The 144,179-nt window shown below is 40.4% G+C and overlaps 5 protein-coding genes across 11 annotated transcripts in view; 3 read left to right on the plus strand and 2 right to left on the minus strand.

Annotated features, from left to right (window-relative positions):
* The window catches only part of HECTD2 (HECT domain E3 ubiquitin protein ligase 2), a 55,494-nt gene extending 51,058 nt beyond the window's left edge, over nt 1-4,436 (plus strand). For 2 of the 3 annotated variants that reach the window (XR_005953481.1, XR_005953482.1), the window contains exons 25-26: nt 1,876-2,184; nt 3,136-4,436. The gene's annotated coding sequence lies outside the window, so the exon portion shown is untranslated. The remainder of the gene's footprint in view (nt 1-1,875; nt 2,185-3,135) is intronic. The other variant, XR_005953483.1, reaches the window with a different exon arrangement.
* A 13,970-nt stretch (nt 4,437-18,406) lies between these two features.
* On the minus strand, nt 18,407-22,454 carry PPP1R3C (protein phosphatase 1 regulatory subunit 3C). Of its 3 annotated transcripts, none has more exons than XM_041415948.1 (3): nt 22,427-22,448; nt 22,009-22,016; nt 18,407-20,928 (listed from the first exon to the last, which is right to left on the minus strand). In XM_041415948.1, exon 3 carries the CDS (start codon nt 20,922-20,924, stop codon nt 19,980-19,982), a length of 945 nt encoding a protein of 314 aa, XP_041271882.1. In that variant the 5' UTR covers nt 20,925-20,928; nt 22,009-22,016; nt 22,427-22,448; the 3' UTR covers nt 18,407-19,979. The 3 variants fall into 3 exon arrangements, with proteins under 3 accessions (XP_041271882.1, XP_041271883.1, XP_041271881.1); XM_041415949.1 differs by lacking the exon at nt 22,427-22,448 and adding an exon at nt 21,439-21,443; XM_041415947.1 differs by lacking the exon at nt 22,009-22,016 and having other exon boundaries at nt 18,407-20,925; nt 22,426-22,454.
* Nucleotides 22,264-77,057, plus strand: TNKS2 (tankyrase 2). The gene is made up of 29 exons (XM_041415496.1): nt 22,264-22,659; nt 23,859-23,928; nt 43,866-44,120; nt 48,398-48,622; nt 49,560-49,655; nt 50,310-50,346; nt 50,655-50,730; nt 51,869-51,963; nt 52,495-52,561; nt 54,249-54,435; nt 55,354-55,475; nt 55,983-56,074; nt 56,161-56,239; nt 57,185-57,356; nt 57,993-58,072; nt 59,047-59,192; nt 59,677-59,842; nt 60,130-60,349; nt 60,740-60,849; nt 61,537-61,725; nt 62,488-62,740; nt 63,348-63,430; nt 63,885-64,005; nt 65,931-66,028; nt 66,666-66,740; nt 67,731-67,836; nt 68,461-68,647; nt 70,015-70,171; nt 70,495-77,057. The coding sequence occupies exons 1-29, from the start codon at nt 22,264-22,266 to the stop codon at nt 70,555-70,557; spliced, it is 4,023 nt and encodes a 1,340-aa protein (XP_041271430.1). The 3' UTR covers nt 70,558-77,057.
* A 22,291-nt stretch (nt 77,058-99,348) lies between these two features.
* LOC121341859 (D(1)-like dopamine receptor) lies at nt 99,349-100,656 on the minus strand. The gene has a single exon (XM_041415752.1). It carries the CDS (start codon nt 100,654-100,656, stop codon nt 99,349-99,351), a length of 1,308 nt encoding a protein of 435 aa, XP_041271686.1.
* A 9,593-nt stretch (nt 100,657-110,249) lies between these two features.
* The window catches only part of TBC1D12 (TBC1 domain family member 12), a 40,863-nt gene continuing 6,933 nt past the window's right edge, over nt 110,250-144,179 (plus strand). For 2 of the 3 annotated variants that reach the window (XM_041415699.1, XM_041415701.1), the window contains exons 1-8: nt 110,250-111,102; nt 127,400-127,523; nt 133,498-133,554; nt 138,366-138,481; nt 140,185-140,267; nt 141,855-141,972; nt 142,301-142,407; nt 142,971-143,051. In XM_041415699.1, coding sequence (XP_041271633.1) covers nt 110,297-111,102; nt 127,400-127,523; nt 133,498-133,554; nt 138,366-138,481; nt 140,185-140,267; nt 141,855-141,972; nt 142,301-142,407; nt 142,971-143,051 — 1,492 coding nt within the window. In that variant the 5' untranslated portion in view covers nt 110,250-110,296. The remainder of the gene's footprint in view (nt 111,103-127,399; nt 127,524-133,497; nt 133,555-138,365; nt 138,482-140,184; nt 140,268-141,854; nt 141,973-142,300; nt 142,408-142,970; nt 143,052-144,179) is intronic. The other variant, XM_041415700.1, reaches the window with a different exon arrangement.

Consider the following 144,179-nt stretch of genomic DNA (forward strand, 5'->3'; position numbering starts at 1 on the left):
AATTGTAACTGTGAGAAACGTTCTTCATATTTCTCTTTGTGTGGCCCTGACGTCTTTGTTTGGTTTTCTGTTAAACAATGTTGAGTTGAAGGGTAGGGGGGAAGGCTGGTGAGATGCTTTGGGCATTTCTGAGCCCTGGTTATTGCAGATTCAGAGGTTTGTTCCAGAGTGCTCCAAGGCACTGGCAATGCACAGCTTTGCTTTCTGTGGGGATGTGGATCTGCCATGCAGTCCTATCTCATGGGCAGGTCTCTTGATTAGGGTGAAAGGCTGGAATCACACAGACTACAAATGGCATCTTCCCCATATCTAGAAAGGAGTAACATACCAGAGGGAGCAAGATCTTTTTGTATGACAGAGGCCTCAGCTCAACTCTAAGATTTTGCTTATAGGAAAGAAAGGTCAAACAATACTGGGTGGTTTTAGCCAACATACTTTTACTACTTTTCATTTTGAAAAGATTTAGCACATATTTAATATGGCTCTGTAAAGCTGAGAATCCTCTTTCCCTGATATTTGCAATCTTCCTTCCTGAGCATCAATTTTCTGAAACACATCACTTTGTCTAGCTTGTCACTGTCTGAACATTAGTTATTCTAAAAATGCCCTCTTTGTGTCGGAAGGGATTTGGTCTGGCTGCCTGACAGCAGGCTGTGAAAAACAGCCCCCAGCTCTTTCTTGGTCTGTGTCAGGCCAGTGTGGAGCCCAGGCTGTCACTACCCAGCCATCCCACAGAAGATGCTGACAAGATGCACCACCTTCACTTCTGAAAATTGCCACAGTCAAAGGGAAGGATAGGAAGGATTTTCTGCTTTTCACAGAAGCTGGGCATGCAGTAAAATGGGTGCTGTAACCTGAATGTTTGCAGCACACTATAGCTGGACAAAGAGGCTGCACTGACCCAATCAGGGAGCTATCTACAAGATAAATGTTTGAACTGAGGCAGGCTCTTCAGGCACTCTGATCATGTGCCACACACTGCATACACTGGCAGCTGTCCCAGTGACACAGTGAGCTAGAAATTGTGCTGCTCAGGTGCACGTGCTCCCATGTTCTGAGCTGGTTTGGAATACAAAAGATCTTTGTGAGCTCCAGTTCTGTGCTCATCATCCTGACCATCCTCTGTAGGCAGACGGAAGTAGGCGCATCTTCCACAAATTTACAAGTATTACCAAAGCTGTCCATCATGGTTACATCTGTACTTTGGGAGATTTTTTTCTTAAAAACTTTTTAAAATCTCAGCCTAAGAGGTACACCAATATTTTCTTCCTGCAGAGACCAACCCTGCAGGGCAACTCAGGGAGAAATATTTCTTACATAGGGCTTTCTTTTGTTATATTTTCTTTTTCAAAAATATTTTTATTTCTTTAAATATATATTTATGGTGTTCAAAAAGCATATCCACTGGTCTTCTCACTGGAGGTTTTTTTCTACATGGTGACAATGCTATACAAAAGAATATATTCTTCATTTTTTTTCCATTTTCTCAGGCCAAAAGAATGTAATGAAAATCATGACCTGAAAGATGCACCAAGATACTTAAATTCCCTGGAACATAGGTCCCATTCAGGAATGTGTTTTATGAAGTATAAGAATATGCTTCATATAGAATAAACCATTAACTAAAAGACCCTCTTCCTGTTTAAAGCCATTCCCCCTTGTCCCATCACTATATTTAGAATAAAATCTAATTTTGTTTTAAAGTTGGCATTGTTGGAATGTCCACAATAGTCCTTAGTGAATTGCTCCAGCAAGTGAAATGGTCAAAACTTCACAATTAACTTCAAGCATTTATTATCAGATGCTATTTCTTGAATCTTGTCCCATGGATAAGTTTCTGGTCTTTCTATTCTCATATTTCTGATCTCTCTGTAGGTACTGAAGAATCACAAGAGGTGGATGTTGGCAGGGAACTCTGGAAGCTGTCAAGTCAGTCCTCTGCTCAGAGCAGCTGCAGCCAGGGCTAGTGTCCAGGGCTCTGCCTGGTCCAGCTTTGAATATCCTCAAGGGTGAATACTCCAGAATCTCTCTGGGCAACCTGTTTCAGTGTTTCACTACAGCCCAGTGAAAAAGTGCTCTCTTTTGTTTAAGGGGGATTTTCTAGGTTTCAGGTTTTGCCTCTAGTCCTGTCACTGCAGAGAAGAGTCTGACTCATTCTTCTTTCCTTTTCACCACAACTATCAGGTATTTATCAACAATAATACAATGTTCAGCTGATTATCCCCTCAGACCTCAAATTCTTTTTAGAACCCATTTCTTTCCCTTTCAATGAATACTGCCTGACTTCTCAGAGTTTGGACAAATTCATTCCCAATTGTAAAAGTACATTCATCATTCATCTTGTCAGCTTTTGCAGATTGAATTATAGCATTGGATTGTCCTCTTTACAGTTTGCCAGTTTTCCATCTTCCTGGTAAATTGTCATAAATTATTTCAAATTTTTTCTGTGTTTGAGACTTGCTGAAGTGGTTCAAGTGGAGGACCATAGCAAATGTGCTTAACTCTTGTTCTGACATCCATGTTCCTAGCTGTGTAACAAGGGAGAATAGTGAGAATGGAAAGAGGCAGAGGAAGAAGGGACACTGTTTGGATGACTGAATTTAGTGAGGGGCTTAGAAGTTCATAATAATTTTCAGTCATTTATTATTCTTATTTGTGATTCTATACTAAGAGCAGAATTTATTTGCAAGATCTGGCAATGATATAGTTACAACTTTTTAATACAGCTTTGTTATTCAAAAGAGAGATTAAGATAGAAGTGAATTGACAGTCTACCCACAGTTGCACTTTACAATTCATAATGCAGTACATGAGCAGGAACAGTCTATTCTATAAGCTTGCTCAGGTTCCACAGATCTATAGATCTGTAATACACAGGCCAGTGACTCAGGGAAATCCTTCAAAAAGATGCTGTAGTCACGGCTCACAAAAGCCCACTGAAGTCACGACCAATGAGTATGAGTCACGTCACTGTGAGCACCACGGCCGTCATCATGCACCAGGCTTTTATCTGGTTTCTTTCCTCTTAGTGGGAACTTGAAAAATGCCTCACCTCCTAGGAAGATTGGTAACTGCTAATATGCAACCTTAGATTGTTGAACTCAGCCTGAACCCAGTTTATTTTTATTTCTGCAGAGAGGACATGAATTATCATTCTGACACCAGATCTGAGTAAGCAGATGCACTCCGTGTGATCACACGTGTTCTGTTGCAGGAGGCAGCAGCTCCAGCACTTCCTCCCAGCCCTCTGTTCCTATATATATATTCCTGCGTGGCATGGGTAGGTTTGCATGGCACGTGGGAAAAGGATTGCGTGCCCTGGGGAAAAATGTGTAGGAGGGAATTCTTCTCAGACAGCAGAGAGTCTGCAGTTCACAGCTGAGAAGGACCCTCCACTGATTAGCCACCTTTGTAGGAGCATTTTCAGTGGGTTTCTCTGTTGCCTCTGTTTCTCTCATAAAAAACCAAAACTGCATATTTACCAGAGAGACTTTCAGGAGCTGTATTAAACAAAAGCACACTTTAGAAAAATCACTACTTTTAGAATGATCATAAATATTTATACCAGACAGACCATAAACAGCACCTTAGAGACCATACTCTGTTTATATAAATCCCTCCTAATTTAGAAAATGTTGAATTAATAGACTGAGACAGCCATAGCCAACAAATGCGTATTTTAGAAAAGTGCTCTACAGTCTCCTGTGACCAAAATTTCCTCATTCGTACAGTATTCAGTTTTTGTTTCTGGTTAAACCTACTTATATGAGTTGCATGCCATATTTTTTTATAATGCCCTATTCTTTGTGAGTTTTCATGTTAGAAAGTTTGCTCAGAGATGATAGCTGGCAGCAAACAGGCAGGTCCTCCAGCCCTGCTCCCAGTCGTGCAGAGGGTTTCTGCCCAAGGCTGGGAGTTCCTTGGTGGGTACAGGGCTCCAGGCTGCAAGCTCTGGGCTCTAGGGTCCACAGAAGGCTGGGGTGAGCACACTGCAGCTCCCACCCTCCTGAGCTGCTGCTGCTGCAGCACAAGCCTGGTTATTCATTTACAGCATTCAAAGAACTGCTGGGATTGTACATGGCTCAAAAGCACTGCTGTAACCAAAACTGTTGGTCTGCTGAATGCAGCTGAGAAAGAGCCTGGTTTGCAGCTGTGTTTCACAGTGTCCTGCTCCTGTCACTGTCTGATTCCACAGGTCCAGCAGAAGGCAGGAAACATAAAGGCAGTGGAGGATGGCAGGGCAAATGCACCTTACATCTGGATTGATTTAGAGTTGTTGAGAAATCATCATGCTAGAAATTATTTCTCTAAGTGTTTCTAAACTTCTGTCTTGTTCTCAGGCCATTAAAGTCTCATTATCTGCCCAGAACAGATGATTATCTCTGGAAATATGTTCTGCCATCCACAGGTTATAATTGCAGTTGGAAGCTACTTTCAGATCTTTTTAGCATAAAAAGATATAATTAAATGTTAGTTCTGTAGAGAAGCTGTGTGTACAAGAAAACTATGGTCCTCATAATCGTTCAATTTCATTTTCAGATTGCAATGGATTGTGCAGCAGGGCTATCCACTTAAAAATCATCTTTTATTATCACAGAGTCAACCCTGTGACTGTCATTTTCTAATCAAAAGGAGAGGTTACCCATCTGTGAGCAGGTTCAAAGCTCTTGGATACGGGAAATAAGGGAGTTGCTGAGTTTCAGAATCTTCTCCCAAGCTGGTACTGGCAATGGCACTGGATTCCCCAGTGATAATGAAGCCACACTCCCCATTACAAAAGTATTATTAAACTAATAATTCCTATCCTAGTGCAGGAAACAGGAACTTAGTTGACCCAAAACCTTGTTAATGAGAATTTATTTGCCAAATTTACCTGTCCCATTAAGATGGTTCAGTATTTTATACACTTGCATTATTGTACATTTTTCCCTGAGTTTGAGCCTAGTTTCCTGAAATAAAAGCAATTTCATACAAAATGGGAAGGATTGATGTGGGGAGCAGTAGCTGAGGGCTTTGTGTACACAAATACCACTGCTGCATCTAGTTTTAGTAGCATGGATTGTGGGAAAGGGCAGCTCTTCTAGAAGGATTTATAAGTTTATGTGATGGGGGCAAAGTGCAACTGAGCTACAATATGTTCTGCCTTTTCTCTCTGATATCCTCATCCTCTCATATCCAGATTACGTTCCACTGTCCTTGGCCATGCTCTGTAGTGTAGCGATAGTGTAACAACATTCTAAGCAGATTTACTTAGTTAACCCAAATAAAGCCAAACTCCCAAGAATCTGCTGGGTTTGGTGGTTTGCTGAATCTGCATTTTTAATAGAACAGTTATTTTTGTGTTTTGCCCATCTGCTAGACCTCTCTTATTGCTTTTTAACTTTGTTACTCATTGTTGCTGCTATGCACATAAATCAGTGATGGCATCATATGGTTTTGACTGCAACTTTTCCAAATATAACTGCTTTATATGGAATAAATTGAAGTCACTGGGTGGAATAATGAATTCTTCAGAGAACTACCCAGAAAGATGTTTCTCAGGAAGCAGTGAGGCTAGCACAGGGTTGTAAAAAAGCACTTCTTGAATGCTACTTTCTCAATGGTTCTTTCTTCATTTTCTGTGGAGAGAATGAGTGTTTCTTACAGCATATCATATTGCCTTCACATGAACTCTCTCCCTTATTAAAAGAAACACTGTTTTTGGAATTCTTTGTTTGTTTGTTTGTTTTCTAGCATCCAAAGGAGAGGAGGAAGAGTTTGGACTTGTGTGCACTGAGCTGAGGTATATGCAGGGGAATTTTTAGAAGTGATGGGGAGCATAAGGAGCAATCAGGACTCACTGTCTACAATGGATTTCAGGAGTAATCATAGAATCATTTAGGTTGGAAATGACCATTAAGGTCATTGAGTCCAACCATAACCATGACACTGTCTAGTCCTCCACTAAACAGTGTCCCTTTAAACATGTCTACGCATCTCTTTAATACCTCTGGGGACAGTGACAACCACCCCCTGGGTGGAACCTGATCAATTGTTTCAACACTCTCATCATAAAATTTTCTTCCTTATATTTAGTCTAAATCTACCCTGTTTTAGTTTAAAACTGTCTGTGGTTTGCACGTTGAGGTCAAGTTGTGTTGAGCATAAGAGTACCTTCTGACAGTGGGAATGTAAGCTTGGGGCCAAGCTCTGGCATGAGCATGTGGAATACTTCTCAAAGAAATCAGATCCAGGACAAAGTGTTTTTAATGCAGCTCCTGCAAGGAAAACCTCCCACTGAGCATGGCTGGTGGGCTGGGGGTAGGAAAGGATGCCTACCACTGACACTTCTGGAATTTCTCCTCACCTCTTTCCTCTTGTATTTTTTTCAAGTTCTCAAATTGCTCTTGTATTTTTTAAGGTTCATTTAGTTCCAGGTTATGAGAGATATTATATGACTGCTAGATCCCTAAAGCACACAGAGTCCAGAGGACAGACAAAGAGGCCTCATACCCTTCATTTTTCAGAGATTTAAGCTTATAAATATATCTGTCTTCTGACTCTGCAGTAAGTTAAAATTGTGGGTCCTTCTCATACTCTTCATATCTATGCTTTTAAACCCACAACCTGACCCTGCATATTTTGGGGATTTAATAGTCTTTGTGCAATAAAGTGGCCTGGCAGAAGATACACACCCCGTTTTCCTCCTCTGTTTGTGAAGACTGATGTGGCTGTGGTGCCCAAGAGCCTGCTGTCTGCATTGCCCCTGTAGTCCCACATGTAAGTCCCTGAGTCAGACTGACCTCAGGAAAGGTCTGGAGGACAAGCTGGAGAGTCAGGAATGTAATCAGGCCAAAGTGCTCTGTGGACCAACAGCTTGTAACTTAGGGCATTCCATCCTGCTGCTCACCCTCGAGCCACGATGAACGAGAGCAGCTCCTCGCTGAGCTGAGCTCTTCCTACCCTGTGGCCAGAACCAGAAAGTGCAAACCTGACTTAGTGCACTTTTAGCTCCCTGCAGCCTCCCTGGAGATCCCTGGGAAACTACTGGGGGTACAGACTCTTCCTGAGATATTTCTTCTTCATTATCCAATTCTGCTGTATACTCACTGCTCAATTATTCAGAAAACGGGTGAGGAGGAATAACCTAGATAAAGAATCATGATATAAAAAATGTGTAAATGAGGCTATAAGAACATACTGAGTGTGCTCACCTTTGCCGTCAGCTCTCTAAAAAGAAGAGCTTTAACCAAAAGTAGGCAAAGCTGTTTTTGAGGTGAGCAAAAAAACATTTTCTGTTATGAGCTCCATAATAGAGGCATCAGCTAGAGACAGGGCCTCGTTAAACCACACTTGAGTAAGGGTATGTGAATTTCAGATCATGTCTCATTTTTAAATTAAAAAGAAAATCCTGTTCATTGAAAATGAAGCTGAAACATTGTTTAAATGTGCTCTGTTGTGGGATCTCCTTGGAAATGTCCTTATGGCATTCTCTCATAAAGTGAATTGATGAATGCATGTTTTGCTACATCAGCATCACTGAAATTAGAACAGATGATTATGTTTTATTTCCTGTTAGAAAAAATATTTTGCGGCATCTCAACTACATTTAAACAAGGTATTTATCAAGAGCTCAGATGCATCCTTCAGTGTTGACTGTTCCTAGCCATTGTTAAATGCTCAATTAATCTATACATACTTGGAAAAAATTAACTTTTCACAGCTAAGAACTGTATAGGGACTCTGCAAAACCATATAAAGAAATTTGATCTGGTTTTTTTCTGGAAAAGGCAAATACTGTATGCATTTGAGAGAGGGATTCTGCCATTTTTCTCCTGTTGTGGATGAGTGGAGAAATACATTTCCGCTGGACAGCTTCAGGAATTGCTTGTGCATTTTATCCAATGGCAATTTAAAAATATTTGAGTGTTCATAGGGCAGGGCAAGCCAGGCAAATACTTTAAACAGTGAACTAAGATAAGTTAGTTAAGATATATTCATTTTTTTATTGCATGCAAGGAACTTTTTTACCATAACACATAGTGCAATACTCTGAAAATGCTATTTCCAAGCACTTTCACTTAGATCCAAAGGGAACATTAGCTTGTGAGCAGGAGATGCTTCTAGAAAATACTTATTAGTTTCCTCAGATTTGAAATGGAATCAAACTGGATGTCCTGTACTGGTGTTGAGGTAGCTAATCTAAAAAGGAGGGTGTTAGACACCAGTGGCTGCAGGAGCTCCCTGAGCCTGTGCCCCACGAGGCAGGTTTGCCATCTGAATTATTATTGCCATCTGAATTCCCTGTGGTCTCAGTGAAGGGCCAGCACTGAGCTGGTGATGAGGGCATGGACTGGCTCTGTGCCTGTGGATGCTCCTTACAGCACTGGGTGCCTGCAGTGCTGTCAGAGTCCTGCAGGAAGGGAAAGTGCTGAGCAGAAGCTCAGTAGCCCTGTGCTTGCAGAAGGACTTGTTTGTGCTCCAGTGCCTGTAAAGAGGGAGGAAATGATGGAGCTATCAGAGCCAAGCTGCCAAAATCCCATTTCCATCTAATCTTAGTCTCTCTCTGCTGTCTTTATATCCCTCTTTCTGTTTCTTTTATTTGACAGCAATGGGAATCTTGAAAGGAGATGGGTAGGTTTTAATTCAGGCTTTTAGGAAAAAGAGGGAAAACCAAAAGCATCAAAGCATTTGACAGCAGTGAATTAAGAGAAAATTTTGAAGTACAATTTAGTAAAATGTGAAGTAAGTTATTGAGAGGAGCAAGACTTGCAATACGCTTTCATATTGGCTAACTTCAATGGTTTCCATAACCTTGTAGCTTTTACAGAATTATTCCTGAAATGCCTTTATTCCTCTTAGGAAGAGAAGTCTCAGTTCTGAATTTAAGGAAAACTTGTTGCACGTTTAAGATCCAGTAATAGGCTTAGCAGCTTTCACATCTGCTCTTGAATGTGACCCTCCCCCCCCGCATGGCCACAGCGCTCTCATTCCACTCACATCTTTCCCTACTTGGCCTTCACACAGTCTCTTCTGTTAAACACCCAGTACTTCAGTTCTGACATGTGTTCAATATACTGTCAGTCTTAAGGAGAATATTTGGAGAGTATGCTAAATAAACAAATAATGAAACGTGGTTTTGTAAAATTAGAACATCCATAAAATGCAGTCTTTATTAGTGTCTGCAAATGCTGTTCAGGGTATTACATATATTTAGGAGATAAGGAAAGATAATCTTGCCTTGGCCTTATAAAGCACTGCAAGGACAGCTTGTCATTGCTGTAAAACACTTACAGGAAAAATAAGCCAAGCACTGCATTTCTTAAGCCACAAACTAGGAGTTTCTTGTTCTTGTGTTGACCCTTTATTGATTTGTCTTGTACAAATTATTATGTAATTCCTAGGCTCTGGTTGGGAGACCAGAAAGGAAGACACCACACCCAGTTTTAGAGTGCTGGCAGGGCTGGAGAGGAGCATGCAGACTCACACATCCCACAGAGCAGCCTGCTCTGTGCAGCCCAGTCCAGTGAGGGTTCACCTCAGCCTCATAAAGAGCTATTCCCAGCCATACAGTGTTAAAAAGAAATCAGAAATAGTTACATTTTGGAAGAAATTACTTTGACTTCGGTTTACACAGCTAATTACTGTAATTTATAACAAAAATTAACTAAGTCACACAATTAACTGCTGGTTCCTTTTATGATATTGGTATGCAGTGCTGTTTTGCTCTTGTTTTAATGAATGTGGCGACATAATCCCATGGTGGATTCATTATATAAATCCAATCATTTTTGATCAGATAGCAGATTTTAACTCTGCAGTTAGACTGACATCAGTATGGCACATCTCTGTGATACCTGATCAGCTGTCTGCCTCCATCTCCTCAAAGCAACCAATAAGCCAGAAACACATGAGAGCTGGCAGTGATTAAAAGGGCAGAGCAACTGGAGAATAAGTTTTAATTGCTAGTGCCTCCGTTGTGCCAGAATAATGCTGTGTGCTCTGACTCATCAGACTCAAATGACTTCCAGCTCCAGGGCTGTGTTTTGTGAGAATTGAGAGAACATTTGACATGGAGAACAAATGGGAAATTGCTCACAGCACTTAGGCACTATCCCTGCCCTGCCACGGTGCTTCGATTGGCAGTCTAAGTATAACGGGATAGCAAATTCCAGACTGCTGCAGAAAGCCTTTAGGATGGCTGTCTATTACACAATGATCTATGACTGTGAAGCCCTCAACCTGAGGACTCAGGTGTGCTGATTTCCAGAGTGATATTGCCAATAAAGTGGTCTGCTGAATCACCTCCAACTCCTTCTCCACTGTCTTTCCTACAGATGAAGTGTAATTACTGCTGACTCACACTAGCACATACAGCCTGTGAATTTCAGGCAGGGCAGGAGGTGAGAATAGATCCATAGCAAGTTTGGGAATTCAGGGTGTATGACAGGAAAAACTGCAGGAAGCCCAAGAACAGGGGCAAGCACAATAGCAGAATGATTGTGTCACCTGACCTACAGAACTGAGAGCTATCCAAGAAAAATCTTAACTGTTTATTGCATGTCCAGAATAGAGTTGGAAATTCAACTGGATATTGAAAAATAGCTCCTTCTACTTCAGAAGGAGTCTTTGCACCAAGAATATATATTTTAGTTGTGTTTGAAATATTCAGGCCTGCAGAAACATGAAAACAGGTGAAATGGTTTAGATCGGCCACACCTCCATTTTCTACTCCACTCCTTGCTAAACAAAATCCAAGTTTGATTTGTAGCTCTGGCCTTGCTGAATGAAGGAGTAGAAGGCCTGTGAAAAAAGTGAGAGATAAAAATACATGTATTTCTCAGTTTTGTTTCCAAATCAGTGAAATTAGCAGGAGGCTCTTAGTACTCATCTCCCCTTCACTGGTCCATCTGTCAAATGTAGGAGTAAAATAGGTGTCTAAGAGGAAGCAGATGCTTGCAGTACAACTATTTCAGCATCTCCTTAGAGCAGAGGAATATTTCCTCTAGAAGCACTGAGCTGCAAGCCAGCCCTCAGCTGCTGAGCCTTCCCCTTCCCCCTGTGTCTGGAGCTGACTGGGCTCTGCTTGGCAGCCGGCGTGGGAAGTGAGGAGCCACAGCCGGATGGTGGAAAATATCCAAGGACTTCAGTCCACGAGCTGTCCTTTTTCACTTTTGTGCTTCTTGCCAGTTTGAGAGGCAGTCACACATATCCCAATTTTACTGAAGGCCAGAGGCACTTAATTTGCACCATTATGTGAAGGAAAATCCAAACTGTCCAAGAAATCATGTGGGTTCATGGTGTTGAAAAGGAATGCCCTTTGGAGAACAAAAGATGCTTGAACATAAGGAGCCAAAGTCACTTCCAGCAGGACTGGCATAAGTTTCAGAGGAACTGCCCTACTGACACTTCTCCCTCACCAGGGTAGTCACAAACCCAGCAAATTCATAGTAACATGAAAGGTTATTTGTGGGGGACCAGAACTTCAGCTGAGAAAGAATACATCCCAAAGCACTGTGCAGATTTGTCTCTAGAAAAGCACACAAATAAACCCTTATGTAAATTTACTTCAGGAGCTGCTTTCTGTTCTCACAAACTTGTGACTCAGACCAGGAAAGACAGAAAACTGCTCTGACAAAAACTGAAACCATAGATGAAAAAAACCCACCACTGTCCCCAGATTATTTTAAACCTGTGGCAAATAAGCCTCTGGCACCTAAGTCTCAGGTTATGTAGCTGTGAATGACACTGCTCTATTTACCAGAAGAACAGTATGAAAATAGAGTTCAAATACTAGGAATTTATTCTAGTTTCTAGTCATGCAAGGAGTTTGTGGTAACCCTGTTTTCTGAGAAACTCCTTCAAAAATGTCATGAGAAACTTTTTTGTAAGTACTTCTTTAATAGTTATGCCTTCAGGGTTTAAAAAATATCCCGTAAACAAGACAAATTGGAAAATAGGTAGAATGGTGTCTGGAAACTATCTGTAGGCCACTTCAAAAAGCAAACACTAGAGCTGTTAATAATGTTCCACTGAAAGTGGGAAAACCACTCTTCTTATTCTCTTTATTGTTTTAATTAAAGATTTTTAGTATTGTACATCCAGTGAAAGTCATGGGGTTTTACTCCTTCCTCAAACCACTTGATCACTAACTGCAGATATCAGTAAAGCTGTGACACAATCCTTTCCCTGGCCTGCAGACAAAACCACTCTTCTCTTTTCTCCTGAAATAACGCTTCAACAGATCTCCATGCCAGCAATGAACATTTGATAGGGCTTTTCTCCACAGCTTCCCTCTCCTCCAGTTACTCCTTTAGCTCCAGAGGGACTTCTGCCCCCACCCCTCTGGGCTTTCTTCTCCCCACTCTGCTCACACTGCAGCTGTGTCCCGTGGGCCCTTCTGCTTTATGTGCAGGTCAAGGACCATTTTCTCTATTGCTAATCTAAAAACAGAAGGTAGCAAATATGGTTCACATTTCTCATTCTGCACGTCAGCAATGCCAGGCATTAAATCTCAGAGCTGAGAAGTCTTTGAAAAGGCTCCCAAGAGGCATAAGCAAACACCAGAGGGGCTAATATGATCCACATGGAAAGGAAGGGGGGGCATTTATTTTGTATTTGGAATTCACTCTGCTCTTGCTGCCCTAACAAGATAATTAACTATAAATATATGTCTCTGCCTAATTATTCCTTGTAAAGGCATTGCAATATGTTCACCAGTGGCTGAAGAAGGCATTAGTACACACCTCTGAACCATAGGTCCTAAGGGGTAACATTTTCCTTCCCTAAGGAGCTTTTAGTCCAGGAAAGGTGACTGATTCTATAAAATGACTACACAGGCTTCTCTTTTTGATTCTGTGACAGAATTACCTCTCTTTGATTCTGTGATTCTTCATCACTGCCATGCTGACAGAAAGTAACTCTTTCCCACACTACCACAAGAGAGAAGAAAGACTACAGGATGAATGACTTCACAGCCACCATGACCCTGCCCTGGGCATTCTCCTCGAGCTGGTAGGAGTAAAGATGGGAGTTCTAATAAACAGCTAGCAGGATGTGATCTCAAAAGCATTTTTCATCCCTCTTTTTTTTACCCCCCTTCTGAATAATGACTGAAGCGTGATGGGAGAAACCCAGCATACCCTTCTCTGTCAGTCAGCTGCTTGAGGCTGCAGCATTTGCTTTTCCTGGGTCAAAACATAATAAATAGTACATAGTACAATGCATGAGTAGCTACATGACACCTTAACTTGCACATGCCCAGGATGTACACCTGTAGCATTTGTATGACTTTTTATGTTTGAGGTAGCATATTTTTCACTGTATAGAATAAAATGCAATGCTATTTATGTAACTGGTCTTGAGAATAATAATACAATAATTGGCATTTTCAGTTCACCAAAATAAGAATTTTTTTTTTCTAATTACTAGCTAAAATGAATATCAGAGTTGAGTTCTTCAGTATTCAACTGCTCATGGATTTTGCCACATAGAGGAGCAGACTCATGATGTAACGTAGTGCCTGATTGCTCTCTTCCAGCTGAGTGGAGATGCTCTGTAGACCAGCTGTTACTCCAGCAGGCTCTGCACTGTATTCAGCACAGCCCCAGCTGCTTCTTTGTTGGTGACTTGACTTCACACTTTCACCATGATTCAATGCACAAACGGGCAACTGATCCCAGTACATCTAGGATGCAGAGACAGGGGCCTGTGAAACACCCCCTTTGTTTTTCTTCAGCATGATAAAGGTTTGATTTGGAGGAGGAGGAATGTAATTCTGCTATTTAGCAAATAACCACCATGTGTGCCATACAAGCAGTGCCTGTTATGCCCATTTTCCCAGGTGCTGCCAATGTAGCACTCACCCACCACCCCCAGGATGACATCAAGCTTGCAGGAAATTTACTTCAGCAATAGCAGCTATCCCTAAAACATCATTTCCATCTCCTGCCACTGGAAGTGGCTCTTAGTTCCTGTCCTTTGGATTCTAACTCAACCTATCTCAGTTTCTGGGGTCACCTTTGCACCAGCAGATAGTTCCTTTGCACTGGGATTATATCCTGACAGGTGTCCTTCCTGAACGAAGATGGTGACAGACCTCTGAAAGTGATATTTTCCAGAAATTCAGACAACCCATGGTCTTTCAGAAGATTACAGCAATAAGAAAAGGAGTATTTTACAACCTGATAAAAAGGTAAAGAAACTCTAAGGCTGGGGAGTGTGGTTTGGAAGTTAACTTTTCCTGACTTCCCAATGCAGAGCAGAGGGAAATGCTTTTGGTGGTGCAGCTGCTGAGGTGATAGTTACAGACACGGAGAAGAGACCACAGGCTGGGCTATGGAAGAATGTGACTGTTCCAAGAAAACAAAAAAGTGGAGCAGAAAATATTAGGAGGTCTTCCATTACTTGCCTTTGCTAGATGGAGAGTTTGAAGGGTATCAATATTTGACATATGACTGTGTCACCTGAACACAAAAATCATCTTTAACCCTCCCCATCCAACCCTGCAGGCCCGGTGGGTTTCTGTGCTGTATCAGTGTGTGAGCTGAGTTTCTGATGGGTAGAAGAGGGGTGGCTGCTAATGGTTGTGGCTGAGCTCTGAGTTTACGGACAGATCTATTTTCCTGAGGTCAGTAGATTTGCTGTGGTGCTCCAAGCCAAGTCAATGATGTCTGTGCTGTACCATGACATTCTTGGTGCCTCACCTGATAGACCTGTAGTGTGTAATTAGCTTTAAACTGAGATCAAGAACTGGGGGTTTGGTTCTTTGCTTTGTCGGTATGGGTTTGTCTTTGAGGGTTGGTATGTCTCTGTAAATTCTGTTGTATATCTCTATAAATTCCATTCACTTTTGGGCCAAAGTAAGGCTGGACGCTTTGAGAATTTACGTGTCTCCTGGTTCAATATTGATTTAGCTACAGGCAAGGAAAAGTGGAGGGGAATTGTGAGTGGGAAGGCAGGAGAAAAAGGCGAAGCTCTGTGAAGAAAAGCGCTTAAAAAAACAACAAACAAACAAAACCAAAAGAACACACACAAAAAAAAATCTAACCCTGACCTTCTGCTGATTTCAGTTAATGATGCTTGCTGCATACTCTGAATGCATCTCTTAAAATGCTGTTTTCTCAAAGGGGTACCAGTAAGGAACATTTTTTGAAAAAAAAATTATCAAGATAGTTTATTTTGGTATAACAATTTCACAGATTTGACTTCATGGTTAACTACTGTTGTGTGTGTGATTCAGGGATGAGAGGACTATTTAGGGCAGGAGTTTTGCTGTGTGAAGGTTTTTGTTTTGTTTTCCCATTTTTGCAAGCGAGTGGAATTGCCCTTACACTCTAATCGCCAGCAAGTCTGTAGCCACGACCAGTTTCATGTAGTTCCTGAAAGTAAGGATTGAAGCATATGAAATATTACAATGACCTGAAATATTAAGGGATAGATGTTTTTCCCCAATAACACCTTTGAGGCATATAATTTTGTTTAATTTTTCCCCATTTATTTCTTTTTACAATATAGTAAATTTCTTTGTCTGGCACCCTTGCAATATGGGGAGGAGGAACAGGAAAAAGACTGATGGTTTTAATGGAGGAAATGCCATCGTTAGGATGAATGGTCAGTGAAGTGCATCAGTGATTCAATCTGCCCAGCTGTCATGATCTTCACAGACAGCTCTCGGGCACTGAAATGAGCTGTACATTCCCCAGGCTTTCTGAATGAGATAGATGAAACCAGTTGAGCAATGAAAAATGGCTACTGAGCTGTGCCAAGTTTTCACTGCTAAAGTTGAGGACCACACCATGAGGCTTTTGCCAGACTAGTCAAAGAGTGATATTTCTGCTTTAAGGAAAATTCAAAGCCGTAACAGGCTCTTCCCAAACAAGGATAGAAAATCAAAATGTTGATTTTAATGAAATGAAGTTTTACATAGCTTAGAGAAGGGATGTGGTGAGAGGGGAGAGAGCTGTTCATTGCTCTCAAGCCATTACAGGCTACTGAAAAAAGAAATAAATAGGTGTTTCTTCTTGCATAGGCAGAACAAAACAAGAAGCTAAGAGCTTAGTTTTAATCAGGCTAGAACCTGAGGAGACTCTTAAAATGAGGAAATAATTGGAAGCCACCATCACTGGAAGGCTGTAAGAATAGGTGAAGGGAATGTCAGCCAGGACAGGCTGAAGTACAGGTGGTTCTTGAAATAGGAGCAGAGACCTCTCAAGAGGATTTAGCACATTCTTACTTTCCTTTATTTTAGCCTCACAGAAATATTTTATTCTTGATTACATTTCATTTTAAATCTCAGAAGTGTCTGAGAGAGATGAGAGTTGTTGCTTTATGCATATTTAACACTGTAAAATCTACCAAATTACCATTAATGTACCAGGTTTACCATATAAATTGTGGTGATTTGCTTAGCTATATTTAACTACAGAAGAAGACATTCACTAATTGCCCATGAAAATTCTAATTATGTTCTCAGGAAATGTTCAGACACTGATCTTCCAGGATGATAGATCTTTGTTAATATAAAACACCAGCAAATTTTAATTTAATTTTGCATGGCAAAATTGCATCTAGCATCTCAAAAGTGAGCACAGCTATTAGGAACCCAACTTGAAACACTCTTGTTTGAAGAATAAAGTCTGTAAGCACTGTGCCACCCATAGGCTATAACTGAAAGTCAGACACTGCAAAGGTATAGGAGTGAATCCAGTTACTCACTGCTGTCACATTAGTGGTGGAAATACAGACCCACAGTGCAGCTGAAAAAGTGACTTACTTAGAGAATGAGATGATGCCACAGGTTACAAGCTTTTTTCTTTTCAAGGACCTGATCTGCTTTATACCTTCAAGTTTTGGAACTGAAAAGTTTCCAATTTTCCAATGGTAATGTTTTTCTGAGCGTTTGATAAAAAGATTTGTAAGACTAGCATTTTTCTCAGTTAATATACCTGAGTGTTGCTAATACTTTTCTCCAGGAGCCTGTTACCTTTTGATGGATGTGAGCTTTAGTGTTAAACATGAGCTGTTTTAAAAGAGAGAGTGAAACTGTGTTGCTTTGATAGGGAGTGGAGAAAGGAGAAATCCTTTGCCCTTTCAGCTGAGGGAGGGCTTTGAAGCTGCTGAGCAACACTGCAGCACCACATCGACTCTCTGCTGGGCAAGTAGGACCTTGCAAGGCATCTTTGCAAAGCAGCTGGCTTAAAGCCAAGGCTTGGTCAAAGGAATCTGTCTTCTGGTATTTTTAAGTGATTTATGTCTCAGTCAGGAGCAGGGCAGTTGAGCTGGCTGGTCTCAAAGCCTGGCTGGAGGATAAGAAATGCTGCTTTTCCTCAAGCTAGATGGCTTCTGCTTTACCCAGCCTTTCATCTGGTTTGTTGAAGGCAAATTTCACATAGAGGCAGAGCAGCCTTCAAGCCATTTAGTTCTTTAACTTTTTTTTTTCCTAGAGCAGGGACCTTCTAGTCCAGTATGTAAGAGGTCCTGCCCACTAAGACCCAGTGTACTTAGTTTGAGATTGGTAGGTGGGCTCTGTGTCCAGCCATGTGGAAGCACTAAATTAATTCCTCAGGTCAGCAACTTCCTGTTATCTTCATGTCTTCTGCCTTTTGGGAATTGCTTTTTCACAATTAAAGCTAGATTCCTTGCTGGAAACCCTTGACTTTGTGTGCAGCAGACAGAACTAAACTGCATCCTATCAGTCAGCTGATGTACTAAGAAACCCTCTGTTCAGCTGTCCATGGCCACGGAGGAGAAGAAGGGGTGTCCACAGCAAGATCCTTGACAAAATCTGCCCACACCCCTGGGATGAGGGCCCTTGGAAACCACCCCCAGCTTCTCTCCATTCTCAGTGCCCGTGAGGCCACGCTGCAGCCTCAGCAGTCGTGGCTGGCTCACAGCAGACGCTTCATTTCACAGGGAGCCCCTTGGGACTGATGGCAGCTCCGTGGATTCCTGGGTATAACCTCCCTCTGCCCTAGACAGCAGCATAGCTGCAGGAGGCAGCACAACCAGCCAAGTTCAGGTGAAACCAAGCCAGAAAACATTAAGCGCTGCTGTGCAGAGTCACCCATCACATATGCTCTAGCTCAGCAGGTAAGTCTGGCCCTCAGATTAAGACGTGCTCCTGCCAGACTTGCCCAAAGCACAGCAAGATCCTTGACAAAATCTGTCCAACCAAAATATTCCAGGTAAATTTAGTGAGATACAGTGTTTTTTAAAATGATACAACTTGCAAGGTGAATACTTTCAAGGATCTCTCATTTAGTGAAGAGGTTGGATTTCATTTTCAGGGTAGTGCCAGCTTCTGATCTGAGATGCCTTACCACAGCCAGCTTTAGCAGATCCCATGGCACAGAACAAACTGGTTGTACCTTGTTTCACAGCTAAGTTTGTTTTACAGAAAGTGAGAAAATAGATTGAGAACCAGATGTATCAAAATAAAATTTATTCTTACAATGGCTAGTTTACACATAACAGCAAAGGTTACATAAGGAAAAGTGCAATTAGTGGAGGAGGCTTATTTCACCTTAGTATTTAACATCTCGCTGCACTGCAAGTAGCTTCACACTCAGGCTATTATACTTCTTAGCTGTGAACAAAAATGTGATTTATTTTTTGATGTTAACACCATTTCTGTATAGCTAATAGGTGTGCCAGCATTCACACCTGCTGAGCATGTACTGGACAATTTCTCACACAAGTCTTGCATGAAACCCATATAACATTTAAAGTCTGACAGCTCAGAAAGCTAAATTATAAGCATACAGATACAAAATATATATTAGTTTACTAAAGTCTAAAAACAAATAAACTTATAAAAATGAGGTAAACCAGAACAGTTTTCTATGTGCAAGCCTACATTCAGTCTAGAAAAGCCTAGTAACAACCCTGCTCTTTTAAAGAAATTAGCTCTCACAAAGTGCAGCTAATTCACTGTCTTCAATATGAAGGACCTTGCCTATGTTACTTGTGAAAAGTCACGGCTAACGTTGCAATCAGGAGCGAGATACTCAAGCATCAGATGCTGTAAGACTAGATCAGGTGATGAGTGGAATCACCTAATGATACTACAGAGGAGGAAATTCACAAATCACTTTGTTTTGTTGCCTAACCCTATTTTTGTCATGTTAGGGTGGCTTTAAAATTTTTTCAAAGGCACATTTTTCTTTTAACATTGAAAGGCAACTGTCTGCCTGGTAAATAAGTAGGATGGTGAAGTCAAGGTTACATTCGTTATCAAATGCAAGGCTTCACAAAGTAAGGACAGAGGTGACTTCTTAAAGCAGTTGTCACTTCTACTATTCACTTTGCATCATTTTCTTTAGTCTTCTTTTTATGCCATAGATCTTTCTCTGAGAATTAGAAAAACAGCTTTGGAAAGAAGTAATCAGAACATTGCACATCTCCAAGTTATGTAGCACATTCTACCTCTTCCCCTTTTCCCACTTGTCCATTATCCTCTCCAAGTTTCTTAACAGGTATTGAAGCCACAAATCTTTGCCATGCACCCCTACCTGCCTTTGCCACAAGCAGATAGAGGGCCACAGCAAGCCTCCTGACAGCATCTACTGCACTCCTGATAGTGCAAAATGAGTTGTGACATTCTGTTTCCACCCCGGTGCACACACACATACTCGCACACAGTTACCACAGCTTGCTGAGACACCATTGTCTTCCATACTACTTTGCAAGTCTCTCTCCTAGTGACCCGGGAGAGCTGACAGCAGGAAGAAAGCAGCATATACTTGAGATACAGGCAAGCTACTCCTACAGTATGTAGCACACACATGACTCGCACCTTGGTTTTCTTTCCTTCCAAGGAGAAAGTTTGGCTAAGAACTTCAGGAGCATAATATGGTTTAACAAGTCCCACAGTCTAATGAACTTGGATTTTTTCAGACAGCAAACAAAACCTGTCAGGCGGTTTCACCATGCAGTAAGTGAACCAGAAGTCTAGCACTGCTCTGTTGCCAAAGGGAAGGATTCTTCCCCAGCAGTCTGGATCACCAATATGGTAATGAACGTTCAATCTGACCCAAGCTCTGCCAATGGGGAAACAGGCCACCGGACAACCTTGGACTGCCCAGCTGATCAGGTTCTCTCTCTTGTCCTCTCCTTGAAGTCTGAAGATCTACATAGCCTTCCTTGGCAGATGATATCTGAACACCATTAGGCTTCCACTCTGCGTGTACAATTTTGTAATTCTGACCCTCATTATTGTCCCAGAAGGTATGTTCTCCACTTTGGTAAGAAATGCAAAACTCTATCTTCTCTTCAGAGGAAATGGCAGGAGGAAAATCAATGGCAAATGAGAAGGTATCATTTTCAAAATCACTGTAAACATTGTTCATGTACACACACTCAACATCTTTGTAGGTCTTCCACGTATCGAAAGTAATACGAACCTGAACCTTTTTTTCAAAGCTGACATTTTTTACTTTCACAGTGCCTGAGAGGACCTTCTCTTGCAGGGTGCAGGTCTCCAGGCAGACCAGGTTCCTCTGCAGACGGTTCCTGAAGTCCAGGTAGTCAGCTGAGGGCTGAGGGAAACCCAGAATCAAGTTTTTCTCCTCATGGAGTTTTAAGTCAGATGTTATGTCCTCAATGCCTAAGAGGTCAAACTGCAGATCCCACACAGGGGGCTCCTGGAACTCGGAGAAGGTGTGGATCACTGTCAGGGACAGCCCCTTGGAGTCTGCAAACACAACGCGCTTCTTGGCTCGGGCTGGCGAGTGGTTCCAGTCGCTCTTCTGATCTTCAGAGTCACATTTCACATGAAGGCAGGGCCTGAGAGGTTTGAGTCTGTTCACAAAGCTGTTTCTTTGGCAGTCCTCGAGGGGGTTGAGAAAGCTCTTCAGTGGTGGAGAATGGGCTATGCAAATTCGCATGGCCATATCCACGGGCATGCTGGAGCTGGGCAAGGGTCTGGGGTCCAAGATCTGGATCATTCTGAACGGAGAAGAAACACAGGATGTCATCATTTATTACATCAGATAAGAAGCTTCTCAAGAATGTGTCTTTACCATTCTCTTAATTATTCACGGCCTCATCTCTGCACAGTTTTAAACAATGCAGCCTAAATCAAAATTGACAGTTCTACCGAAGGAACCAGGGTGAAACTAGTCGGTCATTTCTTGCCAATCCTAAACTTCTTCAATTCAAATCTACTCTCCTTTCTTTAGCCAAGTCTCTGACAAACAGATTTTAGTGAAAGCGAATGGAACACATTTTCTTGAAAATAAGAAAAGAACATTCTTGTAACGAGTAAAACAGATCCAGTTAAAGTAGAAGTGCTCATCCATTTGAACTTCCCTCTTAGAGGACCTGAGTGAGGTCTTAAAATTCCAACAAGCTGGATCAGCTGCTTAATCTTTGAGCAGAGACAGCACTATATTAAGCAAGTTGCCTATCCCATCAGAGCATCAGATGGGATTCTATATATCTTTATGTAGAACCATCATTCTGTGGCTCTGAACAACTGTCAGTTGATCTTTTTAGGAACTTGTTTCGTTGAATACAAATACTAAAGCACCTTCAGAAATATTTTTATAAGCTGTGAACCCAGGTCTAAGTAATAGGGCTCTTTGCACTGTTAATGTCAACTGCTGACTGAAGCAGGGGGAAAAAGTGGGAGAAGGACATACTATTTTTTCACCTCATTAGGCTTCAAGAATTGACTTTAAAACAACTCTTGATAATCCCTAAAGACTATGCTGAAAGTCTACTGCAAGGATTCAATAAGAATGCTACAGGTTTTTCTGTAGGGAGTTACTCATAACCCTGCCTCTCAGATGACGGATATCAAAATTACTGTGCAAGACCACGGCCCATGCAATGCCAGATAGCTTGAATATTTCTAAAAAGGGGCTTCAATCGTAGCATATCCCTGCTGAGATGGATGCAGTCCTTGCAGGAAATTCATAGTTTTGTTGAGTCACGGAAAGGCATTTACTTTGTCACTTAAATAAATGGCTTTCTGCTTCCCAGAGTTCTCACTGGTATTCCAGAGCTCTGCCAAAACTAAAGCAGAAGCTGTGCTGGCCTCTTCTTGCTTTTTTTATTGTGGAGTATTTACCATAATAAGCAGTAAGAGGATAGTACCCGAATCAAATTAATCAACTTTTGCTTTGCTTTATTAGGAATAGAACTAAAGCGTCAGAAATATTCTCTCTGCAACTTTGGTGACCCGAGCTTTTGCAGTGTCAGGTTAAAAAAAAAAAAAAAAAAAAAAAAAAAAAAAAAAAAAAAAAGCCCACGCAACACCGAAATAGCAAACAAGCGCCAAGCATGCAAACCCCACGGCAGCACCGGAGCAGCCGCGGGCTGCCGGAGGGGCGGCGGGCGCTCGGGCAGCAGCGGGGGCAGCGCCCGGCGGGACCCGCGGAGCGCAGCGAGCCCCGGGCGCCGCTGGCACAGCCGGGCGGGCAGCGGGGCCCGGCCGGCGCTTACCTGCTGTGCTGCGCTGCGGTGCGGTGCGGCCGCCGCTGCCGGCCGGGGCCGCCGCGTGCCCGGGGACTGCCGGCCGCGCACACCCCCGGTGCCCCTGCCCTGTCCGTGCCCGGAGCTGCCCCTGCTCCCTCGTGCTCCGGGAAGGGCGGCAGCAGCTGCGGGCGCGCCGGGCCCGGGGGGGCTCGCTGTAGCACGCGGCTGTGCCGGCAGCCGGGGGCCGGACGGGGATTCTCGGTACAGGACACGCGTGCCCAGCTGGGGCTGCTTCGGGGCGCTGCTAAAGGACCTTGCCCAGTGGAACCAAAGTTAAATTATAGACTTCTCTGCTTCGTTGGAAAGGAGATGGAACACTAAGTTGTAAGGTGATGTTCCCAGGGCCAGAAATCCATCATCCTGGAATATAGCTGCCTTTGTCCTCAGTGAAAAAGTACTTTCGAACTTTTAACGTGAGTGGTGCCGATAGCTTTTCACCTCGCACACCTGGTGATCTGTGCACTGTCTGAGGATGACAGGCCCTGCTATAGGTCCCACACTTTATCTATTGCCTTTTTCCAGAGAAAGGGACAAAAACTGGTGGCAGGCATGCACACCTGGTGATCTGTGTACTGAGGATGACAGGCCCTGCTATAGGTCCCACACTTTATCTATTGCCTTTTTCCAGAGAAAGGGACAAAAACTGGTGGCAGGCAGCCCCCGCAGCACTAGCCACAGCAATCCTGTGGCACTGCTGGTGTCCTGCCTCCCAGAGGCCCCGTGCCAGACAAGCCCTTGCAGAGGCTGTGGACAGCCGACAAGCAGCACGCTGTGTTCTGCAGGATGAGTAATGCTACTGGAGAAGGTTCATCTCTTCAGAGATGAAGTTCTGCTCTTCAGAGACCATGTCCTGGTTGCTAACTTTCTCCCTGGGTCTTCTGTGGATCCACTGCCACCTTCTTGCTGCCCAGCTGCTCTTCCCCAAGGGTGGTAGATGACTTGCAGTCAACCTACAAGATGTGATAGGGAGTCTGTGAACTGTGACCTTCTGAGTTCACAGCTTTTACCAGTAGATGAGACCACACACAGATGAACAGCAATGAGTCCTATGTTCTACATGAAGCAAAGGGGTTTACAGTGATGAACAAACAGTAAAGGATTTTTCTGTTCTTGATTTGTGAGCAAAAGAAATCAAAAGCTCTACTGCTTATGTGTGAGAATTTATTAGAAGATAGGGTGTGAGCATACCAGATGATGACAAGAACACTTCCACCTTGGATGCAAGATACATATAAGCAGAGGGAGCGAACAGGAAAGGCGAGAGGCTTCTGCTGACAGATGCATGGCACATGGATCACTATCTGCCTCTGTAATAAATAATGAGAGTATTCATAAGACAGTAACACTTCAGTTTCTTAGTTCTGACCGTTGGTGACTGAAGTTCCTGCCTTTCGTGACAGTTTATGACGTTAAGTGTCACCCAGATGAAGCCTGAAGCAGTAACTGACAATGCAGACAAGGCTTTGGAAGGTCCTGCTCTGTTCCCTGGAGCCAGTTACTCAGGACAACCTTCCCTGGTCCTCCATTTCTCAAGTTGCATCCCTGCCGCTCACATTGCTCATCTTCTCCTTTCCCTTCTTTTATTTTTTAGTGACTGCTGGCTCCCTATCAAAGGCAGATGATATTTTCTCATTGTTTGTCTACAGAAAGTGATAGAAAACAGCATCTGTGTGTTGGAAGCTTTGCTAGTAGCCTTGCTGGTCACAAGTTTATTTTTCTTTTGGAAGAGCTACAAAGACTTTCAGCCCCAGCCCCCCACCTGCAGTAAGCCAGGCCAAATATACCCATGGCTATAAGGGAGGACTGGACACATGGCTGGCACTTACCAAATCTCTTCTACTTACCCATTATAAAAAATTAGTCAATAACTCTGGAGTTTGTTTGCCTGTGCTACTTGAATCTGTGTCCATGGATCTTCCCCCACACACGGCTTAGCTGGGCTGCTGTGTTATCAGGGATCACGTGCAGCAGCTGGGGCTGCTCTATCACGCTATCTGCAGACACTAAATAAGAGCTGCTGGAATCCTGTAAAAAAGGAGTTGCCTCAAGGCTTTCCTACACATATTTCTGTTGCTATGTAGTAGCTCATTGCACTGTTGGTGCAATAAAATATTTTGCTCTTACTGTGTAAAATATCTGTTTTGCCCAACTTGGAAAACATCTTGAAAGATTGTTTAAAGTGATATGTTTAGCAAAAAGCCAGTAGTGAGATCCAGAGCCTTTCACAGGCAGATCATTGCCCAAGTCAGTAAATACAGACTGGATACAGTAACTTTGTGCCTAATTGGTAATCTGGAGCACATTCATGGCCATGGACTGGTGTCCCAGTTCCTGGTTGCCAATACAAGCAGAGAGCATTGTGCAGAGCCAGGGTAACTCTTTCCTCACCCAGGGAGGCATCCCTGCATTGAGGCAAACTGATAGGGCTATCTGAGTTAGCACTCCAGTTTGTCCTGTCAGTGATGGTTCCCTAGCTGTGCTTTTTATAGAGGACTCAGGTTTCCAGATACTTTGGTTTGGCATCTTAAAATGTAGATCTGTCTGTCTTTCAAATAGTGCTGCTAAAATGGGAACACCAGAGGAAAAAAAAACTACTGTCTTACTGTGCATTTGACAGCACTTTGTGGCATATCAGATTTTCTGACATTTGTAGGAGCACAAGGGCAGAAATATGTAACTGGAAAAAGCACAGCTGATTATAAAATCAAGCCCCATCATAGGGGATTGTACTTCCAACCACTTTTGTAAGAAGGAAACCCAAATTGATCACCCAGACTAGTTCTTGGTCTTTTCCTGAAAAAGTGGTACGTTACATCTAATATGTTAAACACGTTAGCTATAGAAAACACAGTTTTATTATAGCTACCATAGCTTCACTAAACCTTAAATGTACGTTTTTAAAACAGTTTGCAGCCTAGATGGTCCAGATGCAATGGAAGGCACAGGTTTGCTTTCAAGGAGTTCATTGAGATTGCTCAGTGACAAACTGGCAATTGGGTTTGTGCTGTTCTGTTCAAAGACAAATATATGGTATCAGCTCCACAGTGAATGCTTTTATATGCAGATGGTCCTCCGGGTCTTGCCATTCTTCACCTCACCTGAACTACCCACAACCTTTCAATCAGCAGTTCTGGGAACAGATAATGAGTGATTGTGCCTTCTGTCAGCTATTACACCGCAATGGGCTGCTCTGGTCACCTCTTTGCTGGCTCTTGTCGTTTTATAAGAATGAAAGAATTGCTTTTTTTCAGCCTCTGTTCTGAGACTGAGTAATCAAGCAAGGATTTTGTGTTTACTCTGACTTTATTACTTTCAGGTTGCTCTGCTTCTTTGCTATCCTCCCCCACAACTTCAGGAGGGAAGAAAGGAAATACATGGCAGTGGAGGATATAGAAAGAGTAGAGGAGTTATTAGCATTTAATTAAAGCCTTTTGAAGCAAAGATAGGCAAATATTTCCTCAGAGCAAAGTCATGACCACATTTATAGGTAAAAAAGTCCAGAGAGAAAAATATATGTCTATTTCACTTGCATAGTAACGCATCTCTTGAGAAATCCTTGCTGTTTGCAAGGGAGAGCAATGCTAGCTTAATGCAGTTACAGTATGCAACTGAGCAGAGAAGCTTTTGATTTGGTTTAGGGCTTGAAACTAAAACCAATTGCTAGGCCAGTGGCACTATACTGGTGTTATTAGAAAACAGAGTATGTCCACCTTATTTTGGCTGGCACGTTCCTGCAGCATCACACAACACCTGTGAAAGAGACAGAGCTTTAATGACTTTAAAGAACACCTGTGGTAAGAGCCAGGGACAATTCTGTCATACAAGGTTGACAGCAGCCTTTTTTTTCCTTGTCTTGAGCTTTTCTGTTCAATATTTGTTCTCTGCTGCTAAGGCTAATCTTTGTAAATGTGTATTATCTATGAAGTTGGGTTGCAGTTTTCTATGACTGTGATGCAAATAGTGATTTTTCAGATACATAGAAAGTCAGTTGAGCCTGTAAGCATTTGAAAATTTAAAATTACTTTTAATGGTTTATCTGATGAAATACAGTAAGCAGAAGTTTTATTAAGTCTTAATAGAAGGCTATATTCTTTACTTGCTTCTCAGAACCCTTTGGTGAACTTTGAAAATTACTAATGGTTGCAAATATATACCAAAGAAACTAGTCCTGGGAAACTGTTATTGTTTTAGGAATTTCTTCAGCACTTGTATAGTCCATACAAGGAAGAAATAAATTTTTTATATTTTTAGAATTTTTATTAGCCCATTTCTCATGGTTGGTGGAGGGGGTGGTTTCAACCAGATCCAACATACTACAGCTGTTGGGAAGGCCTCACTGAAATACCTGTAAATTGTAATCACTTGCTAATAGGCTAATCAGAGAAAGTCTGGGGAAAAATATTGCACTGCCCTCACTGCAATAGTGCCACAACCATCCCCTATGGAGGAGGGCAAGCAACAGGCAGCCAAATGCACATGCAAAGATGGATGGGGTTTATGTTTTCTTACAGTAACAGGACATGGGTCTAATTATTTGGGAATTCATAGAGGTTCTAGGTCTCATTCTGTTTCAGTCAATAGTGACTTCTTGCCACTCTTGGAACTTTCTAAAGTTAAATTCAAAGACATTTAAATTCCTTGAAAGTGAAAGCTTTGGACTGAATTAGAAGCTAGAAATTGATTTAAAATGTCTAATCTTGTTGAAGCTGATTAATGATAAATTAGTCAGTTGTAGATGAGGTATTACTTTGAAAATGTATAGTGGCAGAGAAGTGTGTTGCTTTCTGAAAAAAGTGACATAGAAAAAGCAAGAAAACATATCTCAGGCTGCTCAAATGTTTAATGTCATGTGATTATATTAAATTCAGGATATTTTGAGCAAAATTCCTTAAACTTTTAGAAGTTTGAGGTAAGATGAAATAAAGACAATGCCACATTATTTATAGATTGCTACAATGTAGAGTGAAAAAGGAAAGAAAACTGAAAGGAGGAAGAGCATAAATGTACGTATTCATTCTTGGAATAACCTGAACTTTCCATGAGGTGTTTTACAAGAGTGCAGAAAACAAAATACATACAAACATTTTATACATGAGTATAAATCTGACTTACAAACACAGATCAGAATCCAAAGGCTCTCCTAGATGTCTGAAATAAATGCAATATTTCAATATTACAACATTCTTTTTACCCAGTTTTTGTGGTTTTTATTTTTAACCACACACCTGAGATGGTTGAACCTTGATAATCTGTGGCCGAATATTTTATAAATCATGTTGCTGTGTATGGATAATCAGTGTTTATTCTCTTTTTTTTTTTTTTTTCCCTAGGCCCAGGTGAAGGAATTACCTCTGCTGATGAATAGTCTTTTCCAAAGAAAACAGTAAGTGAAATGCTGCTTTGTGCAATTTGGTTTATGCTTAATGTTGTGTGAAGAAGCAAATGTTGGTTCAGCAGACACTTCCATCAGCTATGTGGGCAGTATTCTTCTTCTTTGCAATCTCTCAAGGAAAAAAGTGATTTTTTTTTTAATGCACATATGCACAATTCCCTACAGACTTGCAGGAGCCACGTGATTATTCAATATGATTACCATTCCCATAAAATTTATGTTGAATAAAACCTTCATCCTGAATAAGCATTGCTATATATGACATTGCCCAACTAAGAGCTGCAAGATGTTCACAGAGTGTTTAGAAGCCCTTGAAGGGTCTGAATAACACTCCTTCTCTTGTTCTGCCACCCAAGAGACATGATCCATTTCTCTATTTTAGGTTCTCTTACAAGGTCCTTTTTGTCTTGTATCACAAGGGAAGAATGGGGCTTGGAAATCAGTACAGCAAAATTCTGTGCCAAGTTTTTCTTGGATTTTCTGTATGGAGAAAAAACTCCCCTATGGCATACTAAGAGATGAATGAATGAATCTTTTCTCTTCCAAATTTAATTTAATTTCTAACCACTTCAGACAAAAATTTTGAGTTTCCCTGGATCTGACCTAGTTATGCCTCTTTGGGTGCAGCATACATATGTATATGAATGTATATTTCCCCAGTTTCATGGGGGTCAAATTTCATGCAGACATTCATTTCATTTTTAGATTTGCTGGAAAGAATGAAGCTCTTCAATCCAAGTGCTGTAATATCATCAGCTCTCTTTCATCCTGCAGTGGAAGGGGAACTAGTTATGGTTCTGACTGTAGAAAGATTGTGGCCTAAATAATATATTTGCAATAAATTGGTTTCTTTGGGTTATTCTTAGATGCTGCTTCGCAGAACACAGATGGTTTACTGTCAAAATGTGCTGCTTCATGTATGCAATAATGCTTACAGTAAGTTTTGCAAAACTTAAAATGGTTTTAACCAGTGAGGATGATCTTGCATGCTTCTCTAGAGAAGTGCAGTCACAGAATAGTGGAGGTTGCAAGAGGCCTTTTCAGGTCACATAATCCAGTCTCCTCCTCCAAGCAGGAATAGCTTCAAAGTTAGATCTGGCTGCTCAGGTTGCTCATCCAGCTGAGCTTTTGACAGCTTCAAGGACGCAGCCTCTCTAGACAACCTGTGCCAATGCTAAACACTCTATTAGTTTTTTCTGTTTATCTGTCTGGAATTCCTTTTCTGCAACATGTGACTGCTCCCTCTTTTCCTTTTGCTGTGGTTCTTAAGGCTGGCTCCATCTTCTCTTGATTTCCTCTTGGTACTGGGAGGCTGCAGTCTGACTCACTCTAACTTAGCTTTTCTTTTGCAAGTTAAGCAAAGTCAGCCCCCTCAGTCTCACCTTCTGCAGCACATTCAGGCCACTAACCATGCTGGTGACCTTCCACTGTTCTTAATGCAAACCTCACCCCTCCACATCCTTCCTGGCTAGCTCTTTTTATCCACTTTGGCACCGGGATGGACTTAGTTCATTAAGCAAAACACAGCTCATGCCCTAACTTCATTTACCCCTCACTCTGCTGCAAAGGCATGGATCTCCCCTTGGTGACACTGACATGCATTTCCTAGTCATAATGTACACTTTAAGGGGATGGGGATTGAGGGCTTTCATCTGAAAAGAAATCACTGAGTGTGTTAGGTGGGAAAAGGAATTCTGTTTTTATTCCCAGACTAGGTGAAAAAGCTTCTCTTAATCCAGAGGTAGTTAGAAATTTTTCTTTTTAACAAAGTTATGATGTTTAAAGGAATAAATATCCAACAGAGTGCTTCTTGGAAACATAACATGTAAAAAACAAAACTCAACAAAGCCAACCTTTCTCTTTGCCTTCAGCAAAGATTTCTATCAAGGATCCCTTCGCGGAGAATGAGATGGGACACAAAATAACACATGACAGTGGTGGCAGGGCCTCATGTCCTTCTCCTAGGTTAGGGAAAACCCATCCTGAAGTACTTGATCCTTTTTTATACACCCATATATTTCTCTGCAGTATATTTATGCATGGAAAGATGCATTGGTCTAACAGGAGAGGCTCAGAGGGATGGAGTCCAGCCAAAGCTGTTTTCAGCCTATTCATAGGACAGGAGCTGGCTGTCACCAAGCCAGGGCCTGGCCATATCAACTGGCTGTTATGGGAGAGGAAGTTGTGGTTCTGTCCTTTGGGAGCAAGTGGGGGAATGGAGGGAAGTATAATATTTACACAATAAATCTTTTTCCATCCCATTTAAATTACTAACTTTTTTAATTTCTCTGTACCCCAAGAGAAAGAGAAGTTGCTCCCTTGGTAGCTTTTTTCCTTAGGGCAGTAATAAAGACAGTGAGCATGAAAGAAAATAAACTCTAGCTCTATATAAAACAGGTAGCACAGAAATTATGCATTGATTTTATTACTGCCATCATATAATATACATTTGGCTTCTCAAGATAATAGCATATTCATACAGTCTGTGTTTGAATATCCCACAAAGAAGGTATTTAAGGAGAAACTTCTCTGCTAGTCATAGCACAACAATGTTGAAAGCAGGATGGGGTGTTGGTCAATGGAATGTCTTGGTTTTAGAAATTGCACCCTTTTATCAGGGCTGCTAGTTTCAAAATCAGGTTATGCATGCCCTGCAGGTATAATACCAGAAAATAAAATAGTATACCTGGCCCTTTTATGTAACACAATGTAAGTACAGATAGAGGAAGAGAAGTGATGATTCATTATCTGTTCATCCAAAAACCAAGAATGCTGATTCACATACTACATCCTAAAGCTTCACAAGTCTAAACACATTCTTGACTATTGTCAAATCATCTTTCTGGATGCTGTCCAAAGGAGATGGGCTATGCTTTCCCTCACTGATCTTGTTCTAAATCCAAAGGTCTAGATCAGCCTTAGAGTCAGTAGCATTCAGTGTCTCTTCTAGTATATCCCACTTCTACCATCCCTTGTTATAAGTTTTGCAAGTGATATAGTACTTGTTTTGTCCTCTATGTTTTCAAACAGCATATGGAACTTTAAAAATACATAATATAGTTGATAGCACAGTATGGCTTTTTATTCCAGACTCATGCTTGTGCCCTGTTTTTATGATAGCCATATACAAAAATAAAGGTAAATTAATCCTTCTTGCAGGAAAAAGTCATTCTGTCCAAGACAGGGGGCTTCCTGGACTCTGAAATTTATGGGTTTTACTTTTATATCACTTTGCTGAAGCTAGCAAAATCTTCTTTCTACCATTTTTATCAAGACATTCATCTCAATTTCGTTTAAACAGTATAAACTATTAGAGTTGGATGCAAAGTTGATAAAAAACAGCTGTTCCTAATGAAACTGCATGAGACCTACTCCAGTGTAAGCACATCAGACTGGTGTGAAGTATGAATAACATCTGCCATGTAAGTATAAAAAGTCCCTGCCCTGATTCTCTGGCTGACATTTCTAATGACACCTTCTCAGCTAAGTCAACAGAGATACAGTCTCTTGCTTTCAGGGGTCTTTGAGGTCCCCTGTTCTCAGAATCGTTTCCTTTCTTTATCCATATGAATTTGAAAGAGTAATTATACTCCTGAAGATCTTTCCCTGAGCAATGTTACCACACACAGTGTGCAACCCTTACAATGCAACTAATAACAAGGGTGGGAACCCCCACTTGAAACTCCTGCCAGGCTTTTCTTCATGGGGCAAGATGATGCTTAGAAACGCATTCAGTGGGGTGTGTTCCGAGTTTAGGGACAATTACACTTTCACTGTGCATCATTCCCACAGCCACAGTAGTTTGCAGAAATTTAACAGAGCATGGGGTTCCTTTGAATGTGTGGATTCTGTACTTCAGTACCAGTACACTATAAACAGATCTAATGGCAAAAAACAATTCAAATCTGTTGTAATGCTGAAAAGAAATGCTATAAAAAACATACAGTTTCATGAAATGTTGCCTAACATTTATGTCATCTGTCTATATTGTCTGTTTATGGAAGGAGGAGTGGTTCAGCAGACCAGCTGAGCAAACCTTCTTTCCCTGCAGATTCATATTGGTGTAAGTTTAACAGTGGAATGACGTTTCCATGCCTTATCAAAAGAGTTAGATAGTCAAAGATCTGAATTACAGCAAGACTTTATAGCAGGAAGGAAACATGACTTACAAATAAACCAGACACTCCAACAACCTGCAGCCGAAGTACCATAGAACTCTTTGAGGTGCTATGTCACACAGTATTTTAACTACTACCAAAATGTATTGTGACTCCATTGTTGATATACAGTATCAAATCCAAATCCAGTGTTCTTCCTTTCTACGTCTTTTGAGTAGATGAGTTCAATTACCCACTGAGATTTCACCCCTGCAGATAATTGTCTACTCAACCACCTTAAATTTGCCTTTGGTAGCCAGGCTCAGAGAGCTGATGGTAGGATGGCTCATGCAAAAACTGTATGCATGGATTTAGAGTGGGTGAGAGAGATAAAAGCATACATCCTGAGAAAATACTTAGTTTGCTTGCTCTTTTTTAATCTGAAAAACAGGGCACTGATTTCCTGCCAGGGGACACTTTTGAATAGGAATATCTGGAATTGCCTACTAATTTGGTTTAACTTGGAGTAGGCAGCAGAGAGCAGGAGGAAATCATGACAGAAAAAATGGATGTCAGCCTAGGAAAAAATTGGGCTAGAGGCCCTGTATCTAGAGGCTTTCTTCTGTCTCTGGGCAGATGCTATGACAGAGGTCTTTTTTATGGGGTCATGAATTTTCTTCAAAGAGGACCCAGAAGGGAGCACTGCCAGTTCATGTCAGTCATTTTCTTCCATCACAAATGTCATAATTTAAATTTAACATGTGCCAAGAAAGACTCAAGCAAAAGTAATTTATATACATTGTCTAAATATGAAGGGAAATTTTAAGCCTTCATAAATTCTGTATTTACACTGCAGGTAAGGGTTTTGTAGGCACATTTGAGTTTATCTGAACATCATTATTCTGACAGAAATTCAGTCTTGGATGTTACTTAAAAAAAAAAAAAAAAAAAAAAAAAAAAAAAAAAAAAAAAAACAAGCCAAAATCTTTTAGTGTCTTTGAGCAGTTAAGCACAAGGTCTCTAATTCAGAGGAGATTCTGGCCACTGCCTTCCCTTTGCTCTGTTTCCTTCACCTGGTGCCTCAAGTGATGCAGCACAAAATTCAGGAAAAGGTGACAGCTAAAATGACACGTGACATTTTAAAAAGCACGTTTTCCTGACATCCCATTTCTCCTCCTACCTTTTTTTTTTTTTTTTTTTCCCTGCAGTTAGAGGAGCTGTGCTAGTCACAAGTGTCTAACAGCTCTGTGTGCCAGTCTTGAGGCTGGGCTCACATATCTGCACAACAAATTCTCCACAGTGGAAAACTCATCCCTGGACTGGGGCAAAGCAGGTTACTGGAGGGAATAGAACAGGGACTCCATGTGTCATTCTTGCCAAGAGGACACAAGGGGAAGGGATCAGATCCATCCTTGCCTCCTCCCACTTGTAGCCCACAGAAAACAGTCAAGAATTGATCCAGTGAGTCTTTATAAGGAATTTAAGGTCATGTCAGGTGTTTGCTGAAGACAGAGCAGGACTTGAGATGAACTCCTTTGTTCTGAAAAATGACGAAGAGCAGTCTTGTTCTCAGTCGCAGCTGAGGCATCTTCCAAGGTGCACAGGCTGTGAGCTCCAAAGTGGTACCTCACAGAATCAGTGAATTAATCTCACCATATGCTAACACACCAGGTGCAAAAACAAGGTTAGCGTGTCAGTGGGTCTGCTGCAAACACGTGCCAATTTGGTAGCACAAATGCACAACTATTCACATATATTTTAAAGGAAAGGCTCAACACCATATTCAGAAGCAATTTAAAAATAGGAGAGTGTTAGTTTCACATAGATAAACTTGGAGGACTGACATAAGATAATAAAAGGTACACAGCAAAGGAAAAGAACATTCAAATAAATCCCTGCAGGTCACTGGGCCCTGCTTTGAATTCCTTCCAAATTTAGCCTGGAGTGTCCATGCCCATGTGAAGTTGTTTCTGTACACAGCACAACAGAACTGGTCCAAGCTAATCTTCAAACAGAAAAACAAATTCCACTATCTCTTTCATATTTTTCCTTCTTAATCACTTGATAACTCAAAACCTTCCAGTAGCTGACAGAAAATTTGCTAGTTAAGAAGTTGTTTAGAGATCCCTGAATTGAAAGACAGAATGTGAAGAGAACACCAGTCAAGGTACCAAGGAACTATGGAAGATCTAAGATCTTCTCTGGGACTAGTCCCTGGAAAGGTTGTTTCTGTTTGGGGCTTTTTTTCTAAACATACTTTTTCCTACAAGTGAAGGACTATAATTTTTCCTATTAAGTAGTCACAAAGAGCAGATAATTGTCAGTGACTGGTGAAAATATTTCCCCCTTACCTCCCAAAATTCAAAAAATTCTTAAAACTTTTTTTATGTGGAGTTTTTTTATTGTTTGGGATTCTTGATTAACATTTATGTAAATAATTCCATTTAGTAATTTTAAATGCTGTGGTGTTTTGCAAAAGAATGGGGTGCAAAAATATCCTGTGTGCAGAATTACAATTTAATTTGTTAGCCATATTTCTGATTCAGTTTTTAGCATAACAAAAGTACCATTTTGGCCTAAAAATCAAGGTATTTTACTGATTTTAAATTTCTGGTTTGAAACTTTTTGACACATAATTCACATTATGTTTATGGTGGTTTCTCTTCATTCCACTCGTTTTTCCCTAAACAATGGACAGAAGGCAGAATTTTCAAATGGCACCATGTTCTAAGATTTGTCAGGGTGCTTGGCATCAGAATTAAAAAGACCATCAGACTTTGTCATTACTCACAGTAACCACATACCCAGCTGCTTTGCACAATTCCTCCCGATATAGACACAGAGGGGCTATATTGAGCCTTGTCACAATTTGAATTTGGAACCCCTGTCCAAAGAGTGTAATGTCACCTAAGCTTTCACATTTGTGCTGGGAACAGCTAGAGCAGAAGCAGGGTTTAAACTAGGACACTGGCAGTTTGCCTGAAAAAAAACAAACTGCCAATAAATCTTCTGTCTAAAGTATTTGGACAAAGTGTAGCTTAGAAATTAAAAGGAATCAGTAACCAGGCAATTTCAAAATACAAACACACAATCTTGGATTCCTTGTTTCTTCGTCAAGAAAAAGTATATTTCCAAAGTCAGTAACTAAAGGTTAAATCTGATTCCTTAGGCTGCTTTCCTAAAGGAGGAGCTTCAGTGCTGTGCCAAGCTGACTTCTGTCCATACATACAGATCTCAGTCTTGAGTAACTCTGAGAGCTTGGCCTGTGTGGGAGCATAGCTTGAATTTCATCCTTTCTGATCAGACTAATAATAATAGCAAGGCTATGACTACTCCATTCTGCCAACAGAACTATTTAGGTGGTTTTAATATCACTTTGCAGAACATCTGCTTTTACTTCACTCCTTTTTCATTCTTGAATTAATTCTTAGTGCACCTAGAGCGAACTCTTGTACCATCTCAACTGGGTGGTTACCTCAATAAAAAAGACAGGATAGCTGTACAAATGCTGCTTTGCAAGTACAAAGTGGTGCACACTTCACACAGCAGCACTGCACTCCCTGTCCATCCTCCATCCATCCTGCTGCCTCATGAGTTCCTTGCAGCCTGCAGTCTTAGTGGCCCTGTGCCATGTAAGGCACCAGCTCACACCATGTCTTAACCCGAGCTTCCAAGTCAGCATCTGCTGCACAAGGATTTTGCTTTAGAGAGTGGTCTCAGGGCAGCCATTAATGCATAATTTAGATTTAACCACTATGGTTTCCCATAGCATTTTTGAACAATGTAAGTAGCATGAATACTTGTTTCATTTCTTGTTATACTGAAGCATAATGTTCCGATTTCTGGTTCTTCTCTTCAGGGATTTATTAAATATTCCTTTTAAGAATGTTATGAGCTCAGCATCAAAGTACATTATAAATCTGTCCAGAAATAAATAACACAGTGCTGAGGAATGTTAGCTAAGGGAATCTGTGGTAGATTTATTTCTTTCTCTCCCACTCTTCTGCCAGTGCAGAGGCAAAGCCTTCAGATTCTTCTCCTATCCTAAAGGGACTGGCAGTTGACCAGCTTAATTATCAAAGCTCTCTATGTAAGTTAACATGACTACTCCAAATATTCCAATATTTTGCTAGACAGAACTAGGCCATATGGGGAAAAAAATAAAACTAATTCAGCTCTTAGCCAAGGTGGGCTATACCTACAGGACTCTGTGAGATCTCTGCTAAAAGCAGACCAGTTCTCCCCCAGAAGATGGTGTTACTGTGCTGTTAGATGCAAAAGGCAGTTTCTACTTCACACTCTCTATGAGATAAATCCAACTTCCCAGAACTTCCCTCTCTGTGTTACCTGAGTAGGTGCCAAGTGATAATTGCTTGGAAAAAGTACAATTTTATTTTATTTTATTCCAAGTTTGTTTTGCTAAAAGCTATTTTGGCTAAATTGGAGGATTCCCAATACATCCCGATGTTCCTTACTGTGATTTCTCTGTCTGGGATAATGAACACAGGCATGTATCAGTCATTGTGGTAAATCTGCACTGTGGCTTCTCAGACCTTTGCTACAGCATAGACTGCTTTTGAATCTCTCAATGTAGCTATAAAAAGGGGAACTGATATTCCTAATAGCATTATCAACTACTGTTACGGTGTAAAGTGTCTGAGTGGAGAAGAAAACCCCTGAGCCATTTGTGCATGTGCTCTTATCAGTTCTACAGTTCTCTGCACCCTTCTGAATGCACAGCTGACTTTGCTGGTTGTGTCAAACTGACTCAAATGATAATTTGTTTGCCTACCATTTAAGACCCCTAGTAACTAGCAAGCATTCCGTCTATTTTTTTTCCAGGAATACCATTTATCTTGGATCAAATACAAATTAGGCCAACTTGTATCCAGTGTTTATCTGTTGTAGAGGACTTCTGTTTACAAGCTAAGAGGGTCACAAGAACATCTGGGTCCTGTCATCTAGATTGCAAGGGCTATTCTGGTCCACACTGAATAGTTTCCATGCAAGGACAGTATTGAGGAAGACAGCAGTAGCTCTGCTCCATGAGCTGTCCAGACAGCAGAAAAAGGATCATCAGAAAATTATTTCTGAAGAAAACCAATTGGTAACCTAACATGAAAAATGCTATTTCACTGATGCCTATGGGACCTTGATTTGTGCGCACACATATTGTGTGCAGAGATAATATTTCAAATGTCTTAAAGGTTTTAAGGTCTCCATCATGCCCACTTCTCCACACCAGTCTAACCTTCCATTCTGTTCTGTTTCCAATCTTGAAGTTGTTCACGTCATGAGGCAGATCTGGAAGTAAAATAGGCTCCCACTGGTCATTTTCTGGGGAAGTGAGGTAGGAGACTCAGTTCAGTATTTCTCTTCTTGAAGACCAAAGAGCCTGGCCAACTGAGGCAAAGAATTGAAAAGAAAGAGAGAAGGATGACCATTCATGCTCCTGGAACCATTCCAGAGAGTTAGAACCTAAGATATATTTAGTAACCTGGCTGTTGAAATGAAATCTTGTGTAACTTCACCTTAGCTGCAATAGTTAGCATTTATGTGATCATGTAAAGTAAAAATGACCTACTTTTTAGTTATAAAGAAATGTATTCAGTAACCTCTAAAATATAAAAAGGAAAACTTTAAAATATATTTCCCAGATAGCTAAAATCTTCATTACACAACATTACCCTATATACTAAAAACCATTGCCATTTAAAGAGGAATTTATCAGGTATTAGGCACTGGCTGTACTGGCCAAGTACACAGTGCCTTGCTAAATAATCACATTCCCTGGTGAAATTTAGCACCATTTACTAATTTTAGGCAGTCAGATTACATCACTATGTACCTATGATCTTAAGAGTCACCATAGGGCAACATTTCAACAATCAAGGCATGTTTGATAAAAGAAGAAAATCAGTAATTTTTTAGACTTAATGGAAAATTATCTTTCATGGATAAATAAAGACATAAATTACTGCTACAAAGCGTCATACAGACTATATAGAAGAAACCACTGTTGCTTATAATAATTAGAGAATTAAAAAAGTAGACCACAGAAATAATCCTAGAATAAACTGCTTAAAATTTTTTCTCTTGATAAAAAAAAATCCAGAGAAAGGCTGTGTATACACATCAATGAATGCTATGTTGCCATGCATTTATGTCCCTGAACTGTGATAACAATGGTTAATTTGCTAATATTTTCCCATCCTTTAAATGTATAATATTGATAATAAACAAAGCTAACAAATTTACTATTCTACCTAAAAATCACTTTACTCATGGGTTTTGTGTGTGTTTTTGAGAGAGAGAGAATGATGCCAAAGACATTTTACTTTTAAAATGTTTTCATAAACTCCAGTGTAAAATTCAGTCAGCCTTTTGTAAAGTATCAGTGAAACCAGGGCAAGATTCTTTTTCTTGCACATATTTAATCAGGTAATATATACAAAAATAAAGACCTGTGTAATAGAGTTTTAACATGTTGCCAGATTAAGGGCTTTTAACTTATTTTTGCAATTTCATTTGCTTTCAACAATGTTGAAGTGTACAGTTATTTTAGAACTTTCTGACTACTCAATATTTTCTAACTTTTGTTAGACTCAAGCCCTCAATAAGTTTAAGGTGTAACCAGCAGTTCTGTTGCTTCTTTTTGATCTCAGAGGTGTGATAAAGGGATTCTGTCTTCAATTGACTCATAGAACAAATAAATGAAATAGATATCCCTTAAGTGAGGATTAGCCACTTATTTGCAGAGTGGCTGTCTACTCTGCATTCAGGTAGGAAAGCAAATATCATTATCTGGTAAATGAGATTTTTCTTAAAGCCATAAATATCTTTGGATTAAGATTTTAAACCTTTCTTGCAGGAACATAAGAATTGTCTTAATGGAGCACTTTTTTCCTCAAAGAATATCTCTCACAAAATGTACTCTACCCTTTTTGAGACATTACTGGTTATGACTGGTTTTAAGGTGTGGGAACAATCCTCCCAAAGGAAAAGTTTCTAGTTGTAATGTTGGTTTAACTCCATGATAACTTATGCTTAGAAGGACATATACACAATTGTGTTCACTTATCATAATCCTCCTTTTAAAAATAAAAAAGTATTGATTTTTATAGGCTTTTACTGAAGATTTCTAACCATTAGAGTGTGACACCAACAACCATTTGAACATGTTTCCTACTTTCTGTGACTGAGTTAAAGTCTGTATAAATATATTCTTCACAGTAGGTCTTAGGATTTTAATGGTTTAATGTCTGATTTCAATATCACTGTAATGACATTCCTTCTTCTCATCACAATTCCTCTTCTGAATCACTGCCATGCACTTTCAGCAGGAGCCTTCCACTAGAAATACTGAAATTCACTGGATTTGACAATTATTACTTCATGGTGAAACTGTAAAAACTTCTTGAACTAAGTAACTTTTTCTTAGGCTGAAATCAAGAATAGCCTGTTCATTTTCCTATTTTTTTTCCCCTGGACTGTGGAACTAGCTGTTCCAAGAAGCCATCATTTGAATTGTTGAGAAATTGCCTCTCAAAGATCTGGCCTAAAATAACAACTTGACTATCTACGTGCAAGTATTTGGAGTGGTACACTACTGTTTCCTTAAAAAAAACATTACATTTAGTTTCTTCTTTGCTTTCCTTCACACTGCCTGCTCTGGATGGTATTTACATTCTATAGGCAACCAATTTAGGTATCCAAATTAAAACTATAGGCTTTTTATGCCATCAGTGGAAAGAGGAACAGTACTTCAGAGGGCAATTAAAAGTAAAACACTGAGAAACCTGCCTGCTTTGTCAATTTCTTGGAGGACCAGGACACTTCTGTTAAAGGCCCAGGGCAGATTCTGCAGATGTCTGAACCTCCATAGAGCCTTTTTTTTTTTTTATTTTCCTTTTAATTGGGACAGAAAACAAATACCGAAATTTGTTAATAAAATGTCACTTGAATTGCCATTTAAATGCCTGGAGAGTCTCTCACTGCTTGTTGGTTGCTCCTTTATATTCTCCCTTAAGATGATTTTTCAAGAGAATTGCTCTTTCCCTATTACTATCTCAGTCAGTTCTACACAGACTTTAACCTAATTAACCACTTTTTTTTTTTTTTTCTTTTGAATGGCTTCAGAAAAAATGAATTTCATGACTGGTCAGATATTCTGATTTGCCTTTAATTGCTTTTAGCATTTTCATATTATGAGGTATAGATGTACATTGATGTACAGAGGAATCTGTTTTGCTGGCATCCCCAGTCAAAGCTGATCTTTGGCCCTACTGCTCCTCTGCTGCTTGTGGTTTCTTCCCAATAAAAAGTAACAACTTCCCAGGCCTCTGCCATGTTCTCATGCTGGCACCCTGTGTAATTGTAATTCTGCTTTGCATGCAAGGAGCCTACGCGTTTAAAAAGGCTCTCTGTCATCCCAGAATGTTCCAGGCACTACAGAAAAACAAACAAGAGCTCCTTCTAAGCCCTCTAGACATGTTTCTGTCTAGAAGTTTTTGACAGAAAATCACAAATCACAGGCATCCTGGACCAAAGGCTTTTTTTTCTGTGTAATCTAGTTTCCATGAACTCTTATACACTTATCTGTGTGGCTGGTAGCTGGATCACAAGTTTCTCCCTAGCACTAAAAAGGATCTTCTCTAACTGCTGTCCTCACAGCTGGTCATGAAACTGCTGAACAATTATCTTGGTTGCTGCATACACAGATACAGTATTTTGATAAATAAATGGCCTACCATTACAGCTTGTTAACAACTGACAGTGTGTCCCCATCTCCTGGAGGGACCACTTGGCTTTGTGCTTGCTGCTCTCTGAAAAGCTGTCTCTCAACATTTCACCATCTCCATGTCTCCTTTTTTTTAAAATCCCTTTGTTATTCCAGAACAACATTTTATAATCATTATACTTTACCCCCAGCTGCTGGTAAAATGAAGGTGTTGCATATAAAACACCACCAACTACACATGGGAAACTGCAGGGAAAAAGAATCAGTTCCTGCTTGTCTAAGAGACATAGCCAAAGTACTTGATGGGTGAAATAGGAAGGGGAAGGGAGAAAGTTTCTTTAAAGATCCAGTATCACACATAGTCACTGATGTACAGCCTGTACTGCTTTGATTTTGCAATGAGCCTGTATTTCTTAAATTGATCTTTTTGTTTAGAAAAAGAAGCTTGCTTTGAGAAAGTTCCTATTTATAGTTATAAAAATATAGTAATAAACAACAGATCACTTCTGTTTCTCTCCAAAATAAAGCCTTTTCTTTATAGGAATGTTTTATTCTTTCCTGATGTACACATTAATTATCCCTGGTTTGGGCTTTTTTTCCAAGTCTCATCTGGAAATACTTCAAATTGAATGAATTTTAAATCATTCTCCTTTTGGAATAAGCTAAATTTCTGAACTCATGAAATGTTCTATTTATTGCAGCATTTTACTTTGCTTCCAAGAGGAAGGCAAAGAACTGCAGGGACCAATTAGAAAGAACTGGAAAATCCTCATAACATGAAGGGCTGACAGCCGAAAATCCTAAATCTGATGGACTGCCTTGTAGACTGGCATGTACAATGTCTCTCCCCCTAAGAAAACCTTAATCTCCTAAGCAGAAAGGAAAAGCATTTATTTTTAAGGCTGCTTTAGTCTTTCCATGCCCAACAGTCCCTCTTTTTCTTTGTTCTTCTATATCTTCCTCTATTTATTTTTATTTTGCTTTTTTCCCCCGTCATTTTTTTCCTTTTTTTCTTTCCTTTTTATCTCCTTTCCTTTCCTGCCCTCTAGTGACCAACCAAACATGTTTCTAAACAAACTGAGCACACTTCCAAAATACTTCATGTTTCTGTTTTATGAGGTTATGCCACCAGAATAAATGCACTTCAAAGGTAGAGGCCATTGTTATATCACAAATTACACTAAAAGGAATAACAGTGAAATGTTTCTGAGCTGTTCACGACTGAGCCTCTCAGGTTGGGTTAGTAACAGGTGGGTTACAAACCCCTTGCTGCCTCTGGAAAAGTCCCTACCACCTGTATTGGGTGGGATTTGGCATGTATTTCAGCTATGGTTTTCTAACCATGCTATTGTACAGAAGAAGGATGAAAAATATTGAATTTTACAGATTATTTTCTCATAAAATAAATAAACATATAAATAACATATAGAAGGGGGGGTATATATGGTGAATCTCAAAAGTCACTGTGAGGGCTATTAACACACCAGTCCTCAATTATGCTGAGAGTCTTTGCCTCCTAGAATTCAAGGCTAATTGAATCCTGCTCTTACAGTGTAATATTTTGAAATTGTTTCCATCCATAAAGATCTGCTGTAGTTTCACAGTCAAGCTATCACGAAGACATGGCTGGAAAAGGAAATCAGGCTGCAGACAATTTAGGATAATAGTACCTTCTGGGTATAGTGATGTGGAGAGAATGTAGAGTTGATTTCAGGCCACGCTGTTTATAATCGTGCTCCAGAGGAACAGTAAAATATTGTTCTGGATTTAAAATTACTTAGAAGACTGAGGAGGCAGGATGTGTTTGTGTTTACACAGGTATTTGCACTTCCACAGATTTCTAGATTCAAAGTCCTTTCTTTAATTTTGCAATGAAAGCAGTCAAGTTAGTGCATTTGCTGCTTCTGCTGCAGGCCCAGGGAAGGGTTTATGAACTCAGAAGCTTGTATAGTTTTCCAAGCTATGCTAATGGTGATAATAAAAGATACAAATGGCAGCATTGCAGGTCTTGTTTTCAGTCTGTGGTGCCTGCAGGCAGGAAGGGAAGCTCTCATCATGCACATTTTGGAGGAGCTGGGAAGGTCTGAGAGGGCCTATGAGCCACAGTTGATGACAGTTTCTTTGGGAGCATGATGGCCCCATGCAAAGCAGTGGATGAATTATGTATGTGTGGGACTCTGGCTATTCCCTGCCTGCTGAGCACAGCTTGAAATTTCAATGGAGGCACAGAAGAAAGCCAGTGGGATTACAGAAAACACACATGACCGAGGCATCGTGCTTGTCAAGCATGTGGTTTCTGCCCTGTGCTGGCTGCATTCTTCTGTCACACTGCTGCTGTGGCTGTGTGTAAATTACCAAACTGAACACACATGGACACAAGCATCAGACCCTGATCTGTCACTAGCATGGGACAGCCTGGTACAGCTTGTAGTCTCCCCCAAAAAACCTCCAGGGTGCAGTTTAGCCATTAACATGGACCAGGGAGAGATATTTTGGATGTAATTGCCTTGTTTCAGGGACAGGGATGTTTGACAGAATGGAAGTGACTAGACTGTACAAATGTGCTAGATCTGTTTCCTTGTACTTAAGTCATTTAATTTCCTAATGTGACAGAAGTCTGCAAGGTGAATTGACTTTGGAGGTACTCATCTGTGCATTTGCAACAGGAAGGTACTGACTCTATTCAATTACTTTTTCCAAAGTAAGTGTTTTAATATGGTGTGAGTGAAAAAAACACATTTCAGACTTATCAACTGTCTCTTCCAGTTACTGCAGGGGCCGGGAGGGACTGGACACTTTCCGTTCTCTTCCAAAACCTTGAACTGGCAAGTCAACTAACAGGTTTTTTAATATCTGTTTTTCGAAATTAATAAAGAGAACCATGCCATTTATGTTGTATAATTTCCATTTCATAGTTACTATGCAAGCTCTGAACTTCCTCGGAGTCACAGTATTTTCCTATATAAGCAACTGTGCAGGGAGCACGGAGCCATTGGCACCAAAACGCAGTCTTACACGCTTCGCAGAGGGAAAAAAATCCCTGAACAGAAAAATCCCTACATTAATTACTGAAAGCACCAAAGGCACATTTGTTCTTCTGGGAGGGGTCGCCGGTGCTGTATTTTTTCTCCGCTCCTCACCATCCCTTCCGAGGGAGCGGTGTCCCGCTGCGGCTGAGGCGCCGCTCGGGGCCGGGCCCGCTGCCGGGCTGGGCCGCAGCACCGCGGCCTGGCGCTGGGAGGCTCCCGCCGCGCGCGCCTGCGCACGGCCGAGGCGCCGGGCTGCGGCGCGGCGGCGGCCGAGCCGGCCCGGGAGCTGTTCGAGGCCTGCAGGAACGGGGACGTGGAGCGGGTCAAGCGGCTGGTGCGGCCCGAGAACGTGAACAGCCGGGACACGGCGGGCAGGAAGTCCAGCCCGCTGCACTTCGCCGCAGGTACCGGGGCAGGGGGAGCCGGGCGGCAGCGCCGCCTCCCCGGGGCACCGCGCCGGGCCGCGGGGCAGCGCCGGGCCGCTCGGGCCTCGCCGCTCGGGCCGGGCGCAGCGCCGGGGTCCGAGCGCTCCGCCGGCCCCTGAGCATCGCCCCCGGCCCCGAGCCGGGGGCACCCACACGGAGGGGTCACCGAGCGCCACAGCTGCGTCTGCTCGCTTATTTCCTTTTTCCTTTTTTTTTTTTCCCTTAAAAAAAAAAAAAAAACCAAAAAACCGCATCTGGCTTTGAGGACACACCTGGAGTGGGGTTCGTGCTGTTCGTGTTGTGACACGTGAGCTCTGACAGGGACACGTCCCACGTTCATGGATTTCAGCGGGCCTGTGCATTTTTAGAATCGAACGCGTGAAGGTGTTTGTGAGATAACACCGTTTCTGAGCTTTTTGAGGTCTTATCTTTGACAAATGGACTTTGTTATGGCAGGACGTAAGTAAGCAAAACTGACGTCACAGTACAACTGCTTTCACTGGTAACTGGCCAGAAGATTGTATCCCACCTTTTCAGACAAAGACCTGACTGTGACTGTTGTTTTCATGTTGGTTGTTTTTGTTTAATTACAGCCTTAGATGTAGGACTCCAAGGCTGACAGACTGCAGAAAACAGCAGCTTCTTTTCAGCTAATCAATATGGATAGTAACAAAGATGCTTATTTCTTTATTAGATTGTCTTGGTAAAGGTTTCTGCTTCAGGTGTCCTTTCCTCCTGTTAAGAGAGCTTGACTCAGACTTAGGTCTAAGTTCTTGAAAGCCTGCTCAGGACAGCAGTATTTAATAAATTCAAGAAGCTTAATCGGCAAGAGAACTCAGGAGACAACTTAAAATATCCTGTCAGAGGAAAACAATTTTTGTAGCTATTTTTTTATATGCAGCAATCCTGCCTGTCCACTTATAAACTCTGAACTTCTAAACAGCTGTGTGTGTTTTAGAGCATTTTGGAGAAGTGAGGGGTAGTTTTTATTTATTTATTTGCTTTCGGTTATTTTAGGGCTTTTTTTTTGCCTAAGATGTTTCTCATTCACTATAATGATCTGGTTTATCTCTCTCAACAGGAGTGATCTGTCTTGACTTGAAATAACTCCTGATCTCTCGAAAGATTTTTCTTTAAAAAATGCATAGCCATAAGTTCACGTAGTTGTTGGATTTCTAAGGTTAAACAGGTTGGTGTGTAAATGGGAGACACTTTTGTCATCCCGAGTCTTCTTCCCACTTGGCACAGAGAAATGACTTGCTCCTCTCAGTGGCCCGTAGGAGATGCTGAGAGTTTCTGGGTAACAAGGGACAGAAAACGCCTGTGTGATTTCTCCAGGGAACTCTCTTTGCTCCCTCAGGTCGAACTCTGCTGTTGTCAGCCCACCTGCAATAGGCTCTGTGTGAAAGGTGGACAAAAGTAGCTCTTGGATTTGGGCCTGACTGGTTTTGTTTGGTTTTGCCTTTCCCCTATTATTCACAGTTGGAATAATACTCTCTTCTTTTGTCTCTGCCTCTGAAGGAGTCACATTCCAGGAAGTAAAAGCAAAAATCTGTATTCCGGCTTTGTTTATGGGTGTTCTTAGAAAATACATTACAAAACTTCTCTGACTAGTTTCATTCAGTTTCAAGACTTCTTTTATGGAGGAGTTGGAGCTGAAATACACCACGTCACCATGTTTTGTATTGCCCTTTTTTCCTTTTTTAGTGGCATTCTGGGTCTGAACTTGGGTTCTATTTTTTAAGTCTTTTCCCAGATCTTACTTAACAATTTTTTTAAGAATAAACCCTATTCCTCTTTTTTCGTGTGTCAGTTTGTAAAGGTGGATTTTGAAGTAAAAGATGTAAAAAAAAAAGCTTTAAGCTCTCCCTAGAAATGTCATTATACATATATATTATACATATACATAGAAATGTCCATATACATATTGGAGTTTTGCTGGAGGTTGCTCTTTGGATTTTGTAGTGCACAACTGTGTGTGTGATAGTTGAGTTATCCTGAAGGTTTAGTCAAGAACTCATCATCCTTCACCATAAAAGAGGCTCCATCCTCTCCCATCATAAACTGCATATACTTCCTCAAGTCAGTCTTTTTCATCACAGTATATGTCAAAGTTCAAAGTATCCCAAGGTTATAAGGACTTGGAAGGTACCAAAATGCCCTTCCTGCAATCTCAATTTCATTAAAAATATGAACACCCAGGGTAGGGGAGAAGAATTTGAGTTCTTTTTGTTAGCTTTTTATCCCATCAGAAGTAGGTGAATGTCAATTATGACCCACAGTGATTGTAAATAAATATGTTTTCTGGATTATACACAGTTGTACATTTCTGCTATGATTAATAATTGCGAATTGTCAGCTAAAAATTTGTAACTTTCCAGGAAACAAGTGCAGTGAGCTGCTCAGCTGTCACGGGTGGTAGAAGAGTGTCGAGGTTCTGAGTAGCCAGCCTTTCTTGTTGGCAATAAAAAACAGAGTTCATGATGATAAGACCATTACCTTGCACATTTGAAAGGTGTGATCCCATTTAGGTGGTCTTTTGATAAAAGCCCAAGAGCTAAAGAAAACACCTTAAAAACATCTTAAAAATTACAATGTTGGGGTTTTTTAAAGTGTTGAAATAGTTTTTACTGGAGCCAACTAATGGTAAAGAGGAACTGTTAGAGTAGGCAGTGACTGCCTTCCCATGATAGCAAAGGCTGCCCCTGCTTTCCACTGTCAGGAAAAACAGCAGAGGCCATTGTGCAGTTTGGCCACTTCCTCTGTACTCATGCATCCTTCAGAAAGTAATGGGAAAATAATTCCCCTTCCATATATGGTGCCCTGTTGTACAGATGCTTCCCCAAGGAAGTAAGGAATCCCTGCTGTGCACTCAGTGCTGGAGAGAAGTTACAAAACTTGGTGTGATACAAAAGAGTTCATTTCATCCACACTAAGTTAGCTATAGGGGTGTTGCTGTACTGAAGATACTGTACAGATGAAGGCTTTGCTGAGAGAGAAGCTGTGGATTGCTCAGGAATTGTATCTGATTGAGCCTCTATATTAAATAGAGGGATCCAAGGGAATTCTCTGTGCCTGTAATAAGGTTTACTACAGCTGATTTGCAATTATGATGTTGATTCCTGATGAGGAATTTTACCTGTAAAAAAGTGGCTTTACATCAATACTTTGAGGGGTAGGAATGCGTTCTGTACAGGAATGAGTGGTTTAGCTACCAGTTATATAACAAAGAATTTGATCAGAGTCTTTTGTAACATAATTGCAGCAGTCCTGGAGAACATTTTTTGGTACTCAGAAGAAAATACCAAGCAGTCTGTCATCAAATAACAGTTTTGATTATGTGTTTGTGGGACTCCAGCACATGTGAATGTCTCTTTTGGGTAGTTTCTCAAAATAATTTAGTATGTTTTGAGTATGTATTCAAACTATGAACAGAATTTTTGAAAGCTTGAAGAAACTATAAAAACACATTTAAGAAAAATAACAGTATTTATAAAACTTAGAATAGCTGAACATATTTAGGAATGAGAAGCATTATGCATATAATGTAAAATAGACAATAAGGCTGCATGGGGGTACCTATTAATATTTTTTTTTGGCAGCAGAAATACGCTTGCATGTGCAGTGAATATGACTTACTGTGCCTGTGCAGATAAATTGGTTTTGCATGGACCATGTGTCTGATGCAGTTCTTATCCAAAGTATCCTGAGCTTCTGTTCTCTGTTAGGAGAGGTCAGGTGGGTAAGTGGCATGGTGAGACTCAAAAGTGAATTTGCTGTAGGGTCTGTGGTTCTATTGTAGGCAAGGTGCTAGTAAGCCAACATTTGTATCATTGGTGTTTCATGGAACCTTTAAGGTGGCCTTTGGAACATAACCAGCTGGGTATAATGGCTACAAGCAGAAATCCTGAAGCATTCTGGCCTCATGGAGATAGTAAAGCAAATTTAGATAAAGTTTGATGTCCTAATTCATTTGCCATTATATAAGTATGAAAGATACAGCTGAAATTTGAGGAAACCCTATCAAGGTATTGGTTCTGTAATCTTTAATATTACTTTTCTACTGAATTCAATCTAATTTTTAAGAGTTTCAGAAACATCCTTGGTTTGTAAATACTTCTTTAGTAAACCATGCCACTTGTAATTGTCCTTAGGAGTGGGTACTGTCGTTGAAGTTTGTTGGTTTAATCTGCACGTCTGGGGCAGGAATTGCTCTTCCCCCAGCCTGAAGCCTTTTCTCCCCTTTCCTCTTGCAGGTTTTGGTCGGAAGGATGTAGTTGAATATTTACTTCAGAGTGGTGCCAATGTCCACGCACGAGATGATGGAGGCCTTATTCCCCTTCACAACGCCTGCTCTTTTGGCCATGCTGAAGTTGTCAATCTGCTCTTGCGGCACGGTGCGGATCCTAATGCTCGAGATAATTGGAATTACACTCCCCTTCATGAAGCTGCCATTAAGGGGAAGACAGATGTCTGCATTGGTAATTTTCTCCCACTCTTCCTGTGACTGACTCACTTGTTTTCACTGTGAAAAATCAAGAACCCTTTTAAGACCATTTTCACTCTGTGGAGCTATGGCTGATACAAGGGTTAAAAGTAAACATCTTTCATAAACTTCAATTCATATATCACTTTTACAAGATACAGGTTTTTGGATCTTTTTTTATAATTGTCTACCTATAAAGGTTCAACATGGGGAAAGTGCTTTAAAGTGACATGATGGAGCTAAATTCTCTTCTAGTTCAGCCTAGACTCTTATGCTGCCTTCTGCTTCTGATCGCAGTGCAGTGGGAAGACCAAAAGTAATCTTAATAATGGATTCAATCTATCTTATGTGTAGCAGCTGTGTTAAATTAGTTAAGAATGGGAAAACTTCAATTATATTGACTATTAGTTTTAACTACACAGTTCTTAAGAGGAGCTCTTTAAGGAAGAGGTAGAAAGTTAGACATGTAGTCAGGAAACATTTCTTGATTGTGTGGTTTGTTGCCATTTACTTTAAGAGAGCTGTAAAGCTCTAGAGAGCCGTACAGATAAGATTGCCTGTTTGGCTGGGTGCAGCATGCACAGCCTGCCACTGCTGTCTGCAGGTTAGGAGAGCACGGGATTTGGGGCAGCATGCTCTGGAGCTGGCTGCTGAGTTTTTGTGGTGGGTCAGTCATAAGCTTTCAGCTGAGATTGGCTCTTGTCAGTCTGTGGTTGTTCTCTTTCTGGTCTGCTTTTTTCTCTTAAAATGTGTCTAGACATGTTTCATCAGATACACTGGTCACAGATGACATTGCAGAATGCTGACATTAAAAATTTGGAAAAGGAAGTCAGAATGTTTCTTTTTTTGTTTGGAGATTACAGTAATGATATGTCTCATAAACCTTGTCCTGTAGAATTGTTTTCTCATGGAAAACTTTGGCATTTTTGTAGTACTGTTGCAGCACGGTGCTGAACCAACCATTCGGAACACAGATGGAAGAACAGCTTTGGATTTAGCAGACCCGTCTGCAAAAGCAGTGCTGACTGGTAAGTGATAATCTTTAGATTTCTTTAGGACTAGTAACAGTTGAGCTGATGTAACACAGTAGTTTGGAGCTTGTGTTTTTGATACTACTTTAACTTGTGTCTGGTTTATAATTCTAAATAGAATTCCCATATGGCTTTCATCATCTCAGTCATGGCATGTGTTCTGGAGAGTTTATCATACTAATTCAGTAGTGAACTGTCAAATTTTTAGAGCCATAGAATGGCTTAGGTTGGAAGGGACCCTAAAGACCACATCATTCCAACCCCCTGTCATGGGCAGGAACATTGACTAGACCAGGTTGCCCAGACCCCATCCAACATGGCCTTAAACACAACCAGGGGCAGGGAATCCACAACTTCTCTGGGCAGCCTGTTCCAGTGCCTCACTGCCCTCTGAGTAAAGAATTTCCTCCTAACATTTAATCTAAGTCTCTCCGCTTCTAGGTTGAGCACATTTCCCTTTGTCCTCTCAATACTTGCTGTGTAAAAACTCACCCTTCTTCTTTTTTAAAATCTTCCTTTAATAACTGAAAAGAGTATTTGTAAGTACTTCTAGCACTTAGGTTCTCCAAAATTTTAGAAGAGGAGGGTAAGTTGTGAACTTCACATACAGATATTTATTTGACAGCTAAAGAAAGCCCTTTTGTCTTCTAGGTGAATACAAGAAAGATGAACTCTTAGAAAGTGCCAGGTATGTATGTTTGGAAAATAACTGGAATTAGTTATATTTGCAGAATTTAGTGTAATTAATATACAGATATGTAGTCTGTGGAATTTGCATTCCATCTAGATGCTAAGCTTTGCCTGTTTTCTGTGAATGAAGCTACAAAAGTAGTTGCATAAATGCATTTTTGCTTTTTCTTTAATGCTGACAATACAGAGGAAGACATGTTGCTTCAGATCTGTTGAACATTATCACAGTGAAAAATACAAAACCAGAATAAGCTACTAAAAGTTGTGATAAGAATATTTCTGCTCATTTCACATCTTGTTTTTCAGGAGTGGAAATGAGGAAAAGATGATGTCTCTTCTTACACCATTAAATGTTAACTGTCATGCAAGTGATGGCAGAAAGGTATTTTTTTTGAATTTGATTTAAAAGTAGTTATCTCTTACATGATCCAGTTATTGTTTGACCAGATTTTAAAAATGTTAAACATAAAATCTGTTTTCTTCCCTGTATATGGGAAAATAAGATTCCACTTCTCTAGCAGCCAGCTGAGCTTTTTTTGTTTGTTTTTTAATCTTAAAAGGACTATGCAAGTAATTCTATATAGGAGCAATAAACAAACACCTTCTCAATTGAAGGTTCTGCTTGACCTTCATATCTGCAGTGATAAAGAAGCAAGGCCTTTTCACAGATTTTTGTCCCTATCAGGGAGAAACACACAGGCACTTTATTTGACATGCACCCTTAGGCAAGTTACTGCTCCTGATTCAGGAGCAAGCTGCTCACTGCTGTAAGTAATGGTAAAAAAATACATTAAAATGTTCAGAATCTCCATTCTGAAAAATCCCGAGTCTTCTGGGTTCAGCCCCAAGCCACAGAGGTTCAGGTTATTGAGTATCACTTTTTGGCATCATTATTCTCATGAAGTATTTGTACTCATTCACCCAAGTTTTGATTTAGTTTGCTTCCCCTTTGTGGGGCTTTGTGGTAAGATACTGGGATCTCCAGACCACTGATGCATCTCTGTTTTCTCATCTGGTTATGAGGCTCATCCTCTAAGAACTGTAAAAATCTGGTTCAGTGGATGGGTTTGTAATTGCAGAGGATAAGAGTCCTCCTCACTGATTTGTAGCTCTGCCTTTAGTGCTGCTGATCCTAATTTTTAAACTTACACTGATTGGCAGAAAGACTTCTTCATATTTTAACTGTCATTGTTGCTAATGGTCTTCCTACTTCCCCATTCACAAGGATATAGTTTGTGCTGGCAGAGTGTTTATAGCTATGGTAGGCTAAAAAACCAAAAATGGCCTTTGTATTAGTGATGGAGTAAATTTGGGATTTGTGTTTATGTGGACTTGAAGAGTAGTTAGTGAACGGTGAACACAGTTATCAAATGTCTGATTCAAGCACTTTGGGATTTTTTTTAAGCTTGTAAGTCTTGAAGGACTTCAGCATTTAGTACAGATAACAAGTTGTGGAAAAAGAAATAGCAGCTCAACCTTGATTTTGTGTTACTGATTTATTCTCCATTCTCTTGTTTCAGTCTACTCCATTACATTTAGCAGCTGGGTATAACCGTGTAAAAATAGTCCAGCTCTTGCTGCAGCATGGAGCTGATGTACACGCTAAGGATAAAGGGTAGGTTCCTTTTTCCTTTGTTCAGAACAAACAGAATCCATTAAAAATTGAGGTGAAGTAAAGAGCAGTAATACTGTTTTAACCACAAAGAATTTCCACCTTTAGACTGTTCTGTCACCTTTAACCTTTCCGTTAGGACAAAAATGCGATTTGATTAGTTTTCACAGGAGATCTTACAGCACTGTTTTTGTCAAAAGGATATAATTAGGGTCACTCCTGAACGTCCCCTGCAGATAGTTCTTCCTGCTTAGGGTTCCAAGTCTGAGTGGAACCACTTCATCTGCAGTGAGACAATGCAATTCACTTCTCATCTTCTGATTATTGTAGGTGTTTACTGTTCTGATAAATCCTGATGGGATTTTCTGGCTTCTTCAGCTTCGTATTTCCCCGTAGTTTCGTTTGAACATTTGTTATATTATTTTTGTAAAATATTCAACATGAAGCATAGTACCAGTTGCAATGTGTTACATGCATTTGAAATTAATATATGTGTACGAAAATAATCATCCTACTCCTTTTTCTTCTATGTAGAGATCTGGTGCCACTTCACAATGCCTGTTCCTATGGTCATTATGAAGTAACAGAGCTTCTAGTAAAGGTCAGTCTTTGAAGAGATCAGATTGCATATTATTAAAAAAGAACAGTTTATAATAGACTAAGACAAGTTGCATATTTTTTTATGTAAATTTACAAAACTTAATGATAAATTGCTTTTGCTCTACGTGTTAGTGATTATTAAGCTGGAGCCACAGAATCTTCTGTTTGCGAGGAAGCTTTTTCTTTATAAATGTGCTTTCTGTTTTTAATTCTCTCTGCTCCAAAGTTGATTGTTTTCATACCACCAAGTAAGTACTGCTTATCTCAATCTTTCTACACTCACAACAAAACAAAACAAAAAAAAACAACCCAAGAAGCACCGAAAAACCCCTTACAAGCTGAGTGATGTTTTGAGTTTGACAGCAGAAGAGCAGAAGAATATTTTAGACGACACATCAATAAGAGGTATTTAAAAAGAATACTGGTAAAGATAGTAAATGTTTTAAAATTAAAGAGAAGTTAGTCTTTTGAGGAAATTAACTTTACAGTATCAGTTCTGGCCCTGAATTGTAGGCTTTATCCCAAAGAAAGAGAAACCTGTCAGTCTTCCTAACAGAAGGGAACTCTTGGAACTGAAGCAGTGTGTCTGGATTATGTTAGTCTTGAAGATAAGTATACACATTAAACTAGTGGCTTGAAGATGTGGGCTGCAGCATAATATGTGTACTCCACCAAAGGAGTTTTGAGCTGTGCCTATTCTCAGCTGCCACAGCAAATCAAGATTGTTATAACAACTGAGAGTGTTCTGTTATCTAACTCCAGACATTTGGCTGCTCAGAGAATAGCTCTTGTTCTGCTATGTGTGTTTCAGCCCCCCACTAATTCCATGTATCTTTCTACTTGTTTAGCAAAAAATGTTGTAAAAACTTAACGAAATAAGCTTACATTGCAGTAAATATAAATAGCCATGATTTTTTTTTTTACATCAGGGGCCAGTTGTAAAGTGAATTTTTACAATGGTGGTACTAGACACAACCCCACAAATGAGCTTTTGCCTATACACTACTGTGTGTCTTAATTATTTAGCTAGAGTTGTATTCTGCATTGGATTTGTGCTCTAGAGAATTCTGAATTACTTTTTGCAAAGCTATACAGCTTTAAGAGAAGCAATGGGAAAGAGCATATACTTGCTTACAGACTGAACTTGAAGTACAATCAAAATGTTACTGGAGAAGAATTACACATACATTACTCATCCAGGAGTGTTACTTGTAGGGTCTTGTACTTCAATGTTTTGAATTGAAACTGAGTGCCCATCTCAGCTGAGATACTGTGGCACTCATATCTTGGGGGTTATTCACAGAACATACATTTATCTTAGTGCAGCTGGTCACTCCAGGCATTTTCTAGGGCTGAAAAGAACCAGAACTTGTTCACAGGTGATTTGGAGAATGTGAATATTTCTCTTTCTCTGATTTGATGTGTAGCAGAGCTCCTTTCCTTTCTGAAAAAGCCTGAAAAGGCTAGCTAGCCTTTGGCTTCTTTGAATATACCTGTGGGACACCAGGTGATTAAAAACCACAATGTGCTGAAATGTTGTGTTAGATTGAAAATGAGTGTCTTGGTAACAGTTTGCATATAAGCATTGATTTTTATTTTAACAGTCTACTGTATTAAAACTAATAACATAAACTTTTTCTGACATCCTGGTTTTGATTGCATCTTTTTTTACCCCTTTCCATTTCAAGCATGGAGCATGTGTGAATGCAATGGATCTGTGGCAATTCACCCCTCTGCATGAAGCAGCTTCTAAGAACAGGGTGGAAGTATGTTCTCTTTTGTTAAGTTATGGTGCTGACCCAACACTGTTGAACTGTCACAACAAAAGCACCATTGATTTGGCTCCAACACCCCAATTAAAAGAACGATTAGCATGTGAGTATCAAGTGGGATCAGTTCTGCAGTTACAGCTTGCAATGTGTAATTAGATTCCCTAGACAGTGACCTGCCAAAAACCAGATTTGGAAAATGCTTACACTTTAACAGTAATTGTGCAGTGTTAACAGTATATTTCACTGTTTATAATTTGAAACTGCTATATTTTCTGAATGAAGGCATTTAAAATAATTTTACTGTCAGTTTTATAGTCAAGTGGTTGTGATGGATTTTGTAGATTTTCCGCCATTAAATGCTTTCCCTCATGACCTTGCCAATACACTTTCATATCCCGTACTTTAGTTCCTGTCGTTGCATCAAGATTGTTGAAATATTAATTTTAATTCTACAGTTTTTTCTTTGAAGAAAGATGTTAATTGTTTAGAATGCTGAATACATTTGAGTGTGCCACAGTCACTGAAAGTTCAAAAAAACTGATGAAGGACATTGATTTTTGTCCAGCAAATTTAAAGAGTGACCTCACGTTCTGTCCTTGAGTGGGGAAACAATAACTTTCTGGGATATTTGCAAAAATTGTCAGTAAATACTACACTAGGCTTCATGAAAGCATCTAGAGATGGTTTTCCAAAAATAGGTCAGAAGTAGAGATTTTTATATGCCTGAGTTAGTACCTATGTACAGTAGAACCTACAGACTGGTGAGTGAAATAGATCTTGTGCAGCCAGTTTGGATGTGTCTGGCTTTGGTTTAGAAACAAAGCAAAATTTGTGTAGTGTTTTGACTTAACTAACAAGTTCTGTCAATTGATGTAATAGCTTGAGTCAGACTTGGAAATGTGTGCTCCATGGTCTGCTGAATACAATGAATTTCTTTTTTTTAACTGAAAGAAGCAATTCTCTTGATCCTTCTTGAGCCAAGGAGTGTAACCCTCTGCTATATATTTCTTTGTTTTTTAAGATGAATTCAAAGGTCACTCACTGCTGCAGGCTGCAAGAGAATCGGATGTAGCTCGTATAAAGAAACATCTTTCTTTGGAAACAGTGAACTTCAAGCATCCTCAGACACATGAGACAGCATTGGTAATATCTCAGGATTTATTAATGGTTTGGTATATGTTTTAGCTAACCTAAGCAGACTAGGTAATAGTTTAGCAACAAATATTGCAGTGTCAAGTGCTGTAATTCAGACCAACCTGGAATACCCAGTGTCTAGCTAAGCAAATAACACTGATTGATATTTTGTTATTAAAGTTAATGTTAAGACTAAGATAAATTATTTAGGCTGTTTAGATTGTCTAAATGACTGGGTTTTGTAGAATAGTCTCATTTTAAGCAACAGCAAGCTATGTATGTTAGTTTTGTTTCGGTGGTTTCCAGCAGTTATTAGAAAGGGGAGTTGTTGAAAATACCGGAGTCAATCCAAAAGCCCATGTGGAATCTTCCAAACTAATAAGCGTCTAAGCGTTTGGGGGTTTTTTTCCTGTTGTCTTTGTATGCCACCAGCTCTTAACTGCCAGTTGATCAGCAGGTAGTAAAACCTGGATATTGCTAGCTGGTTGTTAATTATAAACTTTTTAATGTTTACAGCACTGTGCTGCTGCATCTCCGTATCCTAAGAGGAAACAAGTATGTGAATTGCTGCTGAGGAAAGGAGCCAATATCAATGAAAAAACAAAAGAGTGAGTGGTTACAAATGAATGTTCTTATGTTTGTTTAGAGGGTTTTGCAAAATACATTTTGAATTATTCTTTTTTTTTTTTTTAAGCTTCTTGACTCCTCTGCATGTGGCATCAGAAAAAGCTCATAATGATGTTGTTGAAGTAGTTGTGAAACATGAAGCTAAGGTATGAGTATCATACTTCTGTTGGCATTCACGTACTGTACAGATTTTCACACTGCGAGAGTGGAAGTTTTTGTAAAATAATTCATTTTGGGAGGTTTCTAGATTTGTAGACTTCAGCTACAGGCCATCAATCCATCAGTACAGCCCTATACATTACAGAATCATTGTTGGTTTGGTCCTATTTTTAAGAAGTGCAGACATGGTTCTCTCTGGGAATGGAAAACGTTCAAAGTGTCTTACTCAGTGCTTTGTTGTCCAGCAGGAATAATGGAATACATAAGGAAAAAAAGTGGGGAGTGTATATGAACAGCAAGAAGCTAAACTGAACTGTGTGACACATAGACTTTACATGATGTTGTATGCAGTAAAAAGTAAAATTAAAGCAAAATGTTAATTCATGTCACAATGTTTAGTTCAAACTTGCACAAAAAGAAAATGTGGAAAGGAGAGACCCTATAGTGCTTGAACCCTCCAAGACTGACAGTTGAATCTCTCTCATAGAAATTTGATTGTAGCCTAACTGCTATGAAGTTTGAAAAACCAGAGGAAGAGTAGGGAATGAAAGTAAGGTTTGGGTGCAAAGTTTTAAATTGTTGAATATACTTTGGCTGAGCCAACAGATAGGAAGTCCTCAGTCTAAGAAAGCACAATAAGCTAATGCAAGGTAGAAGCTGTTCTACATGTTAGCACTGAACATCTGTACTGTGAGGAGCAAAATAGTGAATTACTCCTGTTTGTGGTAAAAATGCACTGGATTATTCTGATGCCTCTAGAAGGGGTCTACTTTATGAGCTGTTTTTGTTTGAAATGTCATCACCTTTGGAAATATATTTAATATGTTCTTTTTATTAGAGTAAGGATACTACTTGTGAAATGTTCCCAGTCAGCAATGAAAACATCTTAATACTAACTTGATGGTGGTATTTCTTGTCTATGTTATTTTTAGGTTAATGCATTAGATAATCTTGGCCAGACCTCTCTTCATAGAGCAGCACATTGTGGTCATCTTCAGACATGCAGGTTGCTGCTGAGTTCTGGATGTGATCCTTCCATCGTGTCTCTGCAGGGCTTTACAGCCTTACAGATGGGGACTGAAAGTGTGCAACAGCTTCTACAAGGTATGCTGAGTTATTCAACATGCACTGTGTTGCTTCTTTTTACTTGCTGTTCCAAGTGCTGCCAAATAACAGTGGAGACTAGTCAACAAAAAAAAAAAAATGTGTGAAAGAAAGTACTAGATGATGTTTTACTCTATACTTAACAATATCATTTACTGTCTGGATAATCAGATATGAAGATTTTGGAGTATAGTCACCTGGAAGAATTTTATGAAAATCCTGACAGTAGGATGGGGGGAATCTTGAAAGTAGAAAATGAGTTTCTAAAACAAAAAATGCTTGATTTGCATTTGTGAGTGGAGGCAACAGTGTAGGTGGATTTTTCAAGAGTAAGGTTTGGGCATTATAATACATACATAAACTTGATCTGGTCTAATTCTGAAACTGAAATAAGAATGCTGTGTTGGTTCCACAATATTCCAAAACATACAGGAAGCACGTTGCTGAAGTCAACTTCCCAAATACCATTAGCTCTAGCAGCTATAGTTGTAGATAGTAAACAGAGACAAAACTTGTTGGTAATTGGTTAACTTTTTCAATTATTTCGCTTTAAAAAAACTCTAGTTATTTCCTGTTTTAACAAATTTCTTCCACTGCCTACACTTACCTTGTCATGCAATTTCAATTATTTTGCAGAAGGTATCCCATTAGGTAATTCTGATGCAGATCGACAGTTACTGGAGGCTGCCAAGGCTGGAGATGTGGATACTGTAAAAGTAAGCTTAAACCTCTACTTAAAAATAAGAGGGAATTTGTCATGGTTTATCCTGAGCCAGCAACCAAGCCCCACACAGATGCTTGCTCAATTTCCTCCCAGCAGGATCAGGAGAGAATCATAAGGGTAAAAGCTGGAAAACTCATGGGCTGAGATTAAGGCAGTTTAATAGAGAAAGCAAAAGCCACACACACAAGCAAAGTAGAACAAGGAGTTATTTCACTACTTCCATGGGCAGGCAGGTGTCCAGCCACCCCCAGGAGAGCAGGGCCCCATCTTGGATAACAGTGACTTGGGAAGACAAACTCCATCACTACAAGTGTTCCCCCCTTCCTCCTTGTTCCCCCACTTTATGTACTGAGCACGATGCCATCTGGTCTGGAACAGCCCTTTGGTCAGTTGGGGTCACCTGTCCTGGCTGTGTCTCCCCCCAGCCTCCTCGCCAGCGTGGCAGCACAAAAAGGCCTTGGCTGTGTGAGCCCTGCTCAGCAGTGACAGCAACATGTCTGTATTATCAGCCCTGTGTGCAGCACAAATCCAAAACACAGCCCCATACCAGCCACTGTGAAGAAAAGTAACTCCACGCCAGCCAAAGTAGCACAGAATTATATGTCAGTGTATAATTTCTCAAAGCAAACAATCAAACAATTCTTCACTGCCTGCTTTAGAATTATGATTGGTCCTAAAACCTTTGTATTGCACAATTATTACAGATTGCAGAGTACAGTTTTCCAAACCAAACCTCCAGATTGTTTGCCTTATGTAAAAAGCATTAACTAAAGTCAGAGGTGTGGATTTGGGAGCAGGTGGATTTTTTCTTCAGGACAAAATCCGTAAAAAGTAAAGACTGTAAAAATAATGGCTTTTTATTGAAAACAGTTATGCAAAATTAGATGTGTATAACACTATTCTATGACTGAATTAGAGGTGTCAGCACTATATTTAGTGATGTGTTTTGTTTGGGGAAATTCACAGAAGCTGTGTACAGTCCAGAGTGTGAACTGCAGAGATATTGAAGGACGTCAGTCTACACCACTTCATTTTGCAGCTGGATACAACAGAGTATCTGTTGTGGAGTATCTTCTTCAGCATGGAGCTGATGTACATGCAAAAGATAAGGGGTAAATGCTTGAATATATATTTTCTTGGCAATTGAAATTGATCATATCTATCAGTTTTTGAATATTGCCAGCTGATAAGCATCCTATTTTTCTTAAGACATTTTTTTATTTTCATGGAAGCTTCTGTTAGAATGAAGATGCTAAGAATATTCAAAAGCATTTTGCAGTACTTAAGATTAGAGCCTCAAGAGTTTCTCTGGCCCTGTGCTTTTACTTCTCTTTAGTGCCCCGCTGGTTAAGTTTTTACTGCAATAGGTACTTTCATATGAAAGTCTCCTTCTCCTGCAAACCAGCCTTCGAGTGATTTTGTGTCATTTCTGGCTCAATGGTGACACTCCTGCTATATTAGACTGTTGGGGGAGTAGAGAAATATTTTGTCATGGTTTGATATGGTCAAAGATGCATTGTGTTTTAGGCTTATATTGTTGTTGAAAAAATACCCTGTTTTTAAAGAGAGTTTTTGTCTTCTTTTAATTGTTTCCAGAGGACTTGTCCCTTTGCATAACGCCTGCTCATACGGTCACTATGAAGTTGCAGAGCTGTTGGTTAAACATGGTGCCGTTGTCAACGTGGCTGACTTGTGGAAATTCACTCCCTTGCATGAAGCTGCAGCAAAAGGAAAATACGAGATTTGCAAACTCCTGTTACAGGTATTGCATATGCTGGAGGGATGTAAATTTCTTTTCTTTCTTAATAACTTACAAAGTCCGTTTATGTTTTAAACATTGATTTGTGGTTTCTAAATTATTGTAGTTAAATGTTTGCAGTAAAAGGGATACAGTTAGTACCTGTGTTGTCCTTTTTCACACAGTAAATGGAAGGCTCTCTGCAGGATTCCAATATGTGTCAGAATATTTGCTCCCTAAGGCATTCGATGCCTAAGATGCAGCATGTTTATTCTGCTGACATACTTACCACCTGTTTTTGATGTGCACAGCATGGAGCTGACCCTACAAAGAAAAACAGGGATGGAAATACTCCTCTAGACCTTGTTAAAGATGGTGATACTGATATTCAAGACCTGCTTAGAGGAGATGCAGCTCTCCTAGATGCTGCAAAGAAAGGTTGTTTGGCCCGAGTGAAAAAGCTCTGTTCACCTGACAATGTCAACTGTCGGGACACGCAAGGACGGCATTCAACACCACTACATTTAGCAGGTCAGTGTTCTAATTAACTAGTTTGATCAGTTACTAATTACTGTGCTGAACTTTCTATTTCTACACAAGTTTATAGTGTAGCCTCAAGCTGGAGGATTCAGTACCTTTTCTTTAAAAAAAATTAGGTTCTTACGCATACTAATTTTAGATTGATTTTCAAACTGTTTAATTATTTTCCTCTTCTGTCTAGCCAGAGAGGATCTTGTGTTGTTTATTGACACATTTTAAAACTAAATACTCTTAAGGTAATCATGTCTTTCGTAATAGGTATTGCACTGTCATCAGTGGGACTGACAATTTTCTTTTCTTTCAAGTAATTTAAGTTAATAATTAATTTCTCCACAGCCTGTAGGGGGTGGTGTTTTAATTCTGTTCATTCTGCAATTCCAGCTGGTTACAATAATTTAGAGGTTGCAGAATACCTTTTGCAGCATGGAGCAGATGTGAATGCACAGGATAAAGGAGGCTTGATTCCTCTGCATAATGCAGCATCTTATGGGGTAAATAGCTCACACGTTCTTAGACTTTATTTTTTTTTTCTTTAATTGTACATTTCATTGACAGCATTTTGAGCCTCTGTGGAATGCTTTTGCTATTGAGTTATAGTGTAATCTTATTTGTAAGATACAGAATGAATAATTAGATCACAGGTTATGTTGTAGGTAAAGACTCTTACGAATTTGTAAAGTCACGAATGGAGTTTTCTGGCCATGAATGCCTAAAAAGCCAGCAGGCTGAAAGGTGTTATATAAAATGCCTTTCCTTACCTGTGCCAGTCAGATTGTATCAGGAAGATCTCATGTATATGAATGCTGTTGAGACAGCAATTGTTTTTGTGAACTTCCTGAATCTTTGTCCTTGAATCAAGTCTTTAACCAAAACAGTTGGAGAACTTTCCAAACTGGAAGTTCAGAATCAGGCTTTCTTCCTTCAGATTCCTCTGGATTTGGAATTTTGTTTTACTCTATCCTTCTTTCACAAGAGAAGAAATCTTACTTAACTTTTTGCTGATATGTCACAGGTGAGGAAGAAAACACCTTGCTTTAATACTTTCTAAAATCGTAATTAAATGCATTCCAAGAAAAGTCAGAATTAATCTGATTACAGAGAAATAGCAGTAATAGTTCTGAAATATTTTAGTACACTGTGGTACCTTGGAATTTAACAGGTGTTTTTTACTTTTCCAGCATGTTGATGTAGCAGCTTTACTTATAAAATATAATGCATGTGTGAATGCTACAGACAAATGGGCTTTCACACCACTTCATGAAGCAGCCCAGAAAGGAAGGACTCAGCTTTGTGCCTTGTTACTGGCACATGGGGCTGATCCTACTCTGAAAAACCAAGAAGGACAAACACCATTGGACCTGGTCACTGTAAGTGATGAGGCTCGTCTTAGGAAATCTGTACTTATCTGCATGTGACACCTCATTTAAAACTATTGTTCACAAAACAGTAATACAACCACTTCTGCAAAATTAAAAATGCTGTGGTGTCTGTGGGGTTTGTATGTGCCTGGCAAGGGAAGTCAGTAGAGCTTTATAAACTGTCTTTAAATAATTTCTTGCTTTAGGCAATCTTATTTCAGTAGGGACAGTGGGTGAAAAAACCTCAAAATGCTAACAAAATGAATTAATAGTTGCAATTTGTTGCTTTTAATTCAGGGCTTATAGTTTGACTAATACAAAAATTGTGACAATAAAATATAAGCAAACCTTTGGCAGCATAAATGTAAGAAACCATCTGGCTGTTAAATTCTTAGGGGTGTTCTTTCTAAGTATTATAATGTAATCCAAAACAACTCTCAAAGTAACTGTTTTGTTTCATAAATTCTGGTTGCCAGTAGAAGCTTCTGTTCATTTTTTATAGCAAATTAATTAACTGCCCTTACATTTTTTTAGAAATACTGAAGTCTTTGCTTTTTACGTTTTTACCGCTTTTATGTACAGACATTTTACAGTTTCATGTATGCTCTTGGCAAAAAAGGCCATTTGTAAGCTGCACTGTGTAAAATGCATGTTTTTCCTATATTTTTTTGCAGTGTACTTAAGAAATCTGATAGAATGACAGTGCATTCTAGGAAAAAACATTGTGCAGAAGTGTTCCTCTGTTCTAATGAGTTGTTTTCTGCTCTTCAGGCAGACGATGTCAGTGCGTTACTGACTGCAGCAATGCCTCCATCTGCCTTACCGACTTGCTACAAACCTCAGGTTATAAGTGTGTCTCAGACTACAGGTTCTGCAGCTGATTCCCTCTCTTCTGTTCCATCCAGTCCGTCCAGTCTGTCTGCTGCAAGTAGTCTTGACAACTTGTCTGGTAGTTTTTCTGAACTTCCCTCTGTTGTTGGTACAAACTGTGCAGAGGGAGCTACTGTTCTGGAGAAAAAAGAAGGTGAGGCTTTCTCGGGAGTGAATGACATCTCTTAACAAATGGTGAAAAGAGCACAAAGGTGTGAAGTTTCCCATACATTCATAGAGGTATTATAGCATATGCAGTATTTAGATTGCTTATGATGTTATTAATGAGGAACAGAAGTCTGAAAGTCTTGCATTATAAGATTTTACTGTTTTACCATTTACAGAGCCTTTAAAATTTTTGGTTTTGCTGGACAGAACCAATATGGTGAATTATGTTTTAAGGGACAAGTCAAGTGACATTTAGCTGCATACCAAGCAGTATTTTACTACAAACTTTATCTAGTTTTTAAGAGGCTGTTCTTAGATCAGGTATCTTAAAAAGTTTATTTCTATGACATTTTACTTGTAAATATATTTTCTCTAGTAACTTGCATTTCTGGTAGCTGGTTGCCTTGTTTTCTGGCAAAGACTGTTCTTAAGGAAGTAGAATAGCAGATTAGTTGCTACTGGTTAGTGATATTTAATCTACATCTGCAAAAGACCAGGAATTTCTGCCTCTCTCATTGTTGCCACAGACAGATGTGTATGCCTTATTTTAAAGTACAGGTATGAGTGTACATTGTGTTTTTCTTCTTACCCAGTTTCAGGTGTAGATTTTAGCATTAATCAGTTTGTGCGGAACCTTGGCCTTGAACATCTAATTGACATATTTGAGAGAGAACAGGTAAGTGGTTATATTTATTTCCAGATAGTCTGGGCTAGAAAGCAATGGAATAAATAGTGACTGGTTAGTATAATGTAATAAGACAGATTTTCAATGAGTGACAGTCAAAATGAGTTGGATGAAGGAAAGTACTGTAACTGGATTTTTAATTTATATATTACAAAATATATCTTAAAATATATGCATATATATTAACGTATACATAATGATACACATGCAAGTTACATACATAATGCATACACAATGCAAGTTACAATTTGTAGTTTGTAGCATGTTTACTGAACACAAAAAGTTAGAAGAAAGCAGTTGAGTAAAATATGAAAATAATACACTGAAGCCTCTAATGTTCCTGTTCTTTTCACACTTGTTTTTTCTCACAGCTGTTGTGAGGTGTGTTTCCACTGTCATTGGCATTTGTTCTAGTACAAAAAACATGCTCTTGCTTTCATTGTAGATAACATTGGACGTATTGGTTGAAATGGGACACAAAGAATTGAAGGAAATTGGCATTAATGCTTATGGCCATAGGCATAAAATCATCAAAGGAGTTGAAAGACTTATTTCTGGACAACAAGGTATATGCTTATTTTAAATTATCACATAATACTGCCTTTACATAATCAATTTTTATGAATTACTTATGTTATTCCAAATTATATCTCATTAAAAAGAATTGGTAATAAATGGTAAGAATGTCTTCTGACGTGAAACTTGGGTACTTTTATTTATGCTGTGAATTACTGTGAATCTTGCCTTTCAGTTCTCTGATTTATATTTTTTCTCTGTGCTCACTCTTTTTTGTTTACTTAGGTAAAGTGTTGATTTAATGCAAAATGCTCATACGCTCCTTGAGATAGGGAGCATTTTATCTTCATCAGGGCACTCTGAAGAGCAGAGCACATTCTGTTGACGAGTTCAGGCCTGTTATGTCCTGTTTGTTGGGTCCTGCCACAGAATGCTGTCTGCTCACTCAGAAAGCCAGCTGAAATTCTTACACTTCTCTTTAAAAGTAGAGTTGATGTGCTTTCAGTGAACTAAAGTTAACCTAATTGCTTTGTTCAACAGCTTTAGCTTACACTGAAATTACTGCTGAAGCCTCTTTAGCTGTGCAGGACTGTTGATACCAGCACAGTCCTAGCAGTTGTGAATTCGTCATCATTCAGTGTGCTTCATTTACCTATGGCTGCAGAGAAGGCAAATAAAACCCTCCAAATCTTTTCTTTTTCTTCTTTGACTAATTGAAATACCACTTACTGCTGTTTTGCTGTGTTTCATAGAAATGAAATAAATTAGAATTGGTAGGATTTTCTCCCTTCCTGATTCACCATTTGTGAAATCTCACTCTAAAATGTTCACTCCATAGTAATGAGTCACTATTCCAAGGTCTAAATTACTTTTTGCTCCTTAAAACAGTAAGAACCAACCTGAAGATAATTCTTTTCCTGATAATGAAGTATTTAAGTGAATCTGCGTAATTTTCTCATTATTGTCAGGTCTTTCTGGACAGACTTATTGAGTAATTTGGATGAAAGTTAGTTTTAAGGTGTGATCTCGGCCTTGTGTCTTGTTTGAGTTTGAAATTTACATAGCCACTAACTGTATACTTTGCCTTTTAAGTAGGTCTGATGTATTTTTGAATATATGTGTATTTGTACATATGGCATCTCTTCCTGAAGTATAATCATTGTTTTGAGGTTAGTAGTGGATGAGCTTTATTTTGGTTCTTGCCACTTTGTTTCTCCTGAGCACTGTTCCAGTTGCACACTGCTAACATGAGGCTCCAGACTGTGCATGAATCTGTAATTTCCACTTTCCCCAAGTTATTCCTTTGAAAGAGCTCATGGCAGACCCAGTGTCTAATTCTGGTCACCCCTTAGTTTTCTGGAAAGGCCATGGCCAGAAAAGACACTTGATACAAACTGTCTTCATATTCTTATATCCAGTAATTATACTCCCATTACTTGCCATTTGTGATTGCAGTCTGTCCAATGCAAACTGACACTGGATTCTGTGTAAAATTCCTTTTTTTTTTTTTTCATATTTGGAAAGATAGAGAAGTTTCCTTTAAACATTCAATATATTTTAAGCTTTCCAATACCAGGCTCAAGCATTTTGGATTGACAGACTTAGTTCTTTGTCAGTTCTTTCTGCATGACCATGGGAAAAATACTCGTAATAATTAGTGCTTCAAGTTGCTCTTCCCATTCATGATGCCTTTGCCACCAGTAGTTGTAGACTCTGTACAGGGACTGGTTGCTCGCTGTGTCACAGCCTAGAGTTGAAATGAACTCTGAAGTAAGCAAAGCGTTTGCAAGTATTTCCTGTGTTGTGTGTGCTAGTATAGTGAGCTAAGCATGAATAAATGGGTTAGTGTGTCTGAAATGATGATTCTTGCTGAGAAGGATCAATCAGTGTCCACAGATCAGAGAAAGCAATTGTGGTTTCTGAGACTGTTTTATTACATTCACATACATTTTGCTGTGTTTTATTGCATTCACAGGACTTAACCCATACCTGACTCTGAATACTTCTGCTAGCGGAACTATTCTCATAGACCTTTCCACCGAAGACAAGGAATTTCAGTCTGTAGAAGAAGAGGTAAATACCATTCTTTGTAGTCTCTCAGTATTTTTGCTATTGCTGCTAAAGAACCAGATAAGGAAGTATTGCTAGACAGTTTAACAGTGCAGTAAACATCACTAAGTTTAAGTAAAACTTGCATAAGGATACTTCAGACTACCAGCTTTGACTGCACCACTTACAATCTGTGGTCATGATGTCTGTAACTTTCTTCTTTCTTACATTATTATTGCTTGTATTTTTAAAACCTCTGCTATATATGAAATCTCTTCAATATAACATAAATTCTATGCTGCCAATTGATTGCTTGCTTGTCATAGACAGTTTTACATCACTTCCTTTCAAAGTGCTGTAATCACACAGGGCAAAATTCTGAACAAAGACAATTTTAAAGAGATTAGTGGCAATCTTCTCCAGTTTGAAAACTAGACCATGGAGTCAAAATACATTGGTTTTTTTTTAAATCATTAAACCTATTCCTGTGCATTCACAAAATCTGACATTACTTAATAACCAGTCACCTAAACATTTGTCTTTTGATTTTTAATTATGTTAATACGTAATGAATTCTTTCTGTTATTTGACTTGTGTAAAGGAAACATGTGTTGAGTATCTTCTGAAAGAATGTCATCCTCTTTAAATTCTCTATTTTCAGATGCAGAGTACTGTCCGAGAGCACAGAGATGGAGGACATGCTGGTGGAGTCTTCAATAGATACAACATCTTAAAGGTGCCTGGTTTTTTTTTATGGCCAGTGGTTTTCCACGTTTGGAGTTTTGTCTAAAAGTAATATATCTGTAAAATGTTCTACACTTGTTGAGAGTTCCATAAGGTGACAAGATGTGCCATTCTGAGACATGCACAGAATAAAGATCACTTTCCAGGGAAATTCAAAGACTTGATTTATACTGAAAAGCTATTTATGGGTTAATAATCAGGAAGAAATTGACATAGCAGGATGTCACTGAAAACTGGAGAATATTTGAAGAAAATGGCAGGAGGTTTTATATGAAGCAGAAGAGGGTGTCTTTTGAGGGAGAATGGCAGAAAAGAAACAGAAGAAGGAAAATCAAAACTTTTGAACTCTTTTATTTTGGCTTGATTTCACATCAAACAAGTGTAAAGAAACAGGCAGTAGATGAGTTTAAATAATCTAATGGAAATTTGGTTTGTATTTATGTGGTTTTCCCTCTAAAGTAATGGTAATTTTCATTAATATCATAAATATTTTGATTTACAAGTAAATACTACTAAATTCTATTCTGAACTGAAGTTACAGTGGAATTGCTATTGTATATCTACATGCACAAGACTTTGCAATGCCCAGCATACCTCTGCAGGGAGTATGTAATTTACTTTCTTTTAGAAGTGCTTCACAAATCTTCATGGAAGGCATTTCTTAATTTATTGATTGATCTTTTTACTAGTGATTTGGCGTCAAGAAAAATTGTGACTGAGCCTGCTAAATTTAAATTAGAGCATATTTAATTTAAGGATTATTAACAAGGAGCTCTGTAAAATTAATTTATTCATAAGTATATACTTATGACTTACTTGTCATAGAACAACAATCAGGGTAAGTCAATTTGTGTTTCATTGAGTCCCAAGGAAAGTGTTATCATCCCAGTGGCAGTGGAACTGAACTGTAGTACAGTGGCTATGGGTTATACATCTGTCCAGTAAAGCGAACTGAGTTTTTTGGTAATTTTGACTGTTTCAGATTCAGAAAGTGTGCAACAAAAAACTATGGGAAAGATACACGCACAGAAGGAAAGAGGTCTCTGAAGAGAATCATAACCATGCCAATGAAAGGATGCTGTTTCATGGTGAGAATTCGAAATGCACTTTATGATCTTATCAGCAGCACTCTTTATTGGAGGGTTTCTGCTTACTCAAAGTAAATTTCCTCAGTGGAAGTAGGTTTCAGGTTTTACATGAGATTTTTATGAGCTAGTGTTTGTATATTTCACAAGGGATGATACAATGTACTGTATTATTCTTCAGAAATTTGCATCTGCTTGTCTCTCCCCGAAGGAGACGCCAAAGATGTAAGTGAAAACATTTCAAGCAGTTATGAATGAAGATTAAGTAGTGTGCCTCCTCGAGTCTGTTTTATCAGCTATATGACCAAAATGATTAAAGGTCAAACTTTATTCTGTTAAGGATTGTTTTGGGGTGGGATTTTTTTTTTGTTTGTTTTCTTGGTTTTATAAGTTGATAAGTTAGTTTTATTAAGCATTCCAGGAAAGATAGCTTATCATTAGCAAGGTAAAGCCAGTTGAAATCTTTCCTGTACACAAATACAGTTTGTCCTGGTGAGCAGAGTTCACAGTGCATGTTCCTAAGGAAGGCTTATATAGTTCCCAGCACAATGGGAACGAGTGATTGAATTGTGACGCATACAAAAATCTGGGTACTGTATTTTCAATATTTTACTTCCTTTCTCTTAGGCTCCCCATTTGTGAATGCAATCATTCACAAAGGCTTTGATGAGAGGCATGCCTATATAGGTGGCATGTTTGGAGCTGGGATTTATTTTGCTGAAAATTCTTCCAAAAGCAATCAGTATGTGTATGGAATTGGAGGTGGCACTGGATGTCCAATTCACAAAGATAGATCTTGCTATGTTTGCCACAGGTAAGTCCCTTGAAAGAATCTGATTTGCTTTTGTATATTGTGTCCTAGACTGTCAATGCAGCAGTCTCTCTTTGAAGAAAGATTTGCTTGCCAACCAGACCTTCTCAGTACTCTCTGTGTGCTGGGCCTAATAAAAACTTTCAGAAGACTTTGACATTTCAAAGTCCTAAAGAACCTTCAGCCATCTTAAGTGCATTTAAACCACATCTTTGCCCTTAACTTAGTATAAAAATCAGACTTAGGAAACCAGAGAATGAAGAGGATCTGCTAGATGCTTATGTGGAAGATGCAATATGAGAGTTTAGTTCATTGTCTGTTACAGGGAAAGAAGAAATGCAGAGATATTCAGATGCAGTATTTCTTTGAGGAGGATGTACTTTGCAACAGTCAGCCCTCACATCGCTGCTTTTTCACACACTGAAATAGAGATGTGGGTTTGTGGATTCTGCCACTAACTCAGTTCTTGAATCCACTTTTGAACAGGAACACCTGTTACCAGCACCATCAGTTCAGAATAAACTCTTAGGTCATGGAGTCAGCTTTGGTGGTGACAGTCATTTGAACCAGAGGAATATTTAGTGTTTGTGCATCCTGTTGTACATTGTACAAGGATAAAGTCATCCTTCCAGAATCCTTATTTGAGTCTCTCCCCCTTTTCATATTGCTTACTCTTTTCTGGGACTCTCAAATAATGAGGGTCATCTTCCAGAGTAGCAGAGGATGTCACAGTTTCTTCATGTATTTTAAAGTTTTGAATAAGAAGGGGTTTTTAGTTTGTCTTCTGCAAAGAATGAGAAAAGCAAAAGTTTTGGCAAAGTGAGGTGATACATAACCTTGGTCTACAAAAATGCCAGGATTCCATTGTCATTGCAGTAGGTACATGTATGCAGAAATAAGAGCCCTTGATGAGTCTTATAATAGTGAGAACAGCATAACAAACTGACAAATGCTAGTCTGAGGTATTTTGCATTGACCTAGAGTTTGCCTTGGCCTTGATGTTGGGATACAAATCTAGCATTAGAACACTTGTGAATTACCTTGTCAAGATGAGTAATGGGGGGAGGGGATAAAAAACTTTTTCCTAAAAAGCTCAAAAAAATGAAAATAAATAAGTAACAGACAAAGAAAAGGTGGTAGCAGTCTCTGAGTACATTGTTAAGTATGCTGTTTCCAGTAACTAAGATAAACATTTTTCCATATTACTACCAACCCTTTCCTTGGGCTAGAGCTTTCCAAAGTGAGTGCAACTTTTGTTCAGCAAAACAGAACCTGAGAAGTTTATGAACTATGAAAGCTGACTGAAGTGACTTCAAGGTTCAAAGTCATAAGCATTGTGTATTCATGGTCCTTTTTCCCTTTCAACACAGGCAGTTGCTCTTCTGCCGTGTAACATTGGGCAAGTCCTTCCTGCAGTTCAGTGCCATGAAAATGGCTCATTCTCCCCCAGGACATCACTCAGTGACTGGGCGACCCAGTGTAAATGGATTGGCATTGGCAGAATATGTCATTTACAGAGGAGAGCAGGTAAAGAGCTTTTGGGCTGGTTTTACAGACTCTCTTTTGTCTTTGTCAAAGGCATGTCATGCATTGGGGGTTTTTTCCCTCAGTTTGTGGTGCTAGGGTTTGCTTTTGTCTTAGAACAAATTCCAGCTGCAGTTGCAGGTGAAAGGATGTATGTTTCCTGAATGATCCAGGGATTTTTACCTTTGACGTTTTGCCTTTTTTTCCTTTATTAATTAATTTTAAAATAATTTAAATTATTGCATTAATTTTTTCTCCTTCTTAACGAACATTATGAATTCATCCAGAGAATCAAATAATAAACAATGTGTTTGTCACTCTTCCAGGCTTATCCAGAATACTTGATTACTTACCAGATTATGAAACCTGAAGCCACCACTGAAGCTTAAGACAAGTTACTTGTGGGAAACCATCAGACTTTGGATGCGAAGATATCAATGGCTGCCATCCCAATAATAACAAGTTTTTGTTGAAAAACTTCCCATTCCCAGGTGGTGTGGTAGCAAATGTGAACAAAATATACCAGTTTTGACTTGATAAAGCTTTAATAATGTACAGTATGTTTTTCTAAAATTTCAGAAATGTCCTCTTTTTCAGCACTTTAACAGATACCATTCCAGGCATAAACTGGGGTTTGGCTGTACTAAATTATAAACAAAAATTAACTTGAAACAATGGTTTTATACATTACTGCATTCAAACCTAGCAGAAATTGTAATGGTCTATACAGGAACTCATTTTACTAATATTGTGTTCTTTAAAACACTGCATTTACACTGAAAACGTTTTCATTTGTAAAACTGTAAATAAGAGCTTTTATACTAGCCTGGTATTTATTTACATTGCTTTGTAATATAAGTGTTTTAGAACTGCAATCTTGTACAAAATGTTTTTTCCAGATGTTGGTTTGTTCATCTGTGTTTTCTCATGCGAGATAGATTTGAAAAGTCAAATTTTTTCAGGTTTTATCACTTAATTGTGAGGGAGAAAGCAAATTTTATCTGAAGAGGTTTAGAAATATCCAACTTTAGATTGAATACGCAAATTTTTGTTCTGTACTTTTATTTATGAATATACATTCCTGAGAATGGTGGGCTATGAAAATAGAATGTTCCAGACAAATACTAAAGTGGTTTTCCACCTACTTCTTAGAGTTGCATATTTTATTTCTGTAAAATGCCTTTTGAAGTTTTTTATTTAACTATAGGTGTAGTTAATCTGTATCCTCACTTCAAGGCTAGTAGACCTTGCAAGTTACAGTTTTAGTAAATTATTTTCTTTGAATGTAGATGGAAAATTAACCTCAAGAAGTTCTTTCTTGAGTTTCTCTTGCTTACATTTAAGCCAGGAAGGTAAATAGTTTATTCCTAATATGAGGGCAAAACAACTTGGCCTTTTCTGTATGCTTTTTTTGGTAGATTAATCTACCTGTTGGTGCCCTCAGAACATGAGCATTGCAAGGTGGAAATGTTAAAAGCCATCCTCTCTCATCTCCTGTGTCTCGTCCATGTTAACACTCAAGCTGTGGTTGAAGCAGGTGTAGGAGTGTGTTTGCTTTCAGCTGAGCGGAACTGCTGGGGCTGCCCCTCCTGCTCCCAGCTCAGCCCGCTGGGAGGGGAGGAGCAGCTCTGCCGCAGCAGCTGCTGCCTTTGGTGGCCCCGGTGAGGCCCTCGGGCAGAGGAGGAGTGCAGAAGGTGCAGCCCCTGCCCAGGTCATTCGGGCTCCTGGCTGCACCCACCCGCTCCCTCAGCGCTGCCACAGCTCTCCTGTGTGTTCTGCTTTTCTGCCATCTGCAGTTTTTACCTACGTATTTCAAAGATATGTAAATACAAATTATAAGTTACTTGGGGTTAAAGTGGGTAGGAGTCTATTTTAGTTGTTTAATATTTCTACATACAGAACACTGTCCCAGAAGACAATTTGTTTGCAGGGCATGTTATCTTACCATGGTTTTAAATGTAGTAACTGATCAGGATAATTAAATCCTCTTGCTGATGTGGTGGTTATGTGATTATGCTCTATGTAAAAATGTATTGAACCTTACCCAGTTATGTGAGGAAACTGAATAAGATTGCAGAATTCTTGCAGAAAGTAATATTGGCTATGAATAAAAAAGGCTTTGATTTTTAGGTACTTTCTCCCAGCATGTTGCCTGTTCCTTAGGTATAGTAATGCTGGAATTTGTGTTCATGCAAATCTGTTAATTATGTTTAAAACTTTTTTGTTATTGCTAAAATGCTTCATTCTATATGAATGATCACCTAATGTCTTGTAAAATATTGTGGTATGATAGCATTTTAAGTGGTACCACAATGTTGGTTTTGTCTGTTTGGGGATTTTTTGAGCTGTTTTTTTGCATGACATACCTTGCACTCTGAAGATGGAAGCTGTAATGATTTGATAATACTGACTGTTGAGGTGAACCTTTAATCCCTTGTGCAATTAGTTCTGCTTTACTCATCTTGAAGTGTCTTTACATGTACTGTATGACATTCCATATCCATTTAACACTAAATAAATTTAATTCACTGTTTTTCTGGTATCTTGGGAGTAATTACAGATGTAGTATGTTAACCCATTGTTTTAAATGTAAGCGTGCACAATGATGTAACAAACTGCATCACTGGAGGCAAATTAATTGCATTAAGTAGAAGAGCTTTTAATGTGGATGAAAACCTGTAAATACTGTGAAAACTTGTAGTTTGATATATGGCAAACTGACAGCTTTAGCTAGCAGTGAAAATGTTTTAGTAATAAACCCAGAAGTCAGCTACAATTTATGCACTTAAAACTCCATAATATGGTGCAGAACTGAGAAAGAAAACTTGCTTATATTGGTTTGGCAAAAGGAAAAGTGACCTGAAGAGTCTTACCTTTCAGATAACTGCATGGGTGTGATACATACCTGAGCAACAACAGAAGGAACTGTTTAGATCACTGGTAATATTGCAATAAGCAAGTAATTTTATTTCAGTAGGACCATTTATATGGTGGTAGGTTTCCAAAACCAGGTTTGTATAGAAGACTTAAATAGACATGAGCACTAGAGGGCAGGAAAGCAAATGTTTTCTAAGATCAGTGGTAATGAAAATTTTTAAAAGGTCTTGGGAACACAACTTCTGATAAAATTGCTCCTAAGAATTCCACCTATCTAGGTTGTAAAAAATTAACTTCCCATTCTTCATTCGATTTGGTTTTGTTTAATTAAATAATTACTATAAAAAGAAGTGATACAGCTAAGCAAATTGAAAATATTAGGATCTTTTCTTAAAAGATTTACTCATAAGTTAAACTTTAGTTCTTAGAACTAAAAAAAACCAACTCAGCCACACTCTTCTATCTTACATAAATTAAAAAGTTGATTATCCATACAGTGCATGTTACAGAGGTATGTTTGCACTCATTTTGAATGCAAATGACTGTATAAAGGAATTGCCACTGTCCTTTCTACCCTGAACTTGCTCATTAGCCGTGTGTGTGTATCTGTGAGTACACATCTCCTGAATGCAATATCATAAAATGGTCTTTCACTGGAAACAGCCCCATGGGTGGCTTTCCTTCTGCCTTCCATTTTAAAACAATAGAGACTTGATTGGTATTGAGCTGAAGGCTGCTTTCTTGCTCCAGTGACCTGGCAGTGAGACTGACTGAGGGCTGCCCCTCTCTGCTTCCTGGAGCTGTGCTTAAGTTGCTGTAGGAGGTGGAGGTGGTGCCAGCGAGGAGGACATAAGGGGAGGTGTGTCCCTCCTCTTGTCCCTGTGCAGCAAGCATAAGCAGTGGTGCTTCTGAGAGTATCGAGGCGTTTCTTCCCTCTCCCTGTGGCTCACTAGATCAGAGAAAGGTACAGGCAGCCAGAGCAGAACACAGAAGAAAAATCGTGTATGTGACCGGTTTGAAGATAACAAGTTCTGCCCTAAAAAGGGCAAGGTTGGCAACTGAGAGAAGACAGACAGGAGGGAGAGAATAGAAGAAATTATAACCTGCAAAAAAAGAAAGGCAAATTCTATACACTGAAAAGGCATGCTAGGAATAGCAAATATAATTGTTAGGAATGGCCAAAGTAATCATGGTACATCAGCTTCTCAATTTACTTTTGACATTAAAAAGCAAACAAACACTGGTGTGTGGACATTACTTCTCTCTTTTTGAGAAGAACACACGTGTTTTAGAAGGGGAAAGTTGCAGCCAACTCAAAACATTGATATTAGACCTGGGCAAAAGCATGTGCAAGAAAATAAATAGGGTTTAAATACCAAAGGCAAATGCCCTGCACAATAGATCTTCAAAACTTTGGGTTTGGAGCATTGATTATCAGAAATAAGCTGAAAACCCCCCTGTAGACAGCATAAGAGCAAAGTGTGTCACATCAAATTATCCACCTGGATTCTGTGTAGTGGTAGGATGTGTATGGGAAAGTGGGGATTTTAATTCAGCCAGGAAATTCAAAGGAAGTGAAGGAGAGCTCCATCTCTCCATCTGCAATCTTGATAAAGCTGGTTCGTTGATAAGTGACTCAGCTGGAGTCTTCCTGGGTGGCACCAAAGGTGATTGGGATGGCTCCTGACACGTGCAGTGACACAGCCAGGGTAACACTTCCTTGGCAGAGTTTTTAAGCTAGGACCATTCACAGTTTTCAAAAGACCACGGCAGAAGTATTTGTGCACCTTAACATGTAAAACAAATGTGAATTGTTTAAGGAGCAAAAGAAGATGCACCAGTGCCTAAGAATGTGTGATTGAGGCCTTTTATAGTTGGAAAAGCAGCTTCATGTCACCTGCTAATGCTGTGTACAGATCTGGAATGGTACATGTGGGGAAGGATTAATACTGAATAGTGTAGCTGATGGAAGTAGCCTGTGAAATGGACTGGGAACTTGATTTTTTCAGGGCCAGAGGTGTCTGGCTTTGTGTTGTCCAGCTGCTTTTCAAAAAGGTAACCTTTGCCAGCATTTGGAAGCTTTTCTCACAATAAATTTATTTATTCACTCTTACTTATTTCACAAGAAATCTATTCAATTTTGTGGGGCTGTGGACATCATAGATCAATAGATGTGTACAGAAATAGAATTTCTTACTAGCCTGATAAAGAAGCTGGTAAGTAAATTAAGCAGCTATTGTTTTAATTAATGACAGAGTAAGCTACTAAGCAGTCCAGAAGTGTCATCTTTAAATAAATAAACCTGTATATGATGACCAATGTCTGATCATGGTTCCCTATTTGAAAGTATTTCACTGAAGCATTGCAAACATGAAATTAACTAATCAGATTTGAAATTAAGGAGGTTTACTTTGAATAATAGGTATTCATTAGAGCACTTGTTTTCATCAAAGTCTTAATTAGTATTTAGGGAAAAAACCTACTTAGCAGCTGGGTACTAAAACTTCAAGATTTATAAATAATCAAAAAATACATAAACAAGTGCAATTTGTACAGACAGCAGCATAGTTCCAGGAAAAACATGAGGCCCCTGAAGCACATTGTGTCAAAGATGTTATTTAATGCAAAGATTCTAAACCAAGTAATCAGACAGTGAAATAAATCTGACTTCAAACAAAATGGGCTAATGTTAAAGCATATTTCAAAATATTAGGAATGTGAAAATACACTAGAAACTGCAAAGTGATAGGTTTTAAGAAAACATTCTCCTATTGGGAGTAAATCTCTGAATGGAGAAGCATTTAGCACATTACTAGAGAGATGGATTTCTGAAGGTGCAGAACAGACCTTGAGAAAAACATGAGGTTTAAAAAAAAGGAAGGGAGCAGGGGTGTGGGTGTAATTGACTGAGCATCTCAGAGTGGTGGCAACTACATTAACAGAGAAAATCAGGTCAGTGGTACACCACAAGGTCAAGGAAATAGTCCACACTAAATTAGAGTGAAAGGCACCAAGTGTCTTGATAAGGAGGAAAAATTAGAGAAACATGCTGCTCTTTTTTGTCAGTGTGTCAGATTGCTGCATTTCTGAAATAAAAAATTTACAGTGAACCTTCTGTCCAACATCCTACATATATATGCCATGTAAGCATTTTGGGCAGCTTTAAAAGCCTCTTGGCATTTGTATAATCAGACTCAAAATGAGGTGGAGAGGCAGAATGATGAGCTAGCTCATTTCAAGCAATTCTCAATAGTAGCACAGAGCAGATAAGTCCCGGGGGGAATTCTAATGGGAATAACCCATTATGGATAGGACTGGAGAAATATGGAAACCTACTTTTTTATGTAATTGTATATTAAACCATATTCCAAAGCACTTCTGAAATACCACCTGCTATAAAAGTGTTCTTAGTCAATTATAAATTTGTAAACACTGATAAAAATAAGAGATATTTATAAAATGCAGAAAGAAATAATAGTAATTTCAGACCTGAAGCAGTTAAGTGGAATATTTCAGTTAAAAGGAAAATTTCACGCGTGGTGTAAATAGATTTATTCAGGGACGTGCTTTAAAGTTTTGAGTAGTTTTATTCCTGTGAGTACCATGTGTCAGTTGTGGGGACATGGTGCAGCAGAAATACTGAAATCATGACAATACTTCGCAAGAGATACGAGAATCTTGTGGCAAATTTTAAAAGCCAAGGACTCATATAAAATAGTCCATAAACTCTTGAGTTTAGATATGCCTCCGCTATGTCTTCTGAGACTTCTCTCCCCTTTCTCAAAAATACCAGCTGTTCAGTAAAGCAGTTGAACAAAATGTATGAGTTAAATATTTCATATATCAAGTTTCAGCTGGATTTAGTTTTTTGTAAAGAAGAAAGAATAACAGTGTGACTTTGTACAATTAATAGCTTAAATATTATTGTGTGATAGGGTGCATTGTTATGTATTACAGATGTTTCACTGCAATATCAATAAATAACATGTTTTCCTTTAAAAAAAGAAACAAACAAACTACAAAATAGTGTTTAATATGTCTCCTCCACTGGATGGAATTTACAGTACTTATTTTGTGGAGTGGGTGGTTCAGCATCTTTAACCTACTTAAAACAGTGGGTTTGGACTCACTGACCTACTAGTTTTAGCATAATGAATTTTCTCGTATCTGTAAACACACATTTGCCTCTTAATTCTGTTAGTCTCCAGAAAATTAATCAGAACTATATTTATACCATAATTTGGCAATGGTGATTTAAGGTTATTGAGTTGGAGTAGTTAGCATCTCATCATCAGACGCAGTGCGTTCTCCCCCATCGTGTCTAATTCTAATGGTAAAATGCAACCAGGATTTCCCAAGCAAATTCATTATGTCCTTAAGTTTTAAAACTGACTTCATTTGGGTTTCTTCTTTGCAGCATTCTGTCTCTTTAGACCCATCTGAATTATTTAACTGTGGCTACCTTTTGCACCTTCTCCCTTGTTGCAGAGAACAGGGATTTGCCAGCATCAAGCAGCTCAGCTTCTCGGTTCAGAGCCTGCCCCTCTCTAGACCCTCTGAACAAGCGTGAGAAATCTGTTCTGTGGGGCTGCAGCTTCATGATCTAAAATGAAGTGATGTGGGTGGTTTGTGACAGGAATGCACACATCCTAAATGAACAGCAGTTTCCATGGGGATGTCTGTACCTGTAATAGCAGACAGTCACGTGTCATTTTTATTGCTGGAAATTCCTGCTTCTCTACAGCATTCTTTATAATTTTGTCTTGTTTCTTTTTACAGCCCACTGCTGTAATAAAGTGATTTGACATGGAGTTCTGTGATAGTCACAATATCCACTGAGAAGCTGAAAGACATTTCAGTTCCTAAAAGTGAGGTTCATCCACCTTGCTCCCAGGTAACTTCACACAAAAAGATCTGCTGTGGTGCTTTCAATATACACCTTTCAAAAGCAAATTATTATAGAATCCTGGAATGGCTTGGGTGGGAGGGAACCCTTAAAGCTCATCTAGTCAAAACCCCTGCAATGAGCAGGGACATCTTCAACTACATCATCAGGTTGCTCAGAGCCCTGTCCAACTTGAATATTTCCAGGGATGGGTGATCTACCACCCCTCTGAGCAACCTGTGCCACCATCTTACCATCCTCATTGTAAAAATTAGATTAATTCTGGCTGATATTAAAGAAACTATATTGCAACTGGTCATTTTAAAGCTTGTATTTGAGAAGAATAAAATGGGTATATCATTCTAGAGGTATTTTATTTACAGACCTTTGCTTGCTTTGAAATAGAATATTTCTATTGTAGATGTTAAATCTTAGGAGAAAGATCACATCATAATAAAGCTGTTTGCTCTTTTAAGTAGTTTGAAGTAAATAAGGCGTATCTGTTTGAGAGAAAAGGAACAATGTCCAGCTTGTATTTATAGTTTAGGATTCAAATACTTAGGTTGGGGAACACACCACTAACTGTTGAGAACAAGGTAAACTAATCTGCTTGCTGCTGATGAAAAATGCATGTGAAATCTCCAGCTCCGTATGTGGAAAGCAGGACAACCAAGACCACCAGTTCTGCCAATCAGTCATTCACATTTCCCACTGTTTTCCTCTATTGTAGCAAAATGTGAGAAGCTGCCCTCAGGCCACACAAACAATGCTCTTTATTGGTCTTTACTGAGGCATGATGGGCATCTATGCGGAGACTGCCAGCCTCAAAGTAGTGCTAGTGGATGACATCTGCCAGCCTGGCTTTGCTACAGATAGATTTATGAGCTGTGAAAGATGGTCAAATTAACATCTTCTGCATTCTTGATAGGATTAGGGTTTCTGGGACATGCAGCCATTTGCATATTGCCCTGACTTACCGCATCAGTATTGTGTTTGTGGCTCATTTTAATAGACTGGGAGGCAGTGGGGGCTTTCTCCCTTTACATCCCATTGCTCTGCCAGCCAGTCTTGGCAGTGGCATAGCTGTGTTGGTTTAACAGACCTAACAGAAATCATACTTCTTTTTCTGACTTCTTCCAGCTAGAACCTTAGTGCAACTCAAGAGCAGCAGCAGCTGTAAAAGCCATTTTGCTCAGAGAAGGATGCTCTTCACTGTGGTGAGCTCATGCAGACACACACTTGAAGCTTAATGATTATGCATTTCTATGAGAGTCTGCAAAAGTTGTCCGTAGGAGTTAAAGAGAGAAGATCTGACAGAAGCTACCTTCTATGGCCTCAAGCAATTATTGAAGGTCTTGGAAAGGTTAATTTACCAATAGAAACGTAGCTGAAAACTTTCTTAGCCTTAAATCTCTGTCCCTTCACCCCTCCCCACACAAGACTTAGACCACATATTTTTATTTTTTCATATGTATTTTTATTTTATTTTCTATATATTCATGAATGGTGATCATCCAGTGTTGGTAAAATGCAGTTTGTGCTTGTCTAGACTAGAGATGGCTTCAGTTTGCTCTGTGTGTTGAGTGACAATGGCCACACACCTCTCACAATATTCCCCAGCCTTGGGGGGCCCGTGTGGGATAACTGGGTTGACAGCAGAAGCCTGTGCTGAACAGGATCCCTAACATGCCTAGAAAAGAGGGTATCCAACAAACCACTGTTTTAAATTTCAAAGAATATTAACGTGTACTTACTCCTTACCTAGACTGTAATAATAAAAAAAATGAGCTATTATTTTTTTTAGAAATTATGACTTTTCCAGCCTTATCTTCTGAGTTACCTATGCCAATTTTTTACTCTCACTTTCACTGATTTAAAATTAGCTGGTACTTCCTCTCAAGTGTGAATGACTTCTACTGCTTCTACTTCTACTGTGTGATGGAAATATTTTCATTAACCTCATTCAGGAGTTAGCTCCAAATTTCCCACAAGAAGTCTACTCCACACTGGCACCTTAGTTTGAATAATTTGAAAGGAAGTAGCACTGTTGAGAGTCCCACCACTCCATCGGGTTGTGGGCAGAGGAATTACAGAGGTGGAAGCATACCTGACCACCAGAGTCTGATCTCCTGAGGCAGCAAAGAGCGTGAAGAAGGCAATGAAACATCTGCACAACCATTGCAGGTGAGGAGGACCTATGTAAAAGACAGACCAGGCTGTGGCTGATTATACTGGGGTATCATTAGGCACATACATGTCATTTTGTGATGTTATTTCATTACTAAGCCACGTTTACCACATGGGCACATTAAAAGGAAGAAAGCAACCAATGCCAGGTGATTTGGGCCCTTCCCACCAGCCTGGTCCTGGCAGAAAGGGCCAGCTGGCTCCTCTTGGTGTCCCAGTCCTCTGTTTTCCCCATAGGTGCCCGCTGCACATGGCTGGCCCCCACCCCAGGGCAACCTCATCTCCCAGAAATGAAAACAGAAGCTTTATCTTCCTTGGGTCCACAATAACTTATTTCTTAAACCAAACTTTTTTGTTTTCTGGTGCTGTTTTCCTACATGCCCACGGTACCTCATCTTCCAGAAATGAAAACAGAAGCTTTATCTCCCTTGGGTCCATAATAACTTATTTCTTAAACCGAACTACTTTTTGTTTTCTGGTGCTGTTTTCCTACATGCCCACGGCCCCACAATGTTCCAGCCCGAGATGCCCACTGAAAGGAGGCGTCCCGTGCTATTTGCCGGCCCCGAGGCCATTGAGATGCTGTCTGTGTGTCCGTGTGTCCGTGTGTCCGTGCGCAGCGGCTGCAGGCGTTCATTGGCCCCGTGCTGGGTGGGATGACATCAGGCCCTGCTTTCCATAGGGCCTCAGCTTGCCCCGAGTCTGCTGAGGGGTGAAAGCATCACACTACAGCCTCTCGGCTCCAATGAGAACACAGGCAGGGATAAAAGAACTTTTAAAAAAAGGGAGACTGTAGTCTTGGAGCTGCTATTAACGGGAGATGAATTGTGAGACCATTTCATGCCCAGGGACTTCAGAGAGCAGCATCCCCAAGAGCCATTAGCTCTCAGCGAGAGCTGTGCTGAAGCCCTTTGCTGTCAGGACAGAAGCATGCATATAAATTTTATGCCATTTGTCTTTGAGCAGAAACAAAAGATCAGCTCGAAATCCTCAGCATCTTGTCTGACCAACACAAAATAATACTGTCTTGTGTGGCTGTCCTGTTAGTCTTTTCCCATCAAAAGAATACCGGTGATAAATTTATTCATAATTTTGGAAGGTTTTGCTCTTCAAATTAAAAAAGAAGCAGCAAACTCATGGAGTTGAGGCTATATTTATTCCTGTTAATGCAAATCATGCTGCTGCTAAGGATCGTGACTTTGGGAAGTGCACAGTACTTTTTTAAATTGAAAAGAAACACAGCTTTAAAAGGTTAGCCACTACACTTTCTTCTCCTGCATTTCACTAAACTAACTCCGAGGATGATACATCTAATGTATTTTCTAGTTACAACTGCAGTGTGAAAAAAAAAGAAATTAATTAGGATTTTTTTCTTTTTCAACCAAGAATTCAAGTCCTATAAACATTTTGGGATCTAAAACTTTAATTTTCTCGTGAGAGAATATCTGCTGGGTTCAGTAGTCAGATTAAATACAGGCTCTGTAAATAATATGGAAAATTAAATGCTTTAAGACTTTTTTATTAAATTAAGAATGTATGCATATAGATATTACATACAATTTTGTATTTTAGGATTTGGATATCTATAATTGGACCAGATTTTGTCCTATGGATTTCCTTTGTTAAATAGATATTTTAGTACTTTGTGAATGCATAATAAGAAATTAGTTCTGTGTTTTACCATGACACTTCCATCAAACATTTTCTCATTTTACACTGGAAAATAATGTCATGTTAGAGCCTAAAATTAACTACAACTCAGTCCTAAGAAGTCTTATTTTCCATGGAGCAATTATTGCTAGGTTTCCTCTAGCAGATGAACACGAAAGCTCCTCCAGCTGGTGGGTGTAAAATGGGTGAGCGAGCTGCCGAGGGAGTTCACAGCCCTTGGAGAATGAGGGCTTGTGCCAGGACCCAGCAAGGACAGACCTATAAAGAGATACTATATTTATTTATTTATTTATTCTCTCCAAGAAATGTGCATCATTTACCTGCCGAGGGCTTGAAATAAATTGGGCAAATTATCGACCTTCTGAAAGGCAGTGCAGCCTGTCCACACTTCACAGGGCACAGCACAGAGCAGATGAGGCTAAGCCCTAAAAATTATTTCTTTTAAAGCTGTAGGTATTTTATTCATACTTGTACTTAACAGATTCCTTCCACATAAGGAAGGAGTGTGAGGGCGGAGAGAGTTCATCTAAACTCTGTAATACTGTATGGTTAAAAGCCTCTTTCACGTAGCTGTGTTAATGAAGTGAGCTTGGAATTCTTAAAAAATCCAGATTATTACAGAGGAAGGGATTTGTTGTTTGGCAAATTGACAAAGCCTGCCATTCACTCACCTCATGTGCTGCTTGTCTTTACAATAACTCTTAGATAGGGTTCACAGCACAAGGGAGGCCTGAAATATGTCAGGGGCAATTAAAGAGAGATTCCCAAAAATTTCAGGTTCCGTTATCCAATGAGCTCCAGCTTGAATTTGCTTGAAGTTGCCCTTTGAATTTTTAAATTTATTTTTATTCTTTCCATGTCTCCACCTTTTTCTTATTTGCTAATATCCTCATGGCTTTTAAATTGCACCACAAACCTCCAAAAACATTGCATCCCTTCGCAGACTCCCCTAGCACAGGCTGGTCATAAACTCAAGTAGGAAACATCAGTGTAAAAATTACATGTGGAAACATTAATACACTAATACAGGCAAGTACAGCTGGTAGAACTGAGGGTTGAGCTGGGACTGCCTGAGCAGATTTCACTTGTTGAACCTCTGAATTCAGAGGAATGAATAAAGACTGAGAGGGAAAATCAGCATCTTCCAGAAGGAAGTGCCTAGTGCAGAACACAGGAAAGAGTAATTCCTCTTGTGGACTGGGACAAAAGACTGAACTGCTCAAAGTCTGGGGTCTGCAACTCCAAATCCATTGTGGGAGAAGCTCTGCTCAGACAGTGATGAAAGAGTAATTAAATTCCATTTATTAATTTTTGAGTCACTTTACAGGAAAGAATTGCTACATGCAGCAAGACAGCTTACTGTCTTCTTTAACCTTGCAAATTACAGTATCATCTTCTAATTGTTCTTTCAAAATCAGAATGTGGTGAAAGAGAGATTAGTGCTATTTAATAGGACCAAGGGCATATACATATAAGGGGAGCAATTAAAGCCAGACACACTAATTGTATGCCCACATTCAGCATCACTGATTTTTCTCCAAAGCAAAATCAGGAAACGGTATTGCCAGCTTTCAAGGTTCTGTTGGAACCTCCAGATACAGAGATGAGCTCAACAGCCAGAGGAAAGAAAACAATGCTGTGTGAAATATGGCACAAAGATGATTTTCTTTTTTTTTTTGCCTCTGAAAACTTTCTGAGTTATAGCTCCCAGAATTCATTTCCAGAAGCTAAAATGTCCATCATTTGGGTTTTTTTTTAAGGTAGCTGATGCTTTTCCTTGAAAAACACACCTAGTGTCCTGATACATCAGCTGGCGGCACCCTTTTGGTGACAACCCAAGCAGCAGCTGCAGATGGGAAAGGTTAATTATTCCCAGCAGCACCTTCCTCTGGGAGGCAGGAGTTTATCAGGGATAAACAATCAGGGTTTGGGCCTGCCAGGTTGGCCAGGCTGGCTCTTCTTGCTGAGGACAGTCAGGAGGTGCTGAGGAAGGAAGGATGTGATGCCAGCAGGCAGCCAAGCCAGGAGCTGGAGCAGTGGTGAAGGACTGCCACAGCTGCAATGGGAGAGCAGGGGTAGAGGGTGGCTGCAGAGTGGGTGCATGGGCAGATCTGGGGAGCTGAACTAAATCCAGGGGTGAGAAGTGTAACCAGTACATCTTGTGGAGCTGCCACAGGACTAAAATGAATTGTTTGTGTTGGAAGTGAAGATCTTGGCTACAAAGTGTTTCTGGTTTTGTTGCCTTATCTGGTGGTGTTATTCAATCATGGGAGAGGATGAAAATGTTGAGATAGGAATCAAAAAGCCATGGTCTTCCCCCTAAAAAACAAATCTGAGGATCTCACTATGGTTTCCCAGTCTTTGGGATCTGCAGATCAGTTTGTCAGTAGAAAAAGTATTTGTTTGCTATTCAGCACTAGGCTTTGGTGTCATTAATACAGTCTCTTGGGTTGTTGTATTTTATTAGTTAGTGGTGCTAAAAGGAAGACTTTGAGCTATTTTGAAACTCAGGGAAATATTGTGGTTAAATATAAAGTAAGGGATCCTCTTCTTTCTTCTCCCTCTTGGGTAAACAATGAATTTGTTCAGAGTTCCTAGCTGGGTTTTTAAATGCAGAGTGATGTGGATAATCAGCTTGGTTGCCATGGTGTTCCACCTTTGCATCTGGTGGTGAGAAATACAAGCCCTAGCAGCACTGCACAAAGCTGCTGTGCTGGGGCCATGGAAGTAAAACAAAGCAGAGCATTATCACAAGGTACTGTGCAATGCTCTGGCCAGCAGCCCACTCTGTGCCTGCTTGGGTGGTAGGCACATGGAGGAAAAGTGAGCAGTCATTTAAAAAAACAGTCATCCAAGTCACATCCAGTGATGATGAAGCTTTTGCATAGTGCTTGCATAGAGCATTATCCAGCTATTTGCTGTAAAGGAAATTGTCTTGGCACTAAGCTGCATGCAACAGATCCTTGTGAGAGCCACTGGGAAGATCCCAATTCCTTCTTAGTGGCCCCTTACAGCCATCCTTAAAACTGTACAGAAAGAGTCTGCAGCTGTTCCTGGTCATAGGCAGATGTCTAGGGCTGTGTAGGACCCCAGACAGCTGAGGGAAACTTTAGCTTTTCTTACCAAAATGTACCCCATTTTGTGTGGATAAAGTATCTCTCAAACCCTCTTTTCCTCGGTAAAACAACTTGCCTATTTCAACACTATGCCATTAGCTGGGTGAAATATCATTCATCTCCTAAATCCAGTTCCTGTACCTAGATGCTTCTGAGTTTCTCAACCTTTCTTTTCACAGCTGGTTTCTCATCCAGCTCTGTTCAAGTTCTTGTTTGGAGATAATTGCCCAGCTGTTCTGTGGGAAACAGGACTGGGTCATGTAGCTTGTGAAATCTCTGTCAGCAAGAAAGGTTTTTTCCAGGACTTACTGTTCAGTGAGGTCTCAGTCATTTCTTATTCTGGTATAAATGTATGGTTTTCTACTTAGGTGATTCCAGTGTAACTTCAAACTTTAGGCTCATAGAAATTGTTTTTGGGGAGGGAATAGCTGCCTCTTCGTATTTATGTCCCTTGAAAAAAATTAATGTACTTGAATGCACGAGTTGTGCCTTGGGGCTCTCACTGACCCGGGTCAGTCACACACTGGAACAGCGCTGCAGGTGTTACAGGGCTTTGACGAGACAAAGAATTACGCGAGCTTCGTGTCACAAAATAGTTACCGCTTTATTGGGGAGTAGGACAGGAGAGCAGAGGAGTAGAGAGGACAGAGTCGGGGGGCATCGGCGGCGGGGGCCGAGGGCAGGCGAGCCCGGTGTACTTGAATGCACGAGTTGTGCCTTGGGGCTCTCACTGACCCGGGTCAGTCACACACTGGAACAGCGCTGCAGGTGTTACAGGGCTTTGACGAGACAAAGAATTACGCGAGCTTCTTGTCACAAAATAGTTACCGCTTTATTGGGGAGTAGAAGAGGAGAGCGGACAGAGTCGGGGGGCATCGGCGGCGGGGGCCGAGGGCAGGCGAGCCCGGGAGCGTCCGGGTGCGGAGGCCGGGAGGCCGCGCTCCCTCCCGGGGGCCGGAGCGGCTCAGCCCTCCCAGAAGCCGACGAAGAAGCTGCACAGCGAGTGCCACCGCTCGGCGCAGTAGGTCTGCGCCGGGTCCTCGGAGGGCTGCGGGCCGGGGGCCGGCGTGGCCGGGCCGGGGTCGGGCAGCAGGCGCAGCTGCGCCTCGGGCGGCGCACGGCCCGGGCCGCAGAGGCGGGCGCTGAGCGGCGCTCCCGGGGCGCAGGGGTTCCGGCGTGGAGAACCGCCCCGCCCGCGCCTCCTCCCGCTCCGCGCCGCCGGCGGCGGCCCCCAGGGCGGCCAGGGCCAGCAGGGCCAGGGGCAGCCTCATCCTCGGTGAGCCTCAGCGACGGCGCGTCCCGGCGCGGGGCCCGCCCTCCCGCCGCATCCTCCGCGCCCTGCGGACACACGGACCGTGGCGGGCGCTGCCCCGGCGGCAGCGCAGCCCCCGGGGTCGCGCCAGCCCGAGCCGGGCGCGGAGCGGGCTTATCCCTCCGGACTCGTAACCCCCGGGCTTTTAGTTCGTGTCCGTCCGTCCCCGGACCACCTCGGCCAGGAAGCCGTAACTGGACAGCAGCAGCCGGAGCCCATCGTGCGGCATCGCAGCTGCGAGCGGCATCAGACCCGTCTAGGGGCAACCCCGTCCCTTCCCCCGCCCCCGGTTTTCCCGCACCCCGGTGTTTTCCGTCCAGTCCCGAGGCACTCACGGCGCTGTGCGGTGCGGTGCGGGGACAGGCGCTCCCCGGCTGCCCGCGGTGGGCCCGGCACGGGGTTATCAATGCTCGGGGATGCCCCCGCCCATGCCCCTCCCCGGCCGCCGCCCGCGGGGGGACAGCGCGGGGACACGCCGGGAGCGACGCGCCCCGACGGCACCGGCTCGTAGGAAATCGCGGGACACGCTCGCGCTTTGTTCCAGGAAGCCGCTCGCCGGTAGCACAAAGCCATCCCGCAACCGCGGCCCCCTTCCGAGCTGGCCAGGGAGCGTGCGAGCCGAGCTGGGCTGCGGCAGCGGCCTGGGCGGGCATCCTCCGCGGCCCTGGGACAATGGGCGTGTGCCTGGTGCATCGGAGTAAATTTATTTATTTTCCTTTGCAATTGATGGAGATAAAAGGGATTCTCGTTTCAGAAGTAGAATATCAGTGAATTATTTAGGATGATTTTTTTTTTAAAGTGTGGTAAGAGTCTTCTCTCTAGGATGTGTTTTAAAAAATGCCAGAAGTTTCAAGACAGCATAGACATAACCTTTATGTTACTGCACGTTTGGAGATGGGATATCAGACACCAGTTTCAGAAATCTCTTTTCAGAATGAGGATCTCAAAACCCACATGTACTGGTGTTTCACGGGTGGTGATGTAGTTTGCACATCTGTTCCAAACTCTTTATTGTTCTGACCCTGTCACTCAACGATGGCAGGCCCCCACGTTACCAGCAGCTCCCTCCTGCCCTCACAGTATTGGATGAACAGATCAAGAGCAGCCCTGCCCAGAAGGATTTGGGAGTGCTGATGGATGAGGGGCTGGATGTGACCCAGCAATGTGCACTGACAGCCCAGAAAACCAAAAGTGTCCTGGGCTGCATCCAAAGCAGCGTGGCCAGCAGGGTGAGGGAGGGGATTCTGCTCTGTGAGAGCCCAGCTGGAACCCTGCATCCAGCTCTGGGGTCCCAGCACAGGACAGGAATGCACCCGTGGGTGTGGGTCTAGAGGAGCACCATTAAAATAGTCAGAGGGCTGGAAGACTTCTCCTGTGACAAAAAGGGGAAAGATGGGGACAAACTTTTAGCAGGGCTTGTTGTGACAGCACAAATGATAATTAGTTTAAACTAAAAGAGAGCAGATTTAGATAAAGAAGCAATTTTTTACAATGACACAAACAATACTTCGTTTAAACTAAAAGAGAGCAGATTGATATAAAGAAGAAATTTTTTACAATGAGTGTAGTGAGACACTGGAACAGGTTTCCCTGGGAGGCTGTAGATGCCCCATCCCTGGAAAGATTTGAGGCCAGGCTGGATGGGACTCTGAGCAATCTGATCTGGTTGAAGATGTCCCAGCTTGTTGAAGGGGCTGGATTAAGAGACCTTTAAAAGTCCCTCACAACCCAAACCATCTTATGATATGACTCAATGGATGGCAGCGGTTGATATTGACTCATTGATCTTTCTGTGCCATAAGTCCTAAAAATTAAGGACAACTGCAGTCTGAGAGACAGAGAGAATGACTGCTGGAGGGATTCTCTAATTCAGGGGTGGGGCAACATTTTCAGGTAGCTCTCCCACTTCCTAACTGCGTTGCATAGTTAGAGCTCTCCCTGGTTCCTTGTTTGGAGTGGGCGAGAAACAGCAAAGGAGAGAGAAGAAAATAAAATATCTTGGGCAACAAACCATAGGAGAGGGTTTACAACCAAGAATGTCAAGAGGAAGCTGCCTGGAGTTACATGCCTATCTCTGAAGGACAAGGCTGATCTGGCTGGCAGCTGGGTGGCTCCTTTCTCAGCGTGCCACATTGCGTATTTCACTTTCATGGGTGCTGAGGACTCCCCATGGGCTGTAGGAGGAATCTTGGCATCTGACTGGGGGCTGTGGGTACCATGAGGCATCATAAAGGACTGCATTGTGACTTTTGAGATCTTCTATGGCTCCAGTGAGCACAAGGCACATCATGTGCCTTAGCTTATTAATTAACCAATTGTCGGAGTTGCTTTCAAATTAAGTTCTGACCACCTGCAATTGTTATATATCATTACACTGAGATCTCTGTCCATTTTTCACATTCTTGCTGCCATTTATGCAGTGTGAAATGGAGTTGTCTGTTTGAGAGAATTTTTATAGTAGATTATCCTAAGTGTATCAGCTTTGGAGGAAAATATTACTGTGTGTTTTAATGAGCACATTACTGGTTTTTTGGGTTTTTTTGACAATTTACTTTACATCTCATACAAGTCATTAAACTTAAGAAGATAAGGAAAGAAAATAAACCAGAATGAGATTTCTCTAGCCTACTTATACAATAACTAATATTCCTTAATATTCTTTGCCATGTTCTCCTGCTCCTATATTTACACACACATTTCCCTCCATGACTGTGACTTCTCTTTTGCAGTAAAGCAGGTGTTAGTCTTTGATGCTCATTGCTTTATATGAATTTTTCTACACAAGCTGCAATTTTCTCTCTTGGATTTGATGGGGATACAGTGGGAAGAAGATCTTTGTTACATTACTAAAATCACTGTATCCTTTTGTTCTGTGTTTGCAGTTTAAATCTACTTAGTCTGTGTTACTGTTGTAGCTGGGTTTTGACTGCTCTTTCCCTACTGTCCCCCTATGATAGAATAACCTTTATAGCCCTAGAAGCAGCTGGTTGTGGAGTTATCTTTGAAAACATGATTAGTGTGCACTGTGGCAGAGATGCTTCCCTTGCCTCTGCAGAGAGCCTGCAACAAATCCCTGGGGAGTTAATCGGCCTGTCCATCTGAGCAAATGAAATAAAAAGTGTGCTTTAGCATGTGGGTTCTGCAATGAGGAGTTACAGATGTACTGTGTTGGCTGTAACCTGGACTTCAGTCCACATTCTGAACCAAATTCAAAGTTAATGTGAACACTCACAGGACCAGCCCAAAGCCTGAGGCTCAGCTCAGTGGAGACAGTGCAAGATCCTGCTCTGAAACACCTGCATGAAGCCAAGATGATGGATGCTGATGGAGTAATGTCTGCAGGAAAGCATGAAAGGCTACAGGAACCACAATGAATGTGAGACAACAGCTGTCATACAATAGCAAAAAAGGCAAACACGGAAATAAAGATGTCAGCAGTAAGACACAGGAAGTAAGGCATGGGCTAAAGCCAGGCTTTGAATGGGGCATTGTATCCAGTTTAAGCATTACTCTTCAAAAAAAGATAAAGATCAACTGAACTGAGTCTGTAAAAGAGCAATTAGAATATCACAGACCTAGAAAACCTGATTAATGGTGAGTGATTTAAACAAGGGGATTGTTAACCTAACAAAGAATGGTAAAAAATGAATCACTGATTAAAGCTATCTCCTTATGCATCTTTTTATTTCAGAAGTTCAGATCATAGTCTTAATCCCACTTTTCATTGGTCAGTGAATGAATTATCCTTTAGGTTTTAACTCTGAACTGAAAAACCTCTATTCTGTTTAGAGGCCACTTTGCAGACTTTGAAGATATTGCACAGGAAACTGTGTTAGGGCTTTGACTTCAGGGTTTTGATCTGTAAAAATTCAGTTGAATTAATAATTTGTATTTTATAAAACTCCAGTCACTATGAAGAATAATATCCATTTCTCTTATTCTAGCTTCTAGGATTGCAGCAACAACTGCAAATGATTGCAAAACAGTTTTGTTTTACGAGTGGAAAGTAGTCACAGTTTCCAGCCTTGTAATTATAAATTCCTTTTCAGAGAAGGGGGTAGTGTAAACAATGTTTATGATTCATAAACTGAAATGGTTTAAATACACAAGCCCATAGCTGTGTTTAACCTTGTTTGAGCCATCAGTCTTCCAATTTCTTGGTACTAGCTCAAGAGGAAAACATAATATTTAATGTGTCTGCAGGGAGGTAGACTGACCTTCTCAATTACCTTTAGATCCTATTTAAGCACTTCTCTACAGTCAGACTGATGCCTTTGTCCAGGTTTTTGACATGTTTGTGTGTTGCTTCTTTCATTTCCTGACAACCAAGTGCCACTGAAATTCAACCCAAGCTTTCATTCCAGGGGTAGCTTTTTGCAAAATGGTAGAAAAGCTAAAGAAACTGCATAGTGTTGACCACGAGATTTATAAATAAGTTTCTAATGATGCAGAATTGGTTTGAAATTATCCATATCCCTATCCTTCAGTCAGCAGATCATGCTGCTGATGATTGCTCTCTTGGAAGCCAGGACATTGCACTTCAGAATCATCCCAGAATACATTTTCTTCTCAATTAATCTGCTTAACAGAAAATGTTCCACATATCTACCATTTTTTAATCTTGTATTCCTGCAGGCTTTTCCACAAGCTGGTCTGAGTAATTTGCCTTGTTTTCCACCCAGGTCAGGAAATCTTAGAGAAATGAGTTTTTGGTAGTGGTTCCTTTGCTCCACAGGAGCTGCTTTATTCCTCACACCATGTATATATTCCTCTATTGGCTGACTTGTATATTCTCAACTCAGATTGTTGTGTTTCTGATTAGAAATGCATAACTACATGCTACTTTTTAAGAGCATGTTATTTTTCATATTTAAGAGGCCACCTCTTAAATGTTCTCTTCTTCAATCCGCTTTCCACTGTGAGGATGCTGCTTTATCAGCCATATAAAGGTTGCCATGCTTTACCCTCATAAACAATCTTGGAAAGCTTTTTCATTTCTGCTTCTCAAATGAAGAAGCAGAAAGAGCCATTGTTGTCAAAGAGCCATTGTTGCCTCCATTAGCAGAGAGCCCATGTGACCATTATTTCCTACCTTCATTCTTCACCATGCAGTGAACAGACTGACCTCAGTGTTGACAGTGCTCCTTGTTGAGCTGGGTATGGGAGCTGCAAGAACACCCCTACAACTCCAGGCTTTTCTATCAGCTGATCAAAACTCCAAGTCTTGTGAAAGGCTGAACTTGAGCTTTGCCTTTTCCATTCTTTAAGCTTGTTCCAATTATAGTGAAGAAAACCGCAGAAGGAATTTATTTCAGCTAGTACTACACAGAGGACTCCAGAAGTCATAAAGACCATTTCCTTTCATAGAACTCACAGCTGGTCATCCTATGGTCAGTTTGAAGGAGATCCATTACCCTTTGCTGTAGCAACATGCATCCAGACCTACGTGCAACTGAAACTACCTGCAAGTATTTCAGAAGGAATAGGAGCTCCCTTTGGAACTGCCCTTGTCCCCTAATTTCGGGCACAGACAGAAGGATTGGAGGAACCCATTTAATCTGAACAGATCTAGAAATGTAAAGTGATAAAATTAGCTCAACAAATGCATCTTAGCACTATTTCTTGGCTGCAGTGTGGTGGAGGTGACCAACATGCCAGGAAAGGCTTATTTCATAATTTGAGTGACAAAAGTAGCTAAAGAGCAGGAGCGTGTGGGGAGCTAAAGTGGTGCAGGAGATGATCTATTAAAATGTTATCAGGGAACACTTGTATCAGATGGTGTGAGAGCGCGTTGCTGTTGCAGCAGCAGCAGGCACAGCACGAGGAGAGCAGACTGCTGGGGATGGAAAACCTGGACTAGGCATGAGCTGAACCCCCATCCACCACACAGGGCAGGAAATGTAGTACAGACCACTGAGATAACTCTCAAGGGTGGGACTGCTTCTTTCTTTTCTTCTTTTCGTGAAATGTAAGCAAATTTCGCATCTGAAAATATATATTGTGAGGGTTTCAATTTATAAAATGTAATTGTAGAGCTTTTCAATGAGGAAAAAAATCATAATTATTTGACAACCAAGCTGTAAACAGAAGATTGAGTTCTTTTAAATGTCTTATGAATTGTGTAAAAAGGCTGTATGTTGGAACAGAAGTTTAAAAAAAAAAAAAAAAGATTTCTAGAAGAAAAGGTCTGAACTACCAGATTCCAGTTAAAATTCCAAAAAACCTAAATGGCAAATTCATAAAACTTATAACAATAAACCGTCCTGGTATGTTTAATTTAATTTCGTAAAAGATAATAAAAATAGTCAATTGTTTGTAATTGATGAAAATGCAATATGCATAGGGCTTTCTGTGTATCTCCATGGTAAAACACCTCTCCTGAAACTGGAGGAGGTTCAGACATTTAACTTGCCCAGACAGTCAGTTTATTTGGACTGAATTATTTTGCCACTTGCTGAAGGCTGGAGATTGGTTTTCCATGGTGTGAGCTGATATGTAGACTATTACAGCAAAAAGTAATGTCAAATGAGATAATTGTGAAAGGTGTCATGTACCTAAAAGATGGATGTTTTTCTACAGGACCCCCATTTTTTAAATGGATTATATTTATTTTTACATTGTGGTTTTGTCTGAAGTTCCAAAATAGTGGGGAGACTGCTGGTGTATTAGATACAAGCAAACAATGAAATTGGCCCTGTCCTATAAATGACTGTGATTTTTATGGGGCAGAAATACACAGGCTGTGCAAACCTTTATATACTCTGTCAGTGGCTCTCGTACTACAAAATTCAAATGAGTTTGATATTGTGTTTCTTAAGTAGAACTATACTCTGCATAAATACCAAATAAATTAAAAAACAATACTCCTCAACAAAGAAACATCAAAGAAAAAAAAAAGAAGAACTAAGAAAGTAAAAATTACTTAAGGCAGTTGACTATCATATTCTTCTCCTTTGTATTTGCCTTGTCACTACACAGGCCACCGAGTTTCCGCATCCCACATGGTCAGGTTTGTGTCTTTTCTTCTGTGAGGCAGTCAAAGTTGCTTTCTTCTTTCTGCATCCTGGTCCCTCTGAGCCTAAAAGGCTCAATTAGAAATGGAAAATAGTTTTTCTATACCCTGAGTGATTAGAAGAGCATAGTGATGAGACCCTTAGAATTACTGGGTCAGGCAGTAGCAGAATCATAGCAAACACCACCGTGTCCTGCAGGGAAGGAGCAGCTTGTAGTGCTTGGAAGATGCAGGAAGCAGGCACAATAGAGCAGTGGGATTGCATGCAGGCAGACTGAGATTTAGGGAAAATCTGTTTTGTGGTGCAAGACTGTATGCATGGTGTTAGATGCTCAGCCCAAGGGCTACCAAAATCACAATGCCTCCTTCTGCCCAGCACATCCAGTTCTCCCCAGTGAACCCCTTGGGGGTGCTGAAGTTCCTCTATTTTCCATGGTAACCTGTATCACTGGACTGGTGTTATAGAGCCTGTGTTCCTGAAGCAATCTGCCACGCAGGGCTTTTCTCCTTTCTCACCACACCTGATACCCTTGCCAAGAGTGATGGGTCTTCTGCCTCTAAAATCCTCAGTGTAAAAGGCTAAAACCTGCCTGTTTCATGGGAAACGCTCTTATAGCTGAGGCTCAGAGACAGCAATGAGCATTTCTTGAAAGGAAATTATGATTTTTCTAAGTAATGCAGAAACATTAGTGTCAATAATCAATGGCATTAAATCATGTGAAAATTTTATCCTGGACTACTATACTAGACCCAAGAGTTGGGGGATTTTTTGTTTTGGTTTGGTTTTTTTTACTGGATATACACTTTCTTCATCTATGTCAGTGTGTTTCCCAGGAATGACTCTCATGATTGGACTGCAGGGGAGCAGAAATGTTGTAGCAACACTTAAAGACAGAATATATATTTGGAAGAGTATGACTTGAGGCATTGTTTGAGCTCAGTTTGTGCCACCCCAAAATTACACGTTTCAGCTTTATAAAGTAAGGCATACTGAACAACAGTTGAAGCTCAACAAAGGATTTACAATTCAAATTTTGTGCCTGTCTAGCTTGCCTGTCACTGAAAGTTAGACTTAAATTCATAAAGGAGGTTATTCAGAAGCAAAATAAAATGCTGCTTCTATAAAAAAAATAAGTCAAAATGTAATGCATATTCAGATAAGCAACTGCTGTGCGTTATCTGGAACCAAAAGTGATGATAACAGTGAGTGCAGTGACCTGTGCTGCAAATAAAATCAGTTTGCATTGTCAGATATCAGCTCAGCACAAAAGGCATTATGTTTTATCTCTTTTCCTCTGTCCCTGGACTTGCCCCATCTGTGCTGAGGTGATGCCTCTAAGGATCATCACAGTAACTTTTGAACACACTTCAAGGAAATGGCTTCCACTACAAACATCTTTCAAACTACTTTGTACTTCTTCAGTAGCATAGCTGTCGGCAGTACAGTGAAAATCCAACTCCTTTTTGAAAGAAGCCTGCAGTGAACTGCTGAGTCCCAAAGCCCTGTGTTCCCAGTAATAGCTGCTCTGTGTGTTACCTGTGATGGTAAAGGTGTTTGGGGTTTTCAAACCCTTGAAGAGCTTAAAAACTGTAGGCTGGTAGCTACCTAACTTAAGGAAAATGTGAAATTCATTCATAAGCCCTGGGCTTTCTAAAGTGATTAGACACAAGTAGGGACTGTAAAGGAATAACAAGACCAGATCAGGACTATAGTAAGTTTTTTCAAGCCAAATATGCTAGGAAAAAAAAAGTCAGGCCTTGGTGCCTTACTTTGGTGTAAATGAAAACTGGTTCTTAAGAGAACTAGAAATCTGAGGAATAGCCCATGCCCAGGGGATGCATCCTACTCTGTGCCTCTTTACAGTGGGAAGGGCGAGAGGTTTCAGGAAAGTGAGTCAAACAATTTCAATGAGATGAAGTTGTGTGGTGGGAGTCAGTAACCATGGTGATGAAACCACTCAGGTACATCAGAGCCCAGGGGCACTGGACTGATGGTGGTTAATGTCCAGAAAGCCACTTCAGCCTCCCGAGTTGAGGGGGAAAACCGTTTATGAAGAATAAAGACTTTTTCACAAGATAATTTTTACTGCTATTCAAGTGATTGAAATGTGCTCAATATGGTGTGCGTAGGTGCCTCATCTGAAACCCAGCACAAGAGGCATGATTTTGGCAAAAGCAAAGCAGCAACAGATGCTTCTGACAACTGAGTTGTGTAACAGGCTTCTCTTGCTACAGCCTAGGTCAGCTGGTCCTCACAGAAAGCTTAACTGAAATGTTCAGGCATCTGATACTAATCAGAGGGATAAGAAAAAACTGAGGTGTGATACATACAATGGAGGTATGATCTTGTTTTCCTTACATGGATATTTCCACTGGATTCTTCATTTGCTAAAGTTGGCATGACCATAAACTCCACTACCTGAGCTTTTTTGTATGACCACAAGAATTTTGTATTTATCTCAAGTATATGATAAAGGAACAAGACCTGCAGGTGGTTGAGACTGACAGGAGGAAAGACAGTGGGAATTATTTGAACAGGAGAGGCATTTGGCATACATTGCAAATCCCACCACTTGTACTTTGCTGCACTGAACTGTGTTTTGATTCAGACATTTAGGGACTGGCTAACAAAAGTGTTTTAATGAGGTATCTGTGAGGTTGGACTGTTTTGACACCAAGGCTATTTAGAAGTTATTTTTAGGTCACTGTGACGTTAATGGTATTGCAAATGTGGTACTGTTAGGCATGGCCATGAACTGCTTTTAGTCAGTGAAATGCCTCACACACACTGTGCTGAATCTAGAGGTAGATAAGTGGATTTGGTGATCTGAGTTATAAAAAGTGTGTTTGAGGAATAGCCATAGATCTCCACTAAAAACCCCTTTACTTAATTAAAAAATACCTTTATTTTGCCCTGCCAAACCAAGAAAGTTGTGACCCAGAAATAGATAACAAAGCCCTGCCAAGTTTTTGCTTTGAAAGATACTTCCTTTGAGTGGCTGCAATAGTGTAAATAGGAAAAAATTTTGCCTCTTAATTTCTGCTGAAGTAAACCTTGGCTCATTGTAATAATTTTAATATCTCTTATCACATATCTTAAGAGATTTAATCTCTTATCTTTAATATCTCTTATCAATATTAATTGAATCTTGTGTAATCTAACACAGTAGCTTGCCCTGTCATGAGAAGAATGTCAGTCAGAAATCAGTTAATCATTGCAAAAAATTGTTAGGAAAAATGAGTCTTGCTCATTTGCTATTCACAGAAATGGGTGATCTGTAGAATGACTCTCAGTCTAGGAAAATAAAACTACATAGAGTGTCAATATTTATATGTTATTAAATCAGCAACAGCAGATGTAGTCTGAATAGCTATGTGGTGTAGTTTCATATGAAGTATCTTCAGTAATATGCTACTGAAAATGAGAATAAAGAGTTTATAATATGCAATTTCTGAAATTTATTGCAGTATTGATGATTACACTGCACTTACTGCAGCAGACCTTACTACTGTAAACGACTGTAATGTGTGTCATCTGCACATCAGTAATAACCATTAGCAACTAGCTACAAACACTTATTTCCACCATCACTTACAAAAAACAATTCCAAGTTGTCACTTTAAAAAGATGCAGTAAAGACCAGGAGTTTTTCTTCAGGAAAATGTACACTGTATTGTGTCAGAACAATCTGACCTGCTAATGAAGCATATTTAAACTATGACCACAAGCACTGACATAAATAGCTTTTTCCATTCTTAACACAAATATAGTTTCATAGATTGAATCTACCATGCATTTTTGATTGCTCTTAAGAGAAAACATCATTCAAATATATCCATTGCTTCATTTCTGCTACCCACTCTGCCCTTCACCACTTTCATCACCACTCTAAATAGTAATTTAGAGTGGTAATGAAAGTGGAGCCTAATTCCTGGGTGAGACAGCTCCCATAGCAGGGCAAACCTTGGGAGAAGGTAAGTCTTTCTCTTCCATTAATTAACATCTTTTATCACTAATAATGAGACTGTACACATACTAAAAAAAAAATAAATCTCCTATGCATAATAATTTAATGTGTGGCCTCAACTGCCAGAAGAGTGCCTGCCCATGAGCTGGAAGGGGTGAGAGCAGGGACAGTTCCCTCTCTGAGGGATGAGCCAGCTGAAGCTCATGCAACAGAAACAGGAGGGTAGCAGGCAGCTGGGAAGTCACAATTCAGGGCAGTGTTTGTCAGGTTTATCAGTATCTCCCCAGGATGGGTTTTAGTGTGGAGAGCATGGAATGAGATGTCTCTTAGAGCTTGAAGATATAAATTTGGTTGGTTGGTTGGTGTTTTTTTTTTTTAAAGAGTTAGACTCTGACATTCTCATGTGTTGATTTGGTTGGTTGGTTGGTTGATGGTTTTTTTTTTTTTAAAGAGTTAGACTCTGACATTCTCATGTGTTTCTGGTTTGTGTAAGAAAGAAATATATCAAGGAAAATACAAATTGAATCCTTAACACCTGAATCCATGTACAGTTAATATATGATAATCTAGAAACTAATCAATGGGAATCAAAACAAAAAAAATATTTTGTATCTTTTTTAAGGCAACACCAGGTTTATTTCAGTGTTGCTCTCCAGAGGAGACACTAGGCATCCTGAATGATAGTAGTTAAATGCTCAGAAACATGGATAATCACTAAAAGAAAGGAAGTATACCAATAGCATCTCAAAGTTCTTATCTGTATCTTTTTTGCCTTCCAGAAAGCATCTAAGGATAATTGCATGCAAAAAACCCCACAGCCAAACACCTTAAGCTGAATGCTTCCTAAGGAGACACATTGTCATAGTGAAGCAGGACTAGAGATGATCTCAAGAGACCATTACCCTCTGCCTCTGCCCCAAGGCAGGATCAGCTTTGTCACTCTCATATCTGACAGAAGCTTACAGTCATTTTACTGAGAGAGATATCATAATTTACCTAGGCAATCTATTCCAGTGCTTAATTATCCTTATTCTTAGAAAGTCTTTACAGATTCTTGCCTTGGTCTTCCTTACAGCCCATTACCTCTTGTCCTGCCGCTGTAGCCCATGAAGAACAGATTGCAGTCACACCCAAGTATTCCGCAAGGACACACTCCTGAAAACAGCAGGGTAGCACGAGCATATTTTCCCAAAAGAACTAATGATGGGGAAAATGCATATAGGGATTTAAGAACTACACATGGTTTAAAATCACAGGGAGCAGGATCACTGGGAGGAGAGTCTCTTTTCTGCTGCTGTCCTTTCAGCACAGATCACTGTTCTGAAAAGTTTGAGACATATGCCTTGCCTTCTATGAGACAATGCTCAAGAAAGCTCTTGCAGTGTAAGCATTCTTTATGTCTCTGGACAGTTGCATTTTCATAATCTTCCTGAAAATCAAAGGCAATCCATAGGTGGGGGACAGAAAACATGGGGCAAGAATGGTGGTTAGTGGACCATAGTTTTAAATGATCAGCAGCAGAACCTTTAAGTAGTGGACAGAGAAACAGAGGGCAATGAGATGCCACTGTATTGCCTTTATGTCTGCTGAACCCTTCTACACAGATTGAAACAATCATAGTTTTCCCAGTATTCTCTCTCCTGCAAGCCATCCAACATCTATTTGCTCTGCCTTTTATCTTCATATTTGCAAGGAGTGAAATGGGTTGACAGAGATGACGTAGTCAATCTTTATTTTGTGGATCATATTATATTTCTGCTTTCTGAAGGGATTGGCTGCCTGAACTATGAGGGTTTTTTACTTTGATCTAATTATCTCACTATTCTTAATATATACCTCAAATTTGACTGTAGAATGGGGGTGATTAACTGCATGAGAGATGTCTAATGACTGTGAGTAAGCGGTGAAGGTGGCTATGGGAAGAGGTAAATGTGTGGCTGCTGTGTGCCTTAGGAATGGCTCCATATGCCTATCACCCCTGTGTGGTAAGAGCAGTGTTTTCCATCCCTCTGGCATGGGGAGCTTACATGGAGAGAGAAAGAACTCTCCCTGTGTGGTGGCTGTGTGCACGAGAAGTGATTAATCACTCATCCCTCTGAGACAAGGCAATGGGGTTCCTCACACTGACCAAGTCCTGCATGGGGGCAGCAGTTTACAGGGATGGCTTTGCCTCGCAATCCAATTGCAAAATAGCTGGCACTTGGCAACTGCTGGGGCTGCTGCCGAGGGCAGTCTGTGTCTGAGAAGTCACAATTCTCTTCTCCATAGGCATCTCCTCATTGCTGTGCTCTCCCTGGAGGTTTATGGAATGGGGCACAGGCTGCACCCAGGCAGTGGTGGCAGCAGGAGGCACCGACGATGGGACAGCTCCTTCCTTCTGGCAGGTGGTGTCATGGTGATAGGAAACCAGCTCATTGCTGAAGTTGACCCTCTCCACAGGGGATTCGGGTGTGCCACAGCAGCAGCACTGGCAGCCCAAGAGATTGCTGAAAGCCCTCCTGAAGTCTGCATTGAAAGCATAGATGACTGGATTCACCGAAGAGTTGGCCCAGCCAAACCACACAAAGACGTTGAAGGTGGTTTGGCCGACACAGAGTGACTGCCCTTCAGGGTCCTCCTCCAGGCTGGGCTGGCAGAAAGGCAGCAGGCAGTTCAGCAGGAAGAAGGGCAGCCAGCAGCAAACAAAGACTCCCATTATGATAGAAAGGGTCTGCAGCACCCTGGTCTCCTTGTGCAAGGAACTCCGCAAAGAGGAGGTGGGCTCCTTGCCAGGCGCTGGCCACTGCCCCCCTGCTCTCTCAAGGGTGGAGATGCGGCGGATCTGGGCCTGGGCAATCCTGTAGATCCTGGTATAGGTGATGATCATTATGGCCACGGGGATGTAGAAGCTGATAAGGGAGGAGGTGATGGCATAAGTGCGGTTCAACCTGACATCACAGCGGGGTGTCCCAGGTAGCCAGGAGCCCGAATCTCTACTGTCCTTGGCTTTATGCCAGTGTAGCTGCACGGGGATGAAGGAGATGAGGATGGAGAGAGCCCAGGCCACGGCTATCATGGCACAAGCAAGGTGCTGCGTCATCCTGCGCTCATAGCGAAAGGGGCTGGCGATAGCCCAGTACCGGTCCAGGCTGATGATGCAGAGGTGGAGGATGGAGGCGGTGGAGCACATGATGTCGAAAGCCACCCAGGTGTCACAAAAGTGGCTGCCAAAGAGCCAGGAGCCTCCAGCCACCTCAGTGACCGCCTTCCAGGGCATCACCAAAAGAGCCACGCAGAGGTCCGAGATGGCCAGTGACAGCACGAACCAGTTGGTGACCTTGTTGCGGAGGTGGCGGAAGCGCAGGATGGCGAGGCACACAAGCGCATTGCCCAGCAGCGTGCTCAGCACCAGGGCGCCCAGCAGGCACCCGGTGAGTGCCCGCAGCACCCACGGGCCGCCCCCCAGCGCCGCGCTCCCCATCGGGGGCGCTGCCCCGGCGCAGAGACCGGCCCCGCCGCCCCGTGCCCCCCCCGGCCGCGGCTGCCGGCGGGACAGCTCCCGAGGCGGCGGCGGGACGCCCCCGGCCAGCGCCGCCCGCGGCTGTGGGAGCGGCCGCCCGCGGGGGCATCTCTGCCCGCCGCCCTCGGTGTGCCCCCGGCGGCTCCGGCCGTCCCGGGCTACTCACCCGCCGGCTGCCGGGGCCTCGCCTCTCGCCTCCCGGCTCGCCGCCGCCGCTCCCGGGGCCCGGAGGGAGGGGCCGTCCCGCCGCGCAGCAGCCCCGGGCGGGGCCGGTGCCCGCGGCCCCCGCGCCGCCGGACCGAGCGGGGGCCGCCCGGGAAGGGATCGAGCGCGCTTCCCAACCGCGCGGGGGGCGCTTTCCCCGCAGCATCGCCCTTTGCCGTCCCCAAGCTGTACCTGTCCGAGCGCCCGGGGCGAGGCAGGAGCTGGCGCTCCCCAAGTGTCTCCTTTCGGAGACCGCGGTCACATCTCAGCTTGGTTAGCGAGCGGGATGTCACTTCGTGTCGGTTTACATCCACCGGGAAAGCGCTCAAATCTGGCTGTCAGAATCTGTTTTCACCAAAATAGTATCGTGCAGTTTATTTTTTTGTTTGAATTTTTATGTAATGAAACCAAAAGCACAGAAACCTAAAATTTCTAGTTTGGATCTGCTGCATTTTGGCAATAAGTTGTTCACAGCACCCGAACCCTGCCTCTTTATTTTTCAGCCAAGGGTGTCTTCTGTTTGTTATTATATATCATATAAATGTATATAATTATAGCACATATTTACAGCCTACATTCAATAAAGTATCCTAATGCAAATAGGGCATAATCCTATTTGCCATATCCTATAATCCTACAAATTCATTTTCAAAGAATTTGAAAATGAATTTGTATGGTAATTCTGTCATGAGAAAAAAGATATTAGGACGTGAATAGTAAATATCAATTAATGCAATTAATTGACTGGGGAAACAGGTATTTATTTTTACATTAGGTATTTTTTTATTTCTTTGCCTATTAATTAAAACTACTCCAGCCACTGGTTCCACTACAAATAATTCTCAAACAGTAAGTATATGATTTCCATTGTACTCTTATTCTGGTAATTAGTAGAGAGAGTGGAAATTTTTAAAATAAACGTTGAACAGCATAGCTGGCAGCTTACCATGTAAAAAAATCAGCATATTTAAGCTCAGCTGGTTGGATTGTACCATTTCATAACAGATTGTTAACACTTGGTTCTGTTTTTTAAGATCCTATTTTCTTTGTGCCTTGGGCATCACAGTCTTCATTAAGCAGCCCACTGTGTTATTCCTGCTATGATACTGAAAATTGGAATACACTTCTTGTTAATATGTTTATCTGTAAGACTAACTCATAATTCAAACAACTGCTGGAGAATCTTCTCTAATTAAATATATACCTTGTTAAAGCAGTAGGAGCTGTAAAAGTAACATAGGCTGGCATATAAGAGCCAACTCCACTTTTGTCTTATTTGGAACCATCTGCAGTTCCACATAGGTGGATTTTGCCAACATCTGCAAACCATAGTAGGTGTCTGATGTTCACTGCAATAGTAAGGACTAAATCTTAGTTTGTAAGAATTATCTACACACTTGCTAATTTGACTTGATACATTTACTTTTATGTAGCAATCAATAAAATTACCCCAGATGACAGAATATATTTGTGAAGGATTATAAGTGGGACAGTAGATGGACCTAAGGCAATACAGCACTGACAAGGAAAGAGCAAAGCTTTTGCATATTCAGCAGACAGTAGTGCTGCAGGGCTCTGTAGCACAAGGTAGCCAGCATTCTCCATATTAAAATAACTCTGTGTATCTCCTGTTCCCAGGATCACATTATGCTCTCTGAGAATCTCTGGCTCCTTTTTAGCATGCATTATAAAGGAGAGTGTATTTGATGATGCTGTTTTGTATGCGTATCTGTGAGTGCCCCACCTCAAAATGTTGTGGCTGTTAGTTGAAGTAAAATCTCAAAAGATACATTTCTGATTGCTGTAATTAAAGTAGGCATCTAGGTTGTAGTCAGAACCCCTACTAATATCCTCACTGATAGGAAGGTTGTAGTGTGGACTCAACCCTTACTAAACACAAGAGAATCTGCAGAGAGAGACATTGTGAATGCTCTTACCATGAAGAAAACACCAACAGACACATTCATCTTCTTAGATACCAGAGGATCCAAGTGGAAAATGTAAATGCTTAAGAAACTGTATGGTGAGTCAGTGGCAAAGACAGAAATAGAAGCATTGCCCTGCTTTTATTCCTATATTGGGTTGGAAGGAGTGAAGTGTAAGCTTATGGGAGAGGGAGAAAAGAAAAACACAGAGGAAAACACAATACTGTGTGAAAAACAGTGTGTGAAGTGAGTTGCAAATGCTGTAAGCTTTGATTTTAACTATTTCTTGAATTTATCTTACTTGGGATAAAACAGAAATGTTCTGGGCAAAATAATGGAAAAAATACTGATGGAATGGATAAATCACCCTCTCATGACTTCAGAAAAGTTGCAAGCTTGTTCCATCTGTGAAAAATATAAACTTATGCAGAGAATATATGTAAGACATATTGCAATATGTATATAATAGCTTGGAACTGTATGATTTTTAAATGCAATCAGTGCACTTAAAATCTCTCTCACTCCAAGAAGAGATTTATATAAGAAACCAAAATCAGTTTCCTTCTCCTTCCCCTTTCTTTCTTCTTGTCTTGCTTCTCCATTGTAAAATTACCTCATCCTAGACTAAGTGCTCAAGTGTTTTATAGCACATATGATTAAAAGGAGCCCTGATTCAGAAATTAAAACTGAGCCTTTAACAGTTTACTATGACTGCATTTGGAGCTCATTCCTCAGTCTAGTTCACTGACGTGCTGGCTGGACCACTGAGGCAGGTTAAAACTCAGTGCTCAAACAGGACATGATAATTCAACCCAAGCCTCAAGGTGCCTCCTGGAAGGGCACTGCCTGTGTCATGACCTGTGTTGTGGTGCTGCAGCTGGCTGGGGGCAACAGCAGGCTCTGCTCTGTGCCTGGGAGCTGTGTGCAGGGTTAGTGTAAGTGCCACTGATGCTGTGTGCAGGGTTAGTGTGTCACTGATGCTGTGTGCAGGGTTAGTGTGTCACTGATGCTGTGTGCAGGGTAAGTGTGTGTGTCACTGATGCTGTGTGCAGGGTTAGTGTGTCACTGATGCTGTGTGCAGGGTTAGTGTGTCACTGATGCTCTGTGCAGGGTTAGTGCCAAGAGCCACTGATGCTGTTGCAGGGTTAGTGTGTCACTGATGCTGTGTGCAGGGTTAGTGTGTCACTGATGCTGTGTGCAGGGTAAGTGTAAGTGCCACTGATGCTGTGTGCAGGGTTAGTGTGTCACTGATGCTGTGTGCAGGGTTAGTGTGTCACTGATGCTGTGTGCAGGGTTAGTGTGTCACTGATGCTGTGTGCAGGGTAAGTGTAAGTGCCACTGATGCTGTGTGCAGGGTTAGTGTGTCACTGATGCTGTGTGCAGGGTTAGTGTGTCACTGATGCTCTGTGCAGGGTTAGTGCCAAGAGCCACTGATGCTGTGCTCATACAGGCAATGACTGGAGGATGCAGCCACATTGATCCAGTGACAGCATTTCTGCTTTGTCAAATGAATGTAATACCAAAATGGTTAATTAAATAGCTCATTCAACTCTGAGATCTTGTCCAAATGGGGGAGGTTTATTATAACAAACTTCAGGAAGCAGTGTCAATTTTTACTATGTGGTCAGAATTTCAGACAGCCACAACATTGTGTTTTGTTTTGTGCTCATTTATTTCAGAGATTTAGCAAAACAGAGCCTATGAGCAAGCTGGAAATCTTTCTAGCACCTGGGAGATGTGATCATCTAATAGCTCCATTTACAGCAGTGTGGGATTGGGATACTTCACTGATAAGCATAACATGAAAAAACTTTATAGAATAATTCAGCAACACAAGCTCTCAGTGCTGTCTGGAAAATAGCTCAGGATATGTGTAGGATGCAACACTGCATAATTAGAAGGTGATATTTCTGTGTAGTAAATATACGCCTTTTTTTTTTTTTCCTCATTTCCCTCATTCCTGTCCACCCGTGATGCCAAATGTTGCATATTGGTTTGAACAAACAGACAAACATTTCTCAGCAAATATAATTAACAAACGTCCTTAATAAATAATACACTTTAAAAGTTTCTCCACTTTTGCACTGCCTGTGATTAGTCCTACTCCTACTGGCTGTGCCTGGCTGCAGCATTTCCTGAGGGATTGTCTGCCAGTTAAGTGTAGCTTAAACACACTGCAGTAAATTGAACCTTACCCTTTCCAACTTCCCAACCACTCCCTCTTATTCTGTTTGCCCAAGATAAGGGAGACTTGTTCTTTTAAGGATAAACTCCTTTTTGCTATTATTTCAGACCTGGTTCAACATTCACAAGCAGTGCTTTGTAAACTGGGGTAGGCAGCTCTTGCTTCCAGCTATTTATTCCTGTATCTGTATCTTCCAGCTTCATGTGTATGAAACCAACATAATTGCTAGGACAGTAATGGCAAAAAGACATGGCAAAAAAAAAAAAAAAAAGGTTATTTTTCATCCATAAGACCAATTCATACCAATATTGTCACTGAAACTGTTCACTCATTTGCTCTTGTACATTCTGTAACAATTTCTTCAACTTTCTATGAAAGGTTTGAAAGCTGCTATGTGGTCATATCTTAAGAAAATAATTTATAATACAATCCAATTAAAAGTTTTCATCCGCAAATAGTCCTAAGCCCCTTTCAGCTCACTGAGTTCAGAAGAAATGACTCTTTCAAGTTTCATCTTAGTGGGCTTTTTTTCTTAGAGGACTTCTCTTGTGACTAAATTTATCAGACAGAATTCAAAAGCACCCAGATCCTGATACTCAGTCTCAGCAACATTTTAGAATCATGTTGTGTATTCATAAATAGCATCTGTAGGTTCAGGGCAAATTAAAAACAGATCAACCAGATTATTCCTAAATATTTAATGTGAACTTACCTTAGGAAGAGTATGTGTTTGGAGAATGCAAAGACGAACTCCTGTTCTCATAGCCCCCAAAGTGTACTACAACATTATTTTAAAATTTCATTACAGAATATAAATCAAATATGACTTGGCAAAAAAAAAACCAAAAAACAAACAAACAAAAAAAACCCAAAAAACCCCACACCAATTCCCACGTATTACTTTTCTTCCTGCTTTTGCTGTATCAGCCATAGAAGTGATTTTATCTGTATTAATGACACAGTAAGCAAACAGCACAAGACCAAGACAGGAATTTGTTGTAATCACCTTTGGGGAGAACTAACAAATGTTTATCAACAAGATATTAACTTTAGAAAAGTAAACACTCTCGTTGCACGTGACCATATATGCTGGTAGGAAAAGTGCAAAGTAAAATCCCTGCAGTTGAATGAAGTCTCACAAAAAATAGGTACTGCTGTAGGCTAAGAACCATGCTGCTATCCTGCCTAAAAAACAGAAAGTTTTTAAAAGCTTCAAAACCAGTTGAGACTGAATATATGTGATTCAAAATTAGTGGATGAAATACGTAAGAGAATAATTGTTCTTGTTCCTCTGAATTCCTTATATAAACCCAAAAGAGGTAGGTGGAGAACAACTGGCCAAGATGTTCTCAGGGACAAGAGAAATGGGCTCAGATCTCCTCATTACAGTGACCCCCTTTTCACTTCATCCCAAAAATATGCCTCCCCTAACAACAAAGAGTTACTGCCTGAGCAAGTGACAATCTCAGGCTGAGAAACATGAGGTCCTGTGTTGACTGTTGACACTCACTTTTTCCTTTTCTTCTGCTTCATCTGTGTCTGTTCTCTGCCCATTTTTGTGAATCTCAAAGGGTGAATTTGTACAAAAAGGAAGAGAAAACTTGAAATCTCTGTAAACACATCATGAGGTTTCTAGCAGACATGGACAGACTGTGGATCAGGTAAGTAAGTGTCTAATTGGTTAACTGGATAGAAAGAGGAAAGCAAAAGAGTTTTGGATCATAACAGAAGGGGATTTTAAATTTCTTTCATTAATATCTTCTACACTGTTAACAACCTGTGTGATTATAAATCTGTTTTGGACGTAGTAATAAATACTTCTGTTTGTTTCTATTTTAACCTGGTTTCAGATAAGGACGATTTCTAGGTAACTCTCTGTCTATATGGATTTAATGACATTTAAACCAGAAACATTTGGATACATTGGAGTCTTTGGCTTTTCTGTATTTTGATGGTGAGCCAGAAGGAAACAGAAGTCTCTATATAGGTATATCATCTAATTAGCCCTGTCTGGCAGTGGGAAACATGGAGGTTACATGGAAGGAGAGCCTTCCAGTCACTGTCACTAACCTGGAAAGGCTCCTGGTGCCTAACAGAGCAATGACAAGTACAGCTTAGCCCATAGGTATGCTCAGGGTGGTTTTAGCACTGTTTGAACCACCACAAGCATAAACATACACAAGCAAAGTAATACAGACTGAACTGCCTTAATACAGATATACAGAGTGTTTGATCCACAGGCAGGGTAATTTAATTCTAGGACTGCATTAATCCCAGGACTGGGAGTGTGCCAAGGAGAAGCTTTCAGTATGCAGGAGTCTGCCAAACAATTAATTGTTAGTTACACTCTGCGATGAGATCTTGTCCAGAGGGCTTTGTATTAAAAACTGCTATTAGTGGGGTGCAAGATGTTCTTTCCAAAGCAGCATTTCCAAAGAAGTGAAAGCTTTGGGAGTGAACTGCCAGAGATCACAACGATATTGCAAACAGAAGAACATCTGAGGTTTTGGGAACCCTGGGGTACAGCTCTTCCTACACATTGATTTGAGGAAGCCATTCCATATTTTAATTACAGAAGTAATGAAACAGCTCTGAGAAACCATCAGCTACATATTGGTTATGGTGTACCTGTTAAGTGAGTATTTCAGTTAGAAGCATTGATTGCACAAGAGTTAGACTAATATTTGAATCCTTGTTATTTGTCCTTTTGATAATGAGAAGTTAATGATGGGCATTGGCTTATTAGTTTACAGTTTGTTGTTTGGGTTTTTTAACAGATTAGTGTTGTTTCTCAGTCTTTGGGAACAAACTATAAATTACAGTTTCCTCATTCATAATCTGCTATTTAGTCCCACTTCTTCCATGTGGATTGTCCACAACACTCTGCAGAATACCTGCTCATCCTTGCTCATTCAAGTCAGACTGAGCTGAATTGGCTGAACATTTGCCTGAGGATGGGAAGCGCTGGATTAATTCCCTGCTTTGTTTTGCTTGTGTGCACAGCTTTTGCTTTACCTGTCAAACTGTCTTTATCTCAACCTATGGATCTCCTCATTTTTACACCCCCCCATCCCACGGGGAGATTGAGTGAATGGCTGTGTGGGCCTTAGCTGCTGTCTGGGATTAAACCGCAGCAGTCCTGGAGGTGGAAATCAATGCAAATCCAATGAACCAAATGGTCTAATTTTGTGCAGCACTATGTGTTATCCTTTGGAACCCCTGGCATAATTACCAGCTACCCCTGCTGCACCGACTGAAATGACACCACAGGCCAGCCCTGTGTTACACCCTCAGGGCCAGCCTCCATTTTGCTCAGCCTGTTTAACATCTGGTACTGCTTTGCCTCTGCTGCAGCAATGAAATCACTGAGGTCTGTTCAAGGGTGACACTGCCATACAGCATCCCAGGTAAACAATGAACATTCTGTTGAGAATGAGCACAGGCACTCTCTGGATCTGAGTGTTTCCTTAAACCTGAACTTCTCACTGGTAAAGCAGGAGAGCCTCTGTAGCACCCAGGATGTATGTTCACTCAGCAGGCAGAGTGATCAGTCTCCACGTGTCTGAGATGACCCGAATCACAGCGGAGAACAAAAAGCCTACCATCTTAGTTACAGCAAAACCTGAATTAGAAAGCTTTAGCTAACAAAAAAGCTTAATTAGCTCATCTTTGTTAATGGTTTCTTCTGACTAAAGTAGCATACAAAGTGTTCCACAAGCAGTTCAGCTGGCATATTCAAAGGACAGGCAAGCCTGGAAATATTTATTGGGCATTTTTGCAAGCAGCTGAGGTCAATCATCCTTTATATTTGGCTGCAGCTGGATGAGGCTGCATGCTTGCTATCAAGATAGTCAAATCAGATTTGAGATCACAACTATTAGCCAGTTAAGTGAAAAGGGGTGAGATCAGACTTCCTTGTTGCATGTATAACACCAGTGTTACACACCTGACCTCAAAAGTACAGTTACAAGATGACAAGAAAAAAAGCAATCACTATTTTTTAAACTTGAGCAAAGCCCAGACTTTATGTTGCAACGTGCTAACAAGTCACAACACAATGAAATGCATCAACTTTTTATTTAGGTGAAGAATCCCAGTTTAAACCTTTCTTCTCAAAATACTCACAGTGGGGCGGGGGGTGGGGGGAGAAAAAAAGAAAGCTAAAGAGAGGTTGTTCCTTCCCCGTGGTGGGTCACACTCCCTCTGGGCATGTCCCCCTTGCCCGCCTCTAAAAGCAAGGCTCCTCACCACGTTGGAGCACCTTCTAAGGTGAGGTTATTAAATGGAGAACTTCTTTGGCCAAGGATTTCCAGGACAATGGAATGTAGCAATGCCTTGCTACGAACTGTGAGTATTTACTGTTGGAATACCTAAGTAATCTGTTGGGTTGGGGTGTTTTCTGTGTTTGTCTAGGGTGAGGGGTAGCCTACAAGAGCAAGCATGGGACCTTATGCTGTTACTGCTTTTCCGGGGACCGGGAGCCCCTTTGCCGGTCTCTTCCTTTGCGTGCGATTTGTGGCCTTGCTCTCCTGCCGGGCCGAAGGGACTGTAATAACTTGGTTTTTCTCTGAGAAATGTGGTGGGAAACAGAGCTGATGGGACCTTTAAATGCCCTCCATCCTCCTCCCCAGAGTTAACCTGAGGAGTTATGACATCCCATCCCTTTGCTCAGGAAAGGATTCACCGCAGGATTTCGAAGTGCTGGTCTCATTTCCCTTTTCTCCCCGTCCCGTTTCCCCCAGAGCTCAGGTAGGTCCTGTCTCCCCCAGAAAGCGATGCTGTCCCTCATGCCCACAGCTCCGCAGCCGCGGTGCCGGGGCTCCCTGGGCCTCTGCCGCGCCGCTCGCAGTCCGCCTGTGTGCAGTGCGTGTGCCTGCTGCCGGCGAGCCGGGACAGTTCGCTCAATCCCAGCCCGGGAGGCTCTGGGGCAGGGACGGAGGGATGGGGCGGCCGGGCTGGGCTTTCCGGAGCCGCGGCACACCGGCGGAATGCGGTACGCGCTGCGCGCCGCCGCCTCTCGGTGTAATACGGTACCGGGGCGGGGCGCGGCCTCCGCAGCGCCTCTGGCGGGCTAGGGCCTTCTGGGTGGCATCTCTATGGTTCCGGGTGCGGCTCTGCCGGGAGGGCGAGCGAGCGGGTGCTTCCTGCCCTGCCTCTCTATGGTAACTTTCCGGGGGGAAGGGCCGCCGCCGGCGCCGCGCGCCTGCGTGTGCCGGGCCCGCCCGCCCCCCGCCAGGAAGGCGCGCGCCCCGGCCCCCGCCGCGCCCCCGGGGCTCCGCGGCGGCAAATGGTGGGGCCGGACGATGCCGGAGCTCCGGGCGGCGCAGCCGTGCTTCCCGCGGGCCGGCAAGAGGCGGCGGAGGAGGAGGCGGAGGAGGAGGACGGGGAGCGGGATGGGAGCCGGGGCTCGAGCCGGCGGAGCGGCGGGCCGGGGCAGGAGCGGCTGCTGCAGCGGTACCTGGCGGCGCTCGGCCCCGCCGCGGCGGCGAGTGGGAAGCGCTGCCTGGAGAAGCCCGCGAACGGAGCCGCCTGCGCCGTGGGCCCCTGCGGGAGGATGACCAACGGGGACGTCGGCTTCCTGCTGCCGCCGCAGGAACCGCCGCCACCCCCTCGGGCAAGACGGGATGAGCCGGGGCCGGAGGAGGAGGAAGCGAAACTGCAGAACGGGGGCTTCCTTCCCTGCCCGGCGGGAGGCGTCCCTTTGGGAACCGCCTTGGAAGAGCCGCTGAGGAGCTGCCGGCTGCGGAGCGAGGCGGAGCGGCGCGGGGGGGCGGCGGCCGAGAGTCCCTCGCCGCCCCGCAGCCCAGGGGGCGACGCCGGCAGCCGGGCGCTCGCCGCCCCCTGCGCGCGGACCTGCCGGGACCGGGCAGAGCCCGCTGCCCTGCCCCCGACGCCCCTCGGCTTCACGGACGTGAACCTGAACTCCCGCAACACGTACGAGGTGAGCCGCCGCCGCAGCGCCCCGGAACACCTGCCCCACGGAGGCACCGCGCCCGCCGAGCCGGCCCCGCCGCCGCAGGAGCCCGCGGAGAGGGCCCGGCACCGGGTCGGCATCGCCGGCGCCGGCAGCAGCTTCGCCGAGTTCTTCACCAGGTAAAGGAGCCGGCGGCGGGGCCGGTGAGGCCGTCCCCGGCAGAGCCGGGGCGAGGGGATGCGGGTCTGCCGGCCGGGTCACGGGCGGCCGTGCGCCGCTGTGCAGGAGCGGGCTCGGGTCAGCAGGGTCTTACTGCGGGGCTCCCACCCTCACGGGCTCTTTCGGTAGCAAGCAGGTACTTTTAGGGCAGGATAGAGGCTTTGGACGTGACAATAAGATGATAAAGGCCCTTTTACTACTACGGACTACGTGGACTTCAAACTGGAATTTGCTTCCTGTACCAGGGTATATCTATCGCTGTCTGAACGATCATAGTGGTACTCATTAAACCGCTTGGAGAGTAAAGTGAAAGTTGTTGGAAACGCCTTTCAAATCGTCGTGGAAGTTGCCAAGTGTTATAAAGCATTTCCTACTTGTTGACGGTGCAGATAGAGTTTACTTGTTTAGATCTGAGTGTGGTGTTGAAAACTTCAAGGACTGTGCTTTGTGCTTCAGTTGACTTCTGTTAAGTTTCTAGCACAAAACCGAGAGCTGTGGGACTTCCAGCTTCGTCGCCTGGGATCTCTGTCTCATTACTCACTCTTTAGCATGCTACACAGGAGGTGCAGCTGGACCATCATAACTTATAGCATATTCTATATTACCTTTATTATATTTGAAGTGAGGAATTTAATTTCCAGCAGTTTTAAGTCTCCCAAACTGAGGGGTTATAGTTGTTGTTCAAGTCACTCTGATAGGACAGTAGGTCTCTAAGTGTTTTAAGATGACAGAATAAGATTACTTTATTAACTGAAGAATTGAGATGGGAGAGGTTTGATCTCGAAGTGGGATCCCAAATTGAGAAATGGGCTCCCTCTGCCAACTCTCAACAGAAAAGGGGGAGATGGTTTCTTGAGGATAAGGATAGTAGCAGTTGAAGAATAAGTTTGGTGCACCCACTTTGTTTCAGGGATGGACTGAGAGATTCCTGCTATTCCTACTACTCCATATTAGTGTTCTTCCGTGCCATGCTTTTTTTCTTTTTCCTCGTGTTATGTGGACTGCAGTAGATTGTATGAGAGTAGCTCAGCTGGTTGGAGAATGGTGCTAATAAGGCCAAGCCTGTGAATTCAGTCCCTGTCTGAGACATTCACTTAAAGAGCTGGACTCGATGATCCTTGTAGGTCCCTTCCAAGTCAGAATATTCTGTGATATTACCTTCATTTTGCCTCACTACTTGAACACATCGATCAGTAACATTTGTATTGTTGCTTTTTGCACCAAATCAATAACTAATTGAAATTCTGCAGCATTTTCCTCATAGATTCTGTGGTTTAGCCCCAGGTGGTAACTAAGCACAACATAGCTTCTTGTTTTCCACCCCCTTCACCCCTGGCCCTGCTGAAATGGGAAGAAGAAAGTAAAACTTGTACGTCAAGATAAGAAAAATATGGTAATTTAAGCAAAGTAAAATATATTTATAATAGTAATAATAATGATAATATAAAGAAAAACCCAAGTTATGCACAACACAATTGCGCACTAGCCATTGATTAATGCCAGACCCTTTCCCTGCACACTGATCAGTCCCTTCTGGGTAACTCTCCCAGTTTATGTTCTGGGCATTAGGTTTTTATAGTGTGGAATCCTTTTGGTCAGTTTGGATCACCTGTCCCAGCTATACTCCCTCTCAGCTTTTTGTGTACTTCCTCACTGGCAGAGCATGAGACACAGTCCTTGACTTAGGATAAGCACAACTTAGCAACAAACAAAACATCAGTGTGTTATCAACATTGTTCTGGTACTGAATCCAAAACAGCTCTGTACCAGCTGCTGGGAAGAAATTAACTCTATCCCAGATAAAACCAGGACAATAGATAAGTTTGAACTTGGTGTGCAGTAGAAGTTGTCAATATACATTGATATTTGCTGGAGTTAGTGAAGGCTCGGGTAATAGATGAAAAAGTGTAATTGCTCCTGTCCTGACAAAAGCTATAGTACAGACACCTCAGTGGAAGAGTGGCTCTCAGCAAATCCCATTTCACAGTGCCTGACTGGCTCAGCTGGCTGTGCCTCTGGTGCATTTGGCCTGGTGAGCAATACTGGCTACCTTCAGTTCTGCCTGTACATTCATAAAAGAGCCTTAGTTACAGCTGATTTAATCTCATCAGCCAAAATGAGATTGACTACTGAAAACTTCAGTGATTTTCTTTAAAAACGAATTCAAACTTGTCTTGCTTGATAGATTTGTCTCTAGATAAATAAATACTAGAGTGGTAATATCCATTATGAAAAGTGGTAATAAAACTTTTATAACTTTTTCAGAAGTTAGTTCTTGTCTTCTTAACCTATATTTCAAAAGCTTAGACTTCTCACTTTTGTTTTAAACTGTCCAGATCCATTCAAAACTGACAGTTGCCAATGTAAGTGGGTTATCCTCTAGTTCTTTAAAAGAGGATGTCAGTAATGAGAACTGAAATGGTATAAAAATTTACCTGTATTTGAATGTTTGTGACAACTCTGCTTCCTTGTGAAGTTCTCAGGAGAAGGTTGCTTGTATTTTTGAATGTGCACAGGCTCATAAATGATGTTGCTCCCCAGAGTTTGAGTTGTACCAAGTAGCTGTGTACCTGAGGGAGAGCAACTCATTTGTGTTTTGTCAGTGTGTAGCTGCTCCCACAATGTAAAAAAAAAAAAAAAAAACACAAAAACCAACCAAACAACCCAAAAGGTACTGGATGTGCTACACCAGTAGCCCAGCAACCCAGAGTATCTTATGTAGGATGTTTTGTGCTTGTAATGCTCTTTGTTGAGTTTGCAAACTGTCTAAAATTTGGTATTTGCCATTGTGTTTTTCTAATAGCCATAATTATATGGAAATTATTCTAAAAGCTGGACATTTCTTGCAGATACTTAATAAAGAGAAGGCAAAGGGGAAGTCCTACTGCCTTCAGCTTTACTGTTGTAATTGCTGTGACCGAACAGTTTGATCAGACAGATCTGGGTTAGGAGTCTGCTGTTTCCAGCTGTTCCAGCTTGTTCCCAGCTCCTCAGTTATCAGATTGACCTGCTTCATAGTTCTTTGAAATAATCCATGTTAATTGTCTGTCTTCATTCACTGAACCAGAGATAAAACTGAAGAGGTGAGGTGGTGGAAAAAGCAAGCAGCTGTCATCAGATGCATCTTATCCAAACTCTGTGACAGGGAGAGTGACTGTGCCCTTGAGATTGTCATTAACAATTCCTTTAAGATCCTGGGAAAGTTTGGTGACTAGTACCTTTTTTTCAGGTAAGTATTAGGTATGATACATGGCCCAGGGATCTTTAGTTGTATTTGTGCCAAATCATTAAGCCTGTCAAATCAATACTAACAACTTCTAACAGAAAAATAATTGGTTTTGCTCTACATCTTGTTTCTCTTCACATGTGAAATGGGATGCCACAGTAGATCGGTATGTGGAACAGAGTGCCATGGCAAGGAAAATTGCATGGCTATGATCCCTTGTGTCCACTGTGCTACTGTCTTGGTCACAGCAGTAAATGGCTTCTTGGAAGTCACCTGCCACTGCTTTGTAGTCCTGTGTATGATTCATAATGCAGTCATATACAGGCATTGTTCTCATGGTTTGTGGTTTTACATAGCAGCTTACAAGGGCAATGCTCTGTTCTTGGGTTACTGGATCACTGCTTGGTGCAGAATGGCTCAGTGAGCAGGAACATTGCATGGACAGTTGAATTAAAGCCATGATTGTTACCTTGACTACACTACGCTCCAAATGTGTGGCTTTTGGGGACAGAGCAAAACAGTAAACCAAAAAGGTCAAGCAGCAGCAAGTAATCTGGGGCTGAGATAAAGACTCTATTCTGAACCTCTTCTAAAGATGAGTTCTACTTGATAGTTCTGTAAGTAGGTACCAGGCATCTTTTCAGCTTGTGTAGATATTGTACTTTTCTGAATTGTGTATTTGCTAGACAAATTTAGGTATCTGGTAGCTGGCAAAGTTCCTTATTCCTTGATTCAAAGCTCACTGTTGACAACAGTGACATTTGCTTTTTTATTAGCAAAGCACCATTTTCCCAAATACTTGTGTTCCAATGTGCACCTAAGATTCACAATGAGATTAATTCATAACTGCCACTTACAGGTCTTTGGAATGTGCTGTGAGAAATAGGTGTAAGGGGTTATGAGCATGTATGGCTAGTTGGCACACATTCTTATGGAAGCTGTCTTTAGCCTCATACTTACTTCCTTCATTGCCCAGAGAGATTATGTTTGTTGTCCAGAAGTTTTGAAAAATATCCACTTGAGGAGATGATGGAAAGTCGAAAGAAGTCTGTATTTGTAGGCACAAAGCACTAAGAAATCACTGAAGCTCACATCTTTGTCTCTCATTGTAAACACAGCCTTGTGGCTCCATGAGTAGTAGTCCTTCAAAAGCTGCTAATCTTCTTGCCTTTTCAGATGTCCTTGGCTGAGACTGGAGGGTTGCAGGGAGGTTCACTGGGTATTGCTACTCAGTACACAGTGGCATCTTTAGCTATGTAGTCTATATTTCAATTTATTACTAAGTACCACTTGCAGCTTGTTGCACTACCTAGGCATCTACCTAGGTGGGTCTTGTGAAGGTTTAGTACCAGAATCAACATTTGTCTTAGAGAAAAGCTCTGCATACATAAATCATAATGAAATTTCAGGGGATGTACTGTGCACCAATGGAGAAGAAATATGTTTAGTGGACTTTTGATCAAAAATGAATCAAGCGGGAATGGGCTGTCCTAGTTGTGACAGGTCTTCTAAACCTTCCGTTCATGTAAAGATAAGAAAACAGATTGATGGTGTCACTTTACAGTGCTGAATTTCTATTCTGCTATTGCCTGTGCCTATATCTTGATCAGATCTTACTGAAAAAAACCTGTGTGTTTTATTTTTGATTTTGATGTTGTTTTTACATTGTCCAGATTAAAACAAACCACATGAAAAAAAGTACAGCTATACTGTCAATATATTGGAAAGGTAATTAGAGAGAAGAGTTAAGAGAATACATAAAACCCTTCGCCAAGAAACCATGAGGGCACCCTTCTCCCTTCTGTCTTTGGGTGCAGTTGTTTCTGCTCTCTGTAAGTAATTTTGTAATCTAAGTGAACACATGGATACATATAATTGGTTTGAATTAAAGCTGACTGGAGAAAGTAAGCAAAAGTACATGGATGAATCTGTGGGCAACTTCAAACAGTACTATTTTTTCCTGAGTTAAGAGACATAAGTAACTTGATAAAAATAGGAAATGGCACTCATCAAGTTGAGAAATGCCTCTGTGGGTTCTTCCTTGATATTTGTGAAGAATGATTTATTTTGTGAAGTTGTGTTGACATGTTGACCAGTTCCTAAGTTTCACTGAGTGTTTCACAGTAGATAATTTGCTATGCACCCATAGAATCAATTTGGTTAGGATGTCTGTTGATGAGCAAATCCAAGTTAAATTTCAGGAGTTCAAGCAGAAGAATATGTTGATTTAATTCTGGATAGGTTTCAGAAGGCCACGTTGCTCCAGCTTCTGTCTGCAGCAAATCATTCCCCAGCTACCTGCCTCAAGGAAAAAAAGTTGACTGAATAGATGTCAATTTTAAAACCTTAGATGTATAGTCTTCACCAATGTGTAATGCCTAAAGTATTGTTAGCAATTTTTCTGCTCCCCTTGGTGGATAGTGTAGTGGACAGTGTTATATTCTATATTGGTACCTATATCTGCACTAGGAGTTTTGTAATCCTAGTATGAGTTTTCATGAAGTAAGTTCACATTAAACTAATGCTGTATTTTTTTATTTTTTTTTTGGGTGGGGGACTGTGTGGATTTTTCCAAGCCAAACAGCTTAAATTGCTGTTTTGTGTGCAGCAAACTGTTGGAATCTTAGCTTGTTTTGTTCAGGAGTGTTCTACAGAGGCATTTAAACTTAATCTGAAAGCATCTTCTCTTCTCCCCCTCCCCTTCATTTTGCAGAAGGCCTTTTCATTCATTGGTTTCTTCTGCTTATTTGGGGTCACAGGGTTTCTTACAGAGTATATTGAGAGTAGTGACAAAGTGAACGGAACCTCTCTTCTGAATAGGCTATGACTAAAAGAAGAATGTTTTACATGGGAAATAACAACCAAAGGAGATCACTTAAATCACAGCTGGCCTCTAAGAAAATGATAGTTTTATGTTTTTGCTCTCTTGGCTGTTCCAGTTATTCATTAGGTTATTTTGTCCTGACTGCTTAAGAATAAAAAAGGAGTTTGAGGGTTTTTTGGTCACATTTCATTCACGTAGATGCAACTTCTCTCTTCAATTTCTTGGAACTTGTTTATGATATAAACATCTGTCCTTTTTTATTTATCATAATTGGTCTTGTTTGTTGTTCAGCTGGGAAGGGACCAGCTTTGTTGAACCGCGTGGTTGGCATTGTTTTAAACTTTGCAGCCTCTGTGTGTGCATCTTTTTATTATTGTTTTCTAAGGAAGTGAAGCGCAGTTTCTGCTTCATCTCTCTAGTACTGCAGCCTGTTTCCGAAGTTCAGTCAAACCTCTCAGAGTCTGAGAGAGCTCCGGCATAAAAATCCAACAGATTTTTGAATGAGGTCTGAATACAAGGGGGGCCTGCAAAAGAGACTGATAATTTGCCTCTGTATTTTCAGAAACCAGTCAGCTGTGCAAGCCACCTGCAGAGCATTTTGCTTCTGGCTCGATATTGGGGTAACAGTCTGAAGAAGAGCATGGCTGTTGTGTGGGTGAACTTATGACTTCAATTAGTAGAAAACTAGTTTTCATGGTCATAGATGAATTTATTATTTCAGAACTTATGAGAGCCAAACACTCAGACTGGTGTTCTTCTGAATTCCTTTCCTGCTTTCTTATGGCCTGACTGAAAAGAATAGCTGTAGCCTAGAAGAGTACTTTCCTACAATTTTTCTCCCTTCTCCAAGGTACTCCTTTATTAAGAAGCAGCTATGTTCAGTTTCCATTGTTATATTGGGAAGTTTTATTTAATGTGTTCTTGGGTAAGTGAAAGAGTGTCTTTTGATCATGTAGCATAATAAAAGCTTCCTTGTTGGCTCCCCTTGCCTGTGACAAGGTCTGAACTTCCTGAAGCCAGCTGTAGGAATAGGCAATCTTAAGTTTGGCTGTGGTCAGACCCTGCAAAGCTCTGTCCTATCTGTATTGCTTCAGTTGCCTAATGCATTCTTTAATGTAGAATCGATCTTGTCTGCTGCTGGGCAGTAAGGAAGCAGCTTGTGTGCTGGATGCCAGAATGCTTTAAAACTCAGACAATCCACCTGCTATCAAAGGTGTTTGTATGGTTGGCATCTGTCTGCCTTAGGTAGCTGAGGGAACTGGGGTGGTTTGGACAGCAGGAGGCTGAAGGGAGACCTTGTCACTACAAATACCTGAGAGGAGGTTGTAGTGACACGGGTGTCAGTTTCTTTTTTCACTTATCAAGTGATAGGATGAGAGGAAACAGCCTCAGGTTGTGGCAAGGGAGGTTTAGGTTAGATATTAGGAAAAGCATCATCACTGAAAGGCTAGTCCAGCATTGGAACAGGCTGCCCAAGGAAGTGTTTGAGTCACCATCCCTGGAGTTGTTTAAAAGTCATGTAGGTGTGACACTCAGTGGCATGGTTTAGTGGTGATCCTAACAATGCTGGGTTAATTGTTTGACTCAATTATCTTGGAGGTATTTTCCAACTTAAATGATTCTATTATATTAGCTTTTTCTTGTTGTTAACTGTGTTTTGCAAATTGCTTGCTGTTCCTCAAATTCTGTAAGTATGGAGTGGTAGATTGGAAAATTTCTTCCTCATTTTAAAAACTGAATTAAATCAGTCTCCTGCCTTCTCATATCAGCTAATAGATTAAATATTAATTCTTGTGTTTTGTAGTGTTTCTGCAATTGATCACTGAAGCAGTGACGCAAAATATATTGTGAATTGCTAGTTGCAGCTGTAACCCAGTGCACTGAGTGACTGCAAAAGTGCTGCAGTGCTTGTCGTGCTACACTGTGCAATCGAGTAGTTGACAGGCACCAGAAAGGAAAAATATTAACTGAGGCTTAACCAGGCTGGTCAGAGTTGCAGTCACCCCTGGGACAGTCTTCAAAATAAAACTCTGCCCTGTGTGTGAACTTCCAGTTCACAGACTTGTAGGCCATGTCAAGGGCTGGAAATCTTTATCACCTTTGTTTTGAAAGCATGCATTGTATAGAAACATTTGAACTATAGGCCTAGTGGTTGCCCTGATAAAGCTGGTGAGTTTTGCCTTAACTGAAAGTGAGTCACATCTAGAACAATTTCAGGTGCTTTGTTTAATTGAGTTGTACTTTGTGAGATGTCTTGGTGAGCTGACTGAAGAATTTGCTATTGTCAGGAAACAAAGGGGATGTTTCATCCCTGCTTCTGGTATTTATATGATCCTCTGTGAGCTGCTGGAGCTCATTAAGCTGGAGACTGAAAAAGTGTTGATGGTTTTCTGTGGAGCTAGTGAGCTGGATTGACTTGCAAGGTATAGAGGGTGTGGGAGCTGATGCAGCAGAAGGGATTGTAGGACATTTGCTGTGCCAGGAGGAGAGATGGCTTCCCTGTTATGTGGGTTTGTGGGAGGAAGGGCTCTTGTTCCTCTAGCATTGTTTTGCTTGGAGTGTGTTGCTCATTAAGTAGCTGTGACTTTGATGGAGTAGTTATTCCTGGCTGTACAAAAAATACCAGAAAATACAGATACGCAGAATCTGGTAAAAAATCTCCACTTCTTGCAGCTGTGATTTTAAATGCTGTGGCTAAGTGACCTTTGATCATTATTAGAGAAGATTGACCACAGTGTTTGGTGTAGTGACAAAATAGCTTTATAACTGCCTGATCAAATATGAAAATGATAGTCTGGCATAAAGTTCTGTTTTGCTACTTCACTCTGAAAAGTCAAGGCTGATTCTCTTCCTTTATTTGTATTAAACCATTCTGAAATTTAACCCCATCAGTTACCTTGCTTATGTGTCTGCTTGTTTATGTATGGTTTTAAATGCTTGAACTGCTTGTAAAGGTGACCTGTGCAACAGCTCTTTGTTAGGAGTAGAATGTAGTCAGGTAAAATACAGTTTATCAGTGAGTGTTCTGTACAAAGTGTTCTGTAATACTGCTAAACACTTTCAACTCTTAAAACTTCCCAAGTGTTTGTGTACCTGTAGTAAAACCGTTCTGCCAGCAGAGTTTGTAAAGCCACTTTGGGACTGGTATCCACTAGGAGCTTGATAAGAGTGTTGATCTAATTTATTCTCATCAGTGCAGTTCCATGATAGTTCTGTCAGTCTTTGTCCTCTCCAAGGCACCAGAAGCCACTTCCTTCCCAGCTTCTCAATCCTTAGCAGCTAGTCCTTCACAGTCCATCAAATTTCAGGTATACCTAATTGTAGCCAAGGCTTTAGTTGACCACTAATATAAATGGAGACATCATGTTTAATTTAAAAAAATACTACAAGCTTGGTCTTGCTGAGGATGGTTGTTGTTCTGGGTAGGATTTTTTGTTTCCTTATTTTATTTTTGTTGTAGGGGTGGGGAGGAGAGAGAGGCCAAAAGCTTGCTTGTGTAACATCTAAGACTGCAGGTTTAGAGTATTGCAGACATTGAAGCTGTCTTGGAAAGGGTAGTTTGGAATATTCTTTGGGTTGTCTTGGTGCAGAGAAAAAAGAGGAGATCTTTACATCTAGAAGGTGCTAAAACTAGAAACCCGTAACAAATCTGTGGTTGGGGTAATAAAATTAAAAGAGAATCTTGTATCTGGCTGCTGCTTGTAGCAAAATGGTGGAAAATGTAAATGGTAAAATTGGTTGGATCACATCTCTTCCACTATAGGGCACAACTTTGAAACTTGTGCTGAGAGCAATCACAAATGTGTTGAATCAAAATGGGCTGACACTTGAAGCTATTGAAATTAAAAATGTAGAATGCCTGTTGCTCTGCAGGCTTTGTAAGTGGCTTACCAAAAAGGTTTTATTTCCTTTCAGTGATTCATTATTTATGCTTAGAGTTGAGTTACCTTTGTTTCTGCGTGTAAATTATTGAAAAGTCTTGTTTAAAGCAGAGGGGCTAATTCTGCTTAATAAAGCAATGGGGTTTTTTTTTTTTTTTTGGTCTGCTGTTATTTCCAAATTGTTTCACATGAGAGCATAACAGAATGGCCAAGATTCGAGTATGGAGAAGAGTTCTGCCGTGTTCTTAAGCAGCTTTTGTGTGTTATGCCTGGTAAAGACATGCCAATATGAATGTAATAGTTCTTGTTATGTATGTGGCTATGGAATATTCTGTATAGAATATGGAATTGCAGGCTTGTAGAGGTTTCTAGAATTTGCTCTAAAAGTATAGCTTTAAGTAAAAACTACTAATTTTAGTGTTTTCTATCTGTAAAATATATCTATAGCAATTCCTGGAACATGCCTCTTCTAACTCCTTACTGATACAACTCTCTACTGGGTAAAGATTGTTGGGTAAATAATATCAGCTCGTCTTTCAGCTAATTCAAATTTCAACAAGTTTCAAACATACACCTATTTTGTACGCCTATGAAGCTTATTAAAAAATTAGCATGGGATGGAGCAAGAGCAGATGGCATGTACAAGCAGAATGCTGTTCTTTGTGGAGATGCAAAATCAGTTGTTTGGTAATACAAACACAGTTTTTAATGAATTTTGTTACTTCATTCCTTTTACGTGCTCTGAGATTTTCTTAGAAGCCGTAGATTTTTAATGTTATATCAGAGAAATTTAACATCAGGGCTTTTAACTGTATTTTTGTAACTATATTAAAAACACTGAGGAAAATGTGCTGGGGTTTTTTTGTCCAACTTGGTGCTCATCTGTAGCATTACTTTAGTGCTGGATTTCCCTTCTAAGCCTTTGTGATTCTGTGAGGAAAAGCTGTATATGATAGAGTAAGGATGTTCTTGATGGGACGCTGATTCCTTCCTGTTTGTGTTTGCTTCCCTGGATTTAAAATGATGCAGTTGTCTTATGTTTACTAACAGGTACTAGGTGCTTAATCAAAAGGGAAATCTAATCAGCCCTCACTTCCTCTGTCAGTTCTCGTGGCTTTCAAATCTTTTTTTCTCAGCATAACAGCTTCCCTGTATCAAAGCTCTTGAAAGATGGATGTAATGAGAAGAAATGATTGATGATGGAAAATGACTGTAAACCAGATTGTTGTGTGTAAAGTAAAAGTCAGAAAAATATTTTGACAGTGAGCTTTTTTATCTAAAAAAAGTAACTTTTACTATGCTAGTATAATTTGAGGTCTTTTTTGGTAAATTAATGGCTAAACATTTTGAGCAAGCTCAAAGTTGTCTTGTAAGGATGAGAAATCAGAGAATAGTAGTTTACCTTTCAGGATTGAGATATAAACACAGTACTAATTTTTTTTGTAAAATAATCCTGAATTATGAATATTTTATTTGGAAAGAGGATTTTTTTTGATGCTACACTGTACATTTGCCAAGGGTGTCCATAGTTTAGTGGTTTTGTTTGCTTGGTTGGTTTTTTTCTGGTTTTTTTTTTTTTTTGGGGGGTGTGTCTGTTTTGTGTTGTTTGGGATTTTTTGGTCTAACATAATGCAGCATTTCAAATTAAATTTATTTTTATATTAAAGTGAACTGTAAGGAAGTATACTTCCCTCACGTATAACAGTAATGATAATCACCTGGTTTATGCTCTCCTCTGAGGCCACTTGAATTTTGGCATTTTTGTGCAGTGCAAGATGAATAAATTAGAGAAAAATAGTCTCATTGTTAGTATACTTTATTCTTGATGTTCATCCTAAAAGGCTGAGGTGTAACTCCAACCTTCCTTTACACCTATCTATAGATTGCTATCTATAGAACCCATCTATAGATTGCTAAAAGTCAGAATAGGTGAGGCTTGAGCCTGTATATGGAGTTCTAATGATTGAATGAGGAACCAGTCTATAGATTGCTAAAAGAGAATAGGTGAGGCTTGAGCCTGTATATGGAGTTCTAATGATTGAATGAATGGGAGGGAAAGCTACTTAAGGTGTTGCTGGGATGTACAAGGCATTGGAATACTGCTAGCCTGTCGTTTGTGGCACACAGTGGGGTTGTGCAAAGGGGAGACCCATGTATGTTGTCTTTAGTGAAAGAGCTGTAGCAAAATGATAAGAAGCTTGAAACGGGGTTAGTTTGACATTTTTGGTCAAACAAAAAGTTCTTGTCAGACTCCTGTTCTTGTGGAGAGGTGACTCAATTTTACCTGGAGGCAGAGTGCTGGAGATGGATCTGCCCTGGAGCCGATCCTGCCTGCTGCTGTTCAAAGCACTTCAGCTTTATTTGAGTGGCTCTTGTGCAAATACAGCACAGTCTGGTTTTGGATAAAATTTAAGATCAAGGTTGAAGTAATTGTCTCATATTTTCCAGTAACTTCCTCTAAATCTTGGAAATCTGTCGTCCTCTTGACCTGTAGCTACTTGGAAATCGGAAAGAAGTTTTTGTGTTGAGATTTTTTTGGGTGGGGAGGGGAAGTCAAAACCCCAAAGTAAATTTAAAAGAATCACTAAAGTATGAAGTTCCACCTATCCCCTTCTGAGACTTAATTCTAATTGCATTTAGACTGCACTAATTAATCTTAAACAGCAACAAAAAAGTGATTTTTAAAAGCAGAAGTGGAATGGAAGCAAGCAATTTCATTAGTAGAATGTAGTGTTAATGTCACCTGTAGAAATGGTTAACACTTTTGAATTGCTGTACCACCAGTATGGTGAAACTTGCACAGACTATCCTGGGCACAGGCAGGAATAGCTGAAGCAGCGCTGTTAAAAACGGGGGAAAACCACCACTCATAGCTGTCATTACAGCTGTTGCAGTTGTGTGATCACAGCCCACAGGTTTTTGTTTAGAGTAATCCAAACCACGTTAACAATAGATGTCTTGGTCTGTGCCAATAACGTCTCATTCTGTGGCACTTCATTTAGCTTTCCAGATCTTCAAGGCACCTACTGAAACATTTTGGAGTGTCATTTGAGGGTGTTAATTTGTGTTACATAAAAGAAGCAGGGGAAAAAAACCCTTGCAGCTTTCCCCTGGGCTTTTGTAAACCAGAGTTCGTTAAATCAATGAACTAATTTAATATTTCTATCCCATGGGTCCTTGCAACAGAAAGGATTGTTCAGTTCTAAAGTGTAGGCTCTTTTTTTAAGGAATGTTGAGGTTTTCAAATGGATTTTGAGATTCTGTACCAAAATGCTATTGACTTTTCAGCCATTTCAATAGTTGACTCTTCCTGGGATCCGTGAGACTCATGAATATTCTAAGCAGCAACAAATACATCAAATCTAGTACACTTCCTGCGGTTCAGTGAATGCAACTTGTAAGCATTCACAGATGCTGTTCCTTAACAAGGCTTTTGTAAGGCTTTGCTGCTGTCAAGAGCACCTCAGATGTGATGCTGTTAGTTGCCAAAACAATGTATTAAGAAGTGTCCTTCCATCTTCAGCAGAGCTTATTTGTAATTTCTCATTAATTTCTTTTGGATTAGAATTCCTGTGTGAAGTTTATTCTGACATGATACAAAGTTTTATCAGCTTTTAGCCTTTAAAAGAAACAGACTTCATTGAATATGTGCTCAATAAAAGTAAAACTTCTTTCCTTCCAGACTGCATTAAGGAAGGTTTGTTTTGATGTTTTATTTGTTTTAAAAAAAACTGAAAAATTAAATCTCGTAAAAGCCATGAGCATGCCTAAATCTTTTTGTATTGAAATATTAATTTAAAAAAATCTGTATGTTTACACACATTTTTCCTTTTAAAATCGACCAGCTACTTGGTTAATAATGAACCAGCTTTGATACAGTGACAGATTGCCATCAATATTAAATGCATCTTTCAGCTTCTACATATGCTAGAGGCAGTGGAGTTCAGCTGCCCAGTAACCCTGGTGGTGTTCCATAGCATGTACAGAGACTGGATGGTTATTGCTACCCATGAAATCAAGAAAGATACTCCAGAATGTACCTTCCTGCATACCTGCTTTTGGGGGAAAAAAGTCTTCTCTAATGAAGTTCAAATACAGCTGTTGCAGATTTAAAGGCAAGGCTGTGGGATCGTGCAGAGTGACATGTTGTCTTCAGAAAACTTCTGTCGTGTTTTGTTGTTTATTCTTTGAATGCTCCTCCTTCCCTCCTGAAGACAATGTAAAGCACTGTGAAAAGTGTCCTTATGAAATGAGCCTTTGTTATTTATGTAAGCACACTTTTTTTTTTGTCTTACAGAGTGGATCTGTTCATTTCACTAATAGTGTGCAGTCCTGGGATTGACTGAGGATGGTTTTTTCCAAATCATGGGTACCATGGCTAGTCTTATTCACTGTTCCTCCTTTCCAGGCTGTATGTCAGAAACCACTGTCTTGGAGCTTCTAGGTGCTAACTTGTCTTCCACAGGGATGGACGAAGATATTACAGATCTCTCTGATGGGGACAGAGTTATGGGATGTGTGGATCACAATCAATGCTTACTGGGACAATTTGTATTAATTAAATTATTATTAATAGCAATGACTCCATTCCATTAATAGCAAACCACTATTCAAGACATGCAATCAGTTATTCCCAAACATGCCTTCCCAGTAACTGGGTTGGAACAACATCTGGGAGACCTCCACAGAAGTGGCACAATGTACTGGGGCACCAACAGATTCTATCTGGGCAATCCACAAAAATCCCCCATGGTGTTCTTGTCTATCAGGTGTGTGTGTAATCCTGTAATCCCTGTCTACCTATAGCAACTGCTGTTTTCTTGAATGAAGTCTTTAATTTTTTTTTTTTTTTTGACAAGCTGTTGATGATGGTAGTGTGTGGCAGTGGCCTCAAATGGAGTGAAAAGAGTCTTGGTGTTCTGGTTTTCTTGATTTTTCCTGGATTCCACAGGACCACTAGTCTTGAGCTTACGAGTTTTTGGGAGGCTTCCATGCTCTATCAGCACCTACTTCTCCATCTCTCCAGCTTTTTGTTTGCTGGTGGCTAGATCCTCAACTACACATAAGTTCACAGACTTGCACTGAAGGGATTTTTGACAGGCATTTGCTTGTTTCCCAAATAACAAAAAACATTCTGGGAGCAAAAAAGATAACTTGTGTTTGAAGACCATACAAGGTCCTACAAAACTAACAGTTCCTAATTGTAAAACTATGCTGTCTGGCCAGAAATCCTGACGGCACTGGAATTTAAGAGCCCTGAGCACTTTTCAGACAGATTGTGGTTGTTGAAGCATGCTCCTTTTATCTGGGCAAAGCTAAGAGACTGTTTGCTGTGCACAAACATGACTGCTTCCAATTTGAAAAGGAATTGTATTTTAAGATACAGCAAATACATTAAGTAAAGAATAAATCTGGGGATCTCTTTCCAGAAGAAGAGTGTGAAGTTAGCTAGTTAACACTGTACAAAAACATCTTCCACCAAAAGTACTCTCATATTCTGTTCTCTGAGGTCAGCTGGTAAGCTTCCTGACAAACAACCTTACAGGCTACTGAGCTTTTAATCCCTTTGTGCTAAGTTTCTGGAAAGTAACTTTCCAGTATTCAGAATAAATATACTTCTTTCCTTTTTAAAGCATTTGTACATAACATGCTCTGTGGGAACTTGTGATTGGAGTCAAATAGTGTAGCTGGGTATCTGACAAGTGGTCACTAACATGGTCTTGTGATGGTTGGCTTTCTAAGAAGTGAGAGCAATGCAGTCATCTGCCTCTGAGTGTAATTGCTTTAGGCTCTGGTAAAGGTTGTGTGCTAAACTGAAGCTGTGTGATTGTTGCCTGGTTTTCTAGTCCATGCTATGGAAGTTGAAGGTGTAAAGATTGGTAGAAGTAATAATTCACTTTTTTTTTTTTTTTTTTAGATCTCTTAAGTTACAGGTGTTTTTCAGCTGTTGTCATTTCAGTCTCCAAATAAATCAGGAAGAAACACGTAAAGCAAACCCCAAACAAAAGTTTGAGAGTCTACTGTGTGCTGTTTATATATAAGAAAGTACCTGCTATTACTAAAAAAAAGCTCTGATATTGCATAAAGTAGTTTAGAGGTAAAGTTGAGTGTTAAGTACAAAGATTAGCATCAAAACACCTGTAATGAAAGATGCTCCACTTCAGATTAATTATTTGAAAGTAGAATGCACTATGCATTTGCTGAGCAATCTCTACAGTTCACCCAAGTGGTAAACTGGTGGAGAAATTGAAGAAATGTAAGTAGGCACAATATACTTTGTTTATATGCCTATAACAAACAAAACAAAATCCTTCCTCTCTTTTCAGAAACTTCTTCACTAAAAGGACAAAGGAACTCAAGCCTGCTGTCCAAAGCGCTCCTGGCTGGAAGTTGTTTGGAAAAGTCCCACCCAGGGAAAACCTTCCAAAAGATTCCAAAATTATTCAGCAGGTGAGTAAACATCACACAACTCAAGGTAGGAAAATTGTAAAAATAAGACACAGGTACTGCATTTCTCTGCTGTTATATCCACATTGGTGTTATATGACCACAGGGTGCTCTGAGAACATTCTTTTGGGGCTGTGTTTAAATAATAGTAGTTGCTAAGGAATTTGAGTTTTATGATTATTTTGTACATTCTTCAATGTATCTCAGTACTTATAAAAAGTACTTACAAAAAGGTAGTATGTGTTCAAAAAGCATTTAAGCTGTTTTTGTCAAGACATTAGAACTTGCATTAATTTCCCATAAAATTTTGTCTTATTTAACATGGTATGGTGCAATATGACTCATTTTTCCATTGCCATCCTTGTCTGGAAGACTTTCTATGTAGGTAACTTGTGACAAATTGTTTAGAATTCTGAAACATGTAATCGTCTTTAAATTAAAATTTTAATCTCACTCAAGATACTTTGTTGCAAAATAATACTGTAAATTAAACTCTTTTTCTAGCTGCTGGAATTCTTCACAAAGATACCTCTGATTTGCTTCCTCTGTCACAAAGTTGCACTTCCATATAATTGTTCCTGTGGAATCTGTCTTTGATAAAGTAATATTTCTGATAAAATAATACTAAAATATCAGTCTTCAAAGGGGAGCAATTGGTGCTGTATCATTAATGTAATGTTAGCGTGCAAACCTGAAGCTGAAAGATCTGTTGACGTAAGAAATGTGAATGTCCCATGTGTTGGTTAGAACTGTAACTTGAATCTCTTGAGGGCTGCTTTCTCTGTCTCCTTTCTTAAATTCCAAATAAGCTGATGTGTTTGGCAGGTGTGAATGGCTGTGAATGAGGCAGTGTTCAGTTATCTCCTAGAAGGGGCTTTGTGGCAAAGGGGGCCTTTGGGAGCAACCAAAGTCAAAAATGAGAGGGTCTTTTTGAAGGACTTCAATGCAATGTGACTTGTGACAGTGAGTTGAAACTATGTGACCTTTAAAGATCCCTTCCAACCCAAATTATTCTATGGTTTGCACTGTGAAGTAAACTGAATGCTTTTTCTGTGTTTTCAAATACAGTTTTCTTATTTAAGTGGTTTTCCCCTTTGGGTAGGAGAGGGCAAGCATTCTTGGTTTGCTTGCAGGTGCATGCTGTTGGCCGTGTGCTGTGAAAATACTGTGGTGAAATCCAGATGTCTCTTCCATTCTGAGAAATGGAGAATCTGCACAGTGTTTCCTGTCATCTGCTTACTGTTTTCTAGTAATGAAGATATTTGTTCTGGAGACCATGTTATAATAGAATTGTTTGGGTTGGAAGGGAGTCCTCCTCTCCCTGCTATGGGCAGACACCTTCCAGGTTGCTCAAAGCCCTGTCCAACCTGACTTAGAACACTTTCAGAGTTGGGGCAGCCACAGCTTTCCTGGGCAACCTTTTGAAGATGATGATCTTAAGAAATAGTCCTACTTTCTTATTCTGTTTTGTTGACATGCAATTCTGTGAATCTGTCAGGTTACTTCATAACCTACATGGAATGTCTCTCCAAACTTGCACTTTGACTTTCTAAATCTTAGTGGAGGGATCAAATATGATTGAAATAAAAACCTAACGTTCTGCACCCCCCCCCCCCCCCCCAATTTTTTAGCTCCTTGTGGCTAGAACTGTGGTTACTTCTTGGTAGCCAGCTTTTGTAAAATGAGCCTTAGGTGTATGACTACAAGAAGGTAGGAAAGCTGCCTGTGAGGGAGTGTGTGGTAGTTTATTATTAGCCACAAATCTTGCTATTCCTGAACATTATTTTTCATGGTCGGACACGGTCCTTTCACTTTACTGATGTCAGTGGCCAGCTTTGGGAGGGTGCAAATAAACCCTTGATTAAGGAAACTCAGTAATGAGTCAGCATCCTGCATGTGAAAGATGAGATCTTAGGAAGCCCTGTTGCAAGAAAAATTAACTCACAACAGGAAAAACTTTGCAATTAATAGGAGGAGGAAGTCTTTTGGATAAGGATAATACATGCATCAAAGTTTTATGGCAATATCATGAAGCACTTTCCCATTAGTAAAACTGAGAAAAATTGCATCATTGTAGATGTATAGCCAAAAGACTGGTAGGGCTTATGTGCCCCTTTTCCATCCTGGCTGAGGGAAAACTCCTTCGATTTTGTTATGGTAAGGATGATGTAGTAAATTGCTGATTACATTTAAAGGAATACTTGTGGCTCCCAGTCACTGTCTATCAAGTAGACACTGTTATATGACAACCTCCCTTCCAGAGAAGTCAGGTAATGCTTGTCATATCTTGAATAACCTCAAGAAAATCTGGAAACTTAATTGGGGATACCGTTTCAGACATTTTTCAGATGACGATGCCAGCCAGCTGTGCCTTCAGAGACTGCTTGATGAACATGATTGTAAATAATTTCCTTGCAAGCCTCTTAGCCCGTGCAGAAGATGATGAATGTTTTTGTGGCACGGCAGCCCGCGGGGTTTGCCGGCACCGTCCGTGCAGCTGCGCCGCCTCGGGCGGGATGCGCTCCCTCAAACTGGGTCAGAGGTTGAAAGTTCTTGGCAGCTGCATCTCCCCACTCGCAGCTGCTGGCACGCTCATCTCTCCTTGGATTTAGAGCTGCCCAAGCAGGATGTGATTGAGGCCAACTCTTTTGCTGGACATCTCCTTCCTCTGGGCTTCTTTCCTTCACTGTTTTTTTGAAAAGGGAAAACAACTCCCCAGGACTGCAAATGTCAAATGCATTTGATGGTTTTAGGAAGTGTGCCTTTTTTCATGAGCTGCAGCTAATAAAACTAGCTATTATAAGAAGCATGTTGTCATTAATGATCAGTTTGGTAAATTCTTTTCAGTCTGTACAGAAATCTGCTTTAAATTAGACTGTTGAAATACTTTAATGCAGATGCATTTAAAGCAGAAACAGACTTGTGGGCTGATATATAACATTTTGGAATGTATTGACTAAAGTCCAAGTTCTGTTTGAAAACGCAGGCACAATTTCAGTTTTTGTGCTTAGAGTTAAAGAAAAGAGCTTTTGATCTGTGATAAAATTTTTTCTGAATATCAGGTCATTATGTTTAGCTTATTTTATTAAGGCAGGCTTTCATACTTTTTATTAATGTGTTTAAAGCAGTATGGTGGGGTTTTCTTAATATGTCTGAATTAAACTCAAAATATGCAATTACACATTGCAATATAAAAAACAAGCAATGTAGACCAAATTTGCTTTATCAGTAGTTTTAATAATGCTTCTCTCAGTGGCAGCCTTAAATGAAGTGGAAAAAAAAAGAGTTTCTTTTCTACTTAAATCTGACACACCATTAAAAGCTTGCAGTGATTTTAGAAATGACTGCTTGTTGAGAAGTGAAGCCGTCTTTTCCAATAGCTGTCACCTTGTGTACAAAATTGAATGTTTTAATCTTTGACAGTCCATTAAGTACTAGCTTTGACTGGGTCACTGTTGTACATCTAGCCTCTGAAAATACATTGGGGTGGCTCAGAAATATTTACAAAAATTAAATACCTGAGGGCTAAAAAAAGTAAGTGTCTTCACTTGAATATTTTTCCAATGTTGTTATCTTCAGTCTGAGATCTAGCGGAGAAATTGCAGTCCTTGATTCGGCAGAATTCCTGTGGTCTCCCAGGGACAAGGGTTTTCAGAGGCTTCTCTTCAGAGGAGCAGATGTGGTTTGAATCAGTTTTCATATGACTCAAACATTTTGGCTTGCAATATTAACTCTTCTCTCCAATCTTGGTTGTTAGAGTTTAAAGTGCACAAAGCTCTTAATGCTTATAAAATGTGTGTGTGTGTTTGTAAACAAACCCAAGGGCTGACTATCTCAGAGAAGTTGTTGAATGCTTTTTTACAGGAGTGGTTCTTAAGCAGATTGTTATTTAGAGGTCACGTTGGCTCACCTTGCACTACTACTGAAGAAAAAAGAAAGGCAATACTTCTGCCTGTTTGCCAGATACAGGGCAGAAACACATTGGTAACAAACTGCCTTGAAACAAGGACTGATAATAAATGGGGTTATTGGGTCTTGCAAGGAACCTCTAACACTTGAATAACAATTTGCCCTACCAGGAGCAGTGAGAAGGCTGGGGTGGTTTTCTTTGTAGATGCTGTAGCTGGTCAGATTCTCAAGAAATGTCCTGCATCATTCAATTATCACATGTGTAGTCAGTAAAATATCTGTTCTAGAGGTAAACCATAGACATTCCCCAGTGTTTTAGATTTCTTCAGTGATTATCTTGTCAATACAATGGTAGTGAAACTGGTAGGACCTCAGAGTGACAGATGCTTTCTTTTGTTTTGCATAAAGGCCATAAATTACAGTTCAGCTCCTACTGCCAGGACGTCCCAGGTTGCTTTGACAAGGGAGACTTGTTAAGGAGAAGTTCTTATGATGTCAGTGTGTTTGGTGGCACAAATGCATCTTCAGGGGAGCACCCTTACGAGGGGAGATGGGATCAGTGCTTTGAAAATAACATGGAAGTATTGACTCTGCTGATGTGGATTCTCTGATTGCTGTTTTTTAAAAAAACAAAGTCTTTGAGAACAACTACAATTAGTATTGAAACAACTGTTCTCTTACTAGGGGCTTGAAAAAGAAAGCATAGGCATACATAGGTATGTATTTTCATTTCTGTTCCTGAAATTTGCTGGATTTTGAGGAAACAATATAAATTGAGGTAATAAAAATTATAGAACTTATTTTACTTTGATGTGGTGGGACATTATATTTTATTTTTTGGTCTTCTGGAATCTCTCTTTGTGGGATCCCTCTCCTTCTATTGGGCCTTTGAATTTCTTTAGCCAAGCATCATATGTAGGATTTTTTCTTCTCTCAAAGAACTGAGCATTTGCAGGTTAAGCAGAGATGCTGCTGAGCTTGAGGTGCTGAGGAAGCAAAATAATTATCTAGGCAGGCTGTATCGAATTCCAAAAGGATAGGTTCAGGTGGTAAATCTGCTGTCTTTCATGGACATTTATTTATTTATTTACAAAGTGTGAGATTGTGGGGGTTTTTTGTTGGTTTGTTTTAATATAAATCTTACACTTCCAAGGCTGGCATGGTACTTCGGTACAGAAAAGGAAAAATAGTATGGTAAGGGAGAAGAAAGCCTTTAAAATGGTTTCTATTATTCTGAACACTGCAGATATGTTCTGTTGAATTAATGGTAATAACCTTCTTTTTGTTCTTCCAGGCACTGTAATTCAAGGCTTAAAAGCAGTGGGCTTTGTTTTCACATCTCCTACACCCCATCTTTTAGCTTGGCTTATCTTTCCATTATAAAACCAACTTTGACTTTTGGTTGGAAATGTGCAGAGCTGTGGTGGTACAGGGTCTCCTGTAGCTGGGCTTGCTTTTTGCCTGAATGCCTTGCTGCTTGAGTGGTGCTTAGAATCTTACCTATAATGGAAGTGACTGTTGCTCAAAGCATTACAAATACACCTCTGTTATCACCAGCAAGGCTGAGGTATAGCCCACTTTTGAGCATTCAGTTTAGAAATACCAATGATAACATGGCAGGGGACAATGTTTTGTTTCTCCTTTCTAACAGCATGTACCTTCCAAGGCTGTGGTTAAGTCAGTCTCATGTCTGTGAGTGGTGTGTACCAGGGAGACACAGGATGTATGAGGGACTGCCTTTGTCACGCATCTGAGAAGCACCATGGAAAAAAATCTCCCTTTGGGCAAAGGGGCTGATTATTGAAAATATAAAACATCAATTAAACCAGAAAAACAATCCAGTCGATGTCTGTACAGATCTTGCACAAGTAGGGAGTCTTTTTATACGTGTCTATTTTTTTGTTTTGAGGGCTGGGAAAGGAAGAGGAACAGACGCATCCATATTTTTTCAAACATACAAGATAAATACTCTACATGTGAATTTAAATTTTGGCTTGCATATTGCTGTTTTGTAATGGTCTTTTCCTTTATTTATTCACTAAGGCTCTGCTTCTGTTTTTCTTATTAGGATGACAGTTCTGGCAGTCTTGCGTCAATATCTGCTCTCAGTCTATTAAACACAGGGGTATGAAATTTAATATATACTTTTTGTAGTTGTATTTGATGCCATGCATGGGACTGTGTAACACTCATTAAAATAGTACAAGCATCACATTTTCACAGTAGCATGAATATTTTATGGCACTAACCATCAACTCATTAAAAACCATTAGCAAAGTAAACAAGCTTCACATGTGAATCTCACTAACAACTTGAAGTGATAGAGAATTATTGTTTATTGTTTACATTGCATGTTTTTGGATAGCAAGAAATAGGTAATAATACAGCTTGACAGTAATTTACTTTCTATGTTTGCTGTGCCTCATTGCTTGATGGTAAAAGTTTTTGAAAGGCGTAATTTGTAATATTTTTGAACACCTTATTAAATTTGAAAATTTATATATTAGAATCTTCTTTCTGTCACTGAGCCACACAAGCTATTAGCAGTGGCACTTCAGAATTCCTGATGCTTTTAATCACTATTTCCATTGTGAAATTGGAAAACTAGAAAAGCGTCGCTATCAAAGCTTTTGTTACATTTTACATTATCTATTTGTGTGACTGGGATCCTTCTGAAATTGTGCATGCCCATTACTTTGTACACTTTTTATGTAATTCTGCACTCTGTGTTAAACATGAATAGTGCAGATTGGCTTCTTAGTTCTGTGGAACTGTGAAACAGAGCAGCCATAGACCTGCTGGTTGATTCTGATGCCCGTGGGTCACATTACATGGCCTGGCCACTCTCAGCACACACTCTCCTTGTTGGGCCCAGGGCTGGTGGCTTCTTGTAAACAAAAAAAGATGAAACTTGATGCACCTTATTAATTATCCAATTGAGGAAAAAATACAGCAAACAAAGAATTGAAAGTGAATGGTATTAACGTTGGAAGATTGACCTAGAAACTCTTAAGTGTCTGTTTGGTTGTCCTTTTGTACTGTGTGAAGATTAGTATTTTCTTCTCCATCAATACATCTGTTCTTTCTATTTCACCTGCAAATTAGGAGAGAATGTACTGTTCTGCCTGTCCTGGCAGCATCTGGAATTCTTATTTCTGGGAAAATGTCTAGTTTATGATTCACAGGATTTTTAAGTGACACCTACTCTTGCTATAAACACTTCTTTGTTTATAATCACTTTATAGCCAGGGCTAGCTCAGCAATTTTAACATTTATCCTGGAGGCAACATGCATGCTGATGTAGGATTATTCATTAGCCAAAATTCTTCTTACATGGATGCACTCCTAGGTGATTCTATTAATGCTTCTATTCTTGGATGATCAGCCCTGATTCAAATGAAGGCATATCATCTTCCTGATGGTGGTATATCAAATTAGCTGTATAACATAATGAAAATAATCATATAGATGTTTCCTAGACCCATCTGCTCCAGTCATGTGTGTGTAGAAGGGAGAGAGGTTTAAAACCTTCTGCACAATATATGGCAATCCCCATTCTGTTTCGTCAGCAGAAGTCACAGTTGATTGAATAAAAACTGTTTTAGATCAGACTTAGCATTAGAGAGGAGAAAGCATATCAGAAGAAACTGTCATACACAGGATATTTAATTAGAGTATTAGTATGCCTTAACATCTACTTTAAATAGAGGCAATCCTTAAGACAGGGGAAGTTTATTCAGTGTTGCATTCTTTAGTTGCATAAGTTCTCTACACATCAGATGCCTTCTCCTCCAGCATACCTACAGCGTAATTGGATGTGTGGTGTTTTGTCTGTATAATTGGTACTGTGAGGATTTTCATAGTCCTTGTAACCAAAGGCTTTTATCACTCATTCTCAGGAGCTGAGCTTTTGTTGTTGGTCATAAATAGATCAAACTTAATTCCAGGTTCATGTTGAATTTTATGGTTGGTATTTATTCCTTTACAGCTGTATAGTTTGGGCTCTGTAGATGCAAGTTTGTCTTCTAACACTTCTATCCCTCTGTTTCACACTTAGCTAAATACTTTATCCCTACAAGCATACCCTACTTCAGGTCTACTAATGCTTTTGGAATGCTGCAGTGCAGCTGGTTTTCCTTTCTGTGAGGTCATTGGCTTAAGTATTGGGAGAGGAAGCTCTGAGCAGTTACTTATATGTTACACAGAGCAATCCAGTACTGTTTAAAGATATTGAAAATTACTCTCAATGGTCTGACTGTCCTTTAAGGTACTATAGCAGAAGGATGGATGGAACTTCAGACTTGCATGTTTTTCATGTAGATAACAAAAAGGTGCAAGCAGTCAAGACCTCTGTGGGTTTATTTACTTTTTAAATTTATTATTTAGAATACCAGTGCATTTTTTGGTGTTCTTTGCTGTGGTGGTAGGGGGTGGGGTTTTTTTGGATTTCTGGTTTTTGGGTGGGGTTTTAAGAAGATACTATTTGAGATATCTTTATCTTCTTAAGCAAATGCAGTTTATAAGCAAAAGATGTTTTCCCAGCCCCAGTTACCTGTCTGTAGTTTAATAGGTTTATCTGTATCTGTGCAGGAATAAATACCAGAAATGCAAGTCCCTCCACATATTGAAGCACTCTTAAGTATGCAGTCACAGTGCTTGTCACAGTGCTTTTCAGGAAAAACATGCTTTTAGCTTCTTACTGAGTTAATTATTGGCAGTGGATAACAGGATGTCGTTCCAGACTTAGTAAGAAGATAGCTTTTTATTAAAGGCAAAATGTGTTTTTCTTTATTTTGGAATTAGGAAGTGTTCTGGAATTTTCAATAAATGCCTAATATGTTGCAATAAAGATTTTTAAAATGACCTTCTTGTGAAACCATACATGTGACACTTCCAAAATAATTTTTTTATATCTACAAGTTTTACATAGTCTTGAATCTTAGCTGTCAACTGTTTTATCTTCTGGCTCATGCCCTGCATATTAAGCATTTGACAAGACATTTGACTTTAAATTGTATTTTCACCTTGTTGTGGGAGAGTATTAGTTCACATCTTTTAAAATGAAGTTTTATGTCAGTTCAAGCTTTTTAGATTCTGTATCAACTGCACAGTGAAGAGTATTGGATTCTTTACATGTAGTCATATAAAGTATTCCAGGAAAAAAATGGATAGTTTATTTGCAGAAACTCTCTCACACATCTTATGGTTGTGGGATGTAATCTTCAAATAAGTTTCCTAGAGCACAGGCTTCTTGAGGAAAAAGCATGTTCCCTTGGAAGGTTGTGATACCTTGGAATGTATTTCAGTTTGGGGAATGTGCAGCCATGACAGTTTGAGCCTGAGGCTATTTTGGTCTCTGTTTTGACTCTTTCTAGTAACACTTATAGTTTTCCTTCTCTGCCCATTTGGTCTCTTTTTACAAAACCCAACTGTTCATGATGTGTACTTTCAGAAACACAGTTGGATGATGAGTTCTGCCTTTTGTGAAAATCTCTGTTGAAGAATTTTTAATTTTTGTTTTTTTTCTTTCTCTGTTGCCTTGGAAATAGTGGGTCAGTTCTTAGCACAGGTGATAGCTGGAAGTACGAGCCTTGTTCACATGTATTGCTTGTGTTAAAAAATGGCTTCAGAGTGCCTTCATTTCTGATATACATCTTGCAGTGCTTTTAAATTTTTTTCAAATTTTTTTTTAAATTTGCATACAAGTTAGATATTGAGATGTTGAAAAGGTTGCTGATGTTTGAGCTTCCTCACCTCTGACCACTAAATGAACTTGATTTGGTGACTCTTGTTACAAAGGAGAATATGGAAGTAAATCAGAACTTCTACCAAGAATAGGAGGGATGGCATTGCTGTTGTACTGCAGCCTGGATGCTGATCTCTGGGTGTTATCACAGGATGCATTCCTAATTTACAAATGTACTGGAGTGTCCTGAGGTATACAGCATGACAGGAGTACTGATGTGGTTTCTGTTTTAAAGTGGAAGAAAATTATTTTCAGCTTGAGAATATGTGTATTCATTCAAATGGTGAGCATTGATTTTTTCATTTTGCTTGTGTTAATTACAGCAGAACTCTACCAATCCTGTGTCCATTTGTTCAAGATACTTGTTTCAATGTGCTGAATGGTGTTGATGCATATTATTCCATTAACTTGGCAGTAAATTTTTATTTACAGAGGCGAGAAAGAAGGGATGTGAGATTTGACATTTTCATCTGGCTCCATTTAGCTTTTTTCCTAAGGATTGTGTCATATTTTTGTTTTGTTGCGTTGCTGTTGTGGTCAAAGGATTAGAATTCTTTCTTCCTCAGAATCTTGTGTGTATTGGAGGCAGTTAAATATTTCTTTCTAAGTAGATTGCATGTTTTAACCTCAACAGAAGGAAATGATATGAAACAGACTTGCAATGATAAATACTGGTATATTGTCACTGAGTGTAGTGTAGGTGGTTCTGGTTTATGTGGGTGTGATGGTGTTGTTAAAGGCCTCAGGAATGTGAAGTGTACTGGATCTGAAGCAGGGCTGGAATCAAGAGGAAGAAATGGAAAGAGACACATGGTCTTGATTAGTGGTGGGGTTTTTTATTGTCAACTTTACATATTACTTAAATACACTTGTACACTAGCTAGGCTGGGTAGATTATGCAAATTTCTTTACTGCCTGATCCTGGGATGCTCAGCTGAAATATTGAACTAGAATAAATCAAACATTAAGTTGATACAAGAAACTACTTTCTCATTCATCTTTACTCAGCAGTCCTGGAAAGCTGCACTGTTGCTACCAGCAATTTCAACTTGTGGTGTTTGCCACTTGCTGTCTTAAGTAATGTTAAGGTATTTGATATGAAATTATTTATGCATTATGTAATATCATGCTTACTAATTTGGAGTGAGGCTGAAAGTTGAAATTTAATTTTTATCAATAATGTTGTTTAGGAATATGAAGCACGGACAGGAAGAATGTGTAAACCTCCACCCCCATCAGCAAGACGTAAAAATATTGAGTTTGAACCACTTTCAACTACTGCTTTGATTCTGGAGGATCGACCAGCGTAAGTATGATTCTGCTGTGCAGCTGAAGGACTGAATTTTAGATACATTTCTGATGAGCTAAAATTCTCAAGTCTTATGTGAAAGAACCATTGGATTATTCTGTCCCATGTTATAGTCTAACAAATACTTCCAGAAGAGCCTTAAGTGTATCACAGTCTATATGAGGAATTCTTTCCCACTGTAATGGAGCCACCAGTCTGTAATCTGCTGTGTCTCACAGCTGTCTGTGACCATGCACTGGGCATCCTCAAAGTCTTCAGGAACTTTCTTGATTGATTTCTTCACTGCTTTCTCAGTGTGCACTTCCTTCTCTCCTCCCTTCCCCTGTTTTGAAAACTTAAAAACATTTTAGGTAGGTAATACCTAAAAGTGCAGCTGAAGGCAGAGAAACAGCAGGTGAAGATGTAACAAAACCCACATAAAGTACAAATAAGAATAGTAATGAAAAATGGGTAATAAATTGGTCAGTATTTTCAGATATACCGTCTTCAACAATTTGAAGGAAAGAGAAAGGAACTGCTGACTAAGAACACCAGCTTGAGGAAAACAAATGGAGCAACTTTTAAAAATTGCTTGTCCATGGAAAAGCTTGTGATGGCACTATTAAATGTTTGCTCTAATCACTTCCAATTAGGAAATGGAAAATAGAACATATTGGTGTTTCTTTGGATATTCTGTCTGGAAGTATATAAACTCATTCTGTGCTAAGACAGAAATGTTCTGAATGGAATTAGAGATTACTATGAGCATTTATTTTCATAAGTGCATTATTTCTTTTACTGTATGGTAGAGGGTAAGATATGCAACAACTTGCTGATGTTTTTATTTACTTTTATAGTATTGCAATTCACAAGCCAGGATAAATATGCTTTTACAAATGACACTTGTTTCAAATTGGGGTGCCATTCCAAGCATGTAGTGTGTTGCCACAGTCTAACCTTTGAAAATACATTCTGCTCTCACTTTCATTGAAAATATTAAGAAGTGATTTTGTCTGCTTGTATGAGAGAGGAGACACAAAACTTTTTAAATATTAAAATGACAAAACTGTTTTCTATTTATTTTGGACCAAAGTAGACTAGACATTAGGTAAGAGGCTGAGACTAAACACTGTGTTCTAATTTACTTTGAAGTGAGTCTTCTTGGTCAAGAGGAAGTGTGTTTAGCAATTAGGGGATCATGATGCAGCCAGAAAACAAACACATTTTTATCTGGTGAACTTTTAGACTGTACCAGGCTTCCTCAGCTTTAGCTCTGACATCAGTGCTGATCTACCCTTTCTTCCTTTGGCAAACTTACCTTCTTTTGTGTAAATTTTAAGGGGCTAACTACAATGAATAAAAACCTATACCTTTTATTGAAAATACATCATCATAGATTTCATGTGAACATATTAAAATACACCTGGCCAGAAATGCATTGGAATAAATAACTATATGATATATCAGCATTTTCCTTTTGTCACTCACTTGAGCATCATTCCAGGTGTTCAACAAATTTAATAACCTTACTTTGGGGGAAGCTCTAGGAGAACTAAAAAACAGGAGCAGCAAACATCTAGTAGTTCTCTACAGCTGTTATTGGAACACTGGCAGTGTGACAGCCCAAAGCTCACCTTTGAGAGAAACCAAATTTAATCCTGTTCTGAAATGGTCCAGAATGTCATTTGTGTGTATTGAATTCAGGAACAACTTGTTTTCAGAAATCTTCCTGCCAAATCAGTGGAGGAGGCTTTACGTCATCGACAGGAGTACGACGAGATGGTGGCAGAAGCAAAAAAACGAGGTATGTCAACTGCCAACAGTCACTGTAATTCCTCTCAACTCTGCTGCAAAACTAAAGCAAATCCTGGCTTGTAGGCAACTGGGTACATTAAAGAACCTCTTGTTTAATGTCTGAGTTATTCTCTGCTGCATAGGGGCACATAGTTTAAAACAGAACTCAGTTATCAAATTGTTGTTCTGCTACAATGAACGTAGCTAAATTCAGAATGCAACTTAACCTTTTATTTACTTTTTAAGGAAAAACTTAATTTTTTTAAGATACTTGTGTAGTGTGGTGACATAGAAACTTTCTGGATACTTGGACTCTTTTCAAGCAGCGTTGCTGCAGTTGCCACTATGAGCCAAAGTATAATAAAGCTGACTGCTTTAGGATCTGGTTCCCTGAGAATTTCTGATCAATTTCAATGTGAAGAGAGATGAAAACTTTGGGGTTGTTTTGCAATCAGCTGTACCTGCGTGAACCTTCTTATTCCCACTAGACACGATTAATTTAAAAAACAGATCAGTAGCATCTGGTACTGTGTCAATCTATGAATAGTTGTTGAAAGGACTTCTGTAGTCTTGTGCCTAATATTCAGGGAATAAGCTATTTTAAGAATCTGTGCTGCATGTTTTACTTGGGCTATTGTCAGACATACAGGCTTCTGAACTGATTGATCATCTGTGGATCCGTGGCAGCTTACTTTGAAAGATGCAATAAGAAATCCACAGCATTTGACAATGCATTTCACTCTGCTCTTGTGGTGTGTTTCTTGTTGTGATCTGTGGTCTGTGTTCTTGAGCAACAGCATCTTTGGAGGTTCAGCCATGTGTGGTGTTTTCATGTGTGTGCCCTGGTTTATTAACTGTTGCTACACACTCAAAGCTTCAGTAAAAGCTTGATGAAGCTGGTCAGCCGTATCTGTTTACCAGGGAGAGAATGTTTACTCTCTTGATGTGACCAGTGCATGCTTAAATAGAAAATGTCTTGCAATTTCACGGTGGTTCTAAGTGATGTCAGGAGAGCATTGGTCTGTCCTTCTTTTCACCTTTTTGATAAGAGGAATGTGTAAATGATCTTTTTTGAACAGAAGGCAGGACATTGTTCTCTTGTCCAGCATTGTGACTTTGTCTTAGGTCTTTAGGTCCTGTTTCCAGAAAAGAAAATACGGAATCCTTTTAGGTGGAAGCTTCAGTAAAATTTGAATAGTTTTAAAATGGATGTAGAATTGCACTTTTAAATAATAAAATTATCCATAAATATTGCTGATTAGTCTAATAAATGCATAAGGCTCAGATAAAATATGGTATGAAAAACATGAGTGGAAAAAGAGCGCTGATGATGTGCTTAGTTATCCTGTGTACTGCAGAAGCGAATTATCTGAGTTTTCTAGCTTGATTTTTGCTTGTCTAAATGACTGTATTTGAACAACTTAGCTTAAATTAAAAAATGTCCAGAGAAATACACCTACAATCAACAGAAATAGTACATGCAACAGTAATTTACCCTCGATCTTTTAGACATCTAAATACTTGGGTAGTAGCTGAATAATTTACCTAATAATTTGTATACACTAATACAGAATTATTGACATGTTATGCCTAACAGAAATTAAAGAAGCACATAAAAGGAAAAAAATAATGAGAGAGCGTTTCAAGCAAGAAGAGAATATCGCTAGTGCTATGGTGATTTGGGTCAATGAAATACTACCTAACTGGGAAGGCATGTAAGTAAAGTTCTGCTGTGTAAATGAGGCAAGCGTGGCTTGTTTCTCCTCTGGAAACTGAGGACCCACATACCTTATTTTCCTTTTCTGTGTTGTCGAGAAGTCAGTTTTTGTTGCCATGATATAATGTGAGGTCGTTACAGAGCAACATGAAATGTGCTTTCTGGGAGCTGAATGTTTGGGGGTTTTTAATGGGGCTTTAGCATCAACAGAGATCTTTGACTATTGATTGGTAAACAGTATTTTGCTTGTAAATTGCCCAGTGATTTTAGAAAAGAAGATGTGCAATATGTGCCTTTTTTTGTTTCTCCCTGCTTTTGTATATTAGGCGTGCTACCCGAAGAGTTCGAGAGCTGTGGTGGCAGGGATTGCCCCCAAGTGTACGTGGGAAGGTTTGGAGTCTAGCTGTGGGAAATGAATTAAACATCACTCCTGGTATGTTCCTAAAAGATCACATGTTTATGCTAATTTAAGTTGATTATTTTCAAAGAAAAATGTAAACTTTTTTTGCAAGGTTAGGAACAATTGTATTTTACAATTAGTTATCATCGCCTCATAAATTATGGAAACAAGGTTCAAAACCTGCTTACAAAAACATTTAGTATTTTAAGAACTAAGGTAGTGCTTCCTCCCAGAAAATAATTATGTTTAAAATTGAGAATTTGTAGCTTTGCTTTCTTAAGGGGGTGAAAAGGGGAATTGCTTTATTTTATAACTAATGATTGATGAATTGTAAGCATTTTATTCACAAAAATACAAATCTGAATTATGTAAGGCATAATTTCCCTGCCATAATTTGTATGTTCACAGCAGAAAGTACAATACAGTGCACACTATAAAACTGTGTCTAGTGGTAACCATCTAATAGACTCTTCTCCTGCCCCCAGTGATGAAACCAAGTAACCAAAGCCAAGAATGCTTAGCATGCTTTTGTCTTGGATGGGTGCTTTTCTTACTACTTCCTTTTTGGTTATTGGTTTTGTTTTGCTTTCTTGCAGAACTTTATGAAATCTTCTTGTCAAGAGCTAAGGAACGATGGAAAAGCTTCAGTGAGACAAGTACTGAGAATGAAATAGAAGGTGAGATTCTCCCGAGTGCTCAGCAACCTCCTATTCACTTTTACAAACCCAGGAAGTCTTGCAAATTCCTCTGCAATTTCAGCATTAAGAACACTTGTTTAAAATTCTCAAAGTCATTCCCTACTTAAATGTTTGCTGTCTTATGACAAGTCAGTGAGCAAGGGGCTTGGCAGTACTTACTGTATCAGTAAAAGACAGGTTAAAATATTGCATGTGCTACTTTCAAATTCATGTTTCCCTTGAAATATCAAGACTTGGCTCTCATGAAAATATTAGATGAAATACAAAAAGAAGAAACAGGAAACTCAATTACAGTACATGCTCTTACTTAGCTCTTCTTAGATGGGTTCTCCTCAGTTGGTATCACTTCCATGATTTTGGGAAAGAAAAAAGAATATCCTCTGTTTTTTGGTTCTGAAACTGAAAGGTGAAAAATACAAAACATGACACATTTCAGATCCCACTTGGATTTCATTGCCTGCCCAGATGGCCTTTCCTTCCAGATCTGTTAAGTGGGGATGTTAGCACTCTTTTGTCGAATGCAGTTTTTTCACTGCCATATTGCTGTCTCCTGTGGATGTTCTTTCTGTTAAAAATAGTATCAGTGATGTTTTTAATGCTGGATGTCTCCTTGTTATAAAGGTTAACTCTTTGTTCTGTTGACTGATAATTTTTAAAACGCTGCCCTGTGATAGTGTCTTTTCCATTACTTTAGTTGTTTGTGTTTGCCATAGCCAGTCCTGACTAATTGCCTACTTTGACTGTAAATTATTTGGGTCTTCCTTAGGGATAGCCCTGTGACTCATCTGAAGGTTGCCTTGAGACAAACAATTTATAAAAAATTCTGTGTGTACATGACTGTGAATATGCTTATCCTTGGAAAACGTGTTTTCAATGCCCCTTGGTCTGTGGAGTGGTGGTTGCTTGTTCTTTTGTTGGGAGGGGTGTGGGCTGTCTTTGGGGGAAAGCTTAGGTAATCTGTTTTTTTTGAGAGGTAATAGTTCTGGATGGGAATGAAGGGAGAAGGAGCTGTTTTAATTGTGCCAGATGTCCTGGGAAATGGAGTGATCAGGGAAAACTGAAGAGTGATAGAATTTTCATCTCTGAAAAGCAAGCAAGCTGACAGTG

Source organism: Onychostruthus taczanowskii, unplaced genomic scaffold, assembly GCF_017590055.1.
Source record: "Onychostruthus taczanowskii isolate IOZ18803 unplaced genomic scaffold, ASM1759005v1 scaffold5, whole genome shotgun sequence".
In the NCBI taxonomy this organism is placed as follows: domain Eukaryota; kingdom Metazoa; phylum Chordata; class Aves; order Passeriformes; family Passeridae; genus Onychostruthus; species Onychostruthus taczanowskii.

Excerpts from the sequence above, each read along its gene's own strand:
- PPP1R3C (XM_041415947.1), bottom strand. The coding sequence starts at position 20,924 with ATGATCCAGATCTTGGACCCCAGACCCTTGCCCAGCTCCAGCATGCCC.
- TNKS2 (XM_041415496.1), top strand. The coding sequence starts at position 22,264 with ATGCAAACCCCACGGCAGCACCGGAGCAGCCGCGGGCTGCCGGAGGGG. Across the intron at positions 61,726-62,487 it reads CACCATTGGACCTGGTCACT|GCAGACGATGTCAGTGCGTT; the intron begins GTAAGTGATGAG and ends TCTGCTCTTCAG. Across the intron at positions 70,172-70,494 it reads TCATTTACAGAGGAGAGCAG|GCTTATCCAGAATACTTGAT; the intron begins GTAAAGAGCTTT and ends TCACTCTTCCAG.
- LOC121341859 (XM_041415752.1), bottom strand. The coding sequence starts at position 100,656 with ATGGGGAGCGCGGCGCTGGGGGGCGGCCCGTGGGTGCTGCGGGCACTC.